The 144,179-nt window shown below is 43.6% G+C and overlaps 3 protein-coding genes and 1 long non-coding RNA gene across 7 annotated transcripts in view; 2 read left to right on the top strand and 2 right to left on the bottom strand.

Annotated features, from left to right (window-relative positions):
- TMEM165 (transmembrane protein 165) overlaps positions 1-14,430 on the bottom strand; it is a 15,615-nt gene extending 1,185 nt beyond the window's left edge. Inside the window, exons 1-6 of one of the 3 annotated variants that reach the window (XR_014515840.1) lie at positions 14,062-14,380; positions 5,692-5,917; positions 4,606-4,781; positions 2,635-3,712; positions 1,178-2,309; positions 1-1,036 (exon numbers count right to left, since the gene is read on the bottom strand). The exon at positions 1-1,036 is cut by the window's left edge and continues 1,185 nt beyond it. Coding sequence is in view for 1 of the 3 variants with exons in the window: in XM_083460100.1 (XP_083316226.1) it covers positions 142-218; positions 1,386-1,491; positions 3,530-3,712; positions 4,606-4,781; positions 5,692-5,917; positions 14,062-14,238 (945 nt within the window). In the remaining 2 variants the exon portion in view is untranslated. Of the gene's footprint in view, positions 1,037-1,177; positions 2,310-2,634; positions 3,713-4,605; positions 4,782-5,691; positions 5,918-14,061 lie in introns of all 3 variants that reach the window. The other 2 variants (XR_014515841.1, XM_083460100.1) reach the window with 2 other exon arrangements.
- A 4,122-nt stretch (positions 14,431-18,552) lies between these two features.
- On the top strand, positions 18,553-19,655 carry LOC310686414. The gene is made up of 2 exons (XR_014515878.1): positions 18,553-19,514; positions 19,570-19,655. It is a non-coding gene; the product is annotated as an uncharacterized lncRNA (long non-coding RNA).
- A 264-nt stretch (positions 19,656-19,919) lies between these two features.
- SRD5A3 (steroid 5 alpha-reductase 3) lies at positions 19,920-27,086 on the bottom strand. 2 transcript variants are annotated; one of them, XM_083460096.1, is made up of 5 exons: positions 26,837-27,086; positions 25,212-25,410; positions 22,935-23,160; positions 21,498-21,620; positions 19,920-21,283 (listed from the first exon to the last, which is right to left on the bottom strand). In XM_083460096.1, the coding sequence occupies exons 1-5, from the start codon at positions 27,034-27,036 to the stop codon at positions 21,024-21,026; spliced, it is 1,008 nt and encodes a 335-aa protein (XP_083316222.1). In that variant the 5' UTR covers positions 27,037-27,086; the 3' UTR covers positions 19,920-21,023. The 2 variants fall into 2 exon arrangements, with proteins under 2 accessions (XP_083316222.1, XP_083316223.1); XM_083460097.1 differs by having other exon boundaries at positions 22,935-23,129; positions 25,262-25,410; positions 26,837-27,082.
- A 56,942-nt stretch (positions 27,087-84,028) lies between these two features.
- Positions 84,029-134,155, top strand: KDR (kinase insert domain receptor). Its single transcript, XM_083459748.1, has 30 exons — positions 84,029-84,638; positions 91,762-91,852; positions 92,371-92,567; positions 93,771-93,913; positions 94,347-94,515; positions 96,507-96,661; positions 97,659-97,833; positions 98,981-99,092; positions 99,752-99,915; positions 102,045-102,201; positions 105,832-105,955; positions 107,249-107,357; positions 108,964-109,308; positions 109,632-109,778; positions 111,152-111,283; positions 113,846-113,952; positions 114,403-114,538; positions 116,174-116,278; positions 118,016-118,129; positions 119,260-119,348; positions 120,611-120,755; positions 121,178-121,278; positions 122,657-122,779; positions 122,898-123,009; positions 124,300-124,399; positions 125,254-125,359; positions 125,477-125,628; positions 131,741-131,840; positions 131,922-132,010; positions 132,808-134,155. The coding sequence occupies exons 1-30, from the start codon at positions 84,566-84,568 to the stop codon at positions 133,019-133,021; spliced, it is 4,086 nt and encodes a 1,361-aa protein (XP_083315874.1). The 5' UTR covers positions 84,029-84,565; the 3' UTR covers positions 133,022-134,155.
- Positions 134,156-144,179: the final 10,024 nt, after the last annotated feature.

Genomic DNA, 144,179 nt, shown 5'->3' with positions numbered 1-144,179 from the left:
AATTAAATGTTACTATAAAAGTTACCGCATCCCATCTTCAGTGCTTGTTTTACTAATAGCTGTACACTATATACAGGAATACAAGGGTAGGTTTGTTGCTCCTAATTCTTGCTCTTTCAAGGAAAGGGGGGAAATCTCTTGTTAAAAACCAGCATCCGGGCTTATAAATAGTGCAGAAAATGCAAATGCTAAGAAAACAATGCCTCCTATGATTGTCACTGTAAGAGAGAGAGAGAGAGAGAGAGAGAGAGAGAAAAGATGGTGATTAGATCAGAAGGACAAAGTTCACTCTGTTTCTAATGGCTCTCTTTCATCCCATAAACAACTTACAGCACCCATTTGCCTTAAAGCACTGATGTACCCATTAAGCTGTTCCCAGCTCTTGCAGAATTGTGACAAGTTCTTCTCTTTCACTGTCCTCAGCCAAGGGACGCCACATGGCCCCTGTACTGCACACACAATTCAGGCATGTTCAGACTCAAGAAGTCACAAGCATGTTTGTACGCAACCAGCACGCTTGCTCACAATTGGAAGTACCCATGATGTGGTTCACATGAAGCATGTTCTTAAAGACAAGCCTTTGGGCTCACACCAGAGAGCAAAACCAGCAGACAGCAGAAATTGACTTCTGACAGTGCAACTTTTCATTTTCTTGAGAAGCGAACATACTTTTTTCTAGCGGGCAGTAAACATGACAAAGAGGTAGGGCAGCTGATGTCCTAACATCAAGGTGGAACTGGTGGAAAGTGCCTCACACACTTTGCCTGTGAGCTTCTAGAGAATGGGAAATTTGGCCCTACCCAACTCAGTTTGGATTTTATAGCCTTGTTTTAGAGATTAAACCAATGGCAACTTAATAAAAGTATTATTGTATGGCTAATGTTATGTGGCTCTATCTCCCTGTAGCTGCCACTCTGTACTTGCATAATGGAAACTGCCACTATTTTGTGAGGAGCCATTTAACACAAACTTCTTAAATGGGAGAGGGCCACCCATAATATATTTGAAGTGGCTGCTGGTGTAAACTTATTAAAATCTGTAACACCATTCAAGTAACAAGTTTTATTTTATTTTATTTTTTAAAAAAAGAGGGCGCAGGCACTAAAATTATAGTTATCAGCAGCATGCAGGTTGCATATTCTCCTCTGGTGCCTATGAGCACAAAGATGTCGATGGCTGTCTTGAGTGTTCATGCAGGAAAAAACAGTTGTTTTGATGCAGCCCTCTAGCCCAAATGTAAGTTGAACATAGTAACTCATTACACGCATTCAACACATCCCTCTCACTACTTTCAGCCCCTAATTACTCCAAGTTTGAAATTCTACTCGCTTTGTCTCAGTTTGCAATTATTAGGCAAATCAGCTTCCAATCAAGGGCTTACTTACCAGTCCGAACAGATATTTTTTGTGCTATCATTCTTCCTCCAATCACCGCTAGGCCAGTACATAAGCTATGGCCAACTGTTCCACCTACTGCCACACCATAGGGATCCTGTACAAATACACATGGTCAACTTTCAATGCAGTTTATTGGAGGTATTTATGCATTCAAAGGGCTTGATCAGACAAAGCCACATTAAGAGAAGATTGTCAACCACTTCAAAAGTTGGGGTTAATTACCAGGGTGATTTTATTGGGCAGCTGTTTCCTGGGATAAAAGCAAAAAAGTGTGGCCATTTCCAGTTACTGCCGATACAACACTCACCCCCTCATTAAATGAGAATTGTTTTTTTCCAACTCATTTAAATACCCACTTCTGTTTAAAGGACAGAATCATGATAATGCTTAAGCAGTGGTGGCTCACCCCCAGTTTAGGGGCCTGATACAACACCTAGGCATTTTTTTTCTTTTCTGGTCCCATGAGCTCCTACCAATTTGGGTGGTGGAAGCAAAAAGAAAAAGAAAAAAGGTAGCCACAGTGTTAGCCTTCCTCCTCAGCTGATTTGCACAGATCAGCAGAGGAGGGGAGCTGTGTGCCTTTGTGTGTCCCACGAGAGAGGATGAACCTGTACAGGGTGTCCAGGCCAACTTTGAGCTACATCCATGACTAGAATGTGGCATATATAATGATTGTTTCAGAGGCTACTGTCTAAAATCAGTCTCGGATTATTTAGCCTTTGGACAAACTTTCGACCCCATGCTACTTTATAATGCCTGAAAATATAAATACAGATACACTAATATGTGTGCCGGCACCTAAGGCAGCAATCCAATGCCTGCTTACCCAGGAGGAAGTCTCACCAACTCAAGGGGACTTGCTTCCAAATAAGACAGGAAGCAGCCCAAAGAGCTCACTTTGTCTAGCATTTACTACAGTGGTGCCCCGCAAGACGAATGCCTCGCAAGACGGAAAACTCGCTAGACGAAAGAGTTTTCTGTTTTGGAGGTGCTTCACAAAACGAATTTCCTATGGGCTTGCTTCGCAAGACGACAATGTCTTGCGAGTTCCTGCGGGTTTTTCCCCCTCCCCCCTTTTTCTAAGCCGCTAAGCCGCTTATCAGCTGATCCGATCAGCAGATAAGCCGCTAAAAGCCGCTAATTCGCTAATCCGTCAATGGGCTTGCTTCGCAAGACGAAAAAACCGCTAGACGAAGAGAATCACAGAACAGATTCTTTTCGTCTTGCGAGGTACCACTGTATATGCCAAAGGACGTTGCCAAAAGTATACCTCTGGAGGATATGTGCATCCTGCTCTAAATCTAAAACCCCTGGCCCGATACTACAGGAGGAAAAGGGGTGTGTGTAGAAAGAGAGCAGGCAGACTCAAGTACACCAGCCATCTGCAGCAGCAAAGGAAGAAAGTCTATACGCACACACACACAGCCTGCCCCTTGCATATAGAATACTTCTATCACACATAGGCTCCCTGACTGGGCACATCCTCCTTTGATTCTAGAGGCCTCACCTGAGATGCAATAATGGCTACAGGATGCAATGGGTATTTGCCTAAGTACCCCTTCTCCTCTGGTTGAATGAAGAGAAGCAGCACAGAGAACAAATCCCACTGGCAAACCTTCATCATTGTGCTCCTTCTCTATAAGCCATGTGCTACTGCTGCAACTCCTGAATGTGTTTACTGGGCAGCAGTGCACACTTTGAACAGTTTAAGGGATGCTTTCTCTTGAGCAAATTCATGTAGCCACAATATGAAGCGAGACATTTTCACCTGTTCCGTCACTACCAGGTTCTGCTCCCCACTGCCCTTCTAAATGTATTTTATTTAATAAGCTTAGCAGTTTCCCCCCCACTAAAACAAGTTCTTGAAGACAGCCTCCCCCAACCTGGTGCCAAACCAATGGATTCAAGTTACAAGAAAGGAGATTCCAACTAAACTTCAGGAAGAACTTTCTGGCAATAAGAGCTGTTGGGGGGCCCATCTGTCATGGATGCTTTTATTGAGATTCCTGCATTTCAGGGGGTTGCACTAGATGACCCCTCGGATCCCTTCCAACTCTACAATACTATGGTTCTATTATTGGTTCTTGAGAATGTTGCTCTTTGATTAGATACATCTTATGCATTTCACTCACCTCTCTTGCTGCAAGAACTATTGTGGTTAACTGAGAGCGGTCGCCCCATTCGGCTAAGAACGTTAAAGTAAAAGCTTGCACAAAAATTGGAGAAATAAAGTGCAGCCATTTTCTTTGAGGTATAGCAGGGCCTGTTCCTGTTTCCACATCTCCAGGTCCATTTAATAGTTTTGTTCTCTGGCGCTAGAAGCAAAATGTGGCTATTAGAAAAGAATAGGAACTAACTCGCTCCTACGTATAAGTGCCACACATACATCAATTATCAGAACACTAACAAATTTTACATATAACTCAGATGGCAGCATTTATCACAAAGACTTAGTCAATTCATTTCACCCAGAATCTATTGGAAAGGCCTAGTGACTAATATATATTAGCAATTTGGGTGAATAAATATTAACACTTAAGTCAGAACCAGTATAGTTCTCCTATGACCATTCTGATATGGTAATCTGAGTTTAAAACGAGAGCTAAAGCAGAATGCCAAATCTAGTTCGTACTAGCGATTTCAGAAATGATTAATAAAGCACAACAATTCTGATAATGTTTACTGTTTGAAGTTCTGCACTTATATACCAACAATACAAATAATAATGAAAATATCCTGAAATGGGGAGACGTTATCTAAACAACTTAACAAAACTTCTGGCTCTTAGAATACAAAAACTGTATTGAAACCAAGCCAGAAGCGACCATTGAAGGACTGTACAATATATAGCACAATAACCTACTAATAGGTTCTCACCACCAAAACTAAGAACATACAACCTACAGAGGTTAGTAGAACAATCTCAGTTAAAACATCTTCTACACTTCAATTTCTTTCTTACTGAAATTTGTATCCAGGAGTTTTTCTTCTCTTGCTCTTGCAGCACAACTGTTTTAGTCAACTGTTAAACATACTGCAGGAGGCAGAGGATATTTTGCTACATCTTGCAAGGGCTATATATCTGGTGTATCAATTCCATTTGGGAACAGGTGTAGCTAAATATCTGGCTACTTTCCCTAGACTTCCTGATTTCACAAAGACACTCTGCAGGGTATACACATGCTCTGTATACTTCAACTTACAGTACTTCTTCATCCTTCTTTTTGAGTTCTGCTTGAACTTCCTCCAGCTCTTCCTGACCCTCATCTGCACCCATCTTCAAGCCTTCCCGGAGCATTCGGATGCCGAAAATTGCAAAGAGTGCTGTCGACACGTAGTAGGTGTATACTCTGGGGATTACTGTGGTGGCATAGCCAAATAAAACTAGGAGTGGAAAAACAAAAACATTTCAAGCTACCTGTGAAGTTGACCTTGCTCATTCTGTAAACCTAATTCAGGTTGCAAGCTGGTTAACAGAAAATTAGATTCTCTACTAATTCAGGGAGCTCATAATTTATTTGGTCAGATGTATACCTCATTCCCAAAAGGAGCCCAGGGCAGCTAACATCAAAAGATACAACATACTGCACCATTAAAACTACAATCAATTTTCCCATTCTAGGGCAATTCATGAAACTCTTCCAGAATACACCTTTCTTTAGGTCTAACTTGCCATCTTTCTGCCAGATTTGATGCAAAGCATAAGGCATGAACCACTGCCTAGCAAGGCTTTCTTCATGTTCACAATCTATTTTTCAACCCATTAATATAAGAAGTTGCCTTGGTGAATTTGATTAATTGTCTTATGTAAGTGGTTGTAGCAGATCTCTAATTCCTTGGCCAGAAATATTTCCCATCCTTGCTACCCAAGACACTTTAACTCACACAATCACTGACAGTAACGTTGGCATGATTTTAGTTAAATAGAACACATTAGCAAAAACACAAGGGGATGGATTCATGTCCCCCGTTCCACAAATGAAAGGATTCCTTCCATTCATGAGAGTCAGTCAGATCCGGGGGAAGCTCCCATTTTGTAAACTGGATACAGACAGAGGGGTCCCCCCCCCCATATCCCACCAGCCCCACTTCAGTTCCTATTGCTGCATGTCATGCTGTTCTGGAGATTCCTCCAATTCTCTGGAGCACATTTTCGGAGGCAGCAGAGGAAGGGGAAATTCTTTTGTAGGACAGAAGACACAAAAGCAAGGCCTGGCTGTCTTCTCCACATACATGTGTCGCTGTTTGCAGCTTTCCTACATATGTTCCAGGGCAGAGAAGTTACAGCACCCACCTGATAAACATGTCATCAACCCCAGGGCAAGCATAGCCCCAGCGAGCACTGTTAAGCGGTTGTAACGCATTGCCATGATGGCTGCAATGAAGAAAGTTTTGTCGCCAAGTTCAGAGACAATGATAACCGATATCGCAGCCACAAATGCATGGATAAATCCCAGGTTAGTCTTATCTCCGGAGTCTTCACTAACAGAATGGATGGGAGCCACTGGAGTAGGTCCTTTCTGGGGAGGAAAGAAAAAAGTTTTATTTCTCTCATCCAAATCCATCTATTCTATATTTTTCCTTATTGCACTACCTGCGGCCAGGAATTTAACTAAACTTGCATTGGGTTAAACCGGGGACAGAAACCTGCACGTAAGCCACACCCCAAATAACCTTGGGTGTGCTAACTGATTAAGAAATCAAATTATTTATTTGATTTCTTAGCTACACTTCACCATGAAGTCCCAGGGCACAATAAGTGCAGTGGTTTGAAGGGTTGTTGTTGCTGTTGTTTTCAAAAAGCAGGTCAATATACTTAAATTTTTTTCCAAAGACTGGGAAACCTGGCTTATCGGAATTTCTGATCACAAGGACAGTCTCTAAGAGCATTCACTCAATGTTGTTTCAAAAACTCTTCAGAACTTTTCAGATATTTGCATGATTATCACAGAGAAGCCAGTGCACCTGAGGACAGTGGGGGAAGGATTTGCCTGCATGCTCTTGGCCTCAATTTAATCCATCACATGTTAAGGTGAATGCCTGTACATTTTACTTCAATACGTTTTCATATCTTGCTACTTGCTGCAAACTATGTCTTCTATTAACTAATTTATGCCATTCAGCTGCTTAATCATGATTTTTTGGGGGGTATATATGATACTAAGGAATGATTTTTCAGAAACAAACAAGGGGGGAAAGAGTTGAAGTTAATAACGAGACTAGTGTTCAAATCTTCAGCTGCCCATGTTTCCCAATATTCTGGCAAATGATTCATGTAAACTCTGCAATTTTGCTATTCAAGTACAATGCATGATTAGCCTGTCATATATGGATACAGATACAAGACTTCTCAAAGTATATGCGCTTATCAGTAATTAAAATAATTCATTCTGCTGCACAACAAGGCATTTTGAAGCCTTCTCTATACAGTGGGGTAGGAGAGCTGGGGTATATAAAAAAAATCACACCTGGAAACCTAGGAGGCTTAGTTTGGTCAGAATCAAGTATACATTTCCAGAGTTAATGCTAAATACATTACTTCTGGTAAATGAGCCACCATAAGCCACTAGAGACAGCTGTGAAAATTTGTGTCCTGGGCTTTTTCGACTTGTCTACCCATGTACTATCTGAAACCTAAGGGGCACTTTGTTTGCCAGATGTGAAATATACTGGCATTATTTTCAGCTCTCATACTCCACTACTAAAATGCCTCTTCCTTAAGGTAGGGCCACTTGAGACTGTCAACAAACCTGAACCTGAGAATGAAATGTTTCATGATTATATACTGATGTCAATTAAACCAGCTGAGAGATGAGTTGCAGAGCTACCATTTTGTACCAGAAGAATAGCCATCCCGCCCCCCCGAATGCAGTAATTTCTTCAGGGGAAAATTTGAAAGTTAACAATGTGTTGGTTTTAACTTTTTATGAATTTGAATAGTTAACAGAATTGTAAAGAAAAACATTTATTATGTTCTTCTTGACAACAGACTGCAGTTGAAGAGATGCCCCTGTATTGGTAAACTAGATTTTACATACATTAGAACACACTACTCTACTAATGTTTCACATCCCTGCTTACCAGTTTGCTGATTTGTCGTATTTGCATGCCAACTTTCCTCCAGATAGCCTGGAATGGCAGATATGGGGTCACCTCATTTTAGCCTCTGGTGTAGTTCAGGCAAACACTTTAGTGCCCAAAGTTCCTCAGTGATCTTCAGGATTAAATGAAAACATAGCCAGGTCTTCCTAACTGAACTGCAACATTCTTAATTGCATCAGACTTGATGATCCCTTAAGTCAGGCATGGCCAAACGTGGCCCTCCAGCTGTTTTGGGACTACAACTCCCATCATCCCTAGCTAACAGGACGTGGTCAGGGGTGATGGGAATTGTAGTCCCAAAACAGCTGGAGGGCCAAGTTTGGCCATGCCTGACTTAAGTGATGTCAGAACGTACTCCTGCTACAATTATCAACACATCGATACTACTATGGCAACAATCACAGTTACCCAAGAGTTTTAAATGATGCCATTTAAGTGGCTGGAATGTGACATCAAGTTAACACATATGTGAGAAAGAGAAGTAAAGACCATATATAGCTAAATCTATTGTAGACACCAACAGATCAGAACAGTGTTGTCCAGTAGACATTGTGTTGCATTACAAGACAACTGTTCATTTATGGACTAATTTTGGGTGAAAAACTTAAGAGCACTTCACACCACTTTTTGTATCCTGCTTCACATACGTAAGTACACAAAGACCACTTCAAATTTGACCTCAAGACTTCCAACCACTTCAGCATATTTTCTGTGCCCTGGTATTCCTGTTAATATTTAATGTTTTAATCACTCAGTTATAATTTATCATTGCAAGCTACCTGAAGTAGCTCTATATTTTGCACTTCAGACTTTGAGTCATCTACACTCAGCTGATCACATATTTGTGGTATTTTACCCTGAGCTGCCATCTCTCCCCCTTATTACTGTACAAAGCTTAGGTTCCAGTCACCCTGGAGAGATTTCTGTTTACGTCTATGCCAAACTCATCCCACGTGTAACTTTTCAACCACTTCAGCAACCCCAGATTTGCCATACTTTATGAATTACTATACCATACTTCATTGTAACCTTCTGAATCACCCATATTATGTCTGATAAAGCGGGTACTTGGAGTGTACGGACAGGTGTGGAAAGTGGCATTCCTTTAAGGTCAGGAGATTCTGAAACAACATCCCTTATCATATATTACAAGGAAAAATTTCAAATTCCACTGAAGGTAAGATCAAGACAGTGACCCCATACACTCTGAATCTAACAGATCCATCAAGTCCAAATCCTATCCTACTGTTCAAACTCAGAAGCACTATCCGTCTGAAATGCAGAGAACTCAAGGTAAAATTTAAGTTGCCTAGATATCAATCTTAATATGCATGAAGTTTTAAACTGTAAAGCTCTCTTTTCTTTTCTTTAAAAAATAAAAATAAAGATCAGGTAGTATGTAGAAAATGTTTCACCCTGCCAGCCCTTTGTCACTGATGACACAACCATCAAAGAAAGGTGAAAATCAGGAGTAACACGGAAAACTGGATTGGTAGATAAAGATAATACTTATGGCTTGCTTGGACTCAGTAGCTGTATTTTCCAAAAAGATGTGTCGTGTTGAAGCTGTATTACAGGGGCATGAAAGCTTTAAGTCACATACAGTGTGGAGCTATAGAATCTCAGCTTCTTTTTATGAGTCATTTTTGCATTGCTCCTGAGTCATTTTTGCATTGCTCAAGCAATTTTAACTTCTAAATTACTGGTTTCTCTTAAGTACACTATTCTCACCTTATTAAATTAAAGGGTTAATTTTAGCCTGAGGGAATTTACCTGTACTGTGCTTTACTAATTACCAATCCCTTGATTAAAGTGTACACAATAAATGACATTTTCTATTTTACAACAATTAATTGTGCCACAAGAGCTATTGAATGGCTACAGCACTATATGGGAATTGTGACAGGGTTCCTAACACAGTGCCAGTTAGAAACTGGGACAGAAAAGCTAGGAGCCAAATGGCTTCTGGGACCTGGGTTGTAGGTGCCAAAACAGAATGTCTAGTTGCCACTGGGGGGCAGTGGTCAGCAACCCTTTTTACTTATTATTTTGATAAGCATGAATTAATACACAATTCACGATTGATACATTGTTAATATCACTTTTTTAGCAGAAATTGTTAATACAAAAGAAATTAGTGTTTATAATAAAAATATTGGTACCATACTTCAGTTTTCAACACACTCTTTATTGTTAAACTCATATTATCTATCCTTAACATATCCTTTGAGGCTTCAAAGCACATGCATTTCAGTAACCCTTGAGTGTCAGCCAAAATGGCACCCAGACTTTTTAAAGTGCTCGCAAATAGAGAATCTTTAGGCGCAAAATGCACCTTGCGCCCTGCTAATTTCAAACCCTGCCCTCAACCTACCAATGAACTGATATTATAATAAAAAGCACAAGCAATCGTTATGACATCCCCTGCAAGCAGAACCAACTAGACATGTTCAGGAATTTATTAATCAATTGTCGATAGAAAAAAATGGAGAAGGAATGTTTTATGTTAACAGAATTTGAACTGGTACCATTACCACTCTGTGACAAAAAGTTCACCAAAACCTCTCCACCCCTCAAGGCTGCCAAGACGTCACAGTGGTCTGAGACAATGAGGCAGGCTTGTCATCTTGATTGTGCAGCTTGGCAACACTTTAGTCTCCAGGATGCCAAACTGTGATAAACAAAAACAATGCATTTAGCTCACTCCTTCAACTGAACCTGCACCAATATTTGTACGGCTTGCTGCACACTTTAGACTGCAATTGTTTTTGCTGCGGCTACCCTGGCTGTTTGTGGCAGCTCATGCACAAAGTGTCAACAGAGACAGACTTGAAAATACTCATGCTGTAAGAGCCATAGATGCACCTCTGGTATGAAACACTGTTTCTGATAGAATGCACTAACATACCAGTGGCATGTATAAAGTGCAAAGTGGCCCTATGTACCCTGTGTATTATACATTATTTAAAATGAATAACTTAGGTAGTACTATATTCTGAAGGATCTCAATGGATGATCCAAGCAAGCATCTTGAAGACCAACAACAAATACAGTACACATGGCAGATCTTTGAATTTTCCTCATTGATGCAAGGGAGAAGTTGCCTGAGGCTTCCTCTTTGACCTGCAGAACAAGACACCACATTTTAAGTCTCTGAGCTGAACAAGCCTCAAGGCAAGCAATACCCATTGTCTCAGCAGAACCTCTATTAAGTAGAGATGCCTGCTTTATCCCTGATCTATGCAAGAGATTCACTAGGAGGACCTGTGATTTAACCATAGATTAAAAGCATATGTTATCGGGAACAGCGAGGCCATAGCATATTATGATTTTATGGTTATAAGAATAGGATGGTACCTACACCAGGCCATACCATACAGTACCCTACTTCTTTAAACAGTCATGGCTTCCCCCAAATAATTCTGGGACCTGCAGTTTGTTAAGAGTGCTGACAGTTGCCTCACACACCTACAGTTCAGAGTGAATCAGAATTCTTCTACGCAGAGAACATAGGCTCAGGAGGTAAGTGCCTGTCATTTCAAATTATCCAGAACCACAGAAGTGGGAAGAGCTCAGAAAAGGACCTGAATTTGCTTCTATATGCCAGTGTGTGCTGCTGCTACTATAAGACCAAGATCGCACAAAGTAGGGAACTCTGTTGCCCATAGTCAACAGCATTAAGTTGAACTTGCTGCAAGTACAGCAGGGTGCAGAATCTTCGGTCCTCCAGGTGTTGCTGAATGACAACTGCCATTGTATCTGACCACTGCCCATTCTGGGTGGGGCTGAAGGGAGCTGATGTTCAACAAAATCTGAAAGGTCACATATTCTCCATCTTTGAAATACAGAGCAGTTTTGTGCCCTTAAGGAATATTTATGTTAGAAATATCTGGCTGCCATGGTTTCCACATCAAGCAGGAATACTGTGGAACCAGAACAGCAGCATTTGCTAGAAGTAGAGACATTCTCAAATTATAAAAAAGAGAGAAACATGAGTGTTAACTACATAAAAGCCAGAGGGAACAGAGAAAGGCAGTGTAGACCCTCTCCAACTTCTTATATGACAACGGAGATTTTCAGGAGAGGTTCAAAGTCAGCTCTCCTCACCCCCATGCCAAGGTAAAATGGAAAAACTGCCTGTCTCTTTGTGTGACTTCTTCAGGGCAGCGAGCCTCCTAGCAAACAAAGTGGCCAGGCAAGGCTCCTGTGTTGTAGATCATTGCATAATAAGCAGAAGTGCTGCAGGAGAAGATTTTCACCATCATCACAAAACCTGCCTCCTGGAGAAAGTTTTAGCATTTTGAATTTCTACTTCCCACCCAGTTTTAAAAGTCACAGCAGCCTTTCCAGGGAGAGGGGTAGCAAAGGACTGAAATGGTAGGGCATTGAATGAGACAACCTCTTTGAAATTTCTTCGCATTGGAATAGCTAAAGTAGGGTGGAGTCACAGAAAACTTCCAGGCAAATTATCCCCCCCCCCCCCGTCCCAATTCTAGTGCAGCACTTCACTATTAATCACTTGCTCCCTACTTAACCACCCTGTTAAGGTCAGAGTGGTAAAATGAAGTCTACAGTGCAAAAATCAATTTGTGGGGAGGAAAAGTGGGTGGTTCTAATGCACATTAGTGACTGCCAAATAGCAAGTCTCACACTTCTAATACTTTTAACAGTCACACACTGCTAGTTTTCAGTAATGTAATCAGAAATAAAATCTGACCATTTAGCACCTGCTGCTCCCATTTGTGGCCATGCTCCTTTTGTGAACAAAGATAAGCATGTTACATAATTGAGAAAATTCTATGGACAAATACAACATATGTTCCATTCTCTGTTGAACCATTGCACCCCAACCATGATTTTATGGGTAGATATACGACTCCTACGCAAGTCTAAGCCACAGCACCTTTTTCTTCAAGACTGATTCTTGCCCCCACCTCCCCTGACAACACTCTGAGAGCACAGTCCACTTTTTCTTCTCGAAACTAAATTTCAAAATTATGGCTATAATCTGATACAACTATGAAATCTTATGCTGGTGCTCTGTACCTGATTGTATCCCTATGGCTTTCAATAAAACTCATTTTAACCATCTCCCAGCCCCATGGATGTATTATCTAACTTTATGAACAATTCTCTCAGCACAGATGTGGTGGGGAACTTTGGCCTTCCAGATGTTGCCGAACTGCAACTGCCATCAGCTGTAGCAAGATTGGCCAGGGGTGATGGGAGCTATAGTTCAACAACATCTGGAGGGCCAAAGGTCTCCTATGCTTGCCTTAGCACAGGGGTCTGCAACCCGCAGCTCCGGAGCCGCATGTGGCTCTTTTACACCTTTGCCGCGGCTCCGGGACGGATACTAGCAAGGGGAGGAGGCGCATTGTGCGCCCCGACACTCCCCACTGTGGCGGGCGCTGTACTGGCTGTGACGTCGCATGGGGGCGGTGCGTGCGTTAGTCACGCACTGCCCAGACGTCACCTTCCCGCCCATCCGCCTGCTACATTGTAAGGGGCATGTACGCTGGTCACTGCATTGAAAGGGGGCATGTACGCTGGTCACTGTTTTGAAGGGGAGTGAAGAACACACACACACAAAAAAGGTAACTTGTTAATTTAACGTTTATTTCTATGAAGAGGAGTAATTCTGAGGGGTCAAACAAAGAAATAATAAAAAAGTGACAAAAAAGTTATTTTTATAATGACGAGTTTTGCGGCTCCCAGATTTTTTTTCCCTTCGGAAACGGGTCCAAGTGGCTCTTTTTGTCTTAAAGGTTGCAGACCCCTGCCTTAGCAGGACCCCAAAGACAGCAAGCAATCTCTTTCACCACAGAGCTGATGAAAGGCAGTTTCCCTCAGAGGGCTACTTTTCAGTAAATAAGCAGGTAGCATATTCCCAGTTTTAAGGCAGCTCCTCCTGAAAACCTTGCAGGTAGGTGCCCCCGCAAGATTTATTGTGGCACAAACTTTCATGGACAGGCCCAAGTTCATCAAGTGCATGAAGTGCTACCCTTAGATGGGAAGGGGGGGGAGCTCAAAAGTTTATAAAACGTTTGGGTCGAAAGCTATTGTGGTTTTATACATGCACCTGCAAGCAGACCCACAGGCCTGGGGAGGGAATAAGAGGAGCAAAACAGCTGGGTGGAAAGACCACGAAATCCTCGAGTAATCTCATGATGGGGAGGAATAACACTACCTGCACCTGATGAAGTGAAGTCCACCAAGCCTTCCCGCCCATCCCCCTTGCAGCTGCTGCAAGCACGCGTTCACTGAGAAACTCCCCAACAAACACGTGTCCGAAACTAAGGTTGGCTTCTCCAGTCAGGATCTCTTCCTCCTCCCCATTCCCTCCCCCACAGGAGCCACGTCAGGGCTCCGCCAAGGAGCGAAGAGCGCCCTCCGTTTACCGCGCCCCGAAGAACGTCTCGTGTGAGTGCGCGCACACGTGTATTTTTTTGGGGGGGAGGGGGAGATGCGGTCGGAGGATGCTCTGAGGAGCCGGGGCCAGCCTCGCTCCAGGCCCCCGAGCCGCCCGCTCCCCTTCGAGCCTACCCCCGGCGCCCCTCACCTCGGCCTTGGCCAGCTCCGGCCCTTGCACCGCCGGCTGCTGAGGCGGCGGCGGCTTCTGCTGCTCCTGCTGAGGCGGCGGCGGCGGCTCCCCCCGGTCCTGGCCATTCTCCGGCTCCGAGGCGGCGAAGGGTGCGGCGAGGAGCAGCAGCAGCAGGAGCCGCGCGGGGCCCGCCATTCCCGGCGCCGAGTCCTCTCCCGCTAACAGGAAGAAGCGCGGCGGCGGCAGCGAGAGCGGAGTCGGCGCTTCCCCGCCGCCATAGCCGCTTCCTTCTCCGCGACCCCTCAACCAAACAACGCCGAAGCTGTTCCCTCCGCCACGCCACCGAAGCCTCAGAGGCGGGGCCCGCCCACTTGCTCCGCATCCGCTTCTCTGATTGGTGGCGCCGGAACCAGCACGTTCGAATCATCCTCGCTTTGCAAAAAGCGAGAGAGAGCTGCGCTCGAAGGGGGCGGGGCTGGGGAGAGCGAGAGAGCGAACCTACCTAACCCTACCTGGGTCACGTGGCGCTTTCCCCTCCGACCCGCTCCCTCCCTCTGGGGCCGCGCGACTCCTCAAGAATTCTGGTAGTTTAAGTGGGTGGGAAATAAAGACCCAGGCGTGCAATGTAAATTGTGCACCTTATGATGCATGAGATCATGGCCACTGGTCCCATCGCCTCCTGCAAATAGAAGGGGAAGAAATGGAGGCAGTGAGAGATTTTACTTGGGCTCAATGATCACTGCAGATGGTGACAGCAGTCACGAAATTAAAAGACGCCTGCTTCTTGGAGAAAAGCAATGACAAACCTAGACAGCATCTTGAAAAGCAGAGACATCACCTTGCCAACAAAGGTCCATATAGTTAAAGCTATGGTTTTCCCAGTAGTGATGTATGGAAGTGAGAGCTGGACCATAAAGAAGGCTGATCGCTGAAGAATTGATGCTTTTGAATTATGGTGCTGGAGGAGACTCTTGAGAGTCCCATGGACTACAAGAAGATCAAACCTATCCATTCTTAAGGAAATCAGCCGAGAGTGCTCACTGGAAGGACAGATCGTGAAGCTGAGGCTCCAATACTTTGGCCACCTCGTGAGAAGAGAAGACTCCCTGGAAAAGACCCTAATGTTGGGAAAGACAAGGAGAAGGGGACGACAGAGGACGAGATGGTTGGACAGTGTTCTCGAAGCTACCAGCATGAGTTTGACCAAATTGCGGGAGGCAGTGGAAGACAGGAGTGCCTGGCGTGCTCTGGTCCATGGGGTCACGAAGAGTTGGACACGACTAAACAACAATAGGGGATGGTGGTGCACACCGTGTAGCAGCACATCATCCCAGGTCACTGTTCCTTCTGTCCTGGGGATTGGGGGACTTAACCCAGCAAGCAAAATGCTTTCTTTGCAGAAAGACAGGCTTACAATACAGATAAGGAACAGCAGGGAAGACAAAGCACCATCCTCAGCTTAGGATAGTTTCTGAAAAGTTGCTCGAAGCAGCTCCCCATCTCTTGGGGAAGCATTGACTCCGCCAGATGTTGTGGAGCTGCATCTCCACCATCATGCCATCCTTGCTTGGGGCTGGTGGGAGTTCTGGGATGCTTGTCAACATCTGCATTCAGTTGCCCTGATCTTGTGAAGGAGATCTGCATCTTGTATGGCAAATAAGAGAAACAGATACTTATGGCAAACTGTGGACATAAATGCACCTCTGCATAAGGACCCTGTCTATTAGCACCACACTCTTTTGCATGGAATGCACATTTTGAGGTGCTTTCAAATATGCATGCAAACAGATGCATGCTAACAGTTTATTTCTTCCTCTTGGGTTGGGGCATTGTTGAGGGCTTTTTGTTGGAGAGGGTTACTGGTGGACTGGTCATGTGCGGATGCCTGATCATTGTCTTCCAAAGCAACTACTCTATTCCCAACTTAAAAATGGAAAGTGTAATGCTGGTGGTCAACAAAAGAGGTTTAAAGACTGTCTCAAGGCAAATCTAAAAAAATGTAGTATAAACACTGACATCTGGGAAACACTGGCCTGCGGGTGCTCCAGTTGGAGAACAGCCTTTACCAAAGGTGTCAAGGGCTTTGAAGACACAAGGGAGAAACATGCTAAGAGGAAGGCACACTTGGAAAATCCACACCGTGATCAATTCCCGCCCAGAAACCAATGTCCCCACTATGGAAGGAACGTGTGGATCCAGAATTGGCCTCCACAGTCACTTACTGACTCATTGTTAAAACTGTGTTTATGGAAGACAATCTTACTTGGCTATGAGTGATCGCCAAAGAGAAAGAGATCTGGAAATTGTTCAATTTGGTTGTGTACTTTTTGAAGTTTTGTTTTATTACATATAACTGCTTTTATGTTTGCAGTTATGTGTTTGTTTTTAATATGTTGTAAGCCACCTTGAGCAGTTTTAACTGTGGAAAGGTAGCATACAAATAAAATGATTGATTGATTCATAACTAGAACTGAATTATATTGCCAGTGAGACTTACCTCATAGTAAATACAGGTTGGTTGGGCTGCAAATTCTCCTTGGTTACTACTTGTAAGCAGCTACACAATCAATCTGCAAATGTTACTGTTTTTAAACATTGTGCTTAAATTGTGTTCTTGTTCTTTTAATTGACTTATTACTTAGTTGCTATTGCTTTATACTGCTTTAATTTTGTGTGTTTGTGTACAAGCCAACCAGAGAGCCCATGTTATGGGGTGACAGTAAATCCATCAGTAATACTCTACCTACTCTAAAGTAGCCCCACTGACATCACTGTCTGTTCATTATTGTGATGAAGTATGCAGTTCAATGAGTGCAGTCTCAGCAGCTCGGACATTCCGGCTATGCAGCGCAAAGTGCTATGTTGACATAAGCTTGGTTACTTGAGCAACTTCCCTGAGTTTATTCTGGAGACATAGAGTCTGAGTGACACACTGGATTGTTCACTTACTGCTGCAATACATTTCTGACCAGAAAGGTGGGTGGAGGATCCTTAATTTGTCGATGTCTCGTCATACATCTTTGCCTGCCAACATTAGCCAAACAACTTGACAGAATCAGTAATTTTTTTCTGTTTACAAGACTGTTGATTTTCACCCAGAAACACTGCCAGGGATAAATAGCCTTGAAGCAAAGCCAGGTGTCCTTTTAGGAACGCAGCCCAGTTCTTGTTACTGGAAGTGCCAAATGTAAATGAGGATTACCGTATTTTTTGCACCATAACACTCACTTTTTTCCTCCTAGAAAGTAAGGGGAAATGTCTGTGCGTGTTATGGAGGGAATGCCTACGGGTGGCATGCCTACGGATTTTCCTCCTCTAAAAACTACGTGCGTGTTATGGTCGGGTGCGTGTTATAGAGCGAAAAATACGGTAAATAAAAACAAAGCTGGATTATTTTTAAAAAGTTATTGCATAGCAGCAACAACAACAAAACCCCCAACTGTTACTGTTGTTCTATTATGAAGGTTACACCACCTTAGACATTTGAGTTTGAAAAATAAAGAACACTTGGAAGCCATCTTGTTTTACTGTGGTACTTACATAGAATTCAATAATTGGTTAACCTGAAAATCTTTTGGCTGAATCCTGCGGCAGAGTGTCCACATTATAACTGGGTGATGAGCTCATTTGACTCAACTGCATGGTATCAGATGAGCCTATGAGATGGCATAGATTACAGCCTGCTAATCACTAAAATATTTAATATAACAAAATAAATGGCTTAACCAAACTGTACCACATGCATCAACTAAAAATTCCAGAGGAGCATTGGTCTTCAACTGGTCATTATCACCACTCTCCATTATTCTAGGAGAGGGAAAGAAAAGGAACAAAGTAGAGTTACTAGGTGTTTTGAGATGAGATTGGAGAACTTTGGGATTTTTTGGGACAAATTTAAGGTATCCACTTGAAATAATAAAATACTGTATTTGAAATGGTTCTGGAATATGTGGAAAGGGCGTCAGTTATTTTAGAGGCCTCAAGGCTCTAGCCCAGCATCCTCATCAGGTGCTCAACCCTTTTAACAGCAAAATCCTTGGCATGTTCTGTTGAGTTCATTGGGAGTTACAACCTTAGGGCACAACCTTATGGACATTTATTCAAGCAAAAACAGAGAACCCATGGCCGCCTATGGTGGGTCAGGCTGATGGGAATGGTGGTTCAGCATCTGGAAGGCCACAAGTTCTCCAGTCTTGTATCCAGTGCTTTTTGTGTGTGACAAAAAGGGTACCAGCACCTTTCCCTCCCCCTGCCCTGCTCATGGCAGCCATTTTGTTCTGGCACCCAACACATTTTATATAGAGTGTACAGTGGTACCTCGGGTTAAGAACTTAATTCGTTCCGGAGGTCCTTTCTTAACCTGAAACTATTCTTAACCTGAAGCGCCACTTTAGCTAATGGGGCCTCCTGCTGCCGCTGCGCGATTTCTGTTCTCATCCTGAGGTAAAGTTCTTAACCTGAGGTACTATTTCTCGGTTAGCGGAGTCCGTAACCTGAAGCGGAGTACTGGCACCTCGTTTGTTTTTTAAATCAAAAAAGTACTTCCTGTACTGTAGATTAAGTATCTTTGTCCTGGGAGGCAGTTCCAAACACAGAATTTGCACACAAGACCGTACTTCTCTCTTTCAACAAGATTCTCATGCTTCTGTCTGCAAGTGCAATATATTATTAATATTAATTAAATTTATAGAAATTCTGTGGGCCTAATAAAATAGCAAGAATGCCAAGGAGTGGGGTAGAAGCCCACACCCATCAGGACTGCTAGCTTCAAAAGGCAGGGCTTCAGTGGCCTGTGTAACACTTTGCTCTTCCTCATATGTAACAAACCAAGATTGAATTGTGCAATTATATGCAAATTTTTATATAAGTAATGCTGCTACATGTTGCAGCATCCAGCTTTTCTTAACAGCACTTTCTTTTCCCCACCAGAATCGGCTCACAGCCTTCTGGGTACTCTCTGTATATATGTGGGGGTTTTTTTTATTTAAAAAATTACTTCATTAAGTACTTTTCTCTGCCATGTTATTCTATTGTGGTTGAAGAAAATAAGCAGGACAGTATTAATTTGCTTCTTTCAAAGCAGACCAGTGGTTCAGGTTTTTATTAAATATGTAAATATTACATTGGGTATTCTACATACAACAGATGGATAAATAGTATAAAATATACACCATCAATTTTAAATAGTTTTATAAAAACGTAAGTCATTGCTGTACCAGACAAAATTTGATCCTAAGTAAAGTCTGTGAGAACCAAATGTCTTTCCCTAGCTTTCTTGGGCTTGTTACATTATGAAGAAAATCTTTAAGCCTTTGCTCCCATGCACCCATATGAAAATAAATAATAAAATAGACGATACTACTTTAGTACTACATGTTCAACTACATGTTCAACAATGTGAAAGACATTAACAGGGTTAATCAACATCACATCTTCCAACAGTGTGTGTGAGTGTGTGAGTGTGTGTGTGTGTGTGTGTGTGTGAGAGAGAGTGAGTGAGAGAGAGAGAGAGAGAGAGAGAGAGAGATGGGTAGAGTACATGTTGTTCAGATTAACAGTACTTAGGACAGCACTGATGGGACACCTGGATTTCCAAAAGCATTTTTTCAAAATCATTACCAGGGGTTTCCAGACCCTTGTGCAAGGAGACCCAATTCACTGTGAGCTGAAAAAGACAAACAGTGTAGCTGGAGTGAGGTAGAGCACATGAACTGAGCTACCCAGAAACATATTTTGTTTGGTTGGAGGAAATACGTATGTGAGGCTATTGGGAAGGCTTATTTTATGAAATGTCAATGCAGTTATGTAGCTTCTCAAGCATTAACAGGTTGCTGAAAGCATAAGATATTCTCCCCCACCGGCTTCCTTTTTAAAAAAAAATCAGAATTTCTAATCCTTACATTCTTAGGAAATAACTGTGCATGGCCATGGGCCTGCAATGATCTTCCAGCGCTGTAACTTGCAAAGTTGCATTGGGGCAGGAAGCCTGACCCCGAAAACTGTTGCATCACATGGCTGTGGTCTCCTTTGTTTTGGATCGAAACCATGACGTGCAACTACATTTTCTATATTTGCATTGTTCTGAACACCCATGCGCTTATCTAGAATGGTTCATACAACAAAAGTCTCCATTTAAACATAGGCGTTTGTGAGAAACACGACAATGTTATTCTCTGTACTACTGGGAGCAGTTCTCGCATACAATTTTCTTATAAAGGAATGACAGCAACAGAGTTATTTAATTTTTCAGGTTGTGCCTTGCCTTCAAGCTTTATAGAATAAGAAGCTGCAGTTGAGATTTCTGCTTCTAAATATTCAAACTCTGATTTCAAAATGAAAAGTAGTATAATTTTCAAGTGTAGAAATAAGAACACCCAATTTACACATGCATGGTAATTGTTCCAAGTAACTATTAGCAATGTGGTTCATAAGAGTCCATTCACATATGCAACGGCTATTAAAATGATTTTTCATCATTTTGTTATTCAAATGATGTGCATGAATATGTGAATCGGACTGAAGGTGCAGCTGTTTCTTTCAGTTCTGCATGCTGCACAGAACGAATGCAGAAAAATAAATACATGTTCAATAGCACCGTCTTCACTCTTACTATGTAAATAATTCCTTCTCATTAAGGCCATATGTAACAAATATGGCTTCAGGTTTGAGCATTTGGTGGGGGAGATGGACACACGCAGAATCTCTTTGTTCACAGTATGATCTTAGCATACTCAGAAGTAAGTTCTGCTGTGTTCAATGGGCTTACCTGAAAGTAAGCCACTTTGAACTCAATGATACTTCCTTTTGAGTATTCATAAACCGGTTGTTTCCATATACCACAGCAGTTCATTCTAAAAACTAAGTGGTAAAAGGATTTCAGACCGATCTGCATCAATTCAGTTTTAGTCAAATCCTCTGCTTATAACAGCCTCTTGACACCTAGAAAAAGATTTCCATTCCCACAAGTTAAGATGAACTGCCTAAAAAAGAAAGGGAACATAGGCTTTCCGACACTTTGGATACTGTTTGAAGTTGCTCAGATAATATTCATGGCACAAAACGGCACTCACTGCCTGGCTGAAGAACACATAAGTCACAACAAGCCACCACGTTAAATTGTTAAACCCAAACATGACAGCCATCGACAGGTATATTAGAAGTTCGGCAAAGTAATGCGGACCGGACACAAACTCAAACCAGTCGCCGAAAGGAATACTGTGGTCCAAATTTAGTACTTTCCCTGAAATAGCAAAAAGTAAACAGGTGTTAGTCTTGTCTAGCTGAAGAATAATGTTGAAATACATCCCATTTTCACCAGCACTGATCTAATTTGTGGGTATTAGTGTTGTGGGGAAAGCAACAATACTTGCAAGATTATGGATGTGCAAGGTACTGTAACGTTTTTTACCTGGAGGAGCAAAAGCTAGACTAGAACAAACAGCAACATATCTTACCTGATTTATTTTTTCTAAGATTAGCTAGAATCACATGGCATCTATGTTGATGAACAGAGGCCCAAATGAACATCAGGACTCCAAGGATGTGGTACCAGCAGACAGTCAGTCGGTGATCTTTCCCTGAATTATGCAGAAAGAGGGTATGTTTAGATGCTAAAAGAATCAGAATCTGTATTTCTTCTAGCAGCTAGCTCAGGCGGTTCTCCCAACTGCATGTCTCGTCTTGGACAACACTCTTCAAGATACAGAGGAGTATCAAATTCTTCCCTACAGTCCTTATTCTAAAGATCTGGCATACTGTCATGCTTATCGTTTCTATGATACCCCCAACTAACAAAAGAGGCAAAAAATTAAGTAGTGTTTGAGCTAGGAGGGCTGTCAAATCAACACATAAAGCAGGAATGGGGAACCTGTGGACCTCCAGATATTTCCACCAGGTTCAGTCATCATGGCCAATGGTCAGACATGATGGAAGCTGTAGTCCAACTGGTTCCCCAACCCTGACTTAAAGGAACATTGCACAGAAATGAAATAAATTCTTAAATTATGGCATATTTTTGTAGATCTGATAACTAATGGGGGAATTTTTCATAAAAGCAAATGAATTTAATAAAGCAACAACTTATAGACACTTACAGCAAATTTAATATGGTGTACTTCTGTGATTCATCAACAGGAACTAGTTTAAAATCCCAGCTCTGCAGTATGTACTAGGCCAGAACTCACACAGAGAACAGAAATCTCTCTGTCCCTGCCTGCTCCCGATTCTTGTTTGATTTAATCCCCCCCCCAAAAGAGCTAAAAGCATTTTATCTTGGTCTACAATAAGGGAAACAAATATTTATAAAAACACTTATGGCATAAATTCGCACAAAACTACATGCAAGTATGTGCCACAGAGTTCTACTTCAGTAACTATTTCAATCCAGTCTGCAAAAACTAAAAGCTCACATACTGATTTGTGAACAGAAGCTGGCCCTAGTAAATGCATTCTTTATTATCCTTGTGATTATGTTTGACCTGTGGCTTCCTACATTGAACAAGTCTCTGCATTGCTAGTATTTGAGAACTAAAAGAAATGGACACCTCAAATTTTATGGTGAAAAAATACTTATCTCTAATCCAGACCTATATTAAAAAAAACCTGAATAAAAATATTTTGGGGGTAGTTTTTCAATGGCAAGCTACATCCCACTGTATCTCAGAGTAAGATGTCGCCAAACCAGATCAAGGATGTGATGTTAGGAGTAGTCTGCTACTCTGGATTGGTTTTCGTTTGAAAAAAAAGGGGCTTTTTAAAATCCTTATAAGTTGATAGCTTTCTATACTCTTACGTTCCATTTTGCTGTGTGTTTACCAGGCTTCAGCCTAATCTACTCCCATGGAAAACAAAGAAGCATTATATAAGATTCTGCTGCTAAATAAGATACTTACCTTCCCGGACATTGGTTGGCACTTGACATAACAAAGTTAAGCCCAGCAGAACATAGTAACAGAGTCCAAAGCAGTACTGTACAATATGGATGACACCTCCTGAGAACACACTGATGTGAAGACACTCTTTTAGCCGTCTACAGCTGTTTAACCAGACAAAGAGGCAAACCAGGAAAACAGACAAGGATTCACCACCTAGAAATCCAACACAGGTTACGGTGTAAAACTGCTCTTTTCACCAGACATGTCAGATTCTCATTAAAAGGCAGATGAACAGCAGGATCAAAAGAGAAAGTAAATGCTTGCAAAAACAATAACTCAGACACACTGCATTATGTTTGCATGCATAATTCCAATAACTTAGCAATATCGGTAGAACCATTATTGCATCGGGCACTTTCAAAACTGTTCATTTACTTTATGAATAATCTGAGTCATCTCATCAGGGCAGCGAATAATGTATTTCATCATAATTGCAAAACATCCACCTACTATGAGATTCAAGGCTGCTCATCTGAATGATCCAAGTGGTGAATTCCTTGTGTGTGAAAAGCTATTGTGTCTGATACAAGGTAGTAGTTTGGATTTGATATCCTGCTTTATCACTACCCTAAGGAGTCTCAAAGCTGCTAACAATCTCCTTTCCCTTCCTCCCCCACAACAAACACTCTGTGAGGTGAGTGAGGCTGAGAGACTTCAGAGAAGTGTGATTAGCCCAAGGTCACCCAGCAGCTGCATGTGGAGGAGTGGGGAAGCGAACCCGGTTCACCAGATTATGACTCCACCACTCTTAACCACTACACCATGCTGGCTCTCAGGGTCCCACCCTAGCCATTTCTCAGACATGCAAGGAGTTTCTCTTTTACATGAAGGAGGATTCAAACAAAAAAATGCTCCACCTGCGTTCTCAAGTGGTACACTTCCAGGAGAACCCAAACCTTGAAATGTGTGCTCAAGGGAAACTTGCATCTCTAAATAATAGGGGGAAGTAAAGGAAGTCGTTCCTACTGCCAGTGGTGCAACTGTGAATATATGTTAAAAAATTGTAACGTGCACTGACATACATGGGGCATGGGTGGCATTGTGGGTTTAAACCACAGAGCGTAGGACTTGATGATCAGAAGGTCAGCGGTTTGAATCCCCATGACGGGGTGAGCTCCTGTTGCTCGGTCCCTGCTCCTGCCAACCTAGCAGTTCGAAAGCACATCAAAGTGCAAGTAGATAAATAGGTACCACTCCAGCGGGAAGGTAAAAGGCGTTTCTGTGCGCTGCTCTGGTTCGCCAGAAGCGGCTTAGTCATGCTGGCCACATGACCTGGAAGCTGTACGCCGGCTCCCTCAGCCAATAAAGCAAGATGAGCGCCGCAACCCCAGAGTTGGCCATGAATGGACCTAATGGTCAGGGGTCCCTTTACCTTTTACTGATATACATGTTATGGGGAAATAGTTTTGAGTTTTAAAACACTGTTTAAGTGGAGCAGATAGAGCCCTGAGGAAAGGATCCCACAAGGAGAACACAGGGGGTTTATTTTTCCATGACAAGCAACAGTTCATATGATTCTCGGGTGTCTCAGGATGTTTTGAAACAGAGTTTTGGCCGCCCTATATGATTACCTCTGTTGGGAGGGAGACTGGGGAACTGTGACCCTGTTAATTCTCCTCAACCTCTGGGTGGCTTTCGATACCACCGACTATGAAGCAACTGCCTCTCCCCATATGAACTGATCTGGACCCTGCAATCATCAACTGAGGCCCTTCTTCATGTGCCACCTGCCTCCACGAAGGTCTGGAGGGTGGCAACGCGAGAAAGGGCCTGTTTTGCAATGGCTCCCTGCTTGTGGAATGTTCTCCCCAGGGAAGCTCGTCAGCACCTTCATTTCATATCTTTAGGAACCAGCCAAAAATGTTTCTCTATAACCAGGCCTTTGGCTGATTAAATATTCTATGGCCTTTGAAATATGTGTGTGTGTGTGTGTGCTACTGCTTTTTTTAAATTATTTTAATATAGTTTGCGTTCTCATTTTGTCTTTTTAGGTTGTGAACCGCCCTGCGATCTTTGGATACAGTGGTACCTCGGGTTACAGACGTTTCAGGTTACGGATTCCGCTAACCCAGAAATAGTACCTCGGGTTAAGAACTTTGCTTCAGGATGAGAACAGAAATCGCGTGGCATGGCAGCAACGGGAGGCCCCATTAGCTAAAGTGGTGTCTCAGGTTAAGAACAGCTTCAGGTTAAGAATGGACCTCCAGAACGAATTAAGTTCTTAACCCAAGGTACCACTGTATACAAATTTAATAAATAAATAAAATTCTCAGGAGACGACAAACCTCCATCTTGGTCCTGCGATACTCCAAGAATGCTGAGGAAGTCCTGAAGCCAAATAGGAAAGGGCCTTGACAGAAGGTGGCTTTGGAGAAGCAACATCAGCACGGAACCGTTCCAGATCACCGACACAACATAGAAGTGGTAAAACCACCTGTAGAAGGAAGCACTGACAGTTTACTGTTTTATTCCCTACAACCACATTCCCTATATTCTAACCTTCTGTTGCCTTTCCTTCATTTGCCATGGCTGACTCACAAAAATATTTTCCCCAACACTCTCTTCCTTCCTTCACTGAACTGCCAAGGTAATATGTTCATTACCATCTCAAGTGGCAACTTTCAAAACACCTTTTTTGTCATGTTTTTTGGCTTTGCCCATTTACCAATAGGAAGCCACGCACCCACCCACCCTAGAATTAGTGTCTTAGTTCATGGCTTAATTTCAGAGAGAATGAGATTGGCAAGACCATATACTAAATTGAACGACTATTTCTAGAACAGCAGCAGATTCAAAACATAATTTTAAGTTCGCCCACATTGCTTGGAATGATGTCTTGGGTATTTCCCCCCCCCCCATTTATTTTGCCTGAAGAAGAAATTACAATTCCGATTTTGTTCAGCTTTTCTAAAACATACTGCATGGGCTGAGACCGTATGCATCTTACTCAGGAACAGGGTGGATAAAAATAAATGATTTCAAAACTATTATTATTATTATTATTAAAATGGATTTTTTTTTAAATTTAAATTGGATATTTAAAATAAAATACTTTTGGAGGAAAAATCTTTCTAAAGATATTTTTCTATTTAAGTTACATTATAGTCCAAAAGCTATTCATCAGGAAATAAGGATTTGGTTAAAGTTTTTCATGCGTGCTAAAACTCAGACTAAGGTATTTTTTTAAAAAAAATGTTTAAGCACATCAGTTAACAAACATGGATGCATATGCTATAATGTTATTGTTTTAGGTAAATAAATTGTTTAAATTGTTATTAAGTAAATGATTACTTTTCTCCTTCCAATAAAGTACAGCAGAAAAGTTGTCCAAATATAAACAGTTAACTCATTAAACCCCACCATCATTTAATAATTATCTGTCTATGTATCTCTAATAGTATAACCAAATAATTTTTTTTTTGATATAACTGTAAAAACTACTCTGAAAATTTATTATTCCAAAAACGAAACCTTCATCTGGTTGTAAACATTAAGATTATACCGGGGAAAAATGAGTCTTTCGGTTAAAAAAAGAGATTTAAATCAAGTCTTACTAACTAGTGCTTTATTTTATATATATTTTTTCCAAATTTTTTTATTGATTTTCCAAAATTTTTAAGCAAACAAACATACATCTTAACTGTACTTAATCCAATCTTAGTAACATTGTTAAGTGACTTCCTCACTGACTATTGGTTTAAATCGATTTGCTGTAAATCAAATCCACGCTGCTCCGGCATTGCAAGGGGACCGGACCAGATGGCCCTCGGGTTCCCTTTCCAGCTCTACAATGCCATGAGTCTCACCAGGCACTCTGCACATGCCCAGGAACATTGCATTCATAGGGTCGCTTCGGTCACCTCTTGGGCACGTCGAAGACCTGCAGCTGGGGCGGGCGCGGCTGACAGCCGCTCTTGGTCTTGCCGTAGCGGAGGAGATCCTGGAAGACCGCCGCCAGGCTGAGCGAGGGGCGCCCGGGAGGGGGCTTCAGCCCAGGCAGCCGCACAGCCAGCAGCGCCGCGAGGAAACTGGCGGCCAGAACCAGCCACAGCTCAGCCATCGCTCCAGCAACTGCGCAGCCGCAAAAGCCAACCAGCCCTCTTATTGTTTTAAAAACCCCTCACACTTCCTTAAACCCGTCACATGGTGCGAGTTTTTGTTTTTTTTAAAGGACGGACACCAATCAGCTATTGCCCCTCCGCCAGCCAATAGACATGAGGGGTGTTCGTCACCTCAAAGACTACACAACTGCCAAATCATCCATTGGGCCCGCCTCTAAAAGCTTTACATTCGCTATTTGTTTCGCCATTCGGTTTGTAATTGGCGTTTCTATTTGTCACTTACAGCGCGTAAGGTTCCGGCCCCCCAGCTCATAGAGATAAGTAAAAGTGAAGAGCGACGTAAGCTGTTTCCCGTATTTTGAGGGTTTGTGCGCTCAGTGAGAGCAGGGTGTTCTGCCTTCACTACTGTCTGCTTATTTTTTTACAAAATTTCAACCCGAGGAAGGAAAAAAAACAACCAACAACTTACAAAGAGAGCCGGGAAGGTGCCCTCTATCCTTATTTTATTTATTTAACCAGACCTCACCTCTTACCTGGTTTACAAGAAGTGTCAACATTATAAATAAAATCAACGTTTAAAATCAGCATCAACTAACAAGAGATTGAAATGTGTTGGAGTTTCTGGATAGCCGCCCAGAGTAGCTGGGGAATCCCAGCCAGATGGGCGGGTATAAATATATTACTACTACTACTACTGCTACTATTAGGCTTGCCCAGAGGAGAACGATTTCAGCAGCTGCCAGAAAGAATACAGGGAAGGCACCTGCTGGTGTTAATAGGCAGGGAGTTCGAAAGTGTAGGTGGTGCCACGCTAAAGCAAACAAACAAAAACAAACTTTTTTTTTTTAAGCGTAGAACAAGTATTGTGTGCCAGTTCCACAGACTGAAGTGGTCAAGCAGACTATTCTCCAATCCTACTTTCTGTACTCTGCCCTATAGGTATGACCTATGGCGTAAGGCACGTGATCCCACATGTTAAATGGATTCCAAGCCACTAAAAGATTTTATGTACCAATAGTAACCTTGAACCTGGCCCCATAACAAATTGACAGCCAGTGGCAGGTCTCTTGAGTACAGGTGTCCTATGCTGAATGGTCTCAGCCACTGTGATTCTGCATCAGCTGCAGCTTCCAGATCAAGTGCAAGGGAAAGCCCCACATGAAGTGCATTGCAATAATCTACCCTTCAAAACCCCTACCCATGTTTCTTTACATTTTGCCAGATTGCAACCTGCACTTTAAGTCTTTGTTTTGTAAGGGATGTGTTTGGAAAACTCAGTATTCCTGAGAAGATGGAATATTCTGATCCGCCAGCATTCAATAAGTGGTTCCTGTGCATCTCACATTGTTTTAAATGAGCCCACTTTCCTTCAGCCTCAAAAGGGAAGTGCTAATAAGTGATAACATTGCATGTGGTATAGACACCTTTTCCTGGGACAGTCCTTGCGGCTGAGATGAATGGTGCTCGTATTGTTGTTGTTTAGTCGTGTCCGACTCTTCGTGACCCCCATGGACCAGAGCACACCAGGCACTTCTGTCTTCCACTGCCTCCCACAGTTTGGTCAAACTCATGTTGGTAGCTTCGCGAACACTATCCAACCATCTCGTCCTCTGTCGTCCTCTTCTCCTTGTGTCCTCCATCTTTCCCAACATCAGGGTGCTATAATGTACGCTAAAAACAAGTCTTGTACTGTTGTATGGTGATGCATACACCTTATGCCTCACCACTAGATGGTACCAAATCCCTGTCTTTGAATTTTAAAAGGAAGCTAGTATCTCATAGAATTTGAGAAATAATTTATCGGTATCTGTTTTCTGGAGTCTAGTTGCTGTGGACTTTAATTTGATCAGATGATTGGTAAAAGCAGTCCTTTGATGGGGCTCATCCATACTTCCTTTTGTTTCTAGGCACAAGTCTGGGCTTTAAAGCTCCGTGTCTGAACGGTTTTATTTTTGGTCCCAGCGCTTTCCCCAGGAAAACCTGTGTTTCACTGTTGAATCAGAGCAAACAACAGGTGGGTTTTCCATGGATTGCTGTCTGCTCCAATTTAGTGGTAAAACACATGTTTTCACAGGGAAAGCACTAGGACAAAAAGAAAAGAAAAACCTTGTGTGGACATGGAGCTTGAAATGCACGGTGCAAAAGGAAGTTTAGCTGAACTTGTGCATTGATTCATCATTAAACACCATAAAATGTACTGTTGGCTAAATATTGTTTTAAAACCTTTACTAGAAACTTTATAGTAGCACAGTCCTCTGAAATACTCTGGCTGGGATCCAAAGAGCCAGTTTGAGCATGACCAATGCAATTTTTAAACTATTTCCCCTGTAAGCAAGAGATGTCCAGCCATTTGACAAACTGCTTTTGAAACTCTTTTCAATGTCAAATGTGTTTTGCTGTGTGTGGCATTGAAGGAGGGAGACTGCTGCTCAATATGGAAGCCCCCATAGCAACCGTTGGCAACCAGGTGCTTTCCAGATGTCTTGGACTACAATTCACATCTGCCTGACAACACAACAACAACAACAACCACAACCATTTATTTATTATATCATGCCCATCTGACTGGGTTGCCCCAAGCACTCTGGGAGGCTTTCAGTAAACCACAGTAAAGCACCAAACATTAAAAACTTCCCTAAACAGGGCTGTTTTCAAATGTCTTCTAAAAGTCAGATACAGTGGTGCCTCGCAAGACGAAAAGAATCCGTTCCGTGAGTCTCTTCGTCTTGCGGTTTTTTCGTCTTGCGAAGCAAGCCCATTAGCGGCTTAGCGGGCTTAGCGGATCAGCTGATAAGCGGCTTAGCGGATCAGCTGATAAGCGGCTTAGCGGATCAGCTGATAAGCGGCTTAGTGGCTTAGGATCAGCTGATAAGCGGCTTAGCGGCTTGGGAAAAAGGGGGGGGGAGAAAAAAAAACCCGCAGGAACTCGCAAGACATTTTCGTCTTGCGAAGCAAGCCCATAGGAAATTCGTTTTGCGAAGCACCTCCAAAATGGAAAACCCTTTCGTCTAGCGGGTTTTCTGTCTCGCGAAGCATTTGTCTTGCGGGGCACCACTGTAGTTGTTTATTTCCTTGACCTCTGATGGGAGGGCGTTCCACAGGGCAGGCTCCACTACCAAGAAGCCCCTCTGCCTGGTTCCCTGTAACCTCACTTCTCACAGTGAAGGAACTGCCAGAAGGCCCTCGGAGCTGGACCTCAGTGTCTGGGTGAATGATGGGGGTAGAGAGGCTCCTTCTCCTTCTCCTCCTGAAATTCTGTGAGGGAAGAAAAACTATGTTGCTCTTCTCCCAATATTTAGTTTAATCATTTATTAAATTTTTCTTGTAGTTGCTGTAGAAGGAAAACCTGTGTTGACTGAAACCTGTGTTGTTATCAGTAGGTCAGTGGATTGGGAATTTATTTTTTACAACAAGCTTTAAATTATGCAGATTACAGAGGGCAACTATCTCCCCTTCCCATTACTAATAGCAGTGGAGGTGGAAGGAAGTTAATTGCAGAAACCTCAAGGGGAGATAGCATTAGCCTCTTGCCCCCAAGCAACCCAGCCAATGCAATTCCTTCCCCCGCTGTTGCAATAAATCTTGACTGCTTTAAAGTTCATATCCAGAATAAAACATAGAGTGATCCAATCATGGGTCTCATTCCCACCATCAGTTCTAGCTTGGACCACAGTTTGAGTCCTTTGGTACTTTACAAATTAACATTGCATCCTAAATTTATGCAGAGAATCTTTAGTGGAAAAGGGAATTAAATTCTAGCCTGTGGCTTCTTTCCTTGCAGTGCTAGCAGAGACTAAGGATCAAATTAGACATGGTGTTAAAAACTTGCAGGTTTTAAAAAATGCAAATTGCAATCAGGTATAGGATGACAAATGGGATCAGAGCAGGCATGGAGTTAAATTCCCTCTCAGTGCCTTCTCTGATCTTATTAATTATAATCCCACCCACCTGATGCAATTCCTATTTTTTAAAAACTCCCTGCATGTTAGATCCTAAGATGTATTCAGCAGCCTACGTCCTTGTTGTGGCAAGTAGCTAGTTTTGCCCTTAGAGTGTCAGGTTGAGTTGTAGTGGGACAAATCCAGTCCTGTTTTTGCAGTGACCCTTTGGCAAGTCTATAAGTTACTTCTTCTCCCTACATACACACATTTTTACACATACACACCAGTGCATTTGGATCTCCCAAGCACAATTACAAAGGTGTTTAAAGATATATGTATATACACAAATTTGTGTGACCACACGTTTATGTATTTACTGTCAGAAACACTCCTTTAACTCTCATGTGAAAGTTGGAGCAGCCATAAGGAGGAGATGTTTAGCTTTGGGATTCAGAGCACAACTTGTTTTATACAGGGAGAGGTGCTGCTCCATTGTGCTGTTATTCTGCTATCAAAATCCACTGACAATACTGACAGAACATCTAGCGGCAACAATCTAACTCTTTGATCCCTCCTACGTACTTTAGAATTCTGTCTAGAAAGGAGAAGTCTCTGATAAGGGCAGCAGTTCATATACAGAACTGTAAACCTTGTGAACTTATCAGCTAGATGCATATGATCCTGCTAATCTTTTTGTGAAATACGGAGAGGCACCAAAAATGTCACTTTCTCCACAAGATGTTGCAATCACTCGCAAAGTCCTCAATTGCATAACCACCCTTGGCCCCTCTCTGCATATCAATATGCTTAGTTTTAGCATCAACAAAAAACTGGATTATGGATCTTTCCCAGTGCTGTTTTTCTAGGAAAAAAGGTACCGGAATGCACCATGAACACTCCCTTTGTTCCAGCGGCGTAGCGTGAGTTGTCAGCACCCGGGGCAAGGCAAGTAATTTGCGCCCCCTAACCCGGGGCAAGGCAAGTAATTTGCGCCCCCCCAACCCCTAACCTGCCGATCTGAGGTGAGTTGCCGCTGGCGCTGCCGCCCAAACGACGCCGCTTGCCCGGAGGAGGAGGGGGGCAGAGAGGCGAGGAAAATGCAACATGGCCCAGCAGCTGCAGCAGCAGCAGCGGAGGCGGGGCTGTGAGGAGGGGCTGCCTGGCGCGTCCTCCGCGGCCCTGACGTGCGGGGCTGAGAGCCGCTGCCTGCCGGACGCCTTCAGCCCGGGCGCGCGCACAGCTCGCCGGTTCCACGAGACATGGGGCTCTGCTACAGCCTGCGCCGGAGGCTCTTCGGCGACTCCGGAGGCAGCAAGCGCGCCCCCCCAGATGTTGCGCCCGGTGCGGCCGGCACCCCTGGCACCCCCCACGCTACGCCACTGCTTTGTTCTCTTATAATGGCAATAGCACTCACCTGAGAGGTGCCAGAACTGAGTTCTGGTGAGTTCTGATGAAAAAAAGCCCCTATCTTCCAAATATTTTACTCCAGTTATTGCAGTAAATACTCAGGTTGTCATTCATACATGACATGGATCTAGACATCTTCCACCAAACACTATCTTCTGTTGTATGAGTATCTTATTTTCTCAGCACCAAATGAACTTTTTCTTGCTGGGAGCTTATCAATGGGATTCCTTTTTCTTTGTGTGACCTCTGCCCTGGACACTCAAAAATGACAGTATCTGGTCTTCACAGAATATACAGGGGAAGGAGTGCTAAGGAACTTGCTGCTAAGAAGGTGGCTTGCTTCAAGTTGATACCTTTGTTACTGTTTGTGTTTGACAAAGAGAAAAAAAGAGCAAGTACCTTTCCTTCCAGAAGGACGCGGGTGGCGCTGTGGGTTAAACCACAGAGCCTAGGACTTGCCGATCAGAAGGTTGGCGATTCAAATCCCCACGACGGGGTGAGCTCTTGTTGCTCGGTCCCTGCTCTTGCCAACCTAGCAGTTCGAAAGCACGTCAAAGTGCGACTTCCGGTGGAGCGCGGCTCCGGAGCGAGAAGGGATTCGGCCAGGAGCACGAACCCGGTCCGGTAAACGGGGGGTAAGGGGGGTGCTAGAGGGCGAGAGCACCCCAGAAACACGTCCGGAGGGTGTCCGGAGTTACAGGGAGCCAGCAGAGACCGGCTCGCATCGCTGCTAGGTAACCTTGAGAGGTGAAGAAACAGCGGTGTCGAGCTGCAGGTCCTAGGCAGCCATTTCCCTCCCCCCCGAACAGCGGACAGCCCAGTCCTCGCCGGAGATTAGCGCTTCGCTCCAAGAGCGAGAAACCCGGGAATGGACTCAAAGTGCCGATTTAAAATTTTTTAAAAAAAGAGGGAAACTTGGAAGTCGGAAAATAAAACCCGGGGTGAGAAAAAGTGAAGCTTCAGGGGGTCAGCCGTTGTCAGGAATCGGCAGAACCGCAAAGAAACAGCAGAGCAGAGACAAATAATATATGGAGCGGCCACCAGTGTTTATTTTGTTTCCCTGAAGACTTTTAAATGCAAAATAGCTGATCCTCCTAAAAAGGGGGTGTTTGAACAGGGAACAGAGAATGCAGTTATTACTTTAAAAACCATTAATTGAAACGGAGGGACGCCGAATCGCCATCTTCACTGCAGAACACTTAGCGGGAAAGCGGAAGCGCTAGCGGCGCCATTTGCAAGAGCAGAATACATAGAGTATATATAATTACAGTTTACAATCTAAAATATGGATGTATTTGTTCTACGGATATACCTGATCTTAAGAAATTTGTGGATGTGTTCCTTTCCGTCTACCTAACAACTGGAGACGATTGATAGACAGCCTCCTGCTTTGGGACTGTTGGATTATCCGATCTGCCTGCAAGACGCGTTTACCTTTAGAGCCCGTCAGCAGTTGAGAGAGCCATCTAGTGGTCGAAGCGTTGTTTGCGACTAGAACTTCCTATCTTGGACATCTATTCTCTCCCTGCCTTAACGGTCCCGTGCCCGCCCCCCCTTCCCCCCTGGCTTCTCCCTCTCCTTTGACCTCCCTGGTCCTGTCCCCCTCCCTCCCCTCCCCTCCCCCCACCCCCTATTATCCCTCCTCTTAACGGTTTCTCGCAGGTAAAAGATTCAAGGATCTCCGACGGGGGAACTTTTCTAAACTGACAATCTCTATCGGTTAATTGTAAATTGTAAATTTGATCCCCCCGATAAAAAATCTCCAAGAACTCACTGTGGAGAGTGGAGAACACACATCTCATTGCATCGTAAACATAAGATCCCCAACTCTTCGAACTCCCTGAACCCCAGCCTCTTGAACTCTTCGGAATTTTGAAACTCCAGGACTATTATCGATACTCCCAAGGTCGCAGTATGATGGAACAACGTAAGACGGCCTTCTGGTAATTTACAGACTATTAATTTATAGACTACTAAGCGATCTTCAACGGATTGGATTTCTGTGTAATTTAAAGATTGCCAAAACTGAGAGTTAGAACTAACTAAGTATACAGGCATTTGGGGTAGGAGTGCTGTAAGCATATTGTTTTACCCTTTTTTATTCTAAGTTAGACCACCATACAAACTTAAGAATGTCAAATACTGGGAAAAGACCTGAAGGGGGAACACCAGCGGATAGGAAGGGATCAAAGCAAGAAGGGGATTTCAGAGCAGAGATATTGAGGATGTTTGCGGAGATAAAAGAGAGCGAAAAAAGTGTTGAGCGCAAACTAGAACAAGTAGAACACAGAATTGGGGAAGTGGATAAGAAGTTAGACGAAACAGTCAGTGAACTGAAAAGTCAAATGAAAGAGGTATTTAGGAGGACGCAGTCAGTGGAGGAAAGTCTGAAAAAGACAAAAGTAGAACTAAAGGAAGTAAGACGCGAGGAAGAAAGAATCAAAGCCGATATACTGGGTTTAAACAAAAGTCAAGAGGATTTAAAAGATTGGATTGCTATGAACGAACTAAGACAGAGGGAGGCTAATCTTAGGATGAGAGGTATACCCGAAGGTCAAGGGGAAAACATAAAGGAAAAAATAACAGTAGAATTAGCCCCCTGGTTGGAACTACCAACAGAAGAAGTAGAAAAGGCAATACAATCAGCTTTCAGGTTAAAAGCTAAACTCCCAAAGAACAAAAAATTTGTAGGAGATTGTCTAATTATATTCAAAGATAAGGAAATAAAAAATAAGATCCTACACAAGAGCAGAGAGAAAAGGCTAAATATTGGAGGAAACAACATAATAATTTTTAAAGATATTCCGGTGAGGCTTCTAAAACGCAGAGACTCCTACAAAGAATTAGTACAGATACTCAAAAGAAATAATATCGAGTTTAAGTGGGAGTTTCCGGAAGGCGTCTCCTTTACATATAGGAGTAAAAGACAAAAACTGACAAACCCGGGAGAAACAGACAAATTCCTAAGGAAATACAAAGAGTTGAAACCGCAAAGGGAGGTGGGGGAGGGGGGAGTGGGACAGGGGGGAGACTTGGGGGGGGAGGTGGAGGGCTCGGGGGGGAGGGGGGGGAGGGAGGAGGGTCTGAAGACGAAGTTTAAATAGAATCAATAGTTGTTTCCTTTCTTCTTTTTTCTTTCTCTTTTATCTCTCTCCCTTAATTAAATCGCAATGGTGTTAAAGATATTTAGTTGGAACGTTAATGGGATGAATGACAAAGGGAAAAGGAATCGAATAGAGCATGTTTTGAAGAAGGAAGGATTAGACATCATATGTCTCCAAGAGACACATATAGCGAGGAAACATAAAAGAACTCTGATTAATCCAAGATTGGGGAATGAGTTCATATCCTCAGACCAGAGTAAAAAGAGAGGAGTGGTTATTTATATAAAGAAACAAATCGAAGCGAAATCCCTCTTCAAAGATGAAGAGGGAAGGATATCAGCGGTACAAATAAATTGGCAGGGAGAAAAGATCATAATAGTTGGAATATATGCGCCCAATGTAAATAAGTCAGAATTCTACGGAAGATTGGAAGAAAGGTTATTTGACTACGCCGACCAAAAAATCATACTATTAGGCGATATGAACGGCGTGGTGTCGTTAGAAGCGGACAGATTGAGGGACACAAAAGGAAAAGAAGGAAAGCTGCCCAGAACCTTTTTCTCCCTGGTACAAAACTGTAATTTGGTAGATATTTGGAGGTTTAGATACCCCCTAGAAAAGCAATACACCTTCCATTCAGAACCTAATGATTCATCATCAAGACTAGATCAGATATGGGTCTCGAAGGAGTTAGTTCTAAGATCTCTACGGGTGGAGATTCAGGTCAGAACCATTTCAGACCACAATCCAATAAAAATGGAATTGAAAGAACAGGAAAGCAGACTATTTAGATGGAAATTGAAGGACTATCTGCTAGATGACCAAGAGGTAGTAGAAAAGGCCCAAAATAGATTAAAAGAATACTTTGAAGATAACTTAGGCAAAAATACAAAACCTAAGGTGGTATGGGACGCAGGAAAGGCGGTAATGCGGGGCTTCTTTATTCAACAGAGTGTAATTAAGAACAAAAAAAGGGAAAAAGGGAAAAAAGAAATTATGCAACAATTAGCAGAAAACGAGCAGAAGCTAATCAAAAACCCAAAAAATAAGAAATTAAAAGAGAACATAAAAGTCTTACAATCCCAATATACAATGTTGATAAATAGAGAGATAGAATGGAAAATTAAAAGATTGAGACAGAGGAATTTCGAACATGCCAACAAAACGGGGAAGATACTAGCTTGGCAATTGAAAAAAAGGAAGGAACAGAATACGATAAATAGGATAGTGGTGGAAGGAGAAGAAATAAACAAACCTAAAGAAATAAGAAAAGCATTTGCGGACTTTTATGGGGAACTCTTCAGAGACTCAGGAAAGAATAAAACGAGGGAAATAGAGAGATACTTAACATCCAAGAATATAAAAAAGATTCCCCCGGCAGACAAAGAGAAATTAAATGCCCCGATCAAGGTGGAGGAAATAAAAGCAATAATATCAGACCTAAAAAATGGGAAGGCCCCGGGCCCAGACGGGTTCACTAGTAGATATTATAAAGAGATGGAACCGACTCTGTTATATCCCTTACAAGAAGTAATGAATATTATTCTGAAGGAAAGAGAAATACCGGAGACGTGGAAGAAGGCACTGATAACATTAATTCCAAAGCAAGATTCAGAATTAGATCAAATTAAAAACTACAGGCCGATCTCTTTATTAAACGTAGACTATAAGATTTTTGCGGGAGTCCTGGCAAGAAGATTTAAAGATATCTTGCTAAATAATATTCATAGAGACCAAGCCGGCTTCTTGCCGGGCAGGCAAATGAAGGACAACCTAAGGAATATTATAAACATCATAGAATATCTAACAGAAAGGTGCGACAAACAAGGCATACTGCTTTTCGTGGACGCTGAAAAAGCGTTTGACAACGTAAATTGGGAATTCCTTTTGAAACAATTGGACTACATGGAAGTGGGTACTGAATTTCTTAACGGCATTAAAGCAATATATACGGAACAAAAGGCAAGATTAATAATAAACAACGTAGAGACGGAAGAAATAACAGTAACCAAGGGAACAAGACAGGGTTGCCCACTGTCCCCACTGTTATTTATAACGATATTAGAGGTCCTACTAAAAACCATCAGAGAAAACAAAGAAATTAAAGGTATCAGGGTCGGCCAGCATGAGCATAAAACAAAAGCCTTCGCAGATGATTTGGTTGTAACGTTGGAAGAGCCATTAGAATCAACAAAAAAGGTACTCGGAGAATTTGACCAATTTGGCGAGGTTGCAGGCTTTAGATTAAACAAAAGAAAAACAAAAATAATAGCTAAAAACATGCAGGCAGCCGAAATTGAGGAACTACAAAGAGAAGCAGGAATAGAGGTAACTAAGAAGGTGAAATACTTAGGGATATGGGTTACGCCAAAAAATATAGATCTCTTCAAAAATAATTACGAAGCGGTATGGAAAGGAGTTAAGAAGGATATGGAAACGTGGGGTCGGTTAAGATTGTCATTTTGGGGTAGAATAGCCACAATCAAAATGTCGGTATTTCCAAGAGTTTTGTTCCTCTTCCAAAATATCCCGATCATCAAGGGTACTAAGATATTTAAAGCCTGGCATAGAGATATTTCCAGATTCATCTGGCAAGGAAAGAAGCCGAGAGTGAAGTTTAAAATTTTGACGGACACGAAAGAAAGAGGAGGCTTCGCCCTTCCCGATTTGAGGATTTATTACGAAGCATCCAGCCTATGCTGGATAAAGACATGGATAAAATTAGAAGATGGGGAAGTGCTAGATTTAGAGGGTCATGACAATCGATATGGGTGGCACGCCTATCTGTGGCATGGGCGGAAGAAGGGCCATATAGGATTTGGGAACCATGTATTTAGGGGTCCATTGTTGGAGGTTTGGGAAAGATATAAGGAGATGTTAGAACCCAGAACCCCACATTGGCTATCCCCGTTAGAGGTAATGGCCATCAAAAAGATCAATATGGGAACCAATTGGGCAACCTACGAACAACTGCTCATGAAGGAGGAAGGAAAATGGAAAATGAGGCCGTACGACCAGGTTAAATCTCAAGTATACGATTGGCTACACTACCACCAAATAAATGGAATGTTCAGGAAAGACGTAAAAGATAAAGGCTATGCCGACAATAATTCTAGATTCCAATCTGAGGTTCTGGGGAGCAATATAAAAATACTATCTAAACTGTACAAGTATTTACTGGACTGGAACTTAGCTGATGAGGAGGTTAAGGCGGTAATGACCCATTGGGCCAGAGATCTCGGCCGTAATATTTACTATGAAGAGTGGGAAAAACTCTGGAAACAACACCTAAAATTCACGGCCTGTGTGACACTTAAGGAGAACCTAATGAAAATGTTTTATCGCTGGTACCTGACTCCGGTTAAGTTAGCTAAAATGTATGGATCCTGCAACAAATGCTGGAAATGTAAGATAAGGGAAGGTACGTTCTACCATATGTGGTGGGAATGCCCAAAGGTTATAAGGTTCTGGGAGAGTATATATGATGAAATGAAAAAAATGTTAAGGTATACTTTCAATAAAAGACCAGAGGCGTTCTTGTTAGGTTTGGTAGGAAAAGAAATTAAGAAGAAAGACTACAAATTGTTCCAATACGCAACAACGGCAGCAAGGGTCCTATTAGCAAAAAATTGGAAGCAGGAGAGTATCCCAACAACGGAGGAATGGAGAAGCAAATTATTAGAATATGTGGAGATGGATAGGATGACATGTAAAATTAGATATACCAAAGATCAGAGATTTGTTGAAAATTGGGAAAGTTTTACGAAATATCTGAAAAGCTTAATTGATGAACAGACAACACTAGTAGGTTTCCAAGAAGCTCTGTAAGAGAAAAGAGTAAAGCTAAAAGAAAATGGATGGATGAGAATGACTTATGGCTTTACAAATATGGAAATGCGGATTTATTGTTTAATGTTACTTTGGACGATTCGTGAAATGACTGAAGGAAGTCAACTCTTTTCTTTTCTAAGTGACAGATATAAGTTTCGATTAAGTTTGTTATGTATTATGACTTTTGAAAACTAATAAAAATTATGCATGAAAAAAAAAAAAGAAAGCACGTCAAAGTGCAAGTAGATAAATAGGTACCACTCCGGCGGGAAGGTAAACGGCATTTCCGTGCACTGCTCTGGTTCGCCAGAAGTGACTTAGTCATGCTGGCCACATGACCTGGAAGCTGTACGCTGGCTCCCTTGGCCAATAAAGCGAGATGAGCGCCACAACCCCAGAGTCGGCCACGACTGGACCTAATGGTCAGGGGTCCCTTTACCTTTACCTTTTTACCTTTCCTTCCCCGAAACTGCATTTCCTAGAAGTGTGAATGAACAGCTTTGTTTCTACTGTTTCTACTGTTCTACAGTTTGTTTCTACTGTCAAACACTTAAGAGCCACACTAGATGTAACATGTGGAAGATCTATGATTATATTTCCTGGAAAATTTCCTGTAGTTAAAAGCTGGTGAGAGGCAAGTAAGGGGGATAAATGATAGAGGTATATGAAATTATGCAGAAACTGGATGGGGAGAATCTCCCTTCCTCTCTTCCTCTCTCATAATATTAGAACTCAGAGTCACCCAATCAAGCTGAATGTAGTGCCTGTCTTTTTACCCATCTCCTTCAGCAACTACCGTAATAGCAACTCTGAGAGGTACTTCAAGACAGAGGAAAGTGTGTGGGATATAAATAATAAATGGGCGGGATAGTAATAATGATGATGATAATAATTTGTGTGTGTGTAAGAATGATTTAATCTTCATGCACACTAACTTGAAGCCTATTCACACCTTCCCTTTATGCCCTGGGAAAAGGGAGACGGGGTGGTGCTGTGGTCTGAGCCTCTTGGGCTTGCTGATCAGAAGGTCGGCAGTTCGAATCCATGTGACAGGGTGAGCTCCCGTTGTTCTGTCCCAGCGCCTGCCAACCTAGCAGTTTGAAAGCACACCAGTGCGAGTACATAAATAGGTACCACTGCAGCGGGAAGGTAAATGGCATTTTGTACGCTCTGGCTTCCGTCTTTGTGTTTCATTGCACCAGAAGCAGTTTAGTCATGCTGGCCACATGACCCAGAAGGCTGTCTGTGGACAAACACCGGCTCCCTCGGCATGAAAGCGAGATGAGTGCCCCAACCCCATAGTCGCCTTTGTCTGGACTTAACCGTCTAGGGATCCTTTACCGTTACCCTTCAGTGGGGGGTGTGTGTGTGATGAGACTTGCCATGTGGAAACAGCTGTATGGATGCAAGCTCTTCCATGCAGTTTTGAAGCCCAAGATGGGTCACTGACTTCTTCATTTAGTGTGGTTTTTGAGTTCACGAATGCCAAAAAATGAAAAAAGGGATAGCTTTTATTGTGGAGTGGCAATACACCAGTGCTACGCAGAAGTTAGCTCTCAAAGTCATTTGCCGTAGATGAGCAAGAATTCCCTATTCCCAAAAATCAGCTGCAATAGCAGCTGCAAGATTACTCCACCTTCCCCCCTAAACTCTACTACTGACGTGAAGAAATCTTGGTATGTAGCCAGGTATGGATTTTTGTGTTGTGGTCTTGGTTCAGTCCTGATGCTCAGAACAAATTCCTGGGCTCTGTCTTCTCTAATTCTAACTCTAATCTTAGGTTTTTGTACAAAGCCAATGCAGATTCCACAAGCTTTGGTAGAAGGCCTGAACAGTGGCAGAACATCTCCTTTGGATGCAGGAGGTTCTAGGTTTAATCCGCAGCATTTCCAGGTACAGCTGTGGAAGACCTCTAGAGAGCTGCTCCCAGTAGGCATTACTGAGTTAGATGGATCAGTTGGTGTGACTCAGTACGAAACAGCTTCCTGCATTTCTGTGTTCCCAAGCCTGAAGTCTCAACACCACCACAGTATACCTCAGATCCTGGAGATATTAACAGCAGAAGATGGATTCTGCAGAAGTTTGAACTTCCCTGTGACAGCGGTCTGGCCAACATTAGATGGTCAGTGGTCCAGTGGCCTGACTCAGCATGGCCACTCTTATGTTCTTCGTCCTTTGGCTATATGGGTGGGGTAAATGCTCCTCATCCACCTCTAGCCTCTGTCCTGATCCCATGAACTTTTGTTCTCCCACCGCTTCCTTTGTGGCTGATCAGCAGATAGGAGGTTTGCACTGCAAGTAGTCCTTCCCTTCCTGGCATGGGCCGAATGTTTTCAACCTCTGTCTGCCAAGTACTTGCTTAGGAGTTTATTTTTGTAGTAGCAGGGTAGGTTTCCCCCCCATCTTTCTTATTATTATGCTTTTTATATATATATAAAAATCCCCATGTGTTTCCTCTCATGAAATGGCTTTGTAAATATTCATTGCAAATGTGTGTTGTTGTTGTTTTTGGATGGGGGTTAATATGATTTTCAATAAATATTTGTTAACAGTTGTCCTTACTAACCCTTGCAGATACCCATTCCAGGCAACAGGAAATAAACCAGCTAGACTGCAGCAGTTCTCAACCTGTGGGTCCCCAGATGTTGTTGAACTACAACTCCCATCATCCCTGAGCTCTGGCCTTGAGAAACGCTGAGCTAGAGGCTTGCAACTGGCTTTGAGGGGTTGAGTAATATTCTTTTGTAATAAGACAGCTATTTTGAGATCTTGTACAGAATGTCCTTGAAGAAGAAGAGTTTGGATTTGATATCAAAGCAGCTAACAATCTCCTTTCCCTTCCTCCCCCACAACAAACACTCTGTGAGGTGAGTGGGGATGAGAGACTTCAGAGAAGTGTGACTAGCCCAAGGTCACCCAGCAGCTGCATGTGGAGGAGCGGAGACGCGAACCCAGTTCACCAGATTACGAGTCCACTGCTCTTAACCACTACACTACACTGGAAGATTGAGGTGTTCTCCTACTGGTTTCTCTGTCTTGTGATTCTGTCTTGTCACCTCAAAGTAGCTGTCTTAGAATCATAGAATCATAGAGTTGGAATAGACCACAAGGGCCATCGAGTCCAACCCCCTGCCAAGCAGGAAACACCATCAGAGCACTCCTGACATATGGTTGTCAAGCCTCTGCTTAAAGACCTCCAAAGTAGGAGACTCCACCACACTCCTTGGCAGCAAATTCCACTGTCGAACAGCTCTTACTGTCAGGAAGTTCTTCCTAATGTTTAGGTGGAATCTTCTTTCTTGTAGTTTGGATCCATTGCTCCGTGTCCGCTTCTCTGGAGCAGCAGAAAACAACCTTTCTCCCTCCTCTATGTGACATCCTTTTATATATTTCAACATGGCTATCATATCACCCCTTAACCTCCTCTTCTCCAGGCTAAACATGCCCAGCTCCCTTAGCCGTTCCTCATAAGGCATCGTTTCCAGGCCTTTGACCATTTTGGTTGCCCTCCTCTGGACACGTTCCAGTTTGTCAGTGTCCTTCTTGAACTGTGGTGCCCAGAACTGGACACAATACTCCAGGTGAGGTCCGACCAGAGCAGAATACAGTGGCACTATTACTTCCCTTGATCTAGATGCTATACTCCTATTGATGCAGCCCAGAATTGCATTGGCTTTTTTAGCTGCCGCATCACACTGTTGGCTCATGTCAAGTTTGTGGTCAACCAAGACTCCTAGATCCTTTTCACATGTACTGCTCTCAAGCCAGGTGTCCCCCATCTTGTATTTGTGCCTCTCATTTTTTTTGCCCAAGTGCAATACTTTACATTTCTCCCTGTTAAAGTTCATCTTGTTTGTTTTGGCCCAGTTCTCTAATCTGTCAAGGTCGTTTTGAAGTGTGATCCTGTCCTCTGGGGTGTTAGCCACCCCTCCCAGTTTGGTGTCATCTGCAAATTTGATCAGGATGCACTTGAGTCCATCATCCAAGTCGTTGATAAAGATGTTGAATAAGACCGGGCCCAAGACAGAACCCTGTGGCACCCCACTAGTCACTCTTCTCCAGGATGAAGAGGAACCATTGATGAGCACCCTTTGGGTTCGGTCAGTCAGCCAGCTACAAATCCACTGAGTGGTAGCATAGTCAAGACCACATTTTACCAGCTTCTTTACAAGAATATCACGGGGCACCTTGTCGAATGCCTTGCTGAAACCAAGGTAGGCTACATCCACTGCGTTCCCTTCATCTACCAGGCTTGTAATTCTGTCAAAAAACAAGATCAGATTAGTCTGACATGACTTATTTTTCAGAAATCCATGCTGACTATTGGTGATCACAGCATTCCTTTCTAGGTGCTCACAGACTGTTTGCTTAATGATCTGCTCCAGAATCTTCCCTGGTATTGATGTCAAACTGACTGGGCGATAATTATTTGGGTCCTCTCTTTCCCCCTTTTTGAAAATAGGGGCAACATTTGCCCTCCTCCAGTCTGCCGGGACTTCACCTGTTCTCCAGGAATTCTCAAAGATGACTGCCAGTGGTTCTGAGATCACATTTGCCAGTTCTTTTAATACTCTTGGATGCAGTTCATCTGGCCTTGGAGACTTGAATACATCTAAACTAGCCAAGTATTCTTGTACTATCTCCTTAGTTATTTTGAGCTGTGTTTCCTCTGCTGAATTTTTACAAAATTGTCTTATTACAAAAGAATTTCAGAAATAGACTGGAAAGAGAAGGTATTGAATTGCAACTCATTACGAAACTTAAAACCATGGATAGACCTGGTCTGAATAGAGACATTGGATTCTTATCTCATTATACATGATAAAGCTATTTTTAGCCATCTCACCACTTGCTTTTCCCTGTAAGACCTATTGCAGCTGTCAACAGATTTACCACACCTATCAGCCAATCACCCATTCCCAGCTCCCATCTGAGTAATACCCCTCCCCACCCTCTCACTATATATAAGGGTCTGGTGACTTCTGTTTCAGTGTATCTGAAGAAGTGTGCATGCACACAAAAGCTCATACCAATAACAAACTTAGTTGGTTTCTAAGGTGCTACTGGAAGGAATTTTTTTAGCTGAAACCTGGAGGTTTCAATCCATGGCTTGAACTTTCTTGCATCCAAAGACATTTTTTTTTGTTTTTTTGAATGATATTTATTACAATTTCAGGAACAAAAAATTACATAGTTAAAAATAAAAGAGACAAGGGAAAATATAGAAAAAAGCATACAAAATACAAAATATAGATTTTTTTTGAAAAACACACACTTAAAAACAGATTAATCCTTCCGTATCTTACATTTCATTTCCTTGCTTCCCTGACCTCCTCTCACCTCCCTTTTTTGTATTCCAGTTCAATTGGTTAATTCAGCAATTCCTTTCCCTCTTTGTTTTTGTCTTAGTCCTTTAACTTAATATTTTATAGCTTTAGATTCTCACCTATTAACTGGCCATTTTTTCATACACCTTTATGACATTGCTGCTAGAACCACTTAATTTCATTCTAACATCATTCTAACATTCATTAATTTTACAATATTTCTGTAAATACTCTTTAAATTTCTTCCAATCTTTTCCACCGACTCTTCTCCCTGGTCTCGGATTCTGCCAGTCATTTCCGCCAGTTCCATATAGTCCATCACCTTCATCTGCCATTCTTCCAGGGTGGGTAGATCTTGTGTCTTCCAATACTTTGCAATGAGAATTTTTGCTGCTGTTGTGGCATACATAAAGAAAATTCTATCCTTCTTTAGCACCAATTGGCCGACAATGCCCAAGAGGAAGGCCTCTGGTTTCTTCAGGAAGGTACAGTGGTACCCCGCAAGACGAACGCCTCGCGAGACGAAAAACTCGCAAAACGAAAGGTTTTTTCGTTTTCGAGTTGCCTCGCAAGACGAATTTCCCTATGGGCTTGCTTCTCAAAACGAAGCTTGCCCCGGGGACAGCGGGTCTTCTCTTTTGAAGCAAGGGGCTGCGGGGAGATAGCGATCTCCCTGCAGCCCCTTGCTGCAAAAGACGTCCGGGGGAAGCGGGGAAGCGGGAAGCGCTTCGCTTCCCGCTTCCCCCGGACCTCTTCTGAAGCAAGGGGCTGGGGGGAGATAGCGATCTCCCTGCAGCCCCTTGCTGCAAAAGACGTCCGGGGGAAGCGGGAAGCGAAGCGCTTCTTCCCCGCTTCCCCCGGACCTCTTCTGAAGCAAGGGGCTGGGGGGAGATAGCGATCTCCCTGCAGCCCCTTGCTGCAAAAGACGTCGGGGGAAGCGGGGAAGCGAAGCGCTTCGCTTCCCGCTTCCCCCGGACCTCTTCTGAAGCAAGGGGCTGGGGGGAGATAGCGATCTCCCTGCAGCCCCTTGCTGCAAAAGACGTCTTTTGCAGCTGTTCCGAAGTGGGGAGGGGGGCGGGGACACCTGCCCCAGCCGCCCCACTTCGGAAAGCTGTTCCGAAGTGGGGAGGGGGGGCGGGGACAGCTGCCCCAGCCGCCCCACTTCGGAAAGCTGTTCCGAAGTGGGGCGGGGGGGCAGGGACACCTGCCCCAGCCGCCCCACTTCGGAAAGCTGTTCCGAAGTGGGGAGGGGGGGCGGGGACAGCTGCCCCAGCCGCCCCACTTTGGAAAGCTGTTCCGAAGTGGGGAGGGGGGGCGGGGACAGCTGCCCCAGCCGCCCCACTTCGGAAAGCTGTTCCGAAGTGGGGCGGGGGGGCGGGGACACCTGCCCCAGCAGCCCCACTTCGGAAAGCTGTTCCGAAGTGGGGAGGGGGGGCGGGGACAGCTGCCCCAGCCGCCCCACTTTGGAAAGCTGTTCCGAAGTGGGGCGGGGGGGCGGGGACACCTGCCCCAGCCATCCCACTTCGGAAAGCTGTTCCGAAGTGGGGAGGGGAGCGGGGTCACCCGCCCCAGCCGCCCCACTTCGGATAGCTGTTCCGAAGTGGGGAGGGGGGGGCGGGGACACCTGCCCCAGCCGCCCCACTTCGGAAAGCTGTTCCGAAGTGGGGAGGGGGGGCGGGGACACCTGCCCCAGCCGCCCCACTTCGGAAAGCTGTTCCGAAGTGGGGAGGGGGGGGCGGGGACACCTGCCCCAGCCGCCCCACTTCGGAAAGCTGTTCCGAAGTGGGGAGGGGGGGCGGGGACACCTGCCCCAGCCGCCCCACTTCGGAAAGCTGTTCCGAAGTGGGGCGGGGGGGCGGGGACACCTGCCCCAGCCGCCCCACTTCGGAAAGCTGTTCCGAAGTGGGGAGGGGGGGCGGGGACACCTTCTGAAGGCGGGCAGGGGGCGAAAGTCTTTGTCCCCCCTGCCTGCCTTCCCAGGGGCTTTTAAATCGCCCCGGACAGCGGAGAAGTCCTCCGCTGTCCGGGGCGATTTTAAAATGCCGCCCGCCAGCATTTTAAGATCGCCCCGGACAGCGGAGAAGTCCTCCGCTGTCCCAGGGTTTTTTAAAATGCTGGGGGTGGGAAGAAAAGCCCTTGTCCCCCCCCCAGCTTTCAGAAGAGGTCCGGGGACAGACTGTCCCCGGACCTGGTCTGAAGGCGGTTTCCCTAGGAACGCATTAATTGATTTTCAATGCATTCCTATGGGAAACCGTGCATCGCAAGACGAAAAAACCGCAAGACGAAGAGACTTGCGGAACGAATTAATTTCGTCTTGCGAGGCACCACTGTATATTTAAATACCTTTTTCATTTCATTATAGATCATCTCCCAGAAAGCTTTAATCCTTGGGCACGTCCACCAAAGGTGAAAAATGTACCTTCAGTTTCTTTGCATTTCCAACATTTATTATCGGGCAAATGATAAATTTTTGCAAGCTTGACTGGGGTCATGTACCACCTGTATATCATTTTCATAATATTCTCTCTTAAGGCATTGCATGCCGTAAACTTCATACCTGTGGTCCATAACTGTTCCCAGTCAGCCATCATTATGTTATGTCCAACATCTTGTGCCCACTTAATCATAGCAGATTTCACCGTTTCATCCTGTGTATTCCATTTCAACAGCAAGTTATACATCTTTGACAAAATCTTAGTTTTGGGTTCTAACAGTTCTGTTTCTAATTTTGATTTTTCCACCTGGAAGCCAATTTTCTTGTCCAAATTGTATGCCTCCATTATCTGATAATAATGAAGCCAGTCTCGCACTTTGTTTTTTAATTTCTCAAAACTCTGCAATTTCAGTCTATCTCCCTCTTGTTCCAAAATTTCCCAATATTTTGGACATTTGACCTCCATATTGAGCTTTTTCTGAGCCTTTGCTTCCATTGGTGACAGCCACCTTGGAGACTCAAGGTCAGTTCCACGATCAGAGTTTGTTATGAAGTGGAAAATTCCCCTGGCCCAGTTGTTATTGTAACAATCTCAAACTTCCTCTAGGGGGACACAGTAACAGACAACAGTTGTTACTTTAAAATAAATGTCCTTTTTCTTTTAATCCCCCAACTCACAAAATAGACGACAGTTTTAATTTCAGTTATTTTCCAGTTACTTTGAAACCAGGGGAAGCCAGCCAGAAATATTGTATCTCACTTGTATCAGACTTGCGGAGTTAGCTGTCAAAAAGTACTTTCACCAACATCGCATTTCACAGTACGGCATTCTATTTTTCATTGGCAGTCTGTTCCCAGGTTTAAGCGGTGGATTCTTAGCTTCCCTTTCTCTCTTTTTACAGGAAATTACAGTTCAGACCTTTCCCCCCCCCTCTCCTGCAGTCAAGGGGGGAAATCGCTTGTTTTAGATGATAGAATTATAGTCTTTTTCAAGCGTCTTTCAAGACTTTAGCTTACAAGTTCATTGCTTTCCTCTATTTACAAAGAACGGAAGGCAGACTTCCTGTTTATGCCTCTCCGCCCAGTCAGTTTGACATCAATACCTGTTTATGCCTCTCCGCTTCGGTATCCAATTACTTCTTTTTTTCCTCCTTTATTTCCCAAATTAACCTACTCACGGATCATTGTTTTGTAGCCAAATTGTCACAGGAAAAAGATAGCGCTCTCCGGTAACGGCTGTGCGGCTTCGCTCCACGGAAGAAGCAATTGACTCACAGCACCACGGCGCTTCCCCGCTTCACTCCGGAACCCGTAGTCGGGCTCCTTTGCAAGTTGGGGGGCGCAAAAGGTGCCCGCCGAGTCCCACAGTCACAGGCTTCACCCGCCTGTGATTTTTGAAGGGTCCCCGCTTTGCCGTAGCGGTGCAGACCCGATTCCCGCAGAGCCGGTCCCCTCCGAGTCAGAGGGAATCCGCTATTTACCGATGGTGCCACCCCGGAAGTCCCAAAGACATTTGTTACATCAGGACAGGAAAGGGTGTGATTTTCCCAAACATCCTGGCGGGCCAATCTCTAAATTCTAATTACACTTATGGAGCAGAGTTTCCCTACCCCTGACTTAGCTGAAAGGGCTTTTCCTTGTGCAGATAGGGGCACTCAATTTTGGCGTGTCTCCTCTCCCTCCTGCTGTGACCCTCTGTGCTTTATCCCATTATATTATCAAGGATCCTGCGAGCTTCAGGAGCATCTTGGGTGGGTAGGTGGGAGACAGGGGGCCTAAGTGGGTTGAGGGAGAGCTGCAAAAACTGCATGTCCCAACTAACAGGAGTGGAAAGCACTTTCTACAAAGCCAAAAACACAGCGTGTCCTTTTGGTCACACTGTCGCAGAGATAAATTCAAAATCTTGCTGAAAGAAAAAGATAAATTTGGGGAATGGCCTCTTTTATACTTCATAGGCACACAATGAAATACTATTCCCATTGTTTATTCCTGGCATCAGCACTGATTTAGCAATGATACGGATCAAATTGTGGCAAGTTTAGTATTCATAGGAGCTTTGCTTGAGCCCTGTGTTTATTGTAAACCACATTTTTAGCTTTATGAATTTTAAAGCTAGAAAAATAAAACATTCTGGAAAGCAAGGCTGACTTGTGGTTGGACAGTGATCCTGGGAACACATGATCGCTAGACCGTATACCGGTAGTTTAGATGTTTCAAGGAACTCTAGCACTGCTGCCAATTTTGGTTGCGCACAGCTGGGATATTAAAGCATCTTCTTAGATAGTATTTATTAATCGGTATGCACTCAAAACAAAGACTGGGTGTTTCCATAAAGACCTTTAATATGGGATTGGTGTTGCTGGTGCATGTTGGGTTTTTCACAGCATACACTGCAGTCACTGGCATTCAAATGCTAACCTATATCCTCCAGCCCCATTTAAGGGCTTGTCCGCTGGGAAAAACCACTTTTTAGCACTCAGTTGGAGCAAACAACAATTCGGCTTTCCTCTGGATTGCTGTTTGCTTCGATTTAGCACTAAAGAGCAGGTTTCCCTTGGGAAAAATGTGGGGCAAGGGGGAAACTACTCGGACCTATGCCAACGAAGTGCAAGCCAAGCAGAAAACTGGCCAGTGACCCATTCTCAATGTACGAATGATCCGTTCGCAATATTAAGCCCCTGCCTGGAAGCACATTCCATCTATTTAAAATCTTCAGAGTTCAGAGTAACACAAAAACTTAGACATTATTGTATTTAATCAGTGTGTATTTTGGATGAGCAAAAGACAGGTGCAGTGTAGTGTGTGTGTGTGTGATAATTTGATGTCTAGATTCAAAAGGGTATTGAGGGGCATGTAAGTAGTGGATCTCCTGCCAACCTAGGAGTTTGAAAGCACCTCAAAGTGCAAGTAGATAAATAGGTACTGCTCTGGCGGGAAGGTAAATGGCGTTTCCGTGTGCCGCTCTGGTTCACCAGAAGCAGCTTAGTCATGCTGGCCACATGACCCGGAAGCTGTACACCAGCTCCCTCAGCCAATAAAGCGAGATGAGCGCTGCAACCACAGAGTCGGCCACGACTGGACCTAATGGTCAGGGGTCCCTTTACCTTTACATTAAGTAGTGGATAGCTCCAGTTTGTAGCCTATGTGTGGCTACATATAACTATACATTTAAAGCATGTCCCCCTAAGAATCCTGGGAAATGTAGTTACAGAGCTATAATCCTCAGCACCTTTAACAAACTACAGTTCCCAAGAACCCCTGGGGGAAATAATCTGCTTTCAGTGTCCTTTCAACGTAAGCTGTGTGTGTGCAGCCTTAGGCATTAATACCCTTTTGCTTTACAAAATAATCTTCAAGCCCCAAGGGCTGCTTCCTTCTTCCTAGACCTAGCCCCTTCTCAAAACCTCTGTATCTACCATTCTGGCTAGTGTACCGCAAAGCTGGAACAGAATCCATTAATAAACGGCAAAACAAACTATGACATAACCAGGCAGCTGGTTAAAGACCACTGTTGCCCTTTTATCTTCTCCTTTTCTCCTTAAAACAAGATGTGCCATAACGTTTGAGTTTCCCCTGCCACGTAACTGCTTTTGTGAGGTGTCCTCGCAGTAGGAGGATGAAATGGCGCTGCTCCCTGACGCGTCAATTTGTTCAGTGGCATGAACAATTAGAGCTGACAGCTGTATGAAGTGAGGTGAGGCTCAGTAGCGGCCTTGATTTATCCTCAGCCACCATCGAGGTCAATTGTGCGTGCTGAGATGCCTTTTGATCTCATTCAGCAGCGCTCATATTTCTTGTTCCGAAGAGACCGACCCATTCAGTAAAACACTTGACTGAATTAAGTGCATAGCAGCGGGTACCGATTTGGTCTGCGCGTGTGCAGATCTATATGCTGTTTCATGCAAGGATAGGCTAGTGAGCAGCTTGTGCCATGGCATGCAGGGCAAAGGGGGCGAAAGGATTGAATGGTGGAGGGCAGTTGACTTTCAGTGCATCCATGATTTTATTAACCCAATGGATTTGTGCTTTGGCACACCTACCGAAAAAATCACACTGCAATTCTTTGCATGTTTGTTCTGAAGTACGCAGGACTGGCTGTTGGGGTGGGGCGCTACTACAGAGCCCCATTTCCTACTCTCTCATCCCCATAATTTTTATTAAATTTTCTGTTTTACATTTTAGAATATTCACTTAAACAACCTTAAAATATCAATGACTTCCATCCTTCTCTTTCCATGGTTCATTTTGCATAACATAAATCCCTGCATATTTTACATAAACTAAACCATTCAGTATTCCATTATTGCAGTATTCTATTATGTGTGTGTGTATGAAATTTGCAAATTCCAGGGTGGGGTTCAGGGGGTGAACATGGAGTAAGGCTTGCTCCCAATTGAGTAGCGTGCTTCTGAAAGCTACTAGGGACCAACGGTAGGCAATATTCTGCCTCAGTCAGAGGTGGAGTTTAGGGCAGTTTGACTGGTTCCACCCACACTGGGTGTCAAGCCTAGTGGGTACTGCAGGGCATCACAACTGCAAATGTAGTGAACTGAGCAGAATGCAAAGTGAGAGGTGGGGGCACCAAATCTTGACCTTGCACAGGGCGTTGCTGAAAATTGAAAGACCAGAATCTGCCCTTAAACCCAGGCATTGTGTTATTTGTTGTACATTGCCACCCTTCTGATATATACAAAAGAAGGCAGGCAGGCAGGCAGGTCCCAGCTGAGGGAAGATTAACCTCCACTTGAATAACACACTAACTCGTTCTCAAATCTTCCAGGATTTCTACATTCCCCCCCCCCACCCATATTTTTTTTTGATTTTCACAGAATTAAAAAAACACACTAACAAATAAACAAACAAACCTAAATCATAACCTTATTAAAACTAATCTTCTTAACATTGTTAAGTGACTTCCTCGTATCCCCCTAGTTGGATTTCAGTGCTTATCATTTTAACGGTTTTCCAAATCAAAGTTCTTATAATTTTAACTTCATCACTTAACATCACTCTTTCTTCCCATTTCAGCATTAAACATAATAATTCATCACATTGCTTATTTAAGTCCTAAGCCTAACTGGTAATTGCAAGCTTTTTCCAATTAATTTAACATATTTAACTAGATAATCATTAAATTTCGTCCATTCCTCCTTGTACTCCTCCTCATTCTGGTTGCAGATTCTCCCAGTCAGTTCGGCTAGCTCCGAAAAGTCCATCATCTTCATCTGCCATTCTTCCACAGTTGGTAGTTCTTGCGTTTTCCATTTCTTAGCTAGTAAAATTCGAGCAGCAGTTGTGGCAGTTGTGACATACATTTTTCTACATTCTACATTACATTCATTCTACATTTTTACGGAGATCCGTGTGAATCCTTAAGTGCTTCTAGTGCTGTAATGTTATCATGTACACCTAATAAATGTGTCTAAGAGCTGCTACTGTGAAAGGCTGGGATTTAGGACTTATGAAATCATATCCCAGGAGGTAACCCAATAAATTCAGCATAGTTAGGCAGCCTAATGAAAGCAAATGCCATATGCAGGAGAGAGAACCAAGTTTTTCAGCATCTTCAGATACATTTCAACATAGAAAATGCTCGCATGAAAATCTTCAAAAACGATTTTGTCATTATAGATCTGGAGATACTATATTGATCATCACAGACACATGTAAAGCAGAGGTGTTTTTTGTTTGATCACACCGACTTTCCATTAACAAGCTGACGCTGACAGAAAAAAAGCAATGGAACCTTTGAGATTTCGGTGAAATGTCATAACAAAGCTAAGGCTTAACAGGTTTCTGAAGGGATTGATTTTCAGGAAGGAAGTGGTTATTTTCAGAAACTTCAAGCTAATGACATGAATACCATTTCTCCTGAGTGATAAGGTTGATAGATCTATGCCATTTGTAGGTAGCCTAATCCTTTTGCTCCAGACTTGTGCCCTTAATATAGAGACAGCGAATCTATGCAGTTAGGCTGGTTCCGGTGTAATTTAGGATCTGCTCATGACATGCTATGTGACTACTTCGTTCTGGTGTATGCAAAATCTACACTGGGATTGGGGAATAAATGAGTCGTTTTGGTATGGAATGGTTCATAAAGACCTATGTAGAGAAATTAGAGAGCATGGTAAAATCAGTTTTGCTTTTCTCATTGAAGGAAAATTCATCTGAATATTCTTGCCATTACCCCATCCTCTCCTATTGATTTGCTATTCTTGTGCTTGCCATCAGTCTTCCCTTCTGGTGTTTCCCTTGCTGTCAACATTTAAAATGAAGGATCCTTGAGGTCAGGAACCTGTTTGCCTTGCACTGTTCTTTAAAACCCCATGTACACATCTGACACCATATTGCACATCCGCATTTATCCTTTTGCCCATATTGGGAATGAAAGGAAGAAACAATTGCATTTTATTTTTATTTTTTAAAAATATTTTTAATTGAAATTTTCAGTTACACAAAAAACAACAAATAACAGAAAACAAAAGGTGACCAACAAACAAAAATGAAAATAAACACTCTTAGCAACCATTGTTGAGTATCGTCCTCTTATTTACACTGCGTTGAAACACGCCACAACTTCCTTCCTATCCTGTTACGGTTTTCTTATATACTTCTTCTCCTGCAGTTTCTATATCCATTATTTGCATGTTGCAAGGTTTATGTTAGACCTACTGTAGTTTTTAATTTGTTACAGTTACTTTCAATATATGTCGCAAATTTACTCCATTCTTCAATAAACTTTGTTTCTTTTTGGTGTTTAATTTTATGTGTCATTCTTGCTAATTCTGCGTATTCAAATAATTTTACTTGCCAATCCATAATCGTGGGTGTCTCTGTTGATTTCCATTTTTGAGCTATCAATATCCTAGCTGCTGTCGTCACATACTGGAATAAACTCTGGTCTTCTTTTTAAAATTTCATCACCAATTATTCCTAAGAGGAATGCCTCTGGTTTTTTTAAAAAAGGTATATCTAATTTTTTTTTTAATTCATTATATATAAGCTCCCAAAATTTTTTCATTTTGTTGCACCCCCACCACTTATGGTAAAAGTCCCCCTCCTTCTGCTTACATCTCCAACATACTTTATTTCCACTTTTATACATTTTCTCCAATTTTACTGGTGTGATGTACCATCAGTATATCATTTTCTCCAAATTTTCCCCTAATGTGACACATACCGTAAATTTCATTCCTCTATTCCATAACCTCACCCACTTGTCATACTCTATGTTATAACCAAAGTCTATTGCCCATTTTATCATTACCTCCTTTATCAATTTGTCTTTTTTGTCCCATTCTAACAAAAAATTATACATCTTGGCTAAAAGTTTGGTTTTCCCTTCTACAATTTCTATCTGATATCTAGATTTTTTCTCATTCATCCCCAATTTTTTGTCTTCATTCCAAAGTGCATTTATCTGATGGTATTGTATCCAACCTGTCAGTCTATCTTTCAGTTCCTCATATGTTTTGATCTTCCAACCTTTTTCTGTTTTGACCAATATGTCTTCATATGTTAGTCTTTTCCCTTCCATGTTCAATTTTTTTATTGTTAAGATATCTGTCAGGGACAACCACCAGGGAGTGTTCTTTTCTAAAAGTCTCTTATTTTCCCCCCAGACTTCATACAGTGCTCCTCTGAAGATATGATTAGAAAATCCTTTGTGAACCTTTCCTTTGTTGAGCCACAGGTAAGCATGCCAGCCATATCTATTATTAAAACCTTCTAAATCCAACAGGTCCAAATTCTCTAAAGTAATCCATTCTTTAAGCCAACACAGGCAGGATGCCTCATAATATAATCTTAGATTTGGCACGGAGAAACAATTTCATTTTAAACAGCCTTTCACTTTGCTTTCTAAGAAAAATAGCTTTTTCAAACACACCCCTCCTCCTCCATTGTATCTATTTTTAATAATAATAATAATAATAATAATAATAATAATAATAATAAATTGTAATAAGTGAGGGAAAATCAAGACCAAGACTCTAATCCTGGACAACCCTCAGCTGCTTAACTCCCACTGAAGAAACAAGGAGCAGAAATGCAGTCAAAAGTCTGCAGTAAAAATGTCAGTGAAGATTCAAGTATTAGAGCGGCACAGTGCATTATGGGGCTATCAGACCCTCCAAGTGTCCCTATTTTCCAGGGACAGTCCTGGATTTACAGAAGCTGTACTGGTTTCTGATTTGATCCCAGAATGTCCCGCTTTTCCTTAGGACGTTCTTATTTTCATCGGAGAAAAGTTGGAGGGTATGGAGTTATGCAACCCCTGAGCCAAGGAGATAAGTAACTATACAACTTTTAGAAGACATTTAAAGGCATCCCTGTATAGGAAAGGTTTTTTTAAAAAATGTGTAATGTTTTATTCTGTTTTTATATATGTTAGAAGCCTTCCAGAGTGGCTGGGGCAAGCCAGCGAGATGGCAGGATATAAAACAACAACAACAACAACAACAACAACAACAACAACAACAACAGAATAAGATAGCCCTATTTTCATCAGAGAAATGTTGGAGGATTTGGGAGATGCACAAGATGATGAGATCAAAACATGAGGTAACTTTTGCCACAAGTTGCGGAAGAGGAGAGGAAGAATTCAACATCAGGGTGGGGGTATTTTCAGTGGCAATGCCACATTTTATCATAACATATACTTCCCCCCTTAATAATACAAGTGTTCCAACTCCTTATCGCTTAAATAAATGTCCATGGTGAAACAGCAACCATTATGGGCCTCGGTTATAAATCACTGCAGCAAGTACATTGTTAAGGACATTATTGGATTACAGATCTCTTTAACTGTAGTTGTTTGACCTTCTTATGCGTTTTGATATGTTTGTAACTGATTGCCAGAAGGTTCTCATTAGAGAGGAGAAATCAGCAATAAAAAAACATGATTTTGCCATCTCCAGACACTTCTTAAAGGTCAGGAGGCCAAATAAACAACTTCCTGCAGCTGTGGCTACATCTGGCACACGACCCACTGCAGAGAGCGTGCTCTGGGAAGATAAACATATCTGCTTGTATCTCCTTGGTCTTCCTATACATTTGGATAAGGCCAAAAGATTGAACTTGACCCTATAGTTTCACCAGTAATTAACTGTCTGTCAGGATGTAAATGAATAAAAAGTTTACTCTGGACACCTGGGACTAAAGGTTCACTTCCCATGATCTTCTTGTATCCGCCTGTGGGTTTTAGATGTTCCACAGGACATAGTGCTGCTACCAATTCCTGGTTTTGCGAAGATATCAGCCTGGAAAATGGCCTCATAATTTTGAGTAAGAGTTGAGGAAATGTAAATGTCCTGAGCTGTATGGTTCAGACCAAAGGTGTGGGGAGGACTGGGAGCTAAATGTGATGTGGGTGATGCTATGGCCTAAATCACAGAGCCTCTTGGGCTTGTTGATCAGAAGGTTGGCGGTTCGAATCCCCACAATGGGGTAAGCTCCCGTTGCTCTGTCCCAGCTTCTGCCAACCTAGCAGTTTGAAAGCACGCCAGTGCAAGTAGATAAATAGATACCGCTGTGGTGGGAAGGTAAACGGCGTTTCCGTGTGCTCTGGTTTCCATCACAGTGTTCCGTAGCACCAGAAGTGGTTTCATCAATGCTGGCCACATGACCTGGGAAGCTGTCTGTGGACAAGCGCCTGCTCCCTTGGCCTGAAAGCAAGATGAGTGCCGCAACCCCATAGTCGCCTTTGACTGGACTTAACCATCCAGGGGTCCTTTACCTTTTACCTTTACCTCTCTGCCTGGCTCACAGGACTCCCCCAGAAACACACCTTCTCCCCCAGACCATGCTTTGCATCTTCCTTGAGTGTTAATGCTTGGTTGAATAGGTCCTTAAACTCTGATAATGCTTGGATGCAGGGCAGACAGGGATGTGTCAGTGTGCGTAGAAAGAAACCGACTGTATAAAGGTAAAATTAGCATTCACTGCTCTGTCCACTTCTGCTTCTGGCTGTGTCCATCACTAGCACATAGGGGTGCCAACTTGAATAAAATATTGGGAGGCCCGGGTAAGTCCCACCCAACATAATTGATGACATGACATGGCACAAACACACCATTTGAATGGCAATGCCCATCAAATTGTGTGTGTGTGTGTCCCAGCCCCTTCAAATATTTTATTGGAGGGGGGGGGCGGGCGAAGGGACCTCAGCCCCTAGGGGTTGGCTCCTATACTGGCACATGAGTCCCAGAAAGTTGCCTAGAAAGGAATGTGGCCCTCAGAGGAGGAGGAGTTTGGATTTGATATCCCGCTTTATCACTACTCGAAGAAGTCTCAAAGCAGCTAACAATCTCCTTTCCCTTCCTCCCCCACAACAAACACTCTGTGAGGTGAGTGAGGCTGAGAGACTTCAGAGAAGTGTGACTAGCCCAAGGTCACCCAGCAGCTGTGTGTGGAGGAGCGGAGACGCGAACCCGGTTCACCAGATTACGAGTCCACCGCTCTTAACCACTACACCACTCTGGCTCAGACTGAAAAAGGTGATAGAAATGGAAGGGATAACTTACTTGGAAGCAGAGAGCACACATAATTTAAGTCCCCACGGGTGGTTCACTCAGGATCATTGAACATATGTTTAAAAAAGTCGCCTTTGACTGGACTTAATTAAAGAGCGCTTTGTCTACGGAGCTGTGGAAAAGCATGAGACTCTTAATCTCAGGGTTGTGGGTTTGAGTTCCAGCTTAGGCAAAATATTCCTGCATTGCAGGGGTTTGAAATAAATGTGCTCCCTTCCAACTCTGCAATGCTATGATTCGAAGAAAGTCTAGTCCATCTGTGAGGCTGTTAAAGCAATTCTAGAGAGACTGGAGGATCTGCAGAGTAACTAACATTTCTCAAGCGCATAGGGTGAGCGATTTGTCATGCATCTGGAGGGCTTGGCAGGGCTAAACTACATGAGGAGATCAAGTGGCTAAAGCCACTCTGTGATGCTATGGCTCAAATTAAGTAATTATCCTTTTTTTTCATGTGTGGTATTAGTGAGCAAGTCTGACCATGCGAAATAATTGCACTGGTAGTGAGCATAGTAATTTTTTTTGATGATGATGCCAATTTTAATTCTGTTTCCTAGCCAATGAGCTCTGGAAGATGTACTTGGTAGGATGTTTATGCTCTGGTGTTTTTTAATTAAATTGCTGACTGAACACTTGGTAAGATCACCGAAAGTTTTGTATTTCCTGATTAGCATCTAAAAAACCTGGAAGGGAATCAAGGATGCCTGGAGGTTGCCACCAGGAAAGACTGAAAGAGCCCACCAGTGGCTGATAAGCCTTAAGAGTGATAAATCACAATCCCTACATCTGATTGAGGATTGCATCTGATCAGTTGAGTTATCTTTAAGAAAAGAGGAACTGCTATGTTGGGTCTGGCAACTGTAAATGCTAATGTGGCTTTATAGCTATGGGAAGTGATTTTGTTACCAAAAAGAGAGAAAGAAATAAAATCTCTTATGGACTGATGCTAGAAGAAAGGTTTGCTGCTAAGTGCTCAGGTATTAGCTGTTAGGAGGAATTTTCAAACTTGCTATATCTTTCTTGGTGAAGTTTGGCACGACTTGTGGATCACTTCGCTGTGTTGCCCTGTAGATTTACCAAGTCAGAATATGTTCCTTTAGGCTGGTTCATCCACAGCCCCAGAGTAAGGCAGTCTGCATATTAAACCTTTAATGTGTTGTTGTTGTTGTTGTTTAGTCGTTTAGTCGTGTCCGACTCTTCGTGACCTCATGGACCAGAGCACGCCAGGCACTTCTGTCTTCCACTGCCTCCCGCAGTTTGATCAAACTCATGCTGGTAGCTTCAAGAACACTGTCCAACCATCTCGTCCTCTGTTGTCCCCTTCTCCTTGTGCCCTCCATCTTTCCCAACATCAGGGTCTTTTCCAGGGAGTCTTCTCTTCTCATGAGGTGGCCAAAGTATTGGAGACTCAGCTTCAGGATCTGTCCTTCCAGTGAGCACTCAGGGCTGATTTCCTTAAGAATGGAGAGGTTTGATCTTCTTGCAGTCCATGGGACTCTCAAGAGTCTCCTCCAGCACCATAATTCAAAACCTTTAATGTAGTGGTGTGGATATGTTTTAAGCCCAAGGGATACATTCCATTCTGGGCAGCCTCCCAAGGGCCACATTGTGGCTGGGGCCAGAGGCAACAGTGGCTGGATCAGCAAGTGTAAATTTCACTTTTGTGCAGTGGGCTACTTGCGTACCCAGATGCAGCAACCCTTTCCCTGGGAGCCATTAAGGGTGACATGACGAGACAAGACAACATTCTTTGGGATTAAAATTGGCCACAACTTTAATGATCTCAGAAATAGGTGAACCTTGTCTATATGGGGGAACAGAAAACTGCCTGTTTTCCCATTGTCCTTACGGATATTTCTCCACTTCCGATGCACAGACACTCTTGGAAGCAGGAAGGTTATCTGCCTGAAACCTTGGGAGTGTTGCTTGCCAGTTCTGTGGTTAACCCCAAAATAGCTATTAGGGTAAATTAGGAAGAAGTGGCTGTGGAAGGGGTTGAAAATATCTACTCATCATCTAATAGTTTGCCACTTAATGTCATGATTCTTATAAGGAATAACCAAAGATTATCTAAATAAAAAAATTCCTTCCTGTAGCACCTTAAAGACCAACTAAGTTAGTTCTTGGTATAAGCTTTCATGTGCATGCACACTTCTTCAGATACACTGTTCAGTGTATCTGAAGAAGTGTGCATGCACACGAAAGCTTATACCAAGAACTAACTTAGTTGGTCTTTAAGGTGCTACAGGAAGGAATTTTTTTATTTGGACTATGGCAGACCAACACGGCTACCCATCTGTAACTGGAACCAAAGATTATCTAACAGTGTTGCTGTTTCCAGCATTTTATTATCTTTTCATGCAGGTCTGACTAATGGACACTCATTTCTTTTCTACAAATGGCCCCTTTGGAGGTAAACAGCAGCTGTGGTGTATTTTGGGCAGGAAAATGGCATGGGGGAGGAGAGAGTTAATCTCCTTGCCATGCAATGTAGTCCTGATCTGGAGCAGGGCTGTGAGTTGTTGTTGTTGTTGTTTAGGTGCCAAGCATACTTTTTGTAGTGACCCTTAAAATTGATTATGGAGATGGAAATTGTTCCTTTCTCAGAAACAAGATGCTGTGAAGGAAAGCAATTACTCAGCATTCTGATTCCATGTACAGTGGTACCTTGGGTTAAGTACTTAATTCGTTCTGGAGGTCTGTTCTTAACCTGAAACTGTTCTTAACCTGAAGCACCACTTTAGCTAATGGGGCCTCCTGATGCTGCTGCGCCACTGAAGCGCGATTTCTGTTCTCATCCTGAAGCAAAGTTCTTAAGCTGAGGTACTATATCTGGGTTAGCGGAGTCTGTAACCTGAAGAGTATGTAACCTGAAGCGTATGTAACCCAAGGTACCACTGTATATGTTCCTGGGTGTGCAACAAGAAGCTGCAGGTGTGTTAGGCAGAGCCAGTAAGGTGCAATGGATAGTGGGTTGCATGGAGGAGAACCCAAGTTCAGATCCTTGTTTACTTGCATGCTGTCAGCCTTAAACAATCTCACAGCAATATATCAGGGGGGGAAATGAGTTCATGCATATTGCCACGATCAACTCTGAAGATGCTTGGGATGTATATCTTGGTGGTTGGAAAACTTCTTGTTGTGGTAGGCATTCTCATTCTTTCTGCATCCTAGAAGTCTTCACAATATCAAAAGATGTGAGTGTAAATAAACAGTGTCCTGATTTCTGGTCCCAGAATAATGGAGTTTTGCATAATGGAAGGCCAGCTCTAGTGTGAACAAGAGCAGTTGGAAATGGAGGTTACACCATATGGCAGGAAGCCATTTATCTGGCTTTGTTGCTGGTGGGAGTGAAAACTTGACAGGACAATGCTATCTGCAGGGCTCACAGACAGCCAGTTCCTGCTCATCTCCCTCATGTGAGGACTTTCATTGATCTTACCGTGACAACTAACATGGATAAGGTGAATGAGCTTTGTTCCTTTAATTATAAAGGTTCAGTAATTGGCTGTCCTGGTCAGATCTGTTTCACTGCAGACTGGAAGCCAGGGGATTTCATGGTATAATAACGAAATGCAGAAAAACCACCAGTGTCACATTGAAAGAGAGAAAACAACTTTGTGTGTGTTCTGCTAGATGCCCCCTTTCTGCAATCTCCATTCAAAGCAAGGTGTTTGAGTGAATTTTCTGAAGATTATTTAAGCATGAGACATAGCCAGCCTTCCCAAACACTCAGCTCACTTTGAAGCATCTTTCTCTTCAGCCCCACTGAGATGATCAACAGCATTTACTTCCATGTAAGAATGATTAAGATTGCACACATAATCTTTGCAGTGTAAGCAATGTTGACAATGGTCTCCACCACTACCACCCTGGTGTGATAAATGCTGTTGCCTATTTGTTGTGGGAAATCCACATGTCCCACAGAACTTCTTGAGGGTACGTTCATATGTGGTGGACCTGTAAAAGGGTAAAAGAGTATTGGGAAATAATTCATAACGAATTGAAAAAAATGTTTAAAAGTACTTTCCCCCCAAAACCCAGAGTCCTTTTTGTTGGGGATAACTCAGATGGAAATTCCCAGGTGTCAAAAAAGGTTATTTATGTATGCCACTACTGCGGCCTGTGTTCTGTTAGCCCCCAAATGGAAAACGAGTGAAGTCCCAATGAAAGAAGAAATGGCAACTTAAACTGATGGAATATGTGCAGCTTGCTGACCTAACATATAGAATAAGAGAACAAGAAGAACATATGTTTAAAGAAGGTTGGAAAATGTTTGCTGAATATATGGGGGAAATTGTGTACACTTGAAAACGCTGGCAGCATTAAGATAAATTCAACCGTGTAAACAAATTTTGATGGATGTAATAATGGAATACTGAATGGTTTAGTCAATATAAAATATGCAGGGATTTATGTTATGCAAAATGAACCATGGAAAGAGAAGGAGGGGAGTCACTGACATTTTAAGGTTGTTTAAATGAGTATTATTCTAAATTGTAAAACAGAAAATTTAATAAAAATTCTACACACACACAAAAAAAAAACTTCTGTTGTGGTGCTTTTGCATTTCTCCCAGGACCCTTAACTGTCATACAGAGAAATTGCCCTTCCTACACCAGCTACCATAGTTGCTGCAATTGTAAATGATGTCTGGAATGAGGTTGCTTGCCGCTACTGCAGAGCTTTCCAAACCTTTCATGTTGGAGACACACTTTATAGACGTGCATCATTTCACGACACAGTTATTCAGTTTTACTAGCAACCTGGAGGTTAAACTAACCCCTTTCCAGCCCCAGGAGGAGTGCAGGGAGCGTTTGTGTGACACACCTACACACTGCAGCCGACACACGAACATGTCACGACAGAGTTTGAAAATCCCTGCTCTATTGGATAGAGCTTATGAAATTACCATCAATATATCAAGGTCCCAGTTATGGAAGGAAGGATCTGCTGGTTTTTGTTTTTAAAAATCCTCTTTCAATGTCTCCAAGTTCTAGTACAGTGGTACCTCGGGTTAAGAACCTAATTCATTCTGGAGGTCCGTTCTTAACCCGAAACTGTTCTTAACCTGAAGCACCACTTTAGCTAATGGGGCCTCCCGCTGCCGCCATGCCACCACTGCACGATTTCTGTTCTCATCCTGAAGCAAAGTTCTTAACCCAAGGTACTATTTCTGGGTTAGCGGAGTCTGTAACCTGAAGCGTCTGTAACCTGAAGCGTCTGTAACCCGAGGTACCACTGTATATGTTTCTGGGTGTGCAACCTGAAGCTGTAGGTGTGTTAGGCAGAGCCAGTAAGGTGCAATGGATAGTGGGTTGGATCGACGAGTACCCAAGTTCAGATCCCTGCTTACCTGCATGCTGTCAGCCTTAAACAATCTCACAGCAATATGATCGGGGGGGGGGGGGGTGAGTTCATGCATATTGCCACAATCAACTCTGAAGATGCTTGGGATGTATATCTTGGTGGTTTGAAAGCTTCTTGTTGTGGCAGGCATTCTCATTCTTTCTGCATCCTAGAAGTCTTCACAATATCAAAAGATGTGAGTGTAAATAAACAGTGTCCTGATTTCTGGTCCCAGAATAATGGAGTTTTGCATAATGTTCTTAACCCGAGGTACTATTTCTGGGTTAGCGGAGTCTGTAACCTGAAGCGTCTGTAACCTGAAGCGTCTGTAACCTGAAGCGTCTGTAACCCGAGGTACCACTGTATTATGAAAGAGGAAGATCAACTTATCCTAATTCACTTTCTCCACATTATGAATACTGTAGTTTTATACACTTTGATCATATAAAATATGCATCTTATATCTGGTTTACTTTCATCACAGTTAAGATATGATTTGCATTATTCTGAATTCATTCTTCCTGGTGACACCCAAGAATGATTTTAATGAGAAATTAAGGCAGTTATTGGCTTCCTGGTCCCACTCTGAGGTGCCATTGCTGTTTTAACAGGATAATTAATTTAAAAAGCTCACAATGGGTTCAGCTCTTTTTCCTTTAAGAACTGACATGATTAATTAAAGAAAAGTGTATCTGAAGTGATGAGATATTTGCAGCATATTTTATTGTATTTTTATTACAACTCCATGCACTTTGGGGTGAGGGAATCTATTGTTTTATGTTATCACAGAATTCAATAGGAATTCCCCAAAGAAATGTGTAATTGGTTGAAAACATTTTTCATGGTATGCAAAGAAATAACTGTAGATGGGATAAGATTACGGGGTTAGGAGGAAACAATAAAAAGTTCAAATATTGTACTGGGCATGATTGGGTGGAATAATACCAGTTTTTCATTTCCTTTAAAATCATATCATTATTTCAGGCTTCATATTTCTGCCAGACCTTGTAGTGTTGGTAAATGGTTTCCGTGTATCATGTTACTATAAATTAGAAATCCCACACTGAAAATTAACTTATAAGATGAAGCTATTATACTTATTTATAACATTTATACCCCAGCTTTCTCTGAGGGTGGCATACATGATTACCCCCATTTGATCCTTACAGCAACCCTGTGAGGTACATTAGGCTGAGAAACTGTGACTGAGCCTAGGTCACTCATGAAGTTCATGCCTAAATGGAATTTTTAACCCTGGTCTCCTATGTCCCCATCCAACACAAAATCCACCAGGCCATGCTGACTTTCATACTCTCGCCAGAGTGGTGCATGCTCTGGTTATCTTGGACTACTGCAATGCACTCTACGTGGGGTTACCTTTGAAGGTGACCCGGAAACTACAATTAATCCAGAATGCGGCAGCTAGACTGGTGACTGGGAGCGGCTGCCGAGACCATATAACACCAGTTCTGAAAGACCTACATGGGCTCCCAGTACACTTCCGAGGACAATTCTATTCAGTGTTGTTGCTGACCTTTAAAGCCCTAAACGGCCTCTGCCCAGTATACCTGAAGGAGCGCCTCCACCCATATTATTCAGCTTGGACACTGAGGTCCAGCTCCAAGGGCCTTCTAGCGGTTCCCTCACTGCAAGAAGTGAGGTTACAGGGAACCAGGCAGAGGGCCTTCTTGGTAGTGGCACCCACCCTGTGGAATGCCCACCCATCAGATGTCAAGGAATAAACAACTACCTGACTTTTAGAAGACATCTGAAGGCAGCCCTGTTTAGGGAAGCTTTTAATGTTTGATGTTTTATCGTGTTCTTAGTAATCTGTTGGGAGCTGCCCAGAGTGGCTTGGGAAACCCAGCCAGATGGGCAAGGTATAAATTAAAAAAATAAAATACTGTTTCGATCCCTGACATCTCCAGGCAGGGCTGGTAGAGATCCCAGCATGAAACCCTGGAGAGCCACAGCCACGGAGGCTGCATCTACACAGCTATTAAAAAAACGCTATAAAAATGCTTTGAAAAAAACTGTTGTAAAGCTCACAATGGAAAATTTCAGAGTTCTGATTTCAGCTCTACAGTGCCTCCTGGTGTCACAGTGTTATAACGCATTTATAACGTTTTATTTTTACTAATGTAGCTGAGTCCCGAGTGTAGATTGAGCTAGAAAGTCAATGGCCAATAAGGCAACATCCTATGTTCCTATGATACAAACTGTCTTGTACCAACCTGCTGGTTTTGAACTTTTACCACGGACACAGCCTTCTTGTAACATCAAAGAAGGATCTGTCAACTACAGACAAGTCTGCATGTGATCTGTGGCCATTTGAATCCACTTTTAAAGGCTTCAAAACTCTGAGTAGAATCGTACAGTTATTGATGCTGAAAGCAAAACTCCCTTTGACCTCATTAAATCATGGCTTTGCCCTTTTTGGTGTAAATCACACTCCCACTTTTTAGTCTTGGATCTGAAAAAGATCCTCCTTTTTTCCAAGATAGAAACAAAAATATCTTATTAGACCTTTAGCGCTGAACCTGTTTTCCCCTGGCCCCATTATAAAAGAAAGAAGGAGGTCAAAGGTCAGTTGTAAGCAACAGCTTCTTTAAAGTATGTTTTCTTTTTGGAAAGTGGAGTTTTGACTTGATCTCTAAGTTTCGTTTTGTTCATTGGCCCCTGAAGTGGCTTTAGTTTCAGGGTCAAAGGAGGTCTCCCTTGGAGAGGGCCATCAAAATAAGATAGGAAAATGATCAACAGTGCAGCATGTTTTGAAAGCCAGATGACAAAAGGAAACCAGATGACAATGGCCATTACAGGATCCACCCTCAATTCGTGTAAAAGTGTGACTGAGGTAAAATATTTTAACTACAACAACAACAGCAGCAGCAGGAACAGAAACTACTTTCATTGGATAGACTGAAGGACTTCACCTGTAATACTATCTTCTTCTCCCTCTGTTTGTGTAACTAACCATGTCCATATGAGCAAACATCCTGAGTGATACTCCCCTTTTAGGCTATCCCTCATTAAGATTTTCTCTTCTGTTGAATTACACAGGTTTAATGCTAATTGATTCCACCTTAGTTTTCACCAGGGCATTTTCCCCCAGCTGCGACTCGCTGGAACTGAGTTCTCCGTTGGGTGCCATTGCCATTACAAGAGAACATGAGAGGCGTTCGTGGTGAGTTCCGGCATCATTTTTTCTAGAAAAACAGCACTGGCTTCTGTCGTCTTTTCTGAATCATGTCCTTTCTGCTGGAAAAAGGCAGATACATATTTTGGTACTGTCTGTCCTTGGGCCTACCATTTAATGTTCTGTTCTGTCTGGATGTTCAAAATGCTTGCACATGCATAGAGGCGCTGTTGTTCATGAATATTTCACATATTCCAGGACCCGGCCTGGTATTGAAAACAGACCCAAGGGCTAAATTCTGGGGAACCCTGGCACAGATCACGTCTTCCTTGCAATGTCCTTTCCCCTGCATGCGCTCTCCCTCTCTCTCTCTCTGCAAATGTTTCTACAATAAACTACCTTAAAATTAGTTCTTTCCCTCTAGGCAGGTCACAGTATCTTCAAATGGTGAGGGCTGCTGGGCTGCACAGCTGGATGAAATTCTGCCCCGAGCATTGCACATTATTCTTGGGGATGTCTTAAAAACAGCATCCCAAAATGTTGCCATCTAGTGGCTCAGGAAAGGTGGGGAAAGTTTAGCTAGCCTGAGTCTCAATGCACAAGAAAGACACGCTTGTTCGTTGGGGACAAACATCTAAACAGGAACCATTCTTTGCAGGAACAGAACTTCCATATAATTGATTTAATTGTTCAGTCCTACAGAGGTTTCTGCTGAGTTTCTTGGTCGTTTAATCCAGGTGAGAAATTTATCAGGGTCTGCTTTTTTTTGCTTTTAAAAATAGTTATAAAAGCCAATCACAAACAAACAATCACACCCTAGGCCAACCCCAACCTCTCTCACCACCAAAGAAACACAAGCGAATACTAAAGAGAAACTGCACAAGCGATACTGACACAAAACCCCACACATACATCAAGTAGAATAGAAACATTGCCACCCCACCCCACCCCACCCCACCCACCACCTCTTTCCCCCTTTTCTTCCTAATGTAACACTAATGTCTCAACAAATGAAACTGATCTGTAGAAAATGTAACTTGAAAAAAAGAGACATTGCACATACTTTTGTAAACCAAGAAATCTTTAATAAAAAACATGATTTTAAAAAACAAACTCATTAAAGCTTCAAATGCGAAAGAAGTAATAAATAAATGAAATACAGTGGTACCTCAGGTTACATATGCTTCAGGTTACAGACTCAGCTAACCCAGAAATGGTACCTCGGGTTAAGAACTTTGCTTCAGGATGAGAACAGAAATCGTGCTCCGTCAGCGCGGCAGCAGCAGGAGGCCCCATTAGCTAAAGTGGTGCTTCAGGTTAAGAACAGTTTCAGGTTAAGAACAGACCTCCGGAACGAATTAAGTACTTAACCTGAGGTACCACTGTAATTATAAACAACAGATCTGCAATGGAGAAAAAATGTGTTGGTCCATTTTGGGAAACTCAGGGAAGCGTCGTCATGAGCAGGAAGACATTTCGGAAGCAACATTCATAACTGTTGGCTCAGCTAGCATCCAGCTTTGTTTCTGACACGCAACACATAATCTGCCAAACAGAGCGCTGTGTCTCTTGTCAATAAGCAGTGTCTTATCCTAAACTTATCCTAAACTGTTTACCTAAGAAATAGAAATCATCATATACCAGCCAAAGTTAAAAGCTACCGTATACTCAGTCAGAATATGGGTCCAGTTAACCCAGCCTTGTGTACTCTGTGGTAGTCAACATGGTGCCCTCCAACCTGAACCGCCAACAACTCCAGCCATCATGACCAGGGATGATTAGAGTTGGAGTCCAACGACAACATCACATTTGCTTTCCCTGGTCTCCACTGACTGGTAGTGGCTCTTGGGTGTGTGGGTGTGTGTTTTATTGATTTATTGTGCTCAGGGCAACAGTGTTTTATAATCTACTTTAATCATGCAAAACCTAAATTCCCCACTATGCACTTCACTCCCTCCTACAAAATTTTGACAGCCTGGAGGCAACCTAAAACTGACAACTTTTGCTATCTTACAAACCTGATCGAAATCTCGGTCTCTTTCCCTCCATCTTGAAGAATGTGGCAATACAGTCAAATTAAACGAGGGGTGGGGGTGGGGAGAATCATGTGTGCCACCACCTTGAGCTCTTGGGAGAAAAATGTGGCATATGCCAAGCTTCGAATATCTTGTGCCCTTACACCCGCTTACATCCTTTACTTGAATATTCTGTAAAACAAAAATGGGCCAATCGTGTGTAGGAGGGCTGCTGATATAGAATCATAGCTGTCAACCTTTCCCTTTTCTTGTGAGGAATCCTATTCGGAATAAGGGAATTTCCCTTAAGAAAAGGGAAATGTTGACAGCTATGTGTAGAATGGCAGCCTGGGATTCCCACATGGGGAGGGAAAACAGGGTGGAAATGAATCGTGACCTTTGTTTTCATTTACTTTCTATTTTGAGATCTGTAGATGCAGCCAAGATAACTGATCCAAAACAGCAGACCCTTTTAATCTGGATTACATTTTCTTTTTTGTTTACACCTAGCAATTTTTAAAGCGTGAATAAATTGTGCCTGGAATGTATTAGAAATGTTTGGGATCATGACATCCTCAGGTGCTTAACTGGGAACAATAATTTTGAAAGGCCAGTGGAAAAAGATCTATATATATTTTGCCATTTGCCTCTATATATTATTTTCTCATACATATATAGTACATGTATAGTGGAATCCTATACTTGCCTACTCAAAAGTAAGCCCCACCAATGGGACTTACTCCCAGGTAAGTGTTCATAGGATTGCAGCATTACTGACCTTTTTAAACTATTGAGTACCCTTAATTCTACCTGATGCCACTGAAAATTATAGGCACATTTTACTCTTGATCATGAAAACATTTGCATTTTACACCCAGATATACACATACCTTGATACAGCAAATTCAACAAATGTTGTGACTGGAGGGTTGGAGTTGAAAGCCTGTCCTTGACTCTGTTTCTTCCCTTTAATGTTCTGACTTTTGGTGGTGGTTTACTACAGGAAGTAATAGCCTAATCAGACTATAAAAGCAGCCAGAAGGAGACTGTGATTTCAGCCGCAGACTGTAGCCGATAAAGGCCTTTGCCTCACTCGACGTGAGAGATAAAAAGGCGGCATTTTCTTCCTCATTATTCAACCACTCCTGAAAAGCGTTTGCCTCCACTTTCTTCTTCTCCTTCGCTCTGCTGAAGTTACATAAACAGTCTAAAGTGTCGTGACAAGATGGGGGATGCTGTCAAGGACAACCTATAACTAGAACATTTCCACACCTCAGTCCTAAAAAGGGGAGGGGTGTGTGTCCTTATGCAACTGATCTGTCTTTATAAACCAGAGGATCAAGTCAGTTTCACCTGTCATGAGGGCAGGACTGCAGACACGAAAACAACAGAGGATGTGTTGATGTTTTCCATTGCTACGAAGACACTCTGCTTCATGTCTAATGTTGTCTCTATGGCAGCTCCACTAGAGCAAAGGAGGCACTGCCCCAGTTCCCCACCAATATCAGTCTGCACTTAACCAGCCACACCTCCTTACCTTACAAGCAGTCCAGGTGGTGGCAGTGGCAGTCAGCTTCCTCTTCCTCAACGTTGCCCCATTGTAGAACTTAGCAGAGAGGAAGATGGGGTCCAAACCAGAATGAGTTGGCTCTGTGTGTCATTGGCTTTTGGATCTACCTGTTGCAGATTATTAATATTGCACAGTTTGAAGCAACTGGAAGCATATGAATGGACTCCTTTGGGAAGAAATCGTTGCCCAGGTCCATAAAAGTATTATTCAAACTTTTACCAGCTGAGCTCTTCAAAATAAAACAGAACACAGTAAACAATGCATCCAAAACATCCATACAATGTCTTGTGCTGTTCAGTACAGGCTTGGCATCTTAGAAAATATGAAACAATCCAAACAGACCTAGAAACAGAGGTCTGTCTCTCCCCACAACCTCAGTTGGCCTTCGGTTGTTTACTCTCCCTTCCGGAGAGCTTCCTTTGCATCCTTACTCCACGGAGTTTGGGAAACAAAGACTCAAAGGCAACTCTTCAAAATGGAATTTTGCAACTCAATACCTTCATCACATGATCAAAGGTTCGCTCTCAGCACAGAGTAGAAAACAATCGACAGTAATTCATTAACCCAGGATCCCTTAGAAAACTGGTTGGGGGCAGGGAAATCCACAGTGCTAGCAATACACATTGAGCCATTCCCCCCCTTTTAAACCTTCATTAATACACATACATTTCCCATTTCTCTGTCAATTAAATCAATATTCCTACTGCTGATCTCCCTGGCTCCTGCCCTGCCAGTCTGAAGAGGCACCAGCCACTCCCCTGTGGCAGATAAGACTATAAATGGCCCCAATGACTAGCAGACTATATCCTCCCTTCACTGTGAGAGACAATATGCCTCTGTATAACGGTTGGTGGGAATCAGAAGAGGGGACAGGGCTGTTTCTCTCAGGTCTTGCTTATGGGCGTCCCAAAGGCATCTGCTTGGCTACTGTGAGAACTGGAGGTTGACCGAATCCCTAGGGGTTCCCATAGGTTCTTCCCTACTGAATTAGCATACATGCATGATGTCGATGACTAGATGTCATGAACTGGCAAGACGACGGGGAGGAATAAGAGGAGGAAGAGGATCCCAGCGAGGGGAGTTGTCGGGACTGGGACACACCGAGGCAAGCAGGGGGTGGAGAAGGAAGTACTCGCAGGGTGACGGAGGATGGCGAGGGAATGGGGGGGTCAGTGCACAGGACCCATCACCAGAGACAGAGGGGGCCCCTGTCTCCATGAACATGATGGCCTCTAAGGTATAGGGAACAGCAGAAGGCATGCTCTAGGAGGCTGAGGCAGGCAAGGGCCCACAGTCTAGCTCCCTGGTTGGGGCTCGCTAGCTCTGGAAGGAGGTGTGTGATTCCTTAGCTGGAGTAGACTTAGAACAGGTGAGGGTCACATGACCCATTAAGCCCAGATGCTGCAATCAGCATGCAGAAGGGAAGCAGAGCTGAGGTGCCTTGTCTGCTCAACTGCCCATGTTGATGGACATGGACTTGGTTGTTCCTAGATCTCTACAGGACTGTGCTTTGGGTTTTACTCTGGACTGACTGCCGGACTTGGCTACTGGAATTGATCTTGGAATGCGTTTCCTGAACTTTGGACTTTTCTTGTGTAGATTGACTTTGGGTTTGGCATAGTGACTTGCTGCCAGGTAGGCTAGGGCTTCAGAACACTATTCTTTGCCTACTCTTTAAGAAAGGTTGGCTGCTGCAAGTCTTAAGTTTCAGCTCATTTTACTCTCGCGCTGTTACAATAATAAATACGTGATTACAACATGGTGTACCTGGAGAACATCAACTTGTTAAGTGACTAAGAAGGCTGTGTGAAATCTTTGTTTCCTTCTTTAGCTTGGGAACAGATATGGGCTGTAGTCTTTGGGTGGAGGAAATATTGGCTCTGTCTCACTGAAAACATGAACTTAAGGATGCAAGAACCCTTTCTAATTATGGAAGCCAGAAGCTGAGAGTCTGTGTTAAGTGGAAATGAGCATCTCAGACTTGGCACAAGTGATATGATTCAAAAGATACATGAAGAACTTTGTTGTTTAAATGGGGCTGGGGGAGTAAGGGGGCAGGAGGGGAGAAGAGAACGTTTGAGGAATGTTGCATTGAGTAAATATAGGGAGACATTTTGAAGTAAATAATAATAATAATAATAATAATAATAATAATAATAATAATAATAATAATAAATAATAATAAATAATAATAATAAATAATAATAATAATAATAATAATAATAATAATAATAATAATAATAATACCCTGCCCATCTGGCTGGGTGTTCCCCAGTCACTCTTTAAAAACAAAATTTGGACATAGAAAGGGGAATAGAAAGTGACAATATATCCACTCCCCCCCAAAAACACCACAACAAATTGTCTGCAACCCACAGGGGGGAAAGCATCAAGATTGTGCCAGTTAAATGAGAATGTGAACATTTACAAACTGCAGTAAACCCTAGTGTGGACAAGCCCCCAATTTATTTGGATTTATCCCATCCATTTCTATGCCCGAGCCTTGATTCATGACATCCACAGTCTCACCCACATCTGATGGAAAAGAGAGAGAGAGAGAGGAGAGAAGTAAGGTAAAGGTAAAGGAACCCCTGACCATTAGGTCCAGTCGTGACTGACTCTGGGCTTGTGGCACTCATCTCGCTTTATTGGCTGAGGGAGCCGGAGTCATGTGGCCAGCATGACTAAGTTGCTTCTGGCGAGCCAGAGCAGCGCACGGAAACATCGGTTGCCTTCCTGCCGGAGTGGTACCTATTTATCTACTTGCACTGCATGCTTTTGAACTTCTAGGTTGGCAGGAGCAGGGACTGAGCAATGGGAGCTCACCTCGTCGCAGGGATTCAAACCGCCAACCTTCTGATTGGCAAGTCCTAGGCTCTGTGGTTTAACCCACAGCACCACCCGCGGCGGAGAAGTACTAGGTGACAAAGGGAGAAGAGAAGCTGGCGAGAAGCATCTGAAAAGATACCCGAATAAGAAAATTAATTATTATAGCTGTTAATTAACTGATTGCATCAAGTGCCTTTATGGGTAATAAATCCTCCTACATATAACACAAAAGGGACTTGAGGATTAAGGTCTTGTGAACTGCTGAAGAAATTGTTACAAGTAGTTTACTATTGCTGCCATAATTTCCAATGGAAGGCATTCCATTTTCCGGTGTATCTCCCCTGATCCAATGCTTCTGCATACAGAAATATGTCACCCAAACCTTACAGGATATGAAGTAAGAGCTTTGGATGTTTCTCACACAAGCCCTAACTTCCTATATTGTATCCCTAGGGCGGAAACTCACAAAGCAATAGTTAGTTCCTTCTCTAGTGCATTCATGTGACCAGGATAAGCAAATTTCTCAGCAACAAAAAATCCACTGTTTCATATTTCTTCTTGAAAATGGGAATATCTTGTGCTGAAGTATGAGTCTGGTCATAAAACTGTGATTATAAAAAGAGTACCAGCCCTAATGTACTTTGATTGGGAAGTCTAAATCCACTTTCCGTAGGTGCACCTCAGAAAGACCAGATTTCAAATAGTATTTCTCTGTGCAACTCTGCCTTGAGAGGCACATTTTAGACATTTTTTTTTGAAAAAAAGATTGTCCTGAATTTTAACTGATTTTATATCTACTACTTTTTGAATTTTTTATGTTGCTATGATAATTGCTTTTGTTTCTCATGTTTTTGATCTGTTTTATATTTGTTTTTTTGGTTCTCTTTTGTAGACTGCCTTGAAAATCTAGATTAATAAAACTATGTTCCAAAAAACCAACAACAACCCATTTATCTAAATAGCCTCCGGCCAATCCACAGTTTGTCTCAAGACAAAAATGTCTCAAAATGATTGCTGTTCAATCTAACCTAACACAGGGGTTGAGCTACCTTGACTCACCTCCTTTCTGTTTTCCTTAACACACTGCTCTTTGCTGCAAGGCAGTAGGAAAAAGCTACCCTTGGTTGGATAGAAAAACAACAACACAGTTTATGATCTTCTGAAAGTTTTCATTGATACTGAGGTCCACACACACACAGAAAGACAGAGATTTGTGGAAGCATTCCATGTTATAGCAAACATCCCAGAGTCAACAAAAATTAACCATGCTGCTTTTGAACAACTGATATTCCAACCTTCAAGCGTTCATTGACGACAAAAGTTCTCTATGGGTTCTGAACATCCTAAAGTGGTTCTTTGATGTATTTTCATCCCTTAGTTCAACAGATCTATTTTTCCTCTCATGAAAGTAAACATAACCTTGTTTCCCTGCATTTGGAAAGTCAAGTCTTGTTTTTCTGTGAAGGAATCCTTTTAGAATACTAAAAGAATCAGAGTCACTAAATTCAAATGATAAATATAGGACTTCGTTTATAAGTTTCTTTCAGATGAACAAACGTTTACAATTTGGCAAATGATTTGTTGGTTGCAAACAGCTTTGGTGACCTTTCATTCACACAAAGCAAATACTTGTAGGCTACAGAGAACTACAAACAGAACATATATTATAAGTGGAAGAATGTGTTCTACCTTGCCACTTCAGGTTTGTTGTTGTTTTTAGCTGTAAAATTTTAGGCAGTTTTTTTCTTTCTTTCTTTTTGCTGGCCTCTGCTCCACTCCCCAATCTGCCAACAAAACGTGTGCCCCATTCCCAACTCCACCCTTTGATCTACTCTGGATCCCAGAATTTCTGGTTTTGTGATCTGGCAGCTGTAGGATCCACCTGGAAACAACAGTTCCACATCCTTAGCATGACACCATGTTGTACTTGGGGCGGTGGGGGAGTTTCATAGCAAAGTTTCCAGATTTTGTTGTGTCTGCAGGGACCTTTTGAAGTTCTACTGCTATGTTCTACTCGCTGTTTTCAGCAGCCTACCTGTTAAAGTTACCCTGACTCAGACCGCTGTAGTTCAAAATGATTGTGGTCAAAGAGCATCACACAGCACAGGATGACACCTTTAGAGCCAGTTCTCCAGCTGTTACCTTCCCTTGGAAAAAAAAGGCCTCCATCAGCTCTTATAAACTTGCTGAGGTTACCGAATTTTCACTCAACAGGACAGGAAACACCCATACCATCCCCTCCTCTTCCTGTGTTCAAATATCTATTCAAAGGCTTTGCTGTGGTTTGGGCAGCACTGGCTATTCTCAGTTTCTCAGGTTTCTCAGTTCTCCACATCTCCACATCGGTTTGCTTTTTTTAAAAAAAAGTCCTCATGAATATTCATCAATATTTTAGTGTGTTCTGATTTTGTGTGTAATTTGCTCTAAAGCAACATACCCTAATACAGTGGATTTTTGTATGCTGCTTCCTCTCATATATGCATTTCTACACATAATTTACATGTATGCATTCTTGGAGAACTGCACTGCAAAATTCAGAAAAGTGTGAATTTTGAAGGCTGCTTGTGCTTCAGTTCTGATACTGTTTTACAAAATGTAAAACAGGTGGATTTGCCTTTAAATAAGAACTGAATAATGTCCCCTGCCCTGGTTTTGTATATTGTATTTCAAATTTCACAGGCAATTCAAGTACATTCTGATTTTGTGAGAGTGAGAGAATGAGAGTAGCTTGCCAGGTTAAATCTTCATGTAACTTGTATTTGAGCTTTGTTGGGAAACAGAAATGTTCATTTGGGGGGTTGTTCTTAAATATTGATCTACATTTTCTGCTCGGATTTTAGGAACATACAGATATACTTGCTCTAGCCACAATGATACTGTAGATTGCTTCATAGAGGTGCCTTTTAATGCAGCAGCTTTTATCACATTTGAGGTGGTCCCAAGTAAATTTGGGACACGGGTGGAGCTGTGGGTTAAACCACAGAGCCTAGGACTTGCCAATCAGAAGGTCAGCGGTTCAAATCCCCGTGACGAGGTGAGCTCCTGTTGCTCGGTCCCTGCTCCTGCCAACCTAGCAGTTAGAAAGCACGTCAAAGTGTAAGTAGATAAACAGGTACTGCTCTGGCGGGAAGGTAAACGGCGTTTCCGTGTGCCGTTCTGGTTCACCAGAAGCAGCTTAGTCATGCTGGCCACATGACCTGGAAGCTGTATGCCGGCTTCCTTGGCCAATAAAGCGAGATAAGCGCTGCAACCGCAGAGTCGGTCACGACTGGACCTAATGGTCAGGGGTCCCTTTACCTTTAGTCCCTTTACCTTCCGATCGGCAAGTCCTAGGCTCTGTGGTTTAACCCACAGCGCCACCCGCGTCCCTCCCTTTACCTTTACCTTACAGGTAAATTTATCTTAACCTGGCGATACTCTACAGCTGTTAATCTCTTTAGTAACAGATCAGGATAGATTTCTACCTTTATCTCAGTATGGAGAAGTTAAATATTGTTTCTTTAAAAGATTGAAGACAGAATGCAGTACAAAGTTTGCAGTCAATATGTTTGCAATTCTTCTCCCTGGGGTGAACAGCTAATAATGGTGTCCAAGAGAATGGGACTGGTTTTCTAATCAATGTTTTTGGTTTTGGAAAAGTACCCTTCCAACATTTCATTCAGTATTAGTGGTTTTCAGTAGCTTCTCATTAAAGAGGAGGAGGAGAAGGGGAATCCAGGAAACAAAAGTGAAACAGAAATATCTTCAGATAAGCAGAAGGATTTATGACTACTTTGTCACAGGGTTTCTTTTATGCTTTGTGATATATTTATTAGACCTTGCCTGCTCACTGTGTGAAGGAGCCATTTGAATTGGCGCTCCCTTTAGGGAAATGAGAAAGAGGAGGGAAAGTCGTGTTTACAGAGAAAATGGTGCTTAATCTCTAGGAATGACAGGGAAAGATTATGCAAGCTATAGATAACTCACCTTATCATAAAAAGTAAACATGCTGAACGTAATGTAAAATAAATACACATTTGTCAATTAAACACTTTCTGCATCAAAGTCCCTTGGAATCCCCAGCGACAGGCATACAATTTTAAACTACATCCAAATTATTCTAGTCAAGGGGTGTGTGTGTGTGTGTGTGTGTGTGTGTGTGTGTGTGTGTCACTTACTCAATTAGGTGAATTTGTGTTTTCCTGGATTTTTTCCTGGTATTTTCAGTGTGGTTAAAGCAGAACCTTAAAGATCTCAATCTTCAAAATACTTTTGTGGATGTTTCTACAATGGAGTTGCGCACATGGGGCTGCCATGTGCCGTAAACTCTCATGCATTGGACAATGTTTGGATATGGTCTCCATACCCAGAGTTCAGCACATATAAGCCTGATCTTTGGAACTGTTGACTATAGTACAGACCCACACTACCATATCTACGTGCATATATATATATGTGTTTTTAAACAAATACAAGAACCATGAAACACCTATCCACCAGTACAGCTAATGGAGTTTGTTCTATTCATTGGCATTAGACATAAATCTGCATATTCAACGTTCAAACATATTATATATGTAACCTCTCCACTGAGAATATTGAGCGGTTGGTATAGCAAGGTCTTGATTTGTGTCATTAACATGGTTCAAGTGCGCTGGCTTGCCTCTATGATTCAGGGGCTGGGGGGTGTCTGGCGCTGTGTGACACGTGTGTGTAAATAGCGCCCCTGACATAGTTAAAGTAAGAGGTCTATGTTTCTTGGAAGTTGTCTCTATTTGTTATGGCTTTGTTTGCCCTCTTGTGTCTGGTGAGAAGCTCAGACACTGCTGTATCCCAGATACAATTTTGCCATATGTTCATTTCCACACAACCACCCACTTCTTATAAAGTTCCAACTGGTATTCTTTCCTGCAGACATTGGCACATGAGGAAAGAACACTAATGGTTGTTCCACAATTATACAACTCTTCTCCTGGAGATTCATGGGTTCATAAAGGTAAAGTGACCCCTGATCATAGGTCCAGTCGTGACCGACTCTGGGGTTGTGGTGCTCATCTCGCTTTATTGGCCAAGGGAGCCGGCATACAGCTTCCGGGTCATGTGGCCAGCATGACTAAGCTGCTTCTGGTGAACCAGAGCAGCACACGGAAACGCCATTTACCTTCCCGCCAGAGCAGTACCTCTTTATCTACTTACACTTTGACGTGCTTTCGAATTGCTAGGTTGGCAAGATCAGGGACCGAGCAATGGGAGCTCACCCCGTCACGGGGATTCAAACTGCTGACCTTCTGATTGGCAAGTCCTAGGCTCTGTGGTTTAACCCACAGTGCCACCCGCGTCCCTCATGGGTTCATACCTGACCATATATGCAGTAGCCGTCAGTGGGGCAGGGCAGGTGATACCTATATAAACTGGCTAACCTTTAGCACTACAGTGGTACCTCGGGTTAAGTACTTAATTCATTCCGGAGGTCCGTAATTAATCTGAAACTGTTCTTAACCTGAAGCACCACTTTAGCTAATGGGGCGTCCTCCTGCTGCTGCGCCGCCGGAGCAGAATTTCTGTTCTCATCCTGAAGCAAAGTTCTTAACCTGAAGCACTATTTCTGGGTTAGCGGAGTCTGTAACCTGAAGCGTATGTAACATGAAGCGTATGTAACCCGACGTACCACTATATGCACCTTGTGTTTAGGGGTTGTTGCTCTTTTTGTTTTGAAGGAGGGGGATTCGTAGTTCAACATAAGGCAAAAGAAAAAAGGGATGATTCTAAACATGTGCTAGATTTGCTGAGAGAAGATCATTTTGTTTCCAGGCCACTGAAAACCCTAATTGAACTACTGTATTTTTTGCACCATAGGATGCACTTTCCCCCCTTCAAAAATGAAGGGGGAATGTGTGTGCGTCCTATGGAGCAAAGACAGCATAGCCCCGCGACCCTCTCCCGGCTGGAGAGGTGACATGTGGCTATGGCAGGAGCCTCTATAGCCGTGCACCTTTGCTCTGCTCCCCGACCTGCTCTTTGGGGCTGGTGGTGGGCTTCCCCCCGCCAGCCCCAAAGAGCGGGTCAAAAGGAACCTGAAGCCTGGAGAGTGAGAGGGGTCGGTGTGCACCGACCCCTCTCGCTCTCCAGGCTTCCAAGGTAACCGCCTGAAGGCATCTGAACGCACCTTAAATGGCACCTTGTTTTAGAGGGGGAAAACAAGAGGGGGGAAATTCTCCCCCTCTCTGCGCAGCGCCTCCTGCCGCTTCGCTGAAGGGGCACTGGGCAGAGAGGGAGAGATTTTTTTCCCCTTGTTCTCCCCCCTCTAAAACAAGGTGCATCCTATTGTCCGGTGCATCCTATGGTGCGAAAAATACGGTACTTTCGGTTTCTGGACCTTCCCCCCACTTTTTTTTTCTGGCTGCTGACCTTCCTATTTTAAGGTTTTCCCCCCCATTTCAACCATGAAGGCTAAATGTCTGTTGCTTCTGGGGGAAAAAATAAACTAAACCAAGGCACAAGATGCTGAAAAAGTCCACCAGATGCTGTGCTATAAAATGCAAGCGTATGATTTGTGACGTGCCCATAGACCTAGACCTGCAGATTACAGCTAATCCGCTATCTGGCTGTCTTATCTTAAACCTCTACTTTCTGCTACTGCTCTCCCTCTATATAAACACAATTAGGGTTTTGCAGATTATATAGTTTTAAATAAATAAATAAATAAATAAAGGAAGGGTTTGGTGTTTTTTTACTGCAGAGCTGGTACGCTCTTGACGTAGAGGACATCCTTGGACCATACGCCATGTCTGGCCAACCTAATCATAATGGGCTTCCACCTATCGAGCTGTGCACATTGTACTTGGAAAGCAATAAATCAGTGTCAGTCTTCAAACAGGGGGTTTATTACAATTTCAGGGGATTTGTCATTTGCAGGCTAAGGAGTCATGAGCATTAGGGTCTGCTGGGTGGCGGGAGACAGGCTTCTTACCAGATATGCATCCTCACCAAAGCTAGCAGGCAGCCGGCACCTTAGCGTCCGAGCTTTGTCTGAGATCCAGTTCTCACATACAATCGCTTGTATGATAACGGGTTTCCTTCTGCAATACAGTGGATGCTGGCCTGAACTGTGTCGCCGCACATGCAAAAGCGTTTGTGTGCAAGAAAGTGCACAATTATAGCTCAGCCGTTGTGTGCCCAGATTTTACACTTATTAAAGGTTATGGGTATGAGCTTGCAGCTCGATTACGTGTGTGCACAGGTAAAGATCCCTCACAAAGTGGTTTGAGGAGGGTAGTGTAAAAAGGATGCCATGTGCCCTTTGACCCCAAGCTTGCCCTCAATGGGCTGGGGTCAAAGGGCACATGGCTGTTGCGTGCTTCTCACACCACCCTCCACGAGCTGCTTTGCAAGGCTGGGATCGGATCAGATCCCCACCTCACAAAGTGGCAGCACCAAAGGCTGGGCTGTGTTCACCCTCTGCACCCGGCACCTTGCGCCCCCTCCAGTGCAGGTGTGTGTGCCCCAGGCACTATGTAAACACACAATGCTGCTGGTTTCACATCTTACGCCAGGGTGGAGAACCTCAGTCTGGGGTAGAGGGCTAATTCCTCTCTATCTGGCTCTCAGAAGTCTTCCCCTCTTGGTCCCTGCTTCACAGTCCAAGTGTTTTTACCTAGCTGGAATATGTCCTTGAACTCTGACCCTGACCCTTGCTTCCCTGGATGGAGGACAGAGAGGGGTGTACAACTGTGTGTAGAAACTAAAACAGGGACGTGGGTGGCGCTGTGGTCTGAACCACTGAGGCTCTTGGGCTTGCCGATCGGAGGGTTGGTGGTTCGATCCCCGCGATGGAGTGAGCTCCCGTTGCTCTGTCCTAGCTCCTGCCAACCTAGCAATTTGAAAGCACACCAATGCAAGTAGATAAATAGGTACTGCCATGGCGGGAAGGGAAACGGAATTTCCGTGTGCTCTGGTTTCCGTCACAGTGTCCCGTTGCACCAGTAGTGGTTTAGTCATGCTGGCCACATGACCCGGAAAGCTGTCTGCAGACAAACGCTGGCACCCTCAGCCTGAAAGCGAGATGAGTGCTTAACCCTCCAGGAGTCCTTCACCTTTTTACCTAGAAATTATGCTACTGCAGAAAGGTAAAATGCCCATTTTTTTGCTCCTCCCCCCCTTTTCCCCTCTAGTCTCACCCACCAATTGGAAGGCTGTCAAGAAGGGAATGTGGTCTTCTGGGTGGAAAAGGTCTCCCACCTCTGTGCTAATCCATTTGCATGAGAAGTTGCTTCGCAGGAAAAGTTTGCCATGTGAGACTGCCTTCTTTACAGTTCAGGTAGCTGCCACATCATTATTCACTTATGTGAACGGACCTTAACTTTATTGTCACTTGACCTGCCCAGCTTTCCCTAGATATGGCACAGACTTCACCTTTTGCCTGAGCCATGTCCTGTTGGTGCCAATGTTACTAGTCAGTGTGCCAAAAATGATTATGCAAATCGAGCTCCAGAACTCAATTTCACAGGGGCAATGAAAATTTGCACATACGAATGGAGACTGAAATAAAAATGTCCCTGGATTGAAAAAGAAGACCAGTCTGAAACTGCCGGATTCATTTTTTTATTCCTAAAACTCGAAAGCAAACTCATTTTTTTGGCCCAGATATTTAGTCCGTTTGCATGGGAAGGGCACCACGAGCATCAAGCCCAAGGTGAAGGAACCAGAAATCCAATAAATGTCTGCCTGCTGAATAACTAGAGTAGTCCTGCGTGGTCATTTTTGTTGAAATAACAATTTCTGGACATGTGACAGGTACAGGACGTTGTAGTGTTGACAGATCTGAAGCGCAGGTGGCAAGCTTCCCTGCTGAAAAAGCCAACAGGTCAGGAAACATGTGGATCTGATGGGGAGGAAGTGAAAGGAGTGATTCCCAGCTCATTTTCCTGATGACAGGCCTGTTTAAAAAGAAGGCAAGGGGCATTGGAAAACGACTTTCACTGGTTCTGGATATTACACAGTCATGATGAAACTTTAGTTCATTCATGTCTTGGCAGCGGTGGTCTAACCTCAGTTTTCTTCTGTGGTTTATTTCTTTCCTCTCCTTTCCTCTAGAAATCCCGCGAGCCACTGATACATGTTAAATTCGCAAAGCAAGGGAGTATACTCATGATCGTTTAATTGTTAAAGCATAAGTAATCACTATTAAGTGATCCTATATAATCTTAAGAGTACATAAGCGGCAAGACGCTTGGGGAAATGTCTAAACTTACCTCATACAGTGTAATCCTATACATGTTTACTCAGATGTAAGTCTTACTGTATTGAAAGGGGCTTACATTCAGGTCAGTGCATATAGAATTGTAGCCCCAATAGCTACAATAGCAAACAAACTACTATCATATCCAAAGGTTATTTGCTATTATGTGAAACCCACCTGCTATATTTCCATTTAATAAACCTGTTTATCCATAGCAGTACAGAAATAACATTCCCCAAACCTTTTTTAGGGCCCATTCCCTTGGGTTGCATAAATTTGTTTTTATTTTTTGCACCATCCTCCAAAAGTCAAAATATTTTTGCTGGCTGGACCAGGGGAAAATTAATTTCATTATCTCCCTTGAATATTATCACTGCAGGTTGCAAAGCAGCAGTGAAAATATGCATATCTATACTTTAACCTACGAGCAGCACAGATGTAAATCCAGCTGGAAGATATGTCAGCACCCGGATAGTGTATGAATCAAACATGTTTCATGTTCTTTTGCAACACCACTTCTCCCTATACAGTGGTAACTCGGGTTACATACGCTTCAGGTTACAGACTCTGCTAACCCAGAAATAGTACCTCGGGTTAAGAACTTTGCTTCAGGATGAGAACAGAAATCGTGTGGCGGTAGTGGGAGGCCTCATTAGATAAAGTGGTGCTTCAGGTTAAGAACAGTTTCAGGTTAAGAACAGACCTCCGGAACGAATTAAGTACTTAACCCAAGGTACCACTGTATGTAGTTATCTGGAAGCTGAAGCAAGCAAGCCAAAGTCTTCAAGGCAAAGGGGGGGGGATCCTATTTTCTGGGGTGAGCGGATGACTAGTATGGCCAAAAGCAAATCTCAAAGCCCAAGCAAAACTCAAGCCCTATTGAGTTCCAAGGGGTTTACTCCCAAGAAAATGTAAGATGCCAGTTTCAGTGGCTTTCACGTTCCTCATGCCTCAACAGTTCTGTAACTTTATTAAGTAGGACAGTTACAAGCACAGTACAGAGGAAAGGGAATGGCTCTACCTTCTTGTCTGGGTTCAGAGGGCTAAACAGGAAGCTGTTCATGTTGCCCACAGATGCCAGAAATGATAACGCAGACGGCAAGCTAGGATCTTCTCCGCCTGGATCTCACTTCTGAACTTGTTGTTTTCAACAATCAAGGAAACAAAAGTCAGCTGGGCTCCTGCTGCCTCCTGTCCTGTCCAGACTCCTTCAACCAGACCCTCCTGCCTGTCTGCATGAGGTGTTTGTGGCAGGTCTGAGGAAGAGAAATCGTGACTGATGCAGAGGAACAGCAGGAGCGGAAGAAGGGCACTGGGAATGGCTGGGAGGGGTCTGCTCTTCCCTCATTCCCTGCAGAGCCTTCAGAGCAGAGCTTTTGCAAGTTGCGTCTAATGAGATTTGGGCCACCAGAGTAGCAGAGATTGAGTTTCCAGTGTTAATGGGAGATGAGCAGGTCTTTCAATTCTTTTTTTTAAAACAGACTTAAGTCAAGCTAGAGATCTTGGAAATGAGTTTTACATAACAAATCTTAACGCACAGGAAGTCACTCCTGATTCTGAGAGCAGGATTGAGATGGTCTCCTCATGCTAAACCAGAGTACAACACGTCATGCATTTGATGAGCTGGGCTCTAGTCCACAAAACATTATTTATTATTTTTATTTATTCATTAAAATATTTGTATGCCACTATTTCATTTAAAATATCAAAGCAGGTTACAAGAACCCATACATATATGCAATAAAAAGCAGGCAAAACATTTAAGCCAGATGTCATCCACTGACTAATGTGCCACAATAATTCTGTTGGGCTCCTCTAGATGAGGAATGTTTATTTAGCATTCATCCTAATTCCCTTGCATAAAATGCGCTGGTTAGACTATGTCCGGTCTATATGGAACATTTGTTTTGATTTGCTTGTGGGGTGTTTATACATCTTCCCATGAATTCGTCCCGTACTTTTCAGAATGATTCCCCATCACTTTCTTAACTGCAAAGAGCCCTTTAAAAAAATAATAATATGTGCGCTTTATAGGGTTACCATATTTCAAAAGTGAATATCTGGACACACAAAAGTTGTTGCAGGTTCCACTTGTAGTCATTCATATATAGAAACATGCTTTTACTGAGACTAGTTTCAGTCTTACTCAGGAAGGTATCAAAACTGCCAGGGTACAACCTATCAACCAGACTTTGGCCACACAGTTGCTTGAAAACTTTTAAAATAGGTCAGTTTCACACCTCTCTATCCATCACAACGGGGCAGATGTTTGCAGAAACATGTGGTTGGACTGCAAGCCAATAACTTTCGATTTAGTTAGAAAGCAGAACTTTGACACACGTGTAGTCCCAGTGGGAGCTAGAAAAGCGTGGAAATGAATCTCAGAAGTACACCTCCCAAATGATACAGGAATTGTTTTTATCCACCCCCCCCTTTTTTTTTGCCTCTGGGTCTTGAGGCTGAAGCTCCGAGTACAGTAATTCACCCCAGAAGAAGAGGGACGGCATTGGGGAGAAACATCAGGGTCGGAGGCGGGGCTAGCGTGTCAAGCCCCTCCTCCGAAGGAGCGCTGGGCCCGGGGATTGGTCGGCACGGATTTGCAAAACCCCGCCTGGCGGGGAAGACTCTTGCCAGGCTGCTGGGGCATCGGAGCGCCTCGAAGAGAATCCGCAGAAATATTGTTTCTCTGCCCCGCCTAAGGAAGTGCGCTTGTCGCGCCTGCTCCGCGGATCTTCTGGCTAGCTGAAGCGGTCGGATCGAAGGCAAAGCGGCTGAGGCTTTGGCCCCGCAGCTGATGTCTGGGCTATAATAGAGATCACCCGGGGTTGGGTAGCTTCCCCTGGACTTGACCTGCTCTGTCACCCGCGTTTTGTTGTGGTTCTTGTTGCTCCGAGGAGACATGGAGCTGGCGGCGGGACTGGGACTGATCCTGGCGCTGTGGGCTGCCGCGGAGCCCGGGCTGGTTGAGGCGGGTAAGAGAAGCGCACGAGTGTGTGTGTTGTTGTTGTTGTTGTTGTTGTTGTTGTTTATTGTTGGGTTGGTTGGTGGATAACTTAGCCGATCTCCTAGGGGCTCCCCTTCCCCAGGATCCAGGGAATCAGCTCAGCCAAGCTAGATTGGCACAGATCACACTCACACACACCCCACCCGCCGCCTCCCCAGGTGCCGAGGAATTAGGAAGAAATAGCCTGTCGAAGGATAGATGAATTTGGCGCGCGCGGGTGGGGGGTGGGATGGGGGGCTTTTTGCACAAAGAAAGGTGGAAAGAACCAGCTGCAAGCGTAGCCCCTTTCACTGGAACGAAGCCCCACCGAATTCAGCTGCACTTACTTCCGAGTAGACGTGGCCGGGATTGCTCTACCGAGCGCCGATATTCCGCGTTGTCTTGCGCAGTGCCTGGCGCACGGAGCAAGCCGCATCCAAAATGCGCAGGTGATCTTGGCGACGCGCGACCCTTCCGCAACGTGTTGGCTTCTCTGGTCATAGAATCATAGAATTGGAAGGGGTCTAGTCCAACCCCCTGTAATGCAGGGTATATGCCGCTGTCCCTGACGCGGGGATCGAACCTGCAAACTTGGCGTTGTCAGCACCGCGCTCTAGCCAGCGACGGCTAAGGTGGCGACGCCCCGTACCTGGGAATAAGCCCCATTGAATTCAGGACGAGTGATTTCCGAGCAGGCAAGGCTTAGCCTTGTGCCGTATGCACCGGGCTGAGAGAGCTGACCTGAAGCTACTTTGGTTATCTGGATGAGCTGGAGTGGCCCAGCCTTGGGGGCTTTCTCTGTCTCGTTCTCTCCCCGCTCCCCTCCGTATTTCAGCTGAGCAAGGATGTGGCTGGCTGAAGGGCTCAAACTTCTTGTTGGGTCTTTTTTAGCAGCAGGGAGATAGGCTGAGGTTGGAGAGTAAGGAAGAGAGGATTTAGGGCCCTGGCTCCAAATCTCCTCCTGCCCCTCCAGAAGGATCACCACGGGTTCTCCAAGAAACCCACTTTCAGGTCCATTTCACACAAGCGCCCCCCCCAATCCATTTTTGTGTAAGCGTTACAAAAAATTGTAATTGGTGCTTAGATTCTGTGAACCGCCCTGAGACGTGCAGGTATAGGCCAGTATATAAATCCAACAGATAAATAAATCTATTTTAATATTTTAAATAGATTCTAACTTTTCTGGGACAGGAGCCCGCCCTCTTTGTCCTCCCTAAAGTACCACTCACACTGATGCTGCAATATTGACCATGGCACTATGCCATCATTTGCAAATAATGTGCATGTCTGCACATGTTCGTGTTGGTATGTTAAAAAAAAAGGACCACAGGGAACCACTCTGTCAATTACAGGGGCAGGGATGGTCATGCGTGCAGTCTTCACATCATCCTTAGTAATACTACTATTGGTGTAATTATCACAGGGTTGCCATAATTCAAAAAGTGAACACAAAAGTTGTTGACCGTTTTTTGGCTAAGTTGGTGAGCTTTTTCGGGGAGGAGGGGGCCAAAGTTGGTGAGCTTTATCGTTGTTGTTATTGTTATTATCATCAGTGTGTATGATGTGCTGCTTTTTATACATCTTTTCCCTGGCTCAGAGGTGACATTCATTTTGTGAAATACCCCCTAAAATCCTTGCCAGTCTTGCTTTACCTAACCCTTTGGGATTATTAACCCATTGACACTGCAACCAGTGATACCAGTAGTGATACCACTGGGACCGGGGGTGGGGAGCATGCAAAAGGCAGGGAGCTCATCTGTAGTAGAGTGAACGATGCAATGATAAATGGAGCCAGAACCAACGACAGGCTGAGACAATAAATTCTAGATTCACCACCATCCATCTCCCATCTTTAGTTCCACAAAGGGCATCACTGAGACTAAGGATGACAGCAACTGAAACTGATGGAATACGCAGAGATGGCGAAACTTGCCGGAGGAATAAGTGATCAAGTTGAGAAACTTTTTTTAAAAAAACAGAAAATATGTTGAATATATGAAGACAAATGGTAAACAATTAAAAGCATTAGCAGGATCGACATAAACCCAAGCAGTAAGAAATAACTTAAAGGAAGTACAAAGGATACATTTGTGAACAGGTTTGAATTGGTGATGCAGTAAAAAAATAGGATATAAAATAAGAAACTGCAGAGAGGGAGGGAAGTCACAGAAAAGGTAAGGGAATAATTTCTATTGTTGAAACATTGGAAAATTTCGAAAACGCAAAATAAAATTTAAGAAGAGACTTAAGGATGAGGATGCTGACAGGTTGTGCCAGTCTCTGGGCTGGTGAGAAGGCAGGCAGGTGGGGCAGGCTCAGGGCAGGCTGAGGTTTGCAGCACAACACCCCATTTGCCCTAATGGGCCAGTCTCCACTGAGCGCTACATCCTATAGCAGCAAAGTCCATGACAAAGGGCACGCATTTGCATGTTCTAAACCATTAGCGCCATGCACATGCAAAGGTGGCAATGGTGTGAGTTAAAAAACAAAAGAGAATGCAACAAGGGAAAAATCTAGCCAAACAGCAGTACACTACCTGGGATAGCTCAGTCGGCAGAGCATGAGACTCGTAATTTGAAGATCGTGGGTTCGAGCCCCATGTTGAGTGAAAGATTCCTGCATTGCACGGGGGTTGACTATAGAAGACCTTTGTGGTCAGGGCTGGATTTAGGTTTGATGAGGCCCTAAGCTACTGAAAGTAATGGGGCCCTTTATATAGCAGGTGGGGCCCATTACTTACATCATAGGAGCCTACGCAATACAAAACACTGTTGCTGTATGTAGGTTTTATTTTATTTATTTTTTATCTTTTTTTTGGAAATGTACATCCTTTAAATTTGTTGGGGGCCCCCAAGAGAGTGGGGCCCTAAGCTATAGTTTGTTTAGCTTATATGTAAATCGGGCACTGCTTTTGGTCCCTTCCAATTCTACAATACCACTGACCAAATGCTAACCCAGCAAGTTGGGTTGGCGGAAGGAGATTATTTGGAGATTTGAACTAATCATTCAAACTGCAACGTGGTTTGTACAACGACAAAGGAAAGCAGAAGCAAAACAGAAGGACTGTGATTATTTGAAGGAGGTCCCCAGGACACAGCTTCTGTGGCCATAGGTAGATTGAGGTCTACCAAGTGGCATCTAGTTTTATGTTGTTGGTACTAATGATGAGGTGGTGAACATTGCAGTTAAGGAGCAAACCACTCGTGCTGCTGATGGTCTGAAGGGCTAAAGGCAGTGGCAGGCCTTGGCTCCTCAAATTTCAGTGACACTTTGTGCAACACCAAAATCTAGCACCCCTGCCTCTCACCTTCCTTAGGGTGTCATAGTTGCGGTGTCTGCTGCAAAGCCCCAAGAGTTCAACACTCGGTGCGAACCGACCAATCACGCTCCCCTTGATCTGCCTTTGCTAAAGGACTCTTTTGGCTTGCTTATGGTGCTTTCTTATTGAAAGCTGGATAACTAGAGTGTTATTGTTGCAGTGCTGTTCTATGTGCTGCATAAAGTATGGTATGTGCTGTGCATGAAATAGGTGCTTTCTCATATTGGTGAGCAAAGGATCAAGGCTCTGGGAACATCACCCCCGATTTTCCCATTAAGCCTCCTTTAAGGAGTTAAGAAAAGACCTGCAGGATCATACCAAAGGTCTATCTAGCCCAGGTTTCTGTTTCGCACAGGAACCGATCAGATGCCTTTCAGAAGGCCACAAGCAAAACCACTGTGTCTCTCCTCATGGTTATTCAACAGTGACTGGTATTTCAAGCTAGATCAGAAAGGAAGAGCTAGACTTCTTGACTATTTTGAACAATGTTTTGTTGTTGTTTAGTCGTTTAGTTGTGTCGGACTCTTTGTGACCCCATGGACCAGAGCACGCTAGGCACTCCTGTCTTCCACTGCCTCCCGCAGTTTGATCAAACTCATGCTGGTAGCTTCAAGAACACTGTCCAACCATCTCGTCCTCTGTCATCCCCTTCTCCTTGTGCCCTCCATCTTTCCCAACATCAGGTTCTTTTCCATGAAGTCTTCTCTTCTTATGAGGTGGCCAAAGTATTGGAGCCTCAGCTTCATGATCTGTCCTTCCAGTGAGCACTCAGGACTGATTTCCTTAAGAATGGAGAGGTTTGATCTTCTTGCAGTCCATGGGACTCTCAAGAGTCTCCACCAGCACCATAATTCAAAAGCATAAATTCTTCAGCGATCAGCCTTCTTTATGGTCCAATGAAGAATGTTAGGTTTCATATAATTTACTTTTTCTTTTTAAAATCCCCCCTCCTCCTCCTCCCACACCCATTATTGCTTGTTTGGCTTTCATTGGTGATACCCAAATGGGAAGATAAATCTATGCTTGGCATCATTTTTATCTTCTCTGAGCTTTTGTGATCCACATAAATATATGAATTTGGCAGGTTTGCTCCAAGGATATCTGAGATGAGGGATACATTCTGAGCACAATCTTAGCAAATGTTTTGTGGAAATCTATGGCAGATAGCAGTGCAGAGTCCTATGCCTGTTTACTCAGAAGTAAATCACAGTAAGTGGGCCTAGGGCTGCAGCTGTACAGTTCTTGCTGGATGGCTGCTGAGTTTTAGGGGTCAGTGAAACAACAATTAAATAGTTAAGGTGATAGATGTAGTGCCAGCAGTCACATGGCTTGGAGAAGAGAAATGCAAGCAGACTTCACCACAGAGCTGATAATTTAGAATGTTTATTAATATATTTAATGCTAGCAAAAAATAAGTTAATATGAGAGAACTAATTTCATATTAATAATAAATTTAGGATGAAAGGACAATGTGAGGTTGCAATTTTAGTCGTACACTTACCTGGGAGTAAGTCTTTCTGTGTAGACATGCTAACAATCCTATAGCTGTTTTCTAGCATTCATTTTCCCCTTTGGGCCAGTGGCTACCAAAACGGATTGTAAAATCTGTCTGAGTGACATACATTCAGATGAAAAGCAACTCATGATTGAAATATTACTGCCATAGCCTAATAATGATAGAATAATGGTTTGCCAGTGGACCTTATGACATTCCATTTTGTCTTTGAATTACAGTCTTTCATAGCAGCGTATTTACATTGCATTTTCCCCTTCCTCTCCTTGTGTTTGAGTGTTTCTTTGGTATTGCTCATGGAACAGAGCTCCTGTTTCAAGTGACATATCAGATATGAATTACTAAAAGCATCGTTTTGGAATCTCAAGTGTATTTAGAAACCAGGGCTTCAGTTCTGGAAAGCCGTATTCTCGACTTCCATATGTAAGAATGTGAGTTCCATTATAGGAAGCTGTCTCATCCCTGAGTCAGAAAATTGGCCCGCCTAACTCAGTATTGTTTACAATGACTGGCAGTGTTCACCAGAGACTCAGGCAGGAGTCTTTCCTGGACCTACCTGGAGATGTTGAGGATTGAACTGGAGCAAATGAGGTCCTTGACCACTGAGCTATGGCCATCATTGAACTATGGATGCACTTTCATTCTTGTGGGGCACTAATCTGGCTTGCTGGACTTTGCCATTGCCATGAGAGCTGACTGCGTGCCCTAGAATGTGCCCAGTTATTTTCCACTTTATTGAATATTGTGGGAGAAGGATCAATAGTTGCCTTTTAAAAAAAGCTTGCCTGCCATTCCATTGAGGGGGCATCATTTGAAAACCACTTGTTATCTTAACCCACACAATTAGTGCAACGAATGCTTGGAACATCTTACCTAAACGCTTAGAACATCTTCCTTGAAATAGGTTTTATAGTAAGGTTGCCATATTTCCCGGACATAGCCGAAATACAGCATTCGGAACCAGTGACTGGGTGAAAATTGCTTCAATGTGTGGGAAAATCCAGACATATGGCAACACATGTTGGAAGTCTAGCTCAAAAAACGTCATTTGTTTTAGAGTTTTTGCAAAAAAATAAAAGGGGAAAAAAGCTCAACTTTTGTGTATGGATTTTCACTTTTTGAAAGATGGCAACCCTATTTTATAGGAACAGATGAATTTTAAGCTCTGTGTAATTCTCTTGGGTAGCAAAAGAAGCATCCTCTAAAAATCTGAGCAATAGGATTACGTTAACTTCAAGAGGAGTTACTACAGCTTCCATCAACTTCTGTTCTGGTCTGTAATCCCTACCAGCCCCCTGCCCATGCTAGCTGGGGCTGATAGGAGTTGCAATCCAAACCACATTCATATACAGTGGTACCTTGGGTTACATACACTTCAGGTTACATACGCTTCAGGTTACAGACTCCGCTAACCCAGAAATAGTGCTTCAGGCTAAGAACTTTGCTTCAGGATGAGAACAGAAATCGTGCTCTGGTAGCATGGCAGCAACAGGAGGCCCCATTAGCTAAAGTTGTGCTTCAGGTTAAGAACAGTTTCAGGTAAAGTACGGACCTCCGGAATGAATTAAGTACTTAACCCGAGGTACCACTGTATGTTCATCTTCACATACACAAACTTTGCTGTTAATAGCTGCAGTGGGATCAGTCAGCCATTTTGCACACCAGACTCCCAGTTTAAAGACCCCTTCTTTAAGTCAGTGGTCTAACGCTTATATTGATGTGTTCCTCAGAATAATGTCGAATGAGGCTAATTAATTGGAAGCACTGGCAAATGATGAATTTATAATTAATTGGTTGTTGTTGCTGTTGTTTATTTAAAAAAGTAAGAAAAGGATTAAGTTGTTCCTGAGAGAATGAGATCATCATGTAGAGTCAAGTTCACTTTGTTTCAATGCCCCACATCCTTTAGTTAGACCTTGAAGTCAGCGGTGCAACAAAACAGGAACTCCACCCTTGCTGTATGAATTGCAGAGCTGAGTTGCTAGCCTCTGACCATCTGCCCATTCTTCCTGTTATGACAGAGCTCATGAATTTCTGTATGATGTGTGAAATCCTTCCTAATTTAACCCCTCAAATGCACAACCCCTATCCCATTGACCTGTGTGGATCAGGCATAGGCACAGAATTTTCATACGAGTGAGTTATGTATGACACATATAATCACATTTTTGTTGAGTGTGTGTAATTTGGCATGTTCTTTGGTCTGGGACTGGGGCAACCCAGTCAGATGGGCAGGGTGCAAATAATAAAACTGTTACTTTTATTGTTGTTATTTTGCAGGCTCATCTGTTTCATTGGATCCACCATCCCTTAGCATCCAAAAATCTGTTATTACTGTGACAGCCAATGATACACTACAAATTAATTGCAGGTAAGGCTGGGGCATCACATTGATGGTTGTGTTTATAAAGTGTGTGCTTTTCTGAATCACTTTCCCCCCCTTTTACTGTGACTTTCTTTGCTATCATTGCATAATAGATGATAACTGAAAGAGAAGGATGTAAACAAGGAACCAAGGGAAATTCAAGTGTATCTAAGCATTCCTGGTTCACCTGTTTAAAGCTTTAGGGCAGAGGTGGGGAACCAGAGGCCTGGGGGCTACATGTAGCCCTCTAGGCATCTCCTTGCAGGCTCTTGAGATTCTCACTTAGCCACACCCTTCCTTGGCCCTGATCTACCCCTTCCTTGAGCACCTTTGTGTGGCTGGAATGTGTCTTTTAACTGATAATGTCTCTTGCTGATCCCCATATTGAGCAGTTTGGGACTCTTCTTTAGGGTGCGTGACTATGGACTCCCCTTGGGGGCATTGCTATGGGGTCTGACATGATAAACTCCTGCATCATGTCAGAGTTTGCCATTACTCATACCTCTCATTTTTCCCCACCTTAGTGGTGAAAGAGCTTTGGAATGGCTTTGGCCTAACAACCAGACCAGTGCTGAAAACCGAGTGATGGTGACAGACTGTATAGACAATGTCTACTGTAAGATGCTCACTCTTACAAAAGTAACAGGCAATGACACGGGAGCCTACAAGTGCCTTTACCAAGACAACCGTACAATGTCAAGTGTGTATGTTTATGTACAAGGTAGGTGCTGACTGTTTGGGAAACTGAAGATTAAAGCTGCAGCTCTATACCTTTGCTTGTCCTGTTGGAGAAATGGGACTTACATCTGAGTAAACATGTATAAAGTTTTAAGGGGCTTCATAGAGCCTCACATACCCACACTCTCTTGTGAGCAAAGAAACTTCTTTGTTGACCCTGGCATTTCCTATAGAGAGGACTACAGCTTCCATTCTCAAGGCAGATAATGGGTGCTTGGGGCTTTCTATATTTATGTTTATAATTGATGATCATAGACTTGTAGAGTTGGAAGGAGATCATCTAGTCCAATGCCCTGCAAGGCAGAAATAGGCAGCCATTCCATACAGGGACCAAACCTTGGTGGTCTCAGCACCACACTCTAACCAACTGAGCTACCGAGGCTAAAAGTTTCTATATATTAAAATAAGACCAAGATGGTGTACAATAAAACCACTCAGTAGAAAGCAACAATTCAAAAACGATTCCATACCCAATAAAAACAATTCAATAAAAGCTACATATCCCAATCGCAGGAATTATTCGGTATCAAAATAAATTGTTTCCTTGGTGCTTGTAATCAGCAGTTAACACGGTAAACTGGAAGAGCGGTAGCCGGCCAAAATACTGTAGTTGGGTTTAGCAGCAGTGGGTAAACATTCTGGACCTGAAGGCTGCACTGCCAGGTGGTAGATGTGACCAAACCCACAGCATGTGTGCTGCTGCAAAGGCCACACACATCACATGCACACACCAGATCATGCAAACATGCTGGTGTCTGCATCAACCACACATGGACATAGGCCAGACACAAGGCCTACCTAGGAGTTGGTGCAGGCCCAGTGGGGCACAAAAATCACACCTCTTCATTCTGTCTCAGCTCCTCTGGCAAGAGAGCAAGGACGCCTCTGGCCAGACAGGATGTAGATCACTCTTTCTCCCATCCTCAGATCAATCATCCGGTTAGCAGGGGAATGAGGTAATCTCAGTCCTAATCATTGTGTTCAGCCGGGCAGAGAGTGCTATGATCAGGATACAGATTTGTTGGGGGGTTCCACCTGCCATTAGCTCCCCTGTATTAGAACTCCAACCTCCTAACACGGAATCACTCGTTTACACTGTTGTATATCATTTTGCTTTTAAAATTAAGAAGTATTTGCAAACTGGTTGTACTGTATTTATCTGATCCCCACCCCCCACCCCCTGCAGATGTTACAGACCTTCCCGATGGCCGGTCTCCGTTTGTGACTTCTGTTAGTGATCAGATTGGTGTGGTATATTTAACTGGAAACAAAACTGTGGTGGTACCATGCCTTGGCTCCACGTCAAATCTGAACGTATCTCTGTATGCGGTAAGACAAAGGAATTGCTGCCTTTTGTCCATTGTTTTAGTAGTTCTCACTCATGGCATCTTGAAGGGTGCCAGAGCCATTACCATCCTCCCATTGATGCTGAGCTCATTGGAGTGGGGATGGAGTAGGGCAAGGAGGCAGTAGCCCCACATGTTCACATGCACTGTCACCCAAGAGCTTTCCTGACCTAGCCCCTTCCTCCTTGACCTGTCCCATCCTTGTTCCAACAAATGCAGTGCTGCCACCAGAAAAGCACCTGCTGTCCCCATGACTAATTGCTGCTGACACCTTCACACTTTCTTTACATTTGGAGGAGGGGTTGATGGCAAGAGACTATGTTGGTGGGTGGGATGAGAATGTGGTGGACAACTTGGACATCCTTTCAATTCTCTGAGACAGTTTAACCGATTGATATATCCTGGTGTCCATGCAGAAGTACCCGGAGAAAATATTTGTCCCTGATGGCAAATCGATTACATGGGACAGTCAGAAAGGCTTCACTATTCCCACCAACTTGATCAACGATGTGAGCATGGTCTACTGCAAAGCAAAGATAGATGGCAAAAGTTACCAATCTGTGATGTACATTGTGGTAGTTGTAGGTAAGCCATTCTGTGGCCATCTTATTTGTTATTTACATTTTGTTTAGCTTAATGGAAGGGGGTTCAGCAGAACAGCATGAAGTTGTGTTGCTTAACGTAACCATCATCTTTCTAAAACTAAAATGGTATGGATTTCAACTAATGTGGCTGTCCGATACTGTCTGGGTGAAAGTCAGACGAAGAAACATGTCAGGGTACTGCCATCGGAACAGGGTAGGGAAGCAGAGGGGCAGTTGGGTTACAGGGAACTTCTGAAAATCTTGCGAAGCAGTTCCTCTTCCTGTGGTGAGGAAAGCCACACCTCTAGTGGGGAAGAGGGGAAAGGGCCAGAGGATGCTGCTGGGAGCCTCAGCACCGCTCCTGGCCAAGCTGGCCAGGAGGGAAGCACGCCTCTTCCATTGCCCACCCTGCACAGAGGTGTAAAACGCAAAGAAGGAAGGAAAAGCTGGGGGTGACGAAGCTCTTATGTTGGGGGAGATCCTGGAAACAACCACTCCTGGATTCTGCTGGCGATTGAGGCAGACATGAACTTGTGGCTCTGCACTGTAAATAATAATAATAATAATAATAATAATAATAATAATAATAATAATAATTTATTATTTATACCCCGCCCATCTGGCTGGGCCTCCCCAGCCACTCTGGGCGGCTTCCATAAAAACCAAAAATACAATAAAATATCACACGTTAAAAACTTCCCTGAACAGGGCTGCCTTAAGATGTCTCCTGAATGTCAGGTAGTTGTTTATCGCCTTGACATCTGCTGGAAGGGTGTTCCACAGGGCGGGCGCCACTACCGAGTATCAAAATAAATTGTTTCCTTGGTGCGCCACTACCGAGAAGGCCCTCTGCCTGGTTCCCTGTAGCTTTGCTTCTCGCAATGAGGGAACCGCCAGAAGGCCCTCGGCGCTGGACCTCAGCGTCCGGGCAAATAGTTTTGCACCAAAATAAAACCTGTAAAAGACAGGTCTGAGTCCTGACTGATTACTCACGAGCAACCACCACTGCCATCTGACGAAACCCAACCAGTGGTGTGCAGTCAGTGGACTAGGCTAGTCCCCTAAATGTTCCTCTGGCACCTCATTCCCAAAAATGAGTTCCTGGTGTAATTATGACACCAGGTGTGTGGCAGGTGGGCAGAGTGGTAGCTTTGGGAAGTGAGTCTTGACAGATTTTATTTTTATTTCTTTTAAGAAATTTTTATTATTTTTCCAAAAACACCAAAAGAAAAAAGAAAAAGAAAAACAATACAATACAACACATCAAATTAACAAAACAAGACTAAGACAATAAAATAAATCATCCAATTTCATTATCCCTTCTTTCATTCACTTATTTCCACGACCTCCTCACACCTCCCTTTTTGTATTCCACTTCTGTTAATTATTTCAGCAATTCCTTTCCATCCTCCTCTGTTTTCTATCCTCTAATTATCTTAACTCATTCTAACCTTATTTTTCCCTTTAATATTCTATTAACCTATCTGTACTTTAATTCCTTATAATATTTCTACTAAAGCCATATAACTTCATTTCAACATTTTTCTAACATTCATTAATTTTACAATATTTCTGTAAATAATCTTTAAACTTTTTCCAGTCTTCTTCCACCAACTCCTCTCCCTGGTCTCAGATTCTGCCAGTCATTTCCGCCAGTTCCATGTAGTCCATCAACTTTATCTGCCATTCTTCCCGGGTGGGGAGCCTTGACAGATTTTATGGCCAATTGGATTTGCTGGGTGATATCAAACTTACCATACTCAAAGAAGACCCACTGAAATCCACAAACTTAGTCAAGTGCATTTATTTCAGTGTGTCCTCTCTGAGTGTAACTGAAAATAATCAGCAGTAAGATCAATCCAGGCCCCACTTCCCAAACCCCCACATTTATCTGAAATTTCACTGTTTTGGTTGCCTCCCAAAATGGAGACAGTTTTACAATGTGGCTTTGGTTCAACTTGTTATTCCTTCATTTTCCCCTTTTCTACTCAGGATATAAAATTCATGACCTTATTATGAGCCCTCCTCACCAGGTAGAGCTGGCTGCAGGGGAGAAGTTAACGCTAAACTGCACCGCAAGGACCGAGCTGAACGTGGCAATCGTGTTTGCATGGGCCTACCCATCAAGCAAGACGACAGCAAGCAAGGTAGCTTCCCTTTAAAGATAAAACTCGTGGATTGAAGCCCAAAGGGTTGCCGGTCCTTTGCGTTGTTGCTGCCTAGCTCTCAGAAATGCATGGATAACAATGATACGTTTGGGATCATTAGAGCTCCCAACTTTGGGATGATTTGTGTGTAACTTAGCGGCAGTCACTGAAGCATTTTCTAGTAGGAATTGCCTTAGGATCGTGGTGGGAGGAATGACTGCCCTCCTCAGTGGAAGCTGCGGAGCACCTCAGCCAGCCCCACGCAATTGTGCAGTTGGTAACTGGCTAGCTGCTTTGTTGACATCATCAGCTGCTCTGTTGACATCATCAGTCTGTACCCATGCCAGAGACAGCTAGACAGTCGGCAGCCACCACATACTCATACAGGGATGGCTGATTCATGTCCTTCCTCCATTGCTGCCTTCTCAGCGGCACCAGTAATGCTTGGAATTCCTTTCCTTCCTGAGGGTAGACAATAATTCCTACTAACATAGTGTTCCATCATAGTGCTGGAGAAGATATATTCAGAAAAGCACATGGTGCTAAGAGTAAGGGCAACCAAATGCAAAAGAGGACAATGTTTCATAGTTGTTTAATAGCTGTTGAGGCCATTTTCCACTCACAAATGCAGATGTTCAAACATAGTACCTTCTGCAGAAATCTGATCTTCCTACACAGTTGTCAAATGGTGGTAGCAGTAAGTTCACAAAAGTTACTGGTGTTGCTATTCCACCTGGATATGCATTTCCAATATAAATCATGAGTACCATGCCAACAGGAAACCCATTTTTATCCAGATTGCAAAAGCATCCGTACCTACTCCCCTGGGAACAATCTTTGTTCACCTGGGTGAGTAGCTGTTTACAGATCTGTCTATCTGTAGACACTGTCGTCCACCCCGTCAAAGTAGAAAAAAGTCCTCTACATTTTATGTTACATGGGTGAGAGGAAGCTAAAGAGGTGATGCTGAAATCAGTCCCTTTGAACTCCATTCCAGAAAAGCCATGTTGTAATCAGGGATGCAAAGACTTCATCTGGTAGCGAAGTGAAGAAGACGTTTGTGAGCACTCTCACCATAGACCATGTGACCGTAAATGATGGCGGTCAATACAGCTGCACCGCCTCCAGCAGCAGTATGACTAAGGAAAACAGTATTTATGTCATCGTCCACGGTAAGGCATCCCCCTGGATTTGATACTTGTGCAAAGATGATTCTGAGGGAGAAGAGACTCTGATTTAAATAAACCACAGTAAAATCAAGACCAGTAAAAAAACAACATGTTGGGGTGGCAACACTCGCCTGATCCCTAGCTGGCTGAGTCGCTGCTGGCAGGTAGAAGAGGAAGGGATGAGTTGACAGCAAGGTCGATGCGGTGCAAACACATTGGCGGGAGACCAGATTGGCTCTGCTGGCGTGTTTTCGCTGTGCTGAACTTGCTAGCCTCCCCTTCTGCCTCTTGGCAAACAGTAGGTGACACAGCTGACCTGAGGTGAGCAGGACCACTATGCTGATTGAGACAGCTATTAAACCAAAGTCCAAGGATTTCCTCAATCTTTTATAATTACGCTGCTTTGTTTTTGGAGGAGAATGAGCTGGAAACAATGGAGATGTAAAGTACAATCCTATAGGCTCAGCATGGAGAACCCCTGTCCACTGGGTCAAGTTAGTCCACCAGACCATCCCACTGACAGTCATGCACACCTAATGTGTGTCAGGCAAGGCCATAGTTGTAAAGGAACAATCGGGGGTTGCTTTCCAATTGAAGCCAATCCCTGTTTATTCACCTTTACTTAGCCAACTATTGTTGTCACCGCTGCCATGCATGGTTGAAATGAACAGGAGAAGCAGACCCAAATTTCTGGACGATACTGAGGGTTGTATTTAATAAAGATCAGAATAGCTCCATTAAAATTAATGGACCTCAGTTAATTTAAGTGGACTTTCTTTGAGTAAGATTCTATTCTAAATGTTTAAATATCTTCAAAAACACACAGTGGGATGATATGGAACCTTGCAAGATACACCTGGACAAATTCCTTAGTTCCTCCTTCTCTCCCCTGTGTAATGAATAAGGAAATGCATGCTGTGATGTCATGGCACTCCCCCATGGCTGCCAATGATGCAGAGCAGGTGTTGAGAAAGGCATATTAGGACAATTGTGTTGGGCTTCCAGAGTACAGAAGGTTCCTCTTGTTCAATAGAGGTTGCCATTAGTCTCAATTTTTTAAAAAAACTACGTACAGTCAGAAAACCTCTACTTCTGGAAAAGAAGAAATCTGCTATCTAAAAACTCTTGCTGCCTTCTTAAATTCCGACAGAAAAACCTTTCATCATTACGGGCAGAATGCAATCTTTGGTGGAGACAAGGCTGAACGAGCCGGCTAAGATTCCTGTGATATTCAAAGGGTACCCACCTCCAGATGCAAAATGGTAAGAATTGGAGCAGGTTTTTCTATAACAAGAGAGCCCAAATTGGACAATGCCTCTGGATATACATTGTCCAAGAGAAGACACTGCTTTGAAGGTTTTTTGTTCGTTTTTACAATCAAGCAGTATATAAATTTTATGGAATGAATGAACAAATGAATACATACATACATACATACATACATCTAAATGTAAAGCTTTCCAAATAGAGGACTGCCTTCTATAAAGTAGGACACATGGATGTGAGAATCCCCATTGAGCCATGATGAATAATCCTACCTTGCAGGACTACTATAAGAATAAAGAGTTTCTTTGATGCTTTATCCCTGAGATCTCCTGAAAAAACGTAGGATATCAACAGAGGCTTTTAACCTGACCTTTGATAGTTAAGATATTTAGCTTTCTGGGATCCACCCCCTTTTGATGACTCTATACTGTTTGCTCATTATAATGGTTTTATGCAGCTTACTGGTTTTTATAATTGTAATTGTTTCGTATGTTTTTATAACTCTATTTAATAATGTTGTAACTCAACCTTATGAAAGGTGGGCAAGTATTCTTACAATGAAATAATTCAGTAAATCTATTCTGCCTAATTACATTCTATTTTTTAAAGCCCACCAAGCAAACACTTACGTCTTTGTTTGCTTGTTTGTTTGCAGGTATAAAAACGGAAAACCCATAGCTGCAAATCGAACACTTAAACTCGGTTACTCCTTGACAATCACTGAAGTGAGCGAGAGAGATGCTGGGAATTATACCATCATTCTGACCAATCCCATTAACAAAGAGCAAGAGAAGCACACCTTTCATCTGGTTGTGAATGGTAAATTCATCTCTCCTAAATCTTTGTTTTCTTCAGAGGGAAATTCTGCCTCCACTAAAGTCGATGACAAGCTGCCAATGTGTGGGCTTGCTCTGTTTACAACAGGTGCTGTGGGGAGTGGCTTTTATGTGCATGTCTTGATAGGTCAAAAAGTTGGAATGGTGCCCCTCAGAATGCAGAGCTGTGGCTGCTAATCATTATTACCCTAAGGCAGAGATGGATGCAGCTCTTAATTTTGATTTCTCTCTGTTTCTCTACCACCCCCAATCAATTGTTTGGCATGCATTTCCCTTAATATATAATTTTTGCATGCAATTTTGCCTAATTCATTTTTTCCTAAGCAATTTCCTCTACTGCAAAGAATTTTTGTATGCTATTTCCTCAAATATATGCATTTTTTTGTGCATTAGTAATCCTAATAGGATTTTTCTACCTTTTTGGGGGGGTGGAGAAGTGTGTATTTCAAAGAATAGTGGCACTTTGGTTCACACATTGTTTGGGGAAGTGTAAATTAGGTAGATTTGCATTAAAGTGCAGAGTGAACTAATTTCCCCCCTCTTCCCCACCTGGGGGAGGGGGAACAGCAACATGCATATATATATATAAATAACCATCCCTTTAACACATTTTCTAGAGCGGTTCTAAACACAGCAATCCAGTTTCATTTATTTATTAAACACATTTATAGCCCCACTTCACAGGCTAAAGCTACCAAAGCAGTGTACATGGTGTACAGAACAGAATAAAAACCCAGAAACGTAAACTCTAATCTGTTAAACAAACTCTGAAAGCAGCAAAACAATTTTGTCAGATATAAAATTGATCTTCTATAAACTACACGGTTTGCACCTCAGAGAAAGCTCTTCTGAACAACAACAAAAAAGTCATCAATTGGGTGTCTAAACATCATGCTGGGCACCAGTCTAATTTTGGCTGGTAACTGATTTGTGAGAGCTGGAACTGCTACACAAAACCCCAGTTTCTAGTACAAGCTAAAGCACACTTCTGGGGCATCTGGTACTCTCAGCAGTGCCCCATCTGATGAGCACAGTTGCCAGAGATACAGTGGGCAAGTTGGGTTCCAAGTTGCTAAAAGCAGAACCTTGAACTGTGCCCAGTAGCACATTGGCAGTAGTGTTGGGTGCCAAATCATTGACTCAGTAAGCCTTCTCTTATTCTATTTTTTCACCACACCTCTCTTTGTGTTGCCTCAGACAGGCAACAAAACCTGTTGGTCTCTCAAACCCCAGGTGGGCTGCCATCCATTGCGCTTATTTTGCTTGACTCCAACATCCACCTCAGTTTATTTATTTGGAAGACTTTTGATTATCCAGTTGTTTCACAAAAAGATTATTTTTTCCATCGCACTCTGTGTGTGTATGTAGGAGTTGCCTTTGTGTCCTGCTCTTTTCCTGTCTTCTTTGCTCTCCCTGACTTCCGCACATCGCGTGTCCTTCCCCTGCTGTCCTCCTGCGTCTCGCCCATCCTTCCTGACACCCCCCAACTGCCCCGTTCAGCCTCACCTCCTCAAATTCCCCCTTCATTTGGCTGCACAGGAAATATTTCTCCCTGCTGCATCAAAAGTATCCTTTTTTTTTTAGCACAATAGTATCCCTTGGGTTATAGGGACATGGGTGGCGCTGTGGTCTAAACCACAGAGCCTAGGGCTTGCTGATCAGAAGGTTGGTGGTTCGAATCCCTGCGATGGGGTGAGCTCCCTGCGCTCGGTCCCTGCTCCTGCCAACCTAGCAGTTTGAAAGCATGTCAAAGTGCAAGTAGATAAATAGGTACCGCTCCGGCGGGAAGGTAAACGACGTTTCTGTGCACTGCTCTGGTTCGCCAGAAGTGGCTTAGTCATGCTGGCCACATGACCCGGAAGCTGTACGCTGGCTCCCTCGGCCAATAAAGTGAGATGAGTTCTGCAACCCCAGAGTCGGTCATGACTGAACCTAATAGTCAGGGTTCCCTTTACCTTTACCTTTATCCCTTGGGTTACTGTCAAACAGTGATGGTAGTTTTGTGTCCTGTGTTTTGAAGAACACTCTTCCCTTCTTTTGTAACTGCTCGCTGCGAATCATTAGTGATTGCCAGAACCCACAAATGTAATTGTCTTTCTTTTCCTCCTGCAGTTCCACCTCAAATTGGGGAGAATGCCCTTCTAGCCCCTGTGGATTCATATAAGTATGGTTCCACCCAAGCCATAACATGTACGGTATACGCTGTTCCAGCCGTGGCCAGGATTCAGTGGTACTGGCAGTTTGAGGAAGAATGTACTTTCAACCCACAGTAAGTACAACACGACTTGCCATTGATTCAACCCTAAAGTTCGTATTGCTTGGAGAAAAAGCAAAAGGGTCCAACTACTTTAGTATCTAAGGGTCGCGGGTGGCGCTGTGGGTTAAACCACAGAGCCTAGGATTTGCCGATCAGAAGGTTGGCGGTTCGACAGTGGCGTAGCGTGGGGGGTGCAGGGGGGGCCGGCCGCACCGGGCGCAACATCTGGGGGTTAGGGTTAGGGGGCGCAAATCCACGGGTTAGGGGGCGCAAATGACTTGCCTTGCCCCGGGTGCTGACAACCCACGCTACGCCACTGCGGTTCGAATCCCCGTGACGGGGTGAGCTCCCGTTGCTCGGTCCCTGCTCCTGCCAGTTTGAAAGCACGAAGTGCAAGTAGATAAATAGGTACCACTCCGGCGGGAAGGTAAACGGCGTTTCCATGCGCTGCTCTGGTTCACCAGAAGCAGTTTAGTCATGCTGGCCACATGACTCGGAAGCTGTACGCCGGCTCCCTCGGCCAATAAAGCAAGATGAGCGCCGCAACCCCAGAGTCGGCCATGACTGGGCCTAGTGGTCAGGGGTCCCTTTACTTTACTTTAGTATCTATTTTTCCTGGTTTGGATCTAGTGTGCCAAAGAGGCTGCCTTATCCCTTTATAACAATCCATAAGATCAGCTGAGAGTGCTCTCTCTTGTAATGCTCTCTGTATGCCAAATCAGAAATCTCTGAGAAGCGCTGGCAGTGTTATCATGTTACCCATCTCTGGCTTCCCAAATTTCATTGGGCATTATTACCTGCATCAGCGGCCTAATTCAGACATGAGAGGATATCATGGTTTCTAGCTAGGTAAGCAAGTCACAGTGAGTGTTGGGTTGGTGCATTCTTCATTCCTCTTCTTTAGCGTGCCTCTTCTTTATCTGCTTCAGGTTTCACCCTAATCACAGTGTCTGGTGAAATCCAAACTCTCACCTCCTATTTATCCTCATCCCTAGAATGCACACAGCCCTGACTTCTGGCCAAAGATGTTTCTTTCAATTTATTTTGCTGTACCTTATTCACTGAAATAGCTCTTTGGTGCAGTGAAGTGGGAAAGTAAAACCTAACTTTGGGCTAGACTGGAGGAAGAGCAGAGGCTGTATAAAAATATTCATTTCCACCCCTTCCTGGCAGTCGACACAACTTCCTCCAGCTCCTTTATGACTCTGTGAATGTGAAGCACTTGGGAATTGGTTCCAGCAACACAGGCAGCTAAACACCCAAATATTTTCACTCTCAAGGGCAAAACATGCATCATAGGAGTCTCTAAATGAGTATCTATCTATCACATCCTTCTCTGTTAAGTTTGGGAAGTATTATTTTTAACTGATGGCTTAGTGCACTGTTAGGATTATTTGTTTGCTTGTTTTAAGATGAGCTATATATATCCCAGCCTTCTGTACAAAGTTGCTCAAGATGGCTGACAGTATAAAACCCACAAAACAATTTTTTTAAAAAGATAAAAAGCTACTAAATATTTAGGAAAGTTGTTTGTCCCCTGTATGGACACTTCTTACGATATCATAACCAAATTTTGCATGATGGTTCCTGAGATCAAGGCGTGGATTGTTGTCTGTTTGGATACAATGGAAAACCATTTTGAATCAAGATGGCAGGCTGAACTCTACTATTGTTAAGCATTTATTTCTAAACTACACTGATTTTTGTATGTGGCTTCTTAGAGTTCCTGAGCAATGCTGTTAGCATTTAATAAGCAGAACTCTTATGCTTTTACCCACAGTCCTCTTGGGCTACGGCAAACCCTCCAACATTTCTCTGATGAAAATAGAGTCGTCCCATTCCATAATGAAAATTTTACTATTTATACCCCACACTTCTTACTGGGTTGCCCCAGCCACTCTGAGCCGCTTCCAACATATATATAAACATTTAAAAAAACCTTCCCTATACTGGATTGCCTTCAGACGGCTCAGAGGTTGGATAACTCCATATCCTCCAACATTTCTCCAATGAAAATAGGGACATCTTAAGGAAAAGTGGGACATTCTGGGATCAAATCATAAACCGGGACGGCTTCTGTAAATCTGGGACATCCCTGGAAAATAGGGACACTTGGAGGGTCTGGCTACAGTAATGCATTCTATTTAATAGTGTAATCATATATATATATATATGTACTCTGAAGTAATTACGCTCCCTGGGACTTAGTCCCAGGTAAATGTCTATAGGATTATTGTCAATTGTATTTATGCAGTATAGGATTTTAACTCTGGACAACAGCTAACTCGCAATTTTGTTGTTGTTGTTTGTACTCGTGACAAATCTGTCTGTTTTCTTTCTCTGATTTCCCTTATGGCGACCCTCTGCTGAATTTGACACTGTGCCTTATCTCTGTGAAAGGGCATCTGAGAGGAAGTGCCTTGATTGATGTTGGGGATGATAGAAAGAGCTTCTGACCAAGGGCCACTCCACTTCCCTTATCTGAGCTTCACACAAGGCCAGACTTCCTTTCGGATTATTATTATTTTTTCAAGAAAGAAAGAAAAAGGAGTCAGCTTTCCTGTTGTTGTTTTAAAAAACGACTTCCACTATCTTCTTCCTTTGGTGCTAGTTATTTCCTGCACAAGGCCCAGAATCCTAAAGAAATACTTTAAGGAATCCAGTAATTTCTCTGCTGCTCTCTGTCTGCCTTTAGAACAGAATCAACTCAAATTGTCAAAGTTATGAATCGACGTTTGTTTCCAGAATAGCTTCTTGCCGTCCCATCAGTATCCTGATTGAATTGACTTAGTTAGTGGTCTCATGTGGGACTTTACCTCTAGTCTAGGCCCTGGGAATTTCTATTCTTATACCAGCAGCAACATCTTGGGAGGTTGAGTATATAGTTTGAGATCTTCTTTATTACAAATAGGATCTGCAACAAAAAGTTGCAGTGTATCCTCTACTCCTGAGTAGAAGAACTTCTGTTCAGTCAGCCTGGGCCCTCCTTCAAGACATTGTAAGCCAGGTATCTTCAACCTTTTAAGACCCAGGATGCACTTTTAACCCAAACATGCATTTGGGGACCCATTTCTTAATATTCTTCCATAGTAAACTAATGTTCCTGTAAACTAATGTTCCATAGTAAACTAATGTTTCTGCATCAGGCTGTGACTGGTTAATGGGTCCCAACCCACCACTTGAAGCTAGATGGGAATCACCCTTCCTCCAGTTTGGGGGGGGGGTTCTTTTCAAATGGACACTCAACAGTCCATGGTCCTAGGAAGCCACTGGTCTAGCTAAGGCCTCAATTGGCTGTTCTTTTTGAGTATGGTACCCCCTTTGTTGCTTACTCCAGAGTTCACCTGACCATGCTGATCCACCCCTCTTATTTCTTATCAGCTCCGTTATGGCTCCGGTCTTGTTGACACTCAGCCACCTGAGTTCAATATAAGAGGGACTGATGTTCATTTCTCACTCCTCCTTCACAGCTTTCATAGGGAGTCTAGTGGCCTGTAATCCAAGTCTGCAGTATCAGAAAGTTCTGTCCCGGTGCCCGATGTACCTGTCTCTACCTTATAGGCATACATCTTGGGCATTTGTTGATACGAACAACCGGAAACTTGAAGGGTCATGTTTGTTTATGTGTTCTTTTCCACTCAGCCAAGCTGGACTGGGGAACAATCCTTACGCCTGTAAGAAGTGGAAAGACATAAACGACAGAAGAGGTGGAAATCGAATTGAAACAGAAAAAACACAGTTTGTCGCTATTGCTGGGAAAATGAAGGTGAGGCAGTCATTATCTAGCTCCTGTTTGAAACGCAGAATGTGAAGGAGTGTGGTCATGAAACTGAGAGCCGTGTGGTCCAGCGAGGGAGACTTGGACAATGGAGACTTGGTGTAAATCCCAGCCCTGTTGTATGTCAAGGTGGCCTCAGGTTCTCTCTTTCAGCCTCAATTTTTCACCTGTAAAATGATAGTGGCATTCCTCGTAATCTTGTGTGTATTTACGCCGAAGTACATCCCATTAAGTTCAGTGGAACTTCTTCGCAAGTAAGCATGCACCTGTAATATTTTAATATAAATCCCTAAAATGTGTCAACACAGACACATGCTCTGAAATGCACGATAAAAATGAGCAAACAAATTGGGGGAAGACAAGGTAAATACAATTACGAATTAGAATTAGAATTGCAAATTATAAAAGCCTTCAGAGGTGGAAATGTTTAAATCATGGCAGGAGGGATCTCAAAGTGATTTAACCGCAGCTTACTGCATGTGGAACTATGGTAAACGGCATTTGACCCTTCCTTGGAAGACTTAACAGCACAATCCTAGGCCTCTTCCCATTGACCAGGCTCACACATGTAATGCTAAGACGTAGTGTGAGAGTGGTGGTTCCTGAATAGGAGATTGCAGCTGCTTTGCTCATTTTCTTTTCCTGCTCTGTCTGTGCTCCTGTGAGCGAATTAAGAACCCTCAAGGAACATAGGAAGCTGCCATATACTGATTTAGACCATTTGTCTATCTAGCACAGTATTGTCTACATTGATTGGCAGTGGCTCTCCAGGATTTCCCTGTCCTATCTGAAGATGCCGGGGATTCACCCTGGGACCTTTTGCATGCAAAGCAGATCCTCTACCAGTGAGCTTACAGACCTCCTCCTCCTCCTAAGTGTGTTTAGGGTTGACGTTTATGGCTGAAATCCTAAGCAGGCAGTACATTCTGTTGAAGACTTTGGTATAAATAAGTTTAGTGATGACCATCATATTACAGAAAGAAAGTTGTCTATTTTCAGTTTTTCTTGATTCAATAGCTGTACTGACAACAAGATCTGTGTTGGCCATTGTAGGAAGATGGTTTAGGAAGGTTAAACAGTTTCACTTTTGTTTGCCAAAATGGGTAACCAGCTGGGCAAGGAAGCTTCAGAGACCTAAAACAATGGTTTGGCTGTGTTGCCTTGGGATTTACGATAGCCTATAGCTCCATGGTGATATATTCGGCTGACTTACTGTGTGAGATTTAACCAAATCCTTTAGTGCCTGTGAGGTATGTAACCGCTCGACTTGTTCTCTTGTAGACTGTAAGCACCCTCACAATTCAAGCAGCAAATGTATCTGCTTTGTACAGATGTGTGGCTAGTAACAAAGTCGGAGAAGGCGAGAGGGTCATTTCCTTTCATGTTACCAGTAAGTATAGCTCAATGATTGTGTTGCTATTGGCAAAACGGATATGTGTTTCATTAATGCTGCCAGTATATAAAAATGTCTCCTAAATATATGTAAGACTGCTAGGATATGTGCAGGGAAGTTCAACGTTCGCACTAGATTTTCTTTTGAAACTTCTGCTATTTACCATTTCCTTTAAAAATAATGATATCCTAGAATGGTTCTGTGGAAGTCCTGTTTGTCTTTGGGATCATTTTTACTCTTTTAAGATGGAAACCGAACTTTGAGCACTCACTTCCTATTCTGATTGTGAAATGTGAAACGTCAACTAAAATTATGATTTTGATGTAGCAAAACAGAAAACGACACTTCTATATGAGCCATCATGTTAAAGCTGGTGTAACCTCAGTGAGAATAATCCGGGATTGGAAACAGACTTTTACTCCTAAATTATCCATGGTACAGATGCAGAGGTAGAGCAGGATTGGATCTGACCCAAGCAGTATCTCTGATATACTGCCAAGTCCAGGAATGCTATAGTCAGTGCTGACCACGGATCCAGTTGCCCCTTTCTCCCCAAAGAGGAATTCAGTCACTGCCCACTTTGGACAGAATGATAAGTCATAGTTTATCATTATGGAAACGATCAGCAGCAAAACTCATGCTCATGCCATCCCCTTCTCCCCTTTACTCCTCTGGCGTGTCCAGGAAGAGGAGTTTGGAAGCATTCACATCTGTTTTAAAACAGCCACAGTTAGGTATCATATCCTAACTCAGACAAACTGCAGTTAGTCTTAACTAACCATAGTTAAGGTTTAACACAGTTTAGAGTTCAGAGGTAGAGTGCTATTAACTGTGGTTCATTGAAATGGGAATCAAAAGCTTCCCATCTCCTCATGGGTTAAAGGAGGAGAGCAGGGTGGACGATCCCCAGACATTGCTTATTGTTGCATTCATACCAGGCCTTTGTGTGAGGTAGGAAAGATCTAGTGATTGGAGTTACCAAGGGGTGGAGCCTGATTAGAAGTATGTGGTTGTCTGTCTTTACATGTAGTCTTCTCACAAACACTGTGGTGGAAGGGCAAATCCATTTCGACTGTTTTGGGTGCTACACTATTCATTAATGAGTACAGAGGAGAATGTTAGATTTCCTGAGTATTTGATTCAATCAATCAGTCTTTTCCGAATGACAATCAGTGGGCATTCTGTTAGCAGGTATTTTTTGTTTTGAGTTTGGATTGCTTTGTGTCAGCACCAATACAAACCGATCATATTAGGCAATTAATATTAGGCAGATGCATTAACTGTATTGTTTTGCCATTTTATTTTATTATGCACATTCTTTAAAAAAAACGGTTGATTTTACTTATATTTAGATTATTATTTTTTAGCTCAGCTTCTTTTTAGCATCTGATTTTATTGGTAGCTTAATGTCTATTTTATATTGCTTTAATAAAACTGCTTAGAGGTTTGGATGATTAAGCAGTATAGACACAATTAAAATAAATATAGTAATGAGCTGGAAATTGAAGTTTAGCCGCTTCCAGAATGAAAGTGTTAGCTGCACATCTCAATACAAAATGTATCTCAGCATGACTGATCCCAGTTCCTCCATTTGTGTTTGCAGGAGGACTTGAAATTAACCTTCAGCCTAAGAGTCAGCCAACTGAGAAGCACAATGTCTCCTTGCAGTGTATGGCAGACAAGTTCACTTTTGAAAACCTGACTTGGTTTAAGCTGAGTCCTCGCGCTTCCATGGTGCGGCTTGGCAGGCTGCCTTTGCCTGTTTGCAAGAACCTGGACGCTCTGCAGAAGCTGAATGCCACAGTTGCGAGAGCCAATGGAGAGAACATCACCATGGAACTCCTGCTCCGTAATGTGTCTCTCCAGGACAGCGGGGATTATGTGTGCATAGCCCAGGACAAAAAGACCAAGACACGGCACTGCCTTGTCAAACACCTCGCTATTCAAGGTAACCCATGGAAACTCTCTTGTGTCATGATTGTGACTCATAAAAACTCATTGTTATGAGTTTAGTCATAATAGCTCAATTCCAGATTCATCTATAGGTTTTGAAATCCGCATAAAAATGTCTGTTTAAACATTCAAATGTATTTCCTCCCCCTCAAAATAATTCATTTAAAAATGTATTTTGATACTAGTTGGGAAGTGCAAAAGTCCAATCTGCTATAGATGTTCATTTTGTAGCTCCATGACTCACCAGCTGCTTCAGAATTGTAATTCAAAAGTTGCATTTTTAAATCCTGAATTTTTTATCCCCCCCCACCGCAACAGAACCAGTGGCACCTGCAATCACCCGAAACCCTGAGAATCAAACAACAAATATTGGTGAAACTATAGAAGTATCTTGTGTAGCAAATGGAATTCCTTCTCCACTCATCACATGGTTTAAAAACAACGTAACCCTTGTTGAAGATTCAGGTGAGGCCGAGTGTTCTGTCCTGTGGCTAACCCTTGTTGCCTACTTTTACATTTCTCTATTGATTTTGTAATTCCTAATTTATTCCTTGACCAAGAAGTACATTTTGCATAATGTGCTTTCTGTGCTCCTGATATTTGGTAGGACACACTATTACTTTTATCAGCCTTTATTTTTACCATACCTGTTGCTTTGGTGAATGAGTATTGGCGTGGCTTTAGGCTCTGCCCCCAATCTACACATATGCGCTGAATGCCTGGGCAAGATCTCCATGCATACAGTTATGTGCACAGAGGGCTCCTTCTGTGTGCTCAGAGCCCAGTAGAGGAAGGGTTTCTGATTCTGCCAACAGACCCTTCAGTGTGTACAATGGAGGACCCTGTACATGCATTCAACTAACCTGCTTAGATTGGTTTTGAAACATCCTGCTTCAATCTGTGCACATTCGTTTCAATATTAGCCGCCCTGGCCCTATACTGTTTTGAGGATCAGATGCATCATGCCTCTGCATCCCAGAATAACAGTGGGAGAGGACCATTGCCCTCCTATTCTGATTTTGGGTTTCCCATGGGCATTTGGTTGGCCATCATAAGAAACAGAGCTGGGTTTGGTAGGTCCAGCAAGGCTTTTCTTTGGTTCTTAGAGAGCTTTATAAGTGCATTGGATATAAGGAAGATCAGGTAGATCAGGGCTGGCACAATACATTTGGCTGCCTGAGGCAGCCACCCCATTTCAGCTGCCTGGACTGTCAGTGGGATAATGCAATGGCATAATGTCCTCCAGTGCACTTGAGGACAGCAGGCTACTTTAGGGGCTGAATGCCTCTGATCAGGGGAATTCGGGAAAGCGGGGAGCTGCCACTGCTGGCCCCCAGCATCTGTCACCTGATGCAGTTGTCTCACTGTCTAATGGTAGGGCCGGCCTTGATAATCAAATTCCATCCAGCCATTGTAAAATTAACCAAAGGGAATATATAGAGAGATAGCTTTTGCCTGTGCTGAAGACATGCCCTTTGATCTGAAAGCCCTTTCCTAATGCCAAATGTGTGGTTAGGCTTTCCTTGCTCACATTGTCAGAGGAACTCCCCTCTTTATCATTGGGGTGTTTGGCTAATCCTTATCACTGAAAGCAGGTTCTGGGGCTTAATCCTGGTGAGCTCTGGTTGAGATTAAACCAGGCTCATGGCTGGATGGAAGAGTCAAAGTGGGGGTTTGGAGTGTATAAAATACAGAGCTTCTGTACAAGCCTCATGAAAGATAAGAAAACTCTTACAAAATTCCACATTTATCGGCGTCTTTGTCTGAACAACAAAGACCAAGTCAAATTAACAAAGGCAATGAAAGAAACATTTGTATCTGTGTCTTTTTTTTATAAGGTATTGTTTTGAAAGATGGGAACAGAACTCTCACTATACGGAGGGTGAGGAAGGAAGACGAAGGTCTCTACACTTGCCATGCTTGTAATATCCTGGGCTGTTCAAAAGCAGCTGCGTTTTTTGAAGTAGAAGGTTGGTATGAACCACGGGTCTCTGGGTTTTGCAAAGTGTTACTTTCTGCTCCATTTCTATTTTATTCTCATAGAAGCATAAAATTTGATAGTACCTCAGAGATCATCTAGTTGATGCAGACAATCAATTACTGCAGGGTCTCGATAGTCCTTTCCCTCCCGGTTTAAATGTAAATATATGTTGCAAGCTCTTCTTGCAGAAAACCATTGAGCTCACTGAGACCTACATGGTTTGTTGAGTGGAATCAGGGCTGAAGGGAAATAAGTTTGTAAGAACTGTAGACCAGTCAGGGAGACTAGAAACTGTGTGGTAGCCAAGAAACAAATAAGCTGAAGTGTCAAAATCCAAATAGAAAAGACTAGGAGGATGCTAGGTAGACTGAATGGACCGCAACAAGATATCTGAGTGGCTCCTTTGACTTCATTGAAGTAAATTGTGGGAGCAGTCATATGTGTAAGTGGTCCCCCTAAAATAAATATTTCCACTGAATCACATTCACTCATCAAAGATCTCACCCTTCTGTTAAAATCTCTGATCAAATTTCTTGTTTTGCATATTAACAAGCCACCCCTAGACACATTTTTTTTTAAAAAAGAGTTGTTGGCTAGTGAAAGAAACCTTGCCCCAGCGTGATGACCTGCTGAGGGTTTTGTTTTTATTTTTATTTTAACCAAGCAATCCAAAGCTATATCCTGTTATTCTTACAGTCTGCAGCAGGATATTGAAGTGATGTGCCATGTGACATTTTTTTGTGTGTGTGTGGGATGGAAAGTGCCTGTAAATAGACCTCCATGTAAATACGTGCTTTCGGTTATCCAACAAACATGACTTGCTGGAGCGTAGCCTACTTTGGCTTGTAGAAATTGAAACGTGATTGTGAGAGAGTGATTCGAATGAGGGAATTTATCACCCGCCTCATCGCAGGCTGTCGATTGATGTTAAAACAATAAACCAACGTGAGGCACAGATTGCGTGATGGAAGAGCTGAAATATACAGCCATGGGGTGAAGAGTGAACTTCATGGTAAAATGAGTTCTTTTGATGTTGATTGCAGAACCATTTTGGTGCTGATAAGCTTAATCAGTGTTTGCCAGAGTAAACTTCTACCCCGTAAGAAGCTGACTTAAATAAGACTGCTGGGCCATGCCATCTAGCTTAGTTTTGTGTACATTGATAGGCACCAGTTTCTAAGTGTTGCAGGCAGGAATCTTCTCAGCTCTACCTGAAGATGGTGGGAATTGGACCTACATCACCTTCCCTGAGCTATAGCACCTTGTCTATAACAAAATCAAGTTTAGGCACTTTGGCATCCTAAGAAACTATTAAGATGGAGTCTCACACTATATCAGATACTGAAACTCTTGGGCCTTCTAATCTTTACACCTGGTCAAGTTCCTTTGTAATCTGTATAGAGCCTCCTACATCTGTTTCCTATGCTGGTGAGGTCACCCATCAACATTCTGGGATCTTGATTCATTTACTCCCAAGGAGCGCTGTCTTCCTCTAGCAATTGAGTCCTCATTTAACATAATCTCATGCCCAGCCGGGATTACCTTTCCCAATTGTTTCCACTGATCCCTTACTAGTAGGGATGGGAGATAAATTCACTTCAGTTTGCATTTAAAAAAGCAAACTTAGCCAATTTGCACTTTCCAAAACACAGCCATCCTTCAATATTTTTCAATATTTCTGAATTTTGCCATGCAGTTCTCCAGCCAAGTAATGGTGACAAAAACCACATGTATAAAGTGTACATTTAAATGCATGTGTTGGTGAAAGCAAATGCATTTTATTACAAGAGATTCCTTGCAGAAATGTGTGTATAATTGTCAAAAATGTGTTAGGAGAATTCACACTGAAATGTTGAGAAATTCATGGAGAATTTTTCAAAAAATAAAAAAAAGCAAATTGATGCAGAAGTGTGGAAAACTAAATTTTAAGATAATAAAAATGAGAAACTGAGAGACCTGAAACAAACAAATTTGTTCATCCCTGCTTATTAGTTACCCAACATTTCTTGATATTATACTGCTTGTTGGCTTCTATCCATTCAGAGCAGTATAAATACTGGAAATACTGGAAATACTGGAAATTTTGGAAAATTTATCTGGAGACAAAAGGCACAATCCTACAAAATTAAAGCACTTTTAAAATCCCAGGGCTTTCTGCAGGAACATATGATTACACCTAAAAGTGCTTAACTTTGACTGGATCTGCTCAGTTCTTTACTCCCTGCTGGGAGACCAATATTACCACATACCAGTGTGCACAACTTGGTTTATTTCACAGAGTGAGGAGATGAATCAATCAGAGAATGCCTTGACTGACCAGTATTATGGACTGCTCTTGGGTGAATTCACCTCGAGTTCCAGTGGAGGGATTTGTGCTGTGTACTGAAGTGTCCTACATACACTTTCCCTTTAACACATTTTTGTCTTCGTTGACTTGCTACGTGTTGGACTCCTAACATTTTTGTTCTCAGACAAGGAACCTCTTTCAGTACTTCAGCTGATGACCTGCTCTGGGCTACTATCAATGAACTGTTCGATTGTCTCTTCCCAGGCACTGATGAGAAAACGAACCTCGAGCTCATTATTCTGGTTGGAACGGCGGTAATTGCCATGTTCTTCTGGTTGCTCCTCGTAATCATTCTCCGGACCGTTAAGCGGGTAATGAAACCATTCTCCCACTGTCCCATCGGCATCAATCTTGCATGGCAAATGAAAACTGATGGGGACTCTTTTGTGTTGTTTCTTGCATTGTCTTTAAATCAACAGCCGCATTTTTTCCTCTTGGTACCATCACATTCTTTCCTGGAATTTGAGGGCACATAAATTGTGCTTTTTAATTGACCAGGCATTTGGTGGAGGGGAAAAAAAAGAAGAAGAAGACCTTTTCCAGAAATTAATAAAGCAAGTAATTAACAATGATTTGTGGGCACATGCCCTGCGATGTTTCTGGGGGGAAACTGCATACTTGCATTCCTGTGGACAAAAAAACAAAACAAAAAAAAAGTTCCAGACATCCATAATGCCAGTAAATGTGACCCACCGCTCATTGCCCAAGCAGTAAGGATAATTGTGTTTAATTTGCACGACTACTGCTTTTATTTTTTTCAGGCCAATGGAGGAGAACTAAAGACTGGCTACCTATCTATCATCATGGATCCTGATGAAGTCCCTATGGATGAACAATGTGAACGTCTCCCTTACGATGCCAACACATGGGAATTCCCCAGAGATAGGCTAAAGCTAGGTGGGTCTCGTTACAAATGAGCAAGTGAAATGTCCCTCTAAACTTGAAATCAGAGGCTGCTTTAATTAAGTGCTGGTTTTGGAAATGCGTGATAGAATCATAGAATTGTATAGGAAGAGACCCTGAGGATCATTTAGCCCAACCCCTTGCAATTCAGGAATACAGAACTTGTCCTATACGGGGATCGAACCTGCAACCTTGGCACCACACTCTACATCTGAGCTATCCTAATATCTAATATGGAGGTCATTGTGTGCTCTGATTGGAGCTTGGAACTCCTGGTTCACTATCCACTGGAGAGTACCATGTATGCGCTAAAACTTTCAGGTTTGCAAGAAATACCTAGAGTGGAGTTGGAATTTCCCAGGAGATTCATTATTTAATTTCATAACCAGACCTCAGCACTGGATTCCAACCAATCTTGGGAACACAAGATTTTTTGTAATTTTTTAAGAAGGAGTAATCATAAGTGTATGCAAAGTAACACTCCATTGTCACAGAGTGTCTACATCATAGTGGCCCACTTCCTGGGCAATGAAACAGTGCTTACAAATGAGAGGGCCTAGTTTCCCTGATTCTGTTGAACTGTGCTGCCTACTGTTCTCCAGTTCAACAGCCTAGAGACAAAATCACTTGAGCCCAGTGGTGCCCAAACTTTTTTTTTTATCATAGTCTTGGCAGACCACATAATGATTTTTCTGCCTTTTGTAGCAGTTGCAATACAATGCTGTTTGATTTTTTAAAAATTGCATTTTTACGGCTGCTTTTATGTATTGGATGTTTTGTGTTATAATTTGAATTCCATGGATTTCAAGTTGTATGCATTAAAATTCAAGAAATAAAAGAAGCAATAGAAATACAATTAAAAATCAATAGGAGCAGTGCTCCCCCCCAGGGGGTACTCAAGGGTACACAGTCTCTCTTTTCGGTTAAAAAGTGTGAAATTTACTGTAACAACTTCACAGTGAGTACCGGCACCTCCTTTTCTAGGAAGCAAAGCACTGAATATGAGCATTTAATTTACTAGGTGTGCCATCTTCTCTCTATAACCGCAAAGCCCTAGACAGGTCAAGGGCTACCTCTAAATGAAGCTTGCAGACCATTGGTGGTGTAGTGGTTAAGAGTGGCAGACTCGTAATCTGGTGAACCGGGTTCGCGTCTCCGCTCCTCCACATGCAGCTGCTGGGTGACCTTGGGCTAGTCACACCTCTTTGAAGTCTCTCAGCCCCACTCACCTCACAGAGTGTTTGTTGTGGGGGAGGAAGGGAAAGGAGAATGTTAGCCGCTTTGAGACTCCTTCGGGTAGTGATAAAGCAGGACATCAAATCCAAACTCTTCTTGGTGGACCACAGACCACAATTAGGAACCCTGTGCTCTAGACTTCTTGTTTTGATGCCATTATGCCATTTCCAGAAACGTTGGTCGACACTGAGGTATATGTTTTGCTGTAACACAACATGTGAGGAGGCAGGATTCTGCTTTTATGTTTGCTCCCTTTATAGCTGTGGTGCTCTCTGCCTTCATTGCGGCGCGATCCACCAGCCTTGTTTGCTAAATACGTAGCCAGCTCCCTTCAATTGCTTGGACAGTAGAAATATTTTAAAAAATTATCTTTTTGTTTAATTTTGTCTCCAGGTAAGCCGCTTGGTCGGGGAGCCTTTGGCCAAGTGATTGAAGCAGATGCATTTGGAATTGATAAAATGACTACCTGCCGGACTGTTGCAGTCAAAATGCTTAAAGGTGAGGCTCGAGAACTAAAATTCACCTATGAAGGATGTTCCGGGCAATCAGCATTTGTTGATGACATTGTAAGACCTCAATTGGTTGTAGCTATTGGATATAGCTACAAGATATAAACTGGCCAGTCTTTTCTCACTTAGCTCAACCTATAGGGTGAGAAGCTTTCATAACAGTAATAGAATATTGGGAGAGTACAGTATATTCATTTTTTATTGTATTAGTTGTTTCCATTAAGCAATGAGTTTCTTTTCCCAGTTTGTTAGATTGTTTGGAACTTGGTTAGATATTTTGAACTCCACACATGCTTTCTGCCCACTGTTTATGCCAGGCTTCCTCAGCCTCGGCCCTCCAGATGTTTTTGGCCTACAACTCCCACGATCCCTAGCTAGCAGGACCAGTGGTCAGGGATGATGGGAATTGTAGTCTCAAAACATCTGGAGGACCGAGATTGAGGAAGCCTGGTTTATGCCTATTCTCTATTAAATTTTCATTAAGCACATTAAATGCACTATGCTTTCTTTGTTAAACTAAGATGAAATACCATCTTGCTCCCTCTTGTGGCTTCCTTCAAGCAAGGAGCCGACCCTCACAGTAGCTCTGTCGAAGAGCATCTGCTTTGCATTCAGAAACAGTGGCACAGCATGAGGGAGGGGCAGGGGGGGTCATGGGCCCGGGTGCAAATTTCTGAGGGGGTACAACCAGGTGCCCTCATGACAGAGTCCCTCACCGAGACTGGAGCTGCCCAGAGGCAAGCTGTGCCTGAGCTGGGTCTTTGGAGCTGGGATGTCTCCTCCTCCTCCTCCTCCTCGTGGCCAGAAAAGGGATGCCTGCATGTGACCCGCCCCATGGCTGGCTGAGAGGGAGTGAGGAAGGAAGAGGAAGGCGGGAAAGCACTGTCAGAGCCATGTGCATTGCCCAGAGCACCTTGTGGCAAGGGCAGGAGGATAAGGCAACACAGCGGCGCTCTTGTTTTCGCATTTCTTTGCCTTATCTCTGCTCCAGGTTGGGGCTAGTTTGCAAGGAGAAGCGCACTTGATTAGATGCTGGCTGGCGAAGGGACTGGCCACTGCCTAGTCCACCAGGGGGTGCAACACTTGCCCTGCCCTGAGGCGCCGGTAACCCACGCTATGCCCCTGTTCAGGAAGTCCCAGGTTCCGTCCCCTACATCTCCAGGTTGGGCTTTGAAAGACTCCTCTCTAAAATTATAGAGCCATTGTTGTTGTTGTTGTTTAGTCATTTAGTTGTGTCCGACTCTTCGTGACCCCATGGACCAGAGCACGCCAGGCCCTCCTGTCTTCCACTGCCTCCTGCAGTTTGGTCAGACTCATGCTGGTAGCTTCGAGAACACTGTCCAACCATCTCACCCTCTGTCGTCCCCTTCTCCTTGTGCCCTCCATCTTTCCCAACATCAGGGTCTTTTCCAGGGAAAAGAGGGAACAGAGCCACTATTTTCCAGGGAAATAGAGCCACTAGCAGTCAATATATAAACAACACAGAGCTACATGGACCAGTGGTCTGATTTGATATAAGGCACCTTCTTAAGTTCATAGAAACGCTTTAATGAACATAGGCTTTAAGTTTGATCATGCAATATTTTGCTCACTTGTAATAAAGAAGCCACACGGACCTGTTGGATTGTGTGGTCCCTTCCCATCCTACTTGGAAGGAAGATGGCAAGTGGACCTTTATTGCTACTCTATAGACAGGACAATATCTACCTTTCTTTTTCATTTATAGAGGGTGCAACACACAGTGAACATAGGGCACTGATGTCGGAGCTCAAAATCCTCATTCATATTGGGCATCATCTCAACGTGGTCAATTTACTTGGGGCCTGTACAAAGCCGGGAGGTAAGTGTTGCTTTTTGTTACTTTGTGGAGAGGGCATAGCTCAGTGGTGCTCACTGCTTTACCCCCCAGAGTCTGCCATTAATGGGTTTCAAGCAGCTAGGCCTGCTAGACAGACTAGAGAGACTTCTGTCTACAATCTGGAGATCAGCAATCAAGAAACAAAAGCCACAAAAATAGGTGTAACAAAAATAGACACAGCGTTTCATAAAACAGCAATGCAAACAACAGCAAACCAGAGCTTTCCTTCCTTGGTTGCAATGTGTATGTGGGGTAGTGTTCCTTTCTGTGCATCCTTAGAAAGCCACTGCCGGCTGGGGAAAAAATGCATTCACCCTGCCCATTCCTGGTCTGTTTTATGGCAAAGCTAGGCCTTATTGCAGCAAATGCATGAACCCAGTTTCTCATTGGCTGAAATAATGGTGAAAAGTGGAAGCTAAGTTTCAGATTCAGGAGGGGAAGTTTCACTAGGCAAAGAACCTATTGATTCTTTGTGCCTTTGAGGTATTTAACTTTAAAAAGAAGCTCTAGGTTGAGCAAGATACAATGGAGATTTATAGAATTCCGCAGAATTATGCTTGGTCTATTGATTTACCCTCCCATTTTAATGCTGAATATTTTGCTACTGGGTTGTTGTTTTTTGCACTTTTATACCTTTTTCTCACTGTTTTATTATTATTAGTTTCTGGTAAGCTAATCAGTGTCTTTCCGGTGGGGATCAAATATTTAAAATACTTACAAAAACGTTGCATGGGAAAGTGAGAGCAACTATATAATAAAACATGTCCAGAGGAGGCCTGCACAATTTGACACCTACCAAACGAAACGAAAGGCAAGAACAGATATTTTCATTGATCCCTGGTGCATTTTCAGTGATGGTAAGGAGGGCTTCATTCTGCTTCCTGGACCACACATTTAACAGGTGTGATATGGAGCAGGGGTGAGGAACTCCAGATGTTGCAGGACTCCAACTCCCGTCTCTCTGAGCATTGACCATCCTGCTTGGAGCCAATGGGATTTAGAGTTCAGCAACATCTGGAGGGCCACAGGTTAGCCACGCCTGATATAGGCAGTTGCTAGAGGAAAGGCTACGAGAAAGTCCTCTAAATCTTGTTCTCATTTTGTTCCTTTAGGGCCACTCATGGTGATTGTTGAATACTGCAAGTTTGGAAATCTGTCGGTGTACTTGAGAAGCAAGCGGAATGATTTTGTTCCATACAAGGTGAGGCCTGCATAAAATGTAGGGGGAAGGATGCCCTGCTTTTCAGTTTTAAGATCCTTTTGACTTCTCTACTGTGAGATCTTTTGGATGTGAATAGGAGTGAAAATAACTGGATAAATGCAATGATATTTGGAATGCAGTTATGAAAAGACAATTATAAAAATTATAATGTCACATTAGTAATTTTTCATTAGTTGGAAAAACTATTACTTATATACCTATATTTTGCATTGTGTCACAATTTCAAGTATTCTTTTTGTTTGGTTTTGGTTTTTTGCTTTCATTTTTGTCTGTTACTTTATTTTCTCATTGAAAATTTTCAATGAAATATAAATATTTTTAAAAAGGAGTTAAAATAACCATTTAACATTTCTAAGTGAAACCTACACTTCTGTAGGCTGTATCATGGCCAACATGGGTTTATACCTTCCTTAACACTTTACGTTTGCAATTACTGTGTGGACATTTCCATTATTCTCATGGTAGATTACTAAATTATACTCTGTTATATCATTAGGAAACCCTGATGTATACTGTGTTCTAGGAGGCTTAGTTTGGTCAGAATCGAGTATACAGTTCCAGAGTTAACACTCAATACATTACTTCTGGTAAATGAGCTGCCATAGCTGCTAGAGGGCCTTGGAAATTTGTGCTTTGGGTTTTTAAGACTCGTCTACCCGTGTACTATCTGAAACCAAAGAGGCGCGTTGGTTGCCAGATGTGAAATATATTGGCATTATTTTCAGCTCTCCTACATCACTGCTCATCCATAAAAGATAAAGGGACCCCTGACCATTAGGTCCAGTCGTGGCCGACTCTGGGGTTGCGGCGCTCATCTCGCTTTATGGGCCGAGGGAGCTGGCCAGCATGACTAAGTCGCTTCTGGCGAACCAGAGCAGCGCACGGAAACACCTTTCCGCCGGAGCGGTTCCTATTTATCTACTTGCACTTTGACATGCTTTCGAACTGCTAGGTTGGCAGGAGCAGGGACCGAGCAACGGGAGCTCACTCCGTTGCGGCGATTCGAACCGCCGACCTTCTGATCGGCAAGTCCTAGGCTCTGTGGTTTAACCCACAGCGCCACCCACGTCCCTTCTGCTCATCCATATTCCCTTTCTAATAAGGTGTGAGTTTTCACCCCTTTATTTTCTGTCATGATAGAATAATGCAAGTTCTGTTATCTCCCTCCTTTCTTCTTTCTTTCTTTCTTTCTTTCTTTCTTTCTTTCTTTCTTTCTTTCTTTCTTTCTTTCAACTTTGTAGGCCGATCATGCTCGGTACAGGCAGGGAAATGGTGAAGTCTCTGCAGACCCAAAGAAACGCCTGGACAGCATTGCAAGCAGCCAGAGCTCAGCCAGTTCCGGCTTTGGAGAGGAGCGATCTCTCTGCGATTTAGAAGAGGGGGATGGTGGGTTTTCGTCTTACGTCATTATCCATGGCTTTAGAATATTGAGATCAAAGTGTGTTTCCTTGGCTTCCCCATTCTTATAGGATTAGGTGTTCCTGTACCATTCGCTGATAATTCGCTGACAATTTATGAATGTATTTTAAAATAAAATATGTATTTTGTATCTAAAATACACATGTTATATCCTTCATTGTGCAGCTGTTGGTGCAGTATGGAAGTTTCCTTTAACAATATGGCATTCTAACTTGCTTTTCCATGCTGAATCACTGAGGGTAACTACCACTGCACAGCTCCAAGCATCCCTATACCTGGAAGCCAGAAATGAAGGAAGGATGGGGTTTCTGTATACTAAGTGTTACCTAGTGCTAATCAGGATGTGCAGTGTATGATGCATTTATATACACTGACCTTTCTCTTTGCAGCAACATCTGAAGATCCTTGCAAGAACCCATTAAGCCTGGAGGACCTCATCTGCTATAGCTTCCAGGTGGCCCGGGGGATGGAATTCCTGGCCTCGCGGAAAGTAAGGCATTCCTCTTGGGGGGAAATGACATTTGTCGGATGACTGCATGGCACTGGAAACGATTGTGATAAGGATAGTGCCAGAGTTCACTCAACGTTGCTATACACTCTGATTTAAAGCAGTTGATATTGTAAAGTTCTTTGCTAAAGATGTCAGCACTTGTAAATTCACCTGTCACCAGGCATACACTGGCCTTTAATTCAGAGTTTTTTAAGTGCCTTACAACAGGGATTTCCAAACCGTTGTCTGAGGACGTGGTCCATGAGCTTCATCCATCAGCTCTGCAGCATGTCTGTGGATTTATGGTTAAAGATGGGGAGATGGCAAATCTCTCACTTCAAATACTCATACTGATTTTTGTTGTTGTTGCTGCTGCTTTTATTTCTTTATGTTTTATTGTATTGTGGTTTGAATCCTACGGAATTCAAATTGTAATACAATAAAATACAGTATATAAGAAATAAAAGAAGCTATAAAATTCAGTTTTTAAAAAATCGTACAGCATCTAATGCAGAACATTACAATTGCTAAAATAGTCAGAAAAATCATTAAGACTCTCAACAATTTTCAAGTGGTCAGTGGGGTGGGGTGATGTAAGCCATGGTTCTCAAACACACATCATCTGTAAAATACAGTGGCACCTTGGTTTAAGAACAGCTTAGTTTATGAACAACTTGGATGAAGAATGCTGCAAACCCAATGTTTTGGTTTGTGAACTTTGCCTTGGAAGCAGAACATGTTCCACTTCCTGTTGTAAACTGAGTCCCCCGCTGCTGTGGGAAAGCACGCCTTGGTTTAAGAACGCTTTGGTTTAAGAATGGACTTCCGGAACAGATTAAGTTCGTAAGCCAAGGTACCACTGTATACTGGATTCACCAAGAAACACACCTTCAAAACAAAACAATTAGCTCCACTGCAGTGAGAGCCAGCATCTAATGTTCTACTCCACAGAGAAGTTGTTGGTAGAGGTCTCTGTATGTGTGGAGAAGGGAGAGTCCAGGTGGAGCAGGCTCTGAAGTCTTCTTGGTCTGTCTCTCTTGCCATGCCTACCCCATAATTTCGACCTGTTTGTGTTGCATGTACTATACCTCCACAGTTGGTACTGCTTGTTTGAAAGCGTTCTCATGTCAAGTCTTCCCACACATGGAAGGTCTATGGATGTGTTTTCAAATATTTATCTTCTCTCATTTATCTTCTAAGGCAGTGCAAAAGACTGTGTCTCAGCATGAACTCTGAGTTTCATTTAAGCCTTATTGGGACATTCATTTTAATAACCCACAAAATGCTGAGCCTTGCAAGGAAGATACCAATTAAGACAAGGTTAACAAAGCTCTTTGGAACAACCCAAATAACAGGCCCATTGTTCCTCTCCTTGCAGTGTATCCACAGAGATCTGGCAGCTCGCAATATCCTCTTATCGGAGAACAACGTGGTCAAAATTTGTGATTTTGGATTGGCCCGAGATATCTACAAAGATCCAGATTATGTCAGGAAGGGAGATGTAAGTTTCCGAAGTCTCCGAAATAGTGGGACGTTTACTTGGAAAAGATATTAACAATGACATTGAGGCATATATTTAATGCTTCCTTTTGTCTATTGCTTTGCTAATAAACATTTAGGCTAGACTACCCCTAAAGTGGATGGCACCGGAAACCATATTTGACAGAGTATACACCATTCAAAGTGATGTTTGGTCCTTTGGTGTACTGCTGTGGGAGATATTTTCCTTAGGTAAGTCACATTACTTTGGGTACCCAGGGTGAAATCCCATGGGCCTTGGGTGGGCATCTCATGGGCCATAGGATGTCCCCAACATCAGAGGCAGAACCCTGACTTCTGAGAGGGAGATCCTGCAAACCAGGTGTCAGAACTCCAGTGTCAGAAGTGCCAAAAAATGTTTGTTGAGGTGGTTCAGGGTCATTCGAAGGAGAGCACATGAAAATGCTTGGATTCAGAGCCATTTCAGTTCCCCAACAGGCCAGGGAGACATTTAAACCAGCTTAGCAGCTAAGTCTTTTCTGGTAATTTTTCTACCATTGTTCCCAGTGGGAGAGAAACTGCTCAAAGAAAAACAAAGCAAAAACAGAGCAACATTGGCAAGGCTTTAGATGGCTGGTTAAACTACCTTTGCATCCCTTCCCTCCTTTCCCATAGGATTTCATGGTATACTTCTCACATTTTGATAACAGAGTTAATGAATGCAATCTCCTTTAGATGCCTATCCATGTCTCCATAACTTGCAGGCAAACTAGTTCATGTTTTTCAGTTACAGAATAGAAAATGTATTTGTAGTCTGCACTCTGTTAGTCCTCAGTGAGAAAGCAAGATGGGGATATAGAGTGGGCTTTAAATGAGCTTTACCAATATTCCATATTCTTTTTAATCAAGATAAATAATTGCTTATAATCTTGCTCTAATAAAACATAAATGTATTCTCTATGGATAAGCAGTTGTATAATTTTCTTGATGTGCCCAATCTATCTCAAGGAAACTTTGCCACTGCAGTTCTTAACAGGTCTCACTTCTGGCAATAAGCATCCTTTTCCTGGTTGGAAATTGGATAGTTTTCATTGATGGTGATTTACTGTTGTTATTAGTAACATGATGAGGATGATGATTGGTTGAATTTATATACCACTCTGTACCCGGAGGTCTCAGGACGGTTCTCTGTTTGATGATGATAAGGATGGTGACACTCCTCAAATTTTACTTAATCTCATCCCCCTTCTTTTCCTTGCAAATGAAAATTTTCAAATTAATAATAATAATAATGAAAAATGAGAGCTTGGCAATATGAAATTCAGATCAAATATCTGCACATCTCAGGAACATTCTATGACTGTTGTTCATGCAAACAGTCATTTTATTTCCCTGTCCAATGTAAGTGAGTCTCTCTAGATCCAGTCTAATTGAGTTTCTATCATTTTAGTTAGCTCTTATTTCAGTGAATTGACATATATTCCGCTGAAAATCAACAGCAGCATCTTAAGCACCTTACTAAAAGGAAATCTGTCATTTCAGGAGCCTCGCCATACCCTGGTGTCAAGATTGATGAGGAGTTCTGCAGAAGACTGAAAGAGGGAACAAGGATGAGGGCGCCAGACTATACAACACCTGAAATGTAAGAATTTTTACTGATGCAAACATGCCTTGTCTAAGAAATGGATAATTTACTTAGGAGAGGGTCAGGAAAAAAAAAATCTCATTCTAATTCAGCCACTAGTGCCCAGTGGACTCTTTTACTAATGGCAGGGAGGAAGGAAGCGCAATAAGTCAAATATTTGGTCACAGTCAGCTCATACATTTAAAGAACATTCAGGGCATATTTATAGCACATGTCTTTGCCCAAAGCATCCTGGGAACTGCAGTTTACTCCTCACAGACCTACAATTCCTAGCACCCTCAACAAACTACAGTTCCCAGGATTCTTTGCGGGAGGCCGTGTCCTTTAAATGTACTTTAATAGTGAAAATGTGACTTTTCTCTTGTTCTGGCAGTACAGTATTGACCAGCTTGTTGCTCTTAGCTATTACCTACCACTATGGGACGCAGGTGGCGCTGTGGGTTAAACCACAGAGCCTAGGACTTGCTGATCAGAAGGTCAGCGGTACGAATCCCTGCGACGGGGTGAGCTGCCGTTGCTTGGTCCCAGCTCCTGCCAACCTAGCACTTCGAAAGCACGTCAAAGTGCAAGTAGATAAATAGGTACCGCTCCAGCGGGAAGGTAAACGGCGTTTCCGTGCGCTGCTCTGGTTCGCCAGAAGTGGCTTAGTTATGCTGGCCACATGACCCGGAAGCTGTACACTGGCTCCCTCGGCCAATAAAGCGAGATGAGCACCACAACCCCAGAGTTGGTCACAGCTGGACCTAATGGTCAGGGGTCCCTTTACCTTTACCACTAAGAAGCAGAATATGATCTTGTCCTGGGGCATATTTTGCTTTGTAACACTGCTACCGTTCTCTTATATCTCTCAGGTATCAGACAATGTTGGACTGCTGGCATGGGGAACCCAAACAAAGGCCCACCTTTTCAGATTTGGTGGAACATCTGGGAAACGTATTGCAAGCAAATGTCCGCCAGGTAAAGTCATGCTCCAAAAACTACTGTAAACTCCCTGGGGGGGGGGGGACATGCCTCCAGCCGCAAATCCTATATATATCTTTAAAAACCCTATTTTTGTCTGTCTTTCTACATCAGGATGGTAAGGACTATATTGTCCTCCCACAAACTCCACTGCTGAACATAGAAGAGGATTCTGGGTTGTCCCTGCCAACCTCACCTGTTTCCTGCAGGGAAGAAGAGGAAGTGTGTGATTCTCAATTCCATTATGACAGCACGTTAGAACTGAGGTTTGTAGCCTAATGAGCATCCCATAGGGACTGCTAGGCATTTCCCTCTCTGCCAGATTTTTCTTTGAAAGTGGGGATTGTGGTGAGCAAGAGGAAGGAGTTTGTGCTGCTGTGTCTTTATATTTAGCCATGTTCACTAGGCTGCAATATTTGTAGAGCAATTCCATACTCTGATTTTGCTGGGACCAGAGGGGTGTGTTGCCGCTACGCCAACGGGGGATGGTCACTGCATCCGGCTCAGGAGGTGAGGAAGGAAGCACCCAAATTGAAAATGTAAAAATGACAGGCATCCACAGAAATGCTGCCCACGGCTCACCAATGATCCCAGGCAGAGGTTCAGACCCCTTAATGCCTCTCAAAAGGAAAGCTTTTGGAGCAAAATTCGGAAGGAAGAAGGGACACAACAAGGCAGCCATATAGCTCCCCGAGTCTTGCAGCCTCCACAGGCAGTCGTCATGCTCAGCGCGGTAGGTGGCTGGAAGAGTATATGTTCTACAAAATGGACGCCCCTGGCTCGAATCCCATACTAGAAAAAATGGGAAGTTCTGCACCTGTGTACCATGCACAGCCTGAGCTAATCAGGATGAGTGCTGCATGGACCTGGTGCTTGTACTGAGCAATCAGATCTTTGGGTCCATCTTCTTGCCCTCATGTGGGATCTAGGGTGGGCCAGCCCCCCCCCTCCTCCTCCTCCTCCTCCTTCTTCTTCTTCTTCTTCACAATTATGCAAAAATAGCATGAATATTTATTATTACTGCTAAAAAAACAGAATTTCAACGTAATTTTCACATAAACATTAAAATGGCCAATGTGGAATTCAATAGACTTAAACTATGTATCCAAGGAAATGTAAACTCCATTAAAAGTTTTCAGAAATGAAAGAATTTGACCCTGCCGCATAAGATCCCAGCAAGCCAAGATAGTCCCCTTAAACAAACAAACAAACTAACAAGGAACTTCAGGATGCTTTTTTATTCATGTGAGAGAAATAATCAGTAAGCATTTGCTAGACTTACTATTCATCTGTAAAGCACCAAAAATTGGCCACACGCTGGACCAACTATTGCCTTAAGTGATGTCCGGTAGAGTACAGTAGTGCCCCGCAAGACGAATGCCTCGCAAGACAAAAAACTCGCTAGACGAAAGGTTTTTTCGTCCGCGATTTGCCTTGCAAGACGAATTCCCCTATGGGCTTGCTTCGCAAGACGAAAGCCCATAGGGAAATCTCCGGGCAAGTCTCCGCCAGCAGCGGCAGAGCTGCCGCTGCTGGCAGAGAGATCCGCGAAGCCTGGGCGCGCTGCGCGCAGGCTTCGGCATGCCGGCAAGTCTCCGCCAGCAGCGGCAGAGCTGCCGCTGCTGGCAGAGAGATCCGCGAAGCCTGGGCGCGCTGCGCTCAGGCTTCGGCATGCCGGCAAGTCTCCGCCAGCAGCGGCAGAGCTGCCGCTGCTGGCAGAGAGATCCGCGAAGCCTGGGCGCGCTGCGCTCAGGCTTCGGGATGCCGGCAAGTCTCCGCCAGCAGCGGCAGAGCTGCCGCTGCTGGCAGAGAGATCCGCGAAGCCTGGGCGCGCTGCGCACAGGCTTCGGGATGCCGGCAAGTCTCCGCCAGCAGCGGCAGAGCTGCCGCTGCTGGCAGAGAGATCCGCGAAGCCTGGGCGCGCTGCGCACAGGCTTCGGGATGCCGGCAAGTCTCCGCCAGCAGCGGCAGAGCTGCCGCTGCTGGCAGAGAGATCCGCGAAGCCTGGGCGCGCTGCGCGCAGGCTTCGGCATGCCGGCAAGTCTCCGCCAGCAGCGGCAGAGCTGCCGCTGCTGGCAGAGAGATCCGCGAAGCCTGGGCGCGCTGCGCTCAGGCTTCGGGATGCCGGCAAGTCTCCGCCAGCAGCGGCAGAGCTGCCGCTGCTGGCAGAGAGATCCGCGAAGCCTGGGCGCGCTGCGCTCAGGCTTCGGGATGCCGGCAAGTCTCCGCCAGCAGCGGCAGAGCTGCCGCTGCTGGCAGAGAGATCCGCGAAGCCTGGGCGCGCTGCGCTCAGGCTTCGGGATGCCGGCAAGTCTCCGCCAGCAGCGGCAGAGCTGCCGCTGCTGGCAGAGAGATCCGCGAAGCCTGGGCGCGCTGCGCTCAGGCTTCGGGATGCCGGCAAGTCTCCGCCAGCAGCGGCAGAGCTGCCGCTGCTGGCAGAGAGATCCGCGAAGCCTGGGCGCGCTGCGCACAGGCTTCGGGATGCCGGCAAGTCTCCGCCAGCAGCGGCAGAGCAGCCGCTGCTGGCAGAGAGATCCGCTGGGAAGGAATCCCTTGGACCCCCGCCGGACTTCAAAAGAGCTTCGGGAAGTCCAGCGGGGGGCCAAGGGATTCCCTCCCAGCCGCCCGCATTTAAAAGCGCTCGGGGGAACACCTGCCCCCGCCGCCCCACTTCGGAAAGCTGTTCCGAAGTGGGGCGGGCAGGCGGGGACACCTGGCCCCGCCGCCCCACTTCGGAAAGCTGTTCCGAAGTGGGGCGGGCAGGCGGGGACACCCGGCCCCGCCGCCCCACTTCGGAAAGCTGTTCCGAAGTGGGGCGGGCAGGCGGGGACACCCGCCCCCGCCGCCCCACTTCGGAAAGCTGTTCCGAAGTGGGGCGGGCGGGCGGGGACACCTGGCCCCGCCGCCCCACTTCGGAAAGCTGTTCCGAAGTGGGGCGGGCAGGCGGGGACACCCGGCCCCGCCGCCCCACTTCGGAAAGCTGTTCCGAAGTGGGGCGGGCGGGCGGGGACACCCGCCCCCGCCGCCCCACTTCGGAAAGCTGTTCCGAAGTGGGGCGGGCGGGCGGGGACACCTGGCCCCGCCGCCCCACTTCGGAAAGCTGTTCCGAAGTGGGGCGGGCAGGCGGGGACACCCGGCCCCGCCGCCCCACTTCGGAAAGCTGTTCCGAAGTGGGGCGGGCGGGCGGGGACACCCGCCCCCGCCGCCCCACTTCGGAAAGCTGTTCCGAAGTGGGGCGGGGGGCGGGGACACCTGGCCCCGCCGCCCCACTTCGGAAAGCTGTTCCGAAGTGGGGCGGGCAGGCGGGGACACCCGGCCCCGCCGCCCCACTTCGGAAAGCTGTTCCGAAGTGGGGCGGGCAGGCGGGGACACCCGGCCCCGCCGCCCCACTTCGGAAAGCTGTTCCGAAGTGGGGCGGGCAGGCGGGGACACCCGGCCCCGCCGCCCCACTTCGGAAAGCTGTTCCGAAGTGGGGCGGGCAGGCGGGGACACCCGGCCCCGCCGCCCCACTTCGGAAAGCTGTTCCGAAGTGGGGCGGGGGGCGGGACACCTGCCCCATCCGCCCCACTTCGGAAAGCTGTTCCGAAGTGGGGCGGGGGGCGGGAACACCTTCTGAAGGCGGGCAGGGGGCGAAAGTCTTTGTCCCCCCTGCCTGCCTTCCCAGGGGCTTTTAAATCGCCCCGGACAGCGGAGAAGTCCTCCGCTGTCCGGAGCGATTTTAAAATGCCGCTCGCCTGTCCCCCCCCCCCCCAGCCTTCAGAAGAGGTCCGGGGACAGACTGTCCCCGGACCTGGTCTGAAGGTGGTTTCCCTAGGAACGCATTAATTGATTTTCAATGCATTCCTATGGGAAACCGTGCATCGCAAGACGAAAAAACCGCAAGACGAAGAGAATTGCGGAACGAATTAATTTCGTCTTGCGAGGCACCACTGTATATGAACCATCCTTACTTTTGAAGGCATTTATTCCCCCCACCCTGCCATCAAGGCCCCAAAATAATATTTTAGCAACGTAAATATGCCATTTGTTCAAATGTTCTGCCTCCTAGAAAGAGCTTTTCCGGTTTATCTGTCAGAGGTGCCATTCTCAGATCACCACCAAATCTGCCGTGGGCAACTTCCATTTTAGGCTACCTATCAGCGTTCAATTTCAGTGCCTTACTTTGGCGATGGAGGTAGCTGTTGGGGCCTCTGCAAGGAGAATATGGATCGCTGATTGTCAGAGCATTGGGAATGCTTCCAGCTCAGATGGTTTTCTTTGGCGAAGGGGCGTTGTGGAATGTTCGGTGCCAACTTCAACAATTCGCTTGGAGGGCGGAGGGTGTGTACGTGAGTTTGCTGAGTCAGCTGCTGCTGCCGTCTCCAGCAGAGTCAGTCCAAATGAAAAGAATTATGAGCGTGACCCAGACTTCTTTGTTAGTTTGCATCTTAAAAATGAGAAAAGATGCTGAAAAACAGTAAGCCACTGAAGTTTATTTTTTTATTTTTAGAAAAGATTGTCTCTTGGGTTTTCTTCAGAAGAACTGCTTTCAGAATCAAAAGTAAAAAAAAAGAGGCTGTTTCATACAGACACTTTGTTCTGTAATCAGTCATGGTTTCCATGCTTGTGGCAGATGGATCACCTGAAATTATTACAGTGGTACCTCTGGTTACGAATGCTTCTGGTTACGAACTCTGCTAACCCGGAATTAGCTGCTCCTGGCTGCGAACTTTGCTCCAGGATGCAAATGGAAATCGTGCGCCAGAGGCTCGCGTGCAGTGGGAGGCCCCATTAGCGAAAGCGTCCCTCAGGATAAGAATGGTTTCAGTTTAAGAACGGACCTCCAAAATGAATTAAGTTCGTAACCAGTGGTACCACTGTATGATTATGATGAAGTGTCTGCCATAAACACAAGCCAGAAGCCTGCCAGCCTCTGCTCAAACCTTACTTACAGACTTGAAGTGGGATGAAAAAAGTTCGCTACAAATGAGTCCAGATCAGTTCAGGTTATCAAAAGCATGGTCAAAGTCATTGGTTGCAGAGAAATACCTCATCAGAACCAAATGCATATTGCTTTCCCTGAACTCATGGAAAGTATTTGGGAGTTCAGGACAACGGCCATTTGTGATCCACCAAAGCAAACTGGGACACAAATTGTTGCTTCACTACTCTCTATCTTTGCATCCTGGGCAGGTAGGCAGGTAGCTGCTGGTGAGCTGCATTTGGCTCAGTGGGTCACAGGTTGTGCTGCCCTGATCTTGGATTATGATACTGAAAAGCTTGAGCAGAGCACTCTTATCAGCTATATCAAAGGTCACCACCATGGTGCCCACAGGCACCAGTGTACCCCACCAATGCCTTCTATGGTGCCTGTTATGTATTCAGTGGTTTGTGTTTGCCTGAGCTTGAGTCTGGACTAAGGATTCTGAGCCCCTGTGTTCTGATTCGATACATGATATCCAATCACAGAACATTTCAGAATTTGGGCCTCTGCCATTGGCCCTTAAACACTGAGTCATGATTCGCTGCTTGGAAGTTGAGACAGCCAATAGCGTTGGGAGTGGGAGTGGCCCAGACCTTCAGAAATCTATATAAGCTGTGGCTTTGCCGCTGTTGTCCAGTTCTGTTAGTTCAATAAAGGTTCTTGCTGTTATCACTGTGTCTTGCCTCGTGGGAACCCACCTACACTTCAGTGCCTGCAAGGGTCTCAGTAAAGTCTCAGTAAATAACCCCTTAGAATCCACAATGTGTGAGATATTGTTTACTCTTCCTCCTCAGTTCCTGTTTGCATTGGTTGGGCCTATGCTCCACCGAACACCCCTTCTTAAACATGCCCACATTTCATTAGATTGCAGGAATTGGCACCCTCCCTTCTATTTTGAACAGAACAGAGGTGCCAAGAGTTGCTTCCTGGGAATGAATGTGATGGTGGCTGATGTCAGTGCCTTTTTCCTGTTGATGGGCAAGTGGGGAGGGATGTCTCCCTCATTTTGTGATTGGTGGAGGTTGGTTGGTCTACTCGGGTGAATGGGGTACTGCCCCACCAACTTCAGTCTGCCCTCAGTTGGCCTCCAACTTACCGCCATCTTCTTTACAGCAACTCAGGGGATGACTCTGCCTATTATTGACTCTGGCTCCACCTGATACTGATATCCCTGCCTTCCACTCTGCCAGGGCCTTTGGCCACCAGCCAACACTGTTTGTGATACTCTTAGGCATGGCAGCCATTTTGTGTTACTTCATGCCCCATGGCAGCTGTTCCATTATGCCACTCCACCATGGCAGCCATTTTGTAATATGCTCTCATAATTACAAAAAGTGCCCATTGGCGCCCCCCTAAACATTAGCAACCCCTGAACTTACAGGAACACTGACAAAGGCAATATATTTGTTTTCCAGTCAGCACCGCAAAGGAAGTAAAAGAAAAAGCCGTCCTGTGAGCGTAAAGACCTTTGAAGACGTTCCTGTAGAACCAACAGTAACAACAGTGGTTCATGACGTAAGTCTTTGATTTTGCTTGTGCTCTTCAGTCCTCATTGCACTTTGCCATCGATTGATCAATTTGACACATGTCTTTCAGGATAATCAGACAGACAGTGGGATGATTCTTGCCTCGGAAGAGCTAAAGGCACTAGAAGATAAATCTAAACAGCTGGTGCTGCCCTTTAGGTAAGAAGGGGCAAGTGAGCAATATGTGTTTGTTTCAGAATGGTTTAGAACAGGAGTGGCCACTTGAAGATTTTATTTTTTGAAAGACTGAAGACAGTACCTACCCACAGACTTACAATCCAAAAGACATGGCCCAGAAGGAAAGAGGGATGGATAGGGAAGAGGTAAACAAGGGAACTCAGGCACCCATACTTAAAAGTTACCTATAGTGACAAACTTCATGTCGGGGAGAAGAGGAGCCAACTGGGAACAGGTATCTCAGCAGGGTCAATGGAGCCTCCCACCCCTCCCAGTGGCTGATGCAATGGTGGTGGGACGCGGGTGGCGCTGTGGTCTAAACCACTGAGCCTCTTGAGCTTGCCAATCAGAAGGTCGGCGGTTCGAATCCCCTTGACAGGGTGAGCTCCCGTTGCTCTGTCCCAGCTCCTGCCAACCTAGCAGTTTGAAAGCACACCAGTGCAAGTAGAGAAATAGGTATCACTGTGGCGGGAAGGTAAACGGTGTTTCCGTGTGCTCTAGCTTCCGTCACAGTGTTCCACTGTGCCAGAAGCGGTTTAATCATGCTGGCCACATGACCCAGAAAGCTGTTTGTGGACAAACGCCGGCTACCTTGGCCTGAAAGCGAGATGAGCGCCGCAACCCCATAGTTGCCTTTGTCTCGATTTAACCGTCCAGGGGTCTTTTACCATTACCATTGGTGGTATATGCTTATCTGCAAAACAAAACAAAAACCGAACTGGGGAGAAAAATTGCAGAGCGTGTTGTGCAATTGCTAATTCTGTATTTTTATTTTGCAGTGGCCTGGTCTCCAGTAAAAGTAATGAGTCTGTTATGTCTGAAGCTTCAGATCCAACAAGTGGCTACCAGTCAGGATATCATTCAGACGATACAGACACCACGGCGTACTGTGGTGAAGAAACAGAACTTTTAACTCTCAGGAAAGATGCTTCTCAGACTTGCAGTGCACTGGCCTATGGCGCTGGGATGCCTCTTAGCTCACCTCCTGCTTAAGAAACTCTCCAAAAGAAGGAATAACTGGAACTTGCACCAAACATGGCCTTTTTCTTGAGCCAGTGGCATGTGATGCCCAAAACATCTACATTCACCGGACTGGAAAGTGTATGTGTTCTTTTACTGCATCTTATTTGATGAGAAGGACCCAAAGTGCTCTGTGGAATACTGGATCCAAACTCATTCTTCAAGAAGCCTATCAGTCACCACCAAGCACTGCTAGGGCTATGCCTGTTTTAGAGTGCCTGGTTACAGTGTTGTGAACTGTGAGGTGTACATGAAGTGGAATATTGATACACTGCATTTCTATGCAATGATGTGAACATGGAATAGTGTTTGGCCAAAACCATTTGGATTTTCCATTTCGCCAGTGCCTTTCTTGTCTTTGGGCATCTGTCTTGCAGGAAGGTGCTATTGCCACTTTGCTGGGCTCGTTGAACTATTTCCATTTATTTCTCTTCAATTAAAGGGGCCTTCAGTCTAAATCTTCCTGGTGGATACTGGCAAAAAGCAGAGGGACTATCCCTCTTACTGAAAGAGGTCCTGTTTTGCTGTGTGGTCCTTGATCAGCTGAGGTTCTATCAGTGAATGGTTCACACTGAAACAGACAGTTCTGTCTTGGCTTGGTCAGTACATATAGGCTCAGCTAACTGACCCTGGAGTTTTACCTTATGTTTTTGTGATCCTTGTTTATTTGGTCGCTCTTGATTTACAGAACTGTGATTCTTGCTGGGGAGAGGGGAAGTTCTGATGTAGTGCCAATGTAGCCCAGCAAATAGCATTATCAGTAAGCTCACATGTATCACAGACATGTTGCATAACTAGCTGCTCAGATTTTGACTACTGCTTTTCAACCTAGGAGCTGTTAGAAAGTTTTCTGTGTGTTTGTATGCCAGAGTTTTTAACACGTGCTGTAAATTACAATATTCCCTTTTTTTTAAAAAAAAAGACATTGTGAAACTATTTTGACTGCTCTTACCTTTTGTATTTTTTTAATTCAATACTTGTATAAAATTTCAAAACTTGGGAAGCTATGAGTTATCAGAAGTGGCACATAGAGTATTTATAGCCTGGTTGCGTAGAAAGAAATGTAATATATTGTTGAAATAAATATATGTTATATATAATGAAAAATGTGCTGTTGGCTTCAAGCATATCTGAAAACTTGTTGTGAATATATATGTGTTAGGGCTGATTCCCAGATTTCTGTTTGTCTTGCCTCATCTTCTTGGTAAATGCTGTAAAATTTGAGAAGACCTGAATTAAAATGCGTGAGAGGCTCACTTTTACATCAGAATCATGGTTGCCTCCAGTGGAGGATAACCATAGAAATATAGAGTTATATGTATTTATACAGTTATATAACCTTATACAGAGTTAGAATATTGGTCCATCTTGCTCTCTACAATGACTGGCATTGGCTCTTCAGGGTTTCAAGATGGAGACATCTACCTGGAGACACCAGGAAATGAAACAAAGACCTTCTACATGCAAACAAGTGTTCTACCACTGAGTTATAGTCCTTCTGCAAGTTTGGGTGTGTGCCAAGCCTCCCAGAAAAAGAGAGGGCCCACTGCTGTAACGGTGCTGTCATTCTCATTTTGGGCAGAGTATTCAGTAAGATTAAGGGATGCGGGTGGTGCTGTGGGTTAAACCACAGAGCCTAGGACTTGCTGAACCAAAGATTGGTGGTTCAAATCCCCGTTGCTCGGTCCCTGCTCCTGCCAACTTAGCAGTTCGAAAGCACGTCAAAGTGCAAGTAGATAAATAGGTACTGCTCTGGCGGGAAGGTAAACGGCGTTTCCGTGCGCTGCTCTGGTTCGCCAGAAGTGGCTTAGTCATGCTGGCCACATGACCCGGAAGCTGTATGCCGACTTCCTCGGCCAGTAAAGCGAGATGAGTGTCGCAACCCCAGAGTCGGTCACGACTGGACCTAATGTTCAGGGCTCCCTTTACCTTTATTCAGTAAGATTAGATACAGCCTGAGGATTCTCAGTTTGATTGTCCATCTTCTTCCACTGAAGGTGCTGTAGCTGAGAACCAGCACTGAAATAACCTAACACCTGGTTTTGAAAGGAAGTTTGGCTTACTTCCGGTCTGACATGTAATCTACATCAGGAACAAGTCAGAAAATGTGTTGATCTATTTAGCACTCATCTGCAGTTCTTTTCTTAGGCATTTTCATGGAAAGGCACCTGGCCTTTGAATAAAAACATATATATTCTCAATGCAATATTTTTGGCAAAGCATCTGTTGGGTCACATCTGGCTCAGCAGATGTCAGATTATACAATATTTTATTATGAAATGTAAAGCAACTTCAACTCAGTCCAAAGAATTTTGACTCATGATAGACTAGCCCTCTGTCACATAATTTAAACATTTAACTATGGGGATTTAGGTCATATGATACACTCCTTTAGAGCTTTGGGAGGGGAGGATTGTTGACTCTCACAGCTCCAGTTTACGTATGTTTACTTAGGTGTGTAATATGATATAATCAGTTCGAAATATACCTCGGCAACCATAGCTTGGGAAATGGAAGTGTGCATCATGTGGTACTATAGTTATGCACACACATTTACATTTGTGTGCATTATAGACAAAATGCAGATACGCACACCTAGTTAGAGATTTCACTTCTAGAGCAGGGGTAACTAATGTGGTAGCCTCCAGATGTGTTGTGCCACTACCACTGTTATCCCTGACAATTGGTCATGGTTGTAGGAGTTGATAAGAGTTGTAGACTAATGTCAACAGGAGGGGACCATGGTATTTACTCCTGTTCTAGATCGGCACATAAGAACATAGAAAGGTGTCTCATATGGAGTCCATGTAACCCAGTATTAATACAGGCAAGAACCGATTTATGCGTGTCCAATAGATACGCAATCATGCACTTGCGCACAGTGCCAAACCCGGATGTGAGCTCAAAACATCACCAAATCATCACTAAAAGGGTGAAATAGGGGCTGCCCTAGTTATTTGTTCTATTGTTACCTGATGTATTGCATTCATCAACCTGCTAATGACTGTTATTGACTAAAAAATGACAAATACCTCTACTGCTGAGGACATTTTTATTCTTCTGTGTCTAGATATTATTCTTGACAATAAATAAAAATATACAAAAAGAAAAAACAGCCCCCTCCCCCAACAACTTAAACAAAGTGCTGAACACGGAAACTTTGCCCAGCTGGTTAGAGAAAACCTCTGACAAAACACCCTCATAATATTATTCTCAGTTTTAGGCCTGGGCTTTTGCTGGGCTGGGAACTGTGATTTAAATCTCACAGCATCCAGCATCTTAGACTGATTGAGTCCTGGGAATACCTCCATGGGGTCATTTTGGAAACTAGCAGGAGCTCTTTAACAAGTGGTTCTGATAAACATCTCAGCATCTCTGAGATAAGAAGTTGTTTAATGGGATTATGGGAAGTTTGGCTTTTGTAACCACAAAGCTGTGCAGTGTAAAGCATAATCCTCACACAGATGTAATGAGCTGTTAACCCTGTCAGGATCATGGTGAGATATATTCTGCTAACTCACAAGTTACAGGTCAGATGGGCCCCAAACTTAAATGATTACAACCTAGCATCTTATTTAGGCAGTCATGTGACACACAATGCAAAGTGGAATACATGAAAATGTTTTGTTTGCTTTTTAAAATATTCTTTTATTGAGTTTTACATTGCAAATTTGAATTCAAACATTAATCCTCTAGGATTCTCTGAACCCTTTGACTCCCCTCCACCCTTCCATGGTTACCATTTTTAATCTTTTTCAACTGCTTCACTTATTTTCTCTATTTTTCTTAAATAATCCATTTCCCCCTTTATTTTTAGTACATTACAAGCGTTACTCAAATCCTACCAAAGTTTTTAGTTGTTTACAGTGTTCTCTTAAATACATTGTAAATTTCCCCCATTCCTTGTTAAAGTTCCTGGTTTATGATTTTCCCAGTCAATTTTGCCATTTCAGCATAGTCCATCATCTTCATCAGCCATTTGTCTCTGGGCGGGACTTTATCTTCTTTCCATCTCTGGGCCAGTAGTATCTGTGCTGCTGTCGTTGCACACATAAATAACACTGGGCAACAATTTTTTACTTTTTGAATGTTGTCTAGATTTATACAATTGATTTAGGGTATTTTTGCACTGCTGAATCAGGAAATGGCATCCGTTTCTCTCCATCAGGTCAGGTTTTTGTGCTATGTTGATTTGAAAAAAATCAGATCTTGTGACAAAATCGATTACATTTTTGTGGCATTATCAGCTGATTTTTGTCAACACATATCATCCTAAATACGTTTTTAAGAGAAAAAAATGTTTTTCCAACAACATATATTGATTACCTGATAGAAACATCAATTACTGTAAACTGAATGGTGGGCATTGATAAATGTAAGTACACGTAAATTGGATGTTGCTTCACCATTTTTCAAACTTCAGGGCTTGAACTTCCGTTTCTTGGAACTCCTGGAATGCTCAGTGGCAGGGAGGTCCAACAGTAGTCAGCCATCATGACTACGTCCCAGCGACCCTGATACCTGGTCTCCATCTCTTTCATGTCCTGATGGAATCTCTCCCCCTGCTCGTCACTCATTGAACCCAGGTTCTCAGGAAACCGGTCCATATGTGAAAATAGGTAGTGCATCTTGACGCTCATGTTGCAGGCCAGGTTTCTGAAAGCAGTCAGCATGTTGTTGACAAGTTCTGCGTAGTTTCTGGCCTTATTGTTGCCCAGAAAGTTCTTCACTACCAGAACAAATGCCTTCCAAGCTTCCTGTTCCACTTCGTTCATTGAGTTTCCGAACTCTGGATCTCTGATGAGCTGACGGATCTGAGGACCGCCAAAGATGCCATCTTTCAACTTCTCCATGGTCAATCCTGGAAAAGCCTGGCACAAGTAAGTGAAGCAGTCACCATCCTTGTCCAGAGCCTTGGTGAACTGCTTGATTAAGCCAAGCTTGATGTGCAGCGGTGGGAAGAGTATTCTGTCTCTGTCCACCAGAGGGTCGTTGATGACGTTCCTTTCTTTGCAAGGCACCAATTCCTCCCGCACAGGCCAGTCCTTCTTCGTGTAATGCTGAGCACGGTCCCTACTATCCCACATGCACAGAAAACATGGGTACTTGGTGAAGCCAGACTGTTGTCCCAACAAAAAGTTCACCATCTTCAGGTCAACACAAATAAACCACTTATGCTGATCATAACCAATTTTCTCCAGCACATACTTCACCGCTTCATAGTTCTCCTTCAGTGTAGTCGAGTGAGCCAGGGGTATAGAGGCAAACTGGTTGCCGTTGTGTAGCAGAACACATTTCAGTGATCACTTGCTGCTGTCAATGAACAGTCTCCAATCTTTGGGTTCGTACTGTGGCACTCCAAGCTTGAGCAGAAGCTGCACAATATCTGCACAGTACACCAAGTCCTTCTCTTCCGAGAAAAAACGGAGGTACTCTTGATGCCTGTTGCGGAAGAAGCTGATGCGAGCACTGTCAGAGAGGAGGTTTTTTTCCTTCAATCTGGATGCCAACAGTTCGGCAGAGTCCTTTGACAAGCTGAGGTTGCAAACTAGATCATTCAACTCCTTTTGGGAAAATGGATGCGGAGCATCATCTTCAAGAACCACTTCTTCTTCTTCATGTCCTTCAACACTGGAGGTATCTTCGTCACTAATGTCAGGAAGTTCTCCGAAGATAGGCACTGGAATTTCATCACAATGAGCTACAGGACGACGTGCTGATTGAAGATCAGGATACTTAAGGCTGCTCCGGTTCTTTCTGTTGACCCCAGTCACATCAACAGCGCATAAGTAGCAGTCAGTGACATGGTTTGTTGGCTCCCTCCAAACCATGGGAATTCCAAACTTCAGACTCCTCTTGCCATTGGTCCACCCACGTAGAGTCTCGGTGCATGCCTTGCACACCATGTGTGGCGCCCAAGCTTTATCCTGGTCACCAAGTTTAGTACCAAAATAAGCATGGTAAGCAACTTTATGCTTTGCAGACCAATTTATGGAAGATTTCAAGGTTTTATGACTTCAAACTGATCCCTTTTCGACATAATCACCCAGAACTATTGGACCTGAATACTTCTTGTCATTAAAATAATCATTTCCAATCAAAACAATTATTCGACATGGCATTTTACCCCAACAACTTCTTCTAAAATGCTCCACACAAGCGTACATGTGAACAAAAACGTAAAAAAATGACATGTGGCCATAGCTCAAAAACTTGACCCGATTGAGCAAAACCAATGTGATTTTTGGATTCAGTGCATCAGATTCGTCCTAAATCAACTGAAAAAACGCAGACAACAAATTTGTTGTTGACCAGTGTAATCGTTTCTGCTCCTTTGGTATCTCTGCACCTAAAATTCCCAATTAAAAAGCCTCTGGTTTTCCCACAAACAATATTTTAAACATTTTTTCCAACTCATTATATATCATTTCCCAGAATGCTTTTGTTATCTTGCACGTCCACCACATGTGGTAGAACGTGCCTTACTACTCCTTACATTCCCATTTGAAGCAGTTCTATACATCTTTGCTAAGGTATTAAATACCTTTGATACATCATTTTCATACTTGAAAATGTTTTGAACCATGAACATTGACTCATGAGTGTGTGTGTGTCAGTGCTTCCCCCAGTTGATGCACCAGACGTCCCCAGTTCCCCCTCAACAGTGGCGGCAGCGGCAGTCTCAGCAGCCTGGAGGCAGCCTGGTAGCACAGTTGGCTCTGGCTGGCTTCAGGAGCTGCTTGCTGCTGTGATGCCCGCCATTTTGCCTTGCTGGAAGTCCCCATATGATGTGTTCTGCGCCGTTGAACCAATCATGCAACATTCATTCCCTACTAATAAATCTACATCACTTAAAATATAAATCCGGGGACATTAAATGAAATCCGGGGACATTCCCGGGACGGATTTTGTCCAGAGACAAATTTGTAAATCCGGGGACTGTCCCCAGGAAACGGGGACGTCTGGTAACCACACACTAGGTAGCACTGGACTTGTTGTGTCTGGGTGGAGCCAGGAGTCTTCTGTCACTCTTCAGTACTTGTTTCAAAAGAGACAATAAAAGTTCTTCTCTGGTTTCCTGACTGGTGAGTCGTTTCAGCATTGCATGATAATAGGATAAAGCACAAACCACCCGAATGCTAGCAGGCCTTGATAAATCCCCACCTTACGATGGGCCAAAGTGGGAAGCACAAACCATTAGGATGGGGAAATGCAGCTATTAGTCTGCACTAAAGCTTGTTCAATGAGCTTTGCTTTGCGGCATAAAACTTAATGCACTGGCTACATGGGAGCCTTCAGGAGATAATTTTACAATAACAGCTCTTGGGGAGCACTTAAATGTTTAGTTTTAAATTACAGTCGCCAAGATTCCTATACATTTTCTGATAAAACTATTAAACTGCCAGTGACTGTTTAGTGTCACAGCTTGGTTAAGTACTAAACCAGCATGGCGTATGCAGATAAGGCAAATGCAATTATAAACACAAAGACCGGTCATATTATTAATTCAATGGCCTTTCCAGCCACCTCCTCACATTAACTCTGCTATTTCCTTGATGAAGATAATTAGGTCTTATTAGCAATTTGCAGCTCACATTAATTTTATGGATATTGCAGATAGTGCATCTGTATAATAACGTTGATTTGCCACAATGATTATAACCTGGCTGACGCCATCTTAAACGTGAAGATTTACGCTGAGAAATATTGATGCTCTGGAAGAGAAGAGGTAGAACTGCAGGCTGAATAGCCGTCTCAAAAAGTTACGGATCACTTCAAAAATAGATGCTCCCTCTCAATTTCCTTTGGTGCCATCATGTTGTGATGCTCTGCTGCACTTCATAGCGTGATGTACTTAATGATATGTACAATGTTATGTTATGTACTTAACTGATAGACATGAAGGGCCATTGCTCAGTGGCAGGGCAGCTGCCTTGAATGCAAAAGGTCCCAACTTCAGTTCCCAGCATCTCAAAGTAGGGCTGGGAATATCCCTGCCTGAAACCCTGAAGACCGGCTTCTAGTCAGTGTTGACATTGCTGAGCTAGAAGGACCAACAGTCTGACTCAGTTTTGGGAAGCCTCCTCTGTTCCTATAATAATAATTTATTATTTATACCCTGCCAATCTGGCTGGGTTTCCCTATGAACTGGTTCAGATACCCAGCCCTGCCTGTAGAAGTTGGACTGGAACTGACTTCAACACTGGAAGCAACCTGCTTCCAATAAACCTGAAGGAGCATCTCCACCCCCATCGTTCTGCCTGGACACTGAGGTCCAGCTCTGAGGGCCTTCTGGCGGTTCCCTCACTGTGAGAAGTGAGGTTACAAGGAACCAGGCAGAGGGCCTTCTTGATAGTGGCACCCACCCTGTGGAACGTCCTCCCATCAGATGTCAAGGAAATCAACAACTATCTGACTTTTAGAAGACATCTGAAGGCAGCCCTGTTTAGGGAAGTTTTTAGTGTTTGATGTTTTATTGTGTTTTTAATATTCTGTTGGGAGCCACCCAGAGTGGCTGGGGAAACCCAGGCAGATGGGCAGAGTATAAATAATAAATTATTATTATTATTATTGCTTCTGTGTCTGAGGTCAATAGGCTTGTTTAGAGGGTGCAGAGTCTTTTTTGTTGGTGATAATTCAGATGGAAATTCTCAGGTGTCAAAAAAGATTACTTATGTATGCCACTATTGCGGCCCACGTTTCGTTTGCCCAAAAATGGAAAACGAGTGAGGTCCCAACTAAAGAAGAATGACAACTTAAACTGACAGAATATGCGCGGCTTGCAGACTTAACATATAGAATAAGAGAACAAGAAGAACATACATTTAGAGAAGAGTGGGAAATGTTTATTGAATATATGGGGGGAAATTGTGTACATTTCAAAATGTTGGTAGCATTAAGACAAATTCAGCAGTGTAAATAAATTTTGATGGATGTAATAATGGAATGCTGAATGGTTTAGTTTTTGTAAAATATGCAGGGCTTTATGATATGCAAAACAAACCATGGAAAGAGAAGAAGGGAAGCCATTGATATTTTAAGGATGTAAAAATGAGTATTCTAAAATGTAAAACAGAAAACCTTGGAACTGGACACAGAAATGAAAAAAATGTCTACAAGATTCCATTAGGTGGCTACCAAGTACCCAATGATATCTTTCTCTTTCTTTGACCGGGGTGTATCTAGTACATCTGGAAAAGAATTTAGCCCATGGTTTTCAATCTTTTATTTGTGAATGAACAATGCATTCTTAACATTTCAGAGATATGGCAAGGACATCAGGACATCAACAACCTTCAACAACTGATGTAAAAGGAAACCTACTACAGATACAGGAACCACTAAGTTTCCCATGTATTCCAAACAGAGCGGGAAGAAAGCAATTGTTCTAACTATAGATATCCTGTAAATTTCTACTGTCTTGGCAATGCTATTATATATATAGATATATATATTAAAAGGTTGGAGAGGGAGCAACAAAACCATTATTTAATGAATTTGGTAGACAAATTGCTCTGCTACTCATTCCACATTTTCATTTGTTGATTTTAAACACCAGAAATATTGGCACAATTCTTTGTGTGAAGTACAGTATTGCTAGAAAATGTACAATTCTGTTGCATGACATAAAATTCCACTTCCCCAAAGGTGAATGACACAGATGCATTCCAACTCCAGCAAACTCCCATTTCTTTCAAAGAGTCTCATTCCTTGCAACTAATTAATATAAGAATTAGCATTTATAAAATGTTTTTCCTGGGTGCTCAAGATTATCCAAGTGCACTTACCTCAATAAGCCTATAATGCAGCCTGTATCATCATAATCTCCATATTAAATATGAAAAGATGAGGCTCAGATCTAACAGCCTTCCTAAGACCAATCAGTCACTTCACAGCTGAGTAAAAAGTTAAGCCAGGGAGCTCAAAACTCACGTTTTTAATCAATAAGCTTATTTATAATGTCAATTCTCCTCATTTCCAGGTATTTTCTTTCCAATAATATCTAATTTAGGTCTTCTGTAGGCAGGAGTTTTTCTCCCCCCCCCCCCATTTCTACTCAGCACTCAAGATTAAATTCTAAGAGAGTGTGGGACACCCCTAACCAAACATTTCACCTTGGAGCCCATCCTAGGCTCACCATTTCCCCCATCTGCTCTGTAGCAGGGCTAGCAACCTGTTCAGGTCCTGACAGTGATGAGAACACTAAGGATCAAAATTGCCCAGAATGAGCAAACAAAATGCCCCAAAGAAAGTCTTATGCTCAGGGGTGAATGAAGGCTAACTGACATGCAGGGCAGGGCAAACCACCTGCTGTGCAGACGTTGCGCCACTATGTATGATGCATGCGCAGCGTTGCTACGTACGATGCATGCATGGCATCGCTAAGTAAGGTGCATGTGCGGTGTCGCTACGTACAGCGCATGCGTGTGACACCGCGCATGCGTTGTAAGTAGTGGTTTGCCGCCAGCACCATCCAAGCGCCGTGCGGAAGATGGCAGGATCCTCTGCTTGCAGCTGCAGCGACAAACGGAGGATCCTTCACATGTGGCCATGGCGGCGCGATGGCTGCTTGCACCGCCGTTCCCGGGGGCGACTGGGAGAGCACCCCATGGGGTGCCTTCTTGTCACCCCCCCCCAGACATGGCATCCAGGGCGCACCGCCCACCCCCCCTTGTGATGCCACTGCTTATGCTTTCATGTCCCACAGAGCAGTTCACACATGCACATGATCAAGTCAATGACTACAACGGATGACTTGTGTGCAAAACACCATCACAGATTAAACACCAGTTCCCTTCAGCTGTAACACCGTTCAATGGAAGTAGTTGACACATTCAGCAATCGGTGGTGAGATATGGAGTCTTGCATATATGCCAATGCACCAGTGCTGGCTCCTGCCCATTGGGACTGGTAGGGCAGCAGGCAGAGAAGTCAACAGGAGGTGGAGCCTGGGGCAATGACAGGCAGAGCCACCTGACTCTAGTTTTGCCCCCATCCTCCTCCCTGCAACCTTGAGGCTAAGGGGCAACCTTGAGACTTAGAAGGAGAAAGCTGATGAGCGCTCACTGCCATCCCTTGGGCTAGATGGGAGGAAGAAAGCAGGCAAGTGAGGCTAGCTGAGGACAAACTG

The sequence above is a fragment of the Podarcis liolepis genome, assembly GCF_965112155.1.
Source record: "Podarcis liolepis genome assembly, chromosome: 9".
Classification (NCBI taxonomy): Eukaryota; Metazoa; Chordata; class Lepidosauria; order Squamata; family Lacertidae; genus Podarcis; species Podarcis liolepis.
Note: the sequence above shows the minus strand (reverse complement) of the source record. Positions and strands in the feature narration are given on the sequence as shown.

Excerpts from the sequence above, each read along its gene's own strand:
- KDR (XM_083459748.1), top strand. The coding sequence starts at position 84,566 with ATGGAGCTGGCGGCGGGACTGGGACTGATCCTGGCGCTGTGGGCTGCC. Across the intron at positions 116,279-118,015 it reads TGCAGTCAAAATGCTTAAAG|AGGGTGCAACACACAGTGAA; the intron begins GTGAGGCTCGAG and ends TTTCATTTATAG. Across the intron at positions 122,780-122,897 it reads ATTATGTCAGGAAGGGAGAT|GCTAGACTACCCCTAAAGTG; the intron begins GTAAGTTTCCGA and ends ATAAACATTTAG.
- SRD5A3 (XM_083460096.1), bottom strand. The coding sequence starts at position 27,036 with ATGGCTGAGCTGTGGCTGGTTCTGGCCGCCAGTTTCCTCGCGGCGCTG. Across the intron at positions 25,411-26,836 it reads GTCTTCGACGTGCCCAAGAG|GTGGTTTTACCACTTCTATG; the intron begins GTGACCGAAGCG and ends TTCCTTCTACAG. Across the intron at positions 21,284-21,497 it reads TCTTAGAAAAAATAAATCAG|GGAAAGTACTAAATTTGGAC; the intron begins GTAAGATATGTT and ends TTGCTATTTCAG.